The 144,179-nt window shown below is 43.7% G+C and overlaps 2 protein-coding genes across 8 annotated transcripts; one reads left to right on the top strand and one right to left on the bottom strand.

Moving 5' to 3' along the window:
• The first annotated feature begins 2,438 nt into the window (after positions 1-2,438).
• On the top strand, positions 2,439-75,261 carry SCML2 (Scm polycomb group protein like 2). Of its 6 annotated transcripts, none has more exons than XM_074605559.1 (15): positions 2,447-2,555; positions 15,907-16,014; positions 21,918-21,986; positions 28,520-28,590; positions 32,950-33,184; positions 37,326-37,414; positions 38,808-39,051; positions 51,242-51,492; positions 55,443-55,575; positions 58,165-58,368; positions 64,641-64,823; positions 65,921-66,034; positions 71,083-71,361; positions 72,078-72,241; positions 73,782-75,261. In XM_074605559.1, the coding sequence occupies exons 2-15, from the start codon at positions 15,993-15,995 to the stop codon at positions 73,905-73,907; spliced, it is 2,184 nt and encodes a 727-aa protein (XP_074461660.1). In that variant the 5' UTR covers positions 2,447-2,555; positions 15,907-15,992; the 3' UTR covers positions 73,908-75,261. The 6 variants fall into 6 exon arrangements, with proteins under 6 accessions (XP_074461670.1, XP_074461660.1, XP_074461638.1 ...); XM_074605537.1 differs by having other exon boundaries at positions 71,080-71,361; positions 73,782-75,254; XM_074605548.1 differs by lacking the exon at positions 2,447-2,555 and adding an exon at positions 2,979-3,137 and having other exon boundaries at positions 71,080-71,361; positions 73,782-75,254.
• Positions 75,262-89,560: 14,299 nt separating this feature from the next.
• On the bottom strand, positions 89,561-136,404 carry RAI2 (retinoic acid induced 2). 2 transcript variants are annotated; one of them, XM_074605601.1, is made up of 2 exons: positions 136,223-136,404; positions 89,561-92,317 (listed from the first exon to the last, which is right to left on the bottom strand). In XM_074605601.1, exon 2 carries the CDS (start codon positions 92,210-92,212, stop codon positions 90,542-90,544), a length of 1,671 nt encoding a protein of 556 aa, XP_074461702.1. In that variant the 5' UTR covers positions 92,213-92,317; positions 136,223-136,404; the 3' UTR covers positions 89,561-90,541. The 2 variants fall into 2 exon arrangements, with proteins under 2 accessions (XP_074461702.1, XP_074461712.1); XM_074605611.1 differs by lacking the exon at positions 136,223-136,404 and adding an exon at positions 134,480-135,637.
• Positions 136,405-144,179: the final 7,775 nt, after the last annotated feature.

The raw sequence follows: 144,179 nt of genomic DNA on the forward strand, positions 1-144,179 counted from the left end.
TGAGTTCATTGGAGTCTACCTCCATGAAACATCTTGTTTTTATTTTGATGTTGTTGCTTCTTTCTAAAATCTTGGAATCTCTCTGCAAAAAAACTGGGAAGCCATATATATGTATACACACATATATGCATACACGCATCTTTCTTTGTGAAGAACACTGAGAACTTAAAAATTGCCTGGCTTTTCTGACCCAAATAATTCAGTTTAGTGCCTATAAAAAGAAATGAAAGATGATGGGTGAGACACCAGAAAACAAGTTCATCAGTCTGCTGGAAAATGGAAACAGGCAGGACTCCTTATTCCTTTCCTCATAATCCTGTAAATTGTTTAAATCAGCTATAGCTTGTAGGTGAAGGGCACATGTGAAGGCATTGTGGACCCATTTGGCTCCTGGATTAGAAGAGTTAAAAGTTTTCTTCTGTTCTGCTCTTTTTACTGGTGATGTATCTGTGACCATGTAGACATTTATTCTTATGATGTCTGTTGTTTATTCTCAGTTTCACAACACCAGGGGTCTAAGAAGCTGGATTAATGCTGCCCAGGCTTCCCGATTTCAGTCTCCTGGGAAAATTACGAGCAGGTAGAGGACTGCACCAGTTCACAGTTGACAGGTTCTGCAACAACAGCTGTAGAAACAAATGGCATGGTGTCCCACTGGCTCGCGGGGAATGAAATCTTCAGATGTTCTATCTAGCACTAGCTTCGGTTTAAAGGATATCTTTAAAATACGTTTTCTTTTCCTCCATGTCTACCAAGCACTTATTCTATGACACTTGGTATATTTCTATATCCATTTCTATGATGCAAATGATCTCCCATTTTCCTGCAAAAGTTCAGTATGACAGAAAGGGGAAAATATTTCAAACGAAGCAGCATCAGCCTGCATTGGTTATGAGTATACCACACTTGGCTCTAAAGATTTTATGTAAGCATCTTTCAGTATTTCTTTGTCTTTCTCTTGTGTATTTGTAATCACTTGGATTAGCGTATTTTTACTCATTTCTCTCATGTTGTCTAAATATTAAAAGTTCATAATTTATGGCAAGGACTCATTTTCCTTGTTTCTGAAGAACCATTTACTGCTTACAAAAGCGCTTAAAATGTTAGTAGTAACTTGCAATACATGCAGGATACAAAAGTGGGCTGTACGAATTTCACTTTCATATAGAAGAGTTTGAGGGCTTTGGGGTATATATTTGGATTTCCTTTTTCTTTTTTTTTTTTTTTCCCCATGAAAAAAACCTCCTACAATTTCCCTCTCACGACCTTAGTTTAGTTTTGAATTTAAAACTGCATTTTACAGTCATGTTAAGTAGTGAAGATGAAACCTGGGCATGGAAAGCCCCGAGCGTCGGTGGTATTTTAAAGAGACAAGTTTCTTGCCAGGTTGATGTACTTATGCCTACATACTGCTTGGGCTGTGAAATAAAATACCCAGACCTTATGCAACGGGGACGCACCCTCTTAAAAAGTGCAGGAAGGACTTTTCAACTATTTGAAGTATTTATAAGTAAATATATATATATATTTATACATAATGTATACATTATGTATCTTTATATACTGCATATATTTACAAATATTGAGTATTTATAAGCGTGGATCTGTAAAAACCACAGAATCTCTCAGGCTTCCACCGATTACAATATGCGTTACACAGTCGTGATCGCTTGTGCGTGTATAATGTGGCGCATTATTTAAGGCAGCTAATTGGGTCCGCGTAGCTGCGCCTTTATCCCGACGGTGCGTCCAACACCCGGACGCCGCCGCCGGCGGTCCCAGGGGTGGCCGTGGGGCACCGCCACCCTTCGCCTCGCGTTTCCCAGCACGAATTCCTCGTGCGTTTTCCAGCCGTTGCCCGCTTACACACAGCATTCCCGCACGAACACCTGCCGTGGGGTAACCCCCCGCCCCTCACAAAGCTCCCAGGGCGCCGGATCCCCGACTCCTTCCCAGCCGCCGGCGCCCCGCCACTCTCTCCCTCCTTCCGCGCCGCGGCGAGGGGACGGGAAGGGAGCACAGACGGCGGCCGGTGCGCCGGCCCCTGCCGTTTCCACCGAAGCCCCTCCGGCCCCGGCCCCAGCCCGCCGCAAGATGGCTCCGGGCGAGCGGAGCGCCCCTCGCCCCCCCTCCCCGTCTCACCCGGCGAAGGGACGGCGCCAGGTTTGAACGCGGGAGGACGGCCGGTAGGCAGCGGAGGGGAACGGCCGGGGCGAGGCCGGACGGGCTGCGCTCGGCGCCGCCTCACGGGCCCCCCGCCTCCCCAGATGGGGCGGCTCAGCTCCTAACGGGGCCGCCCCCCGCAGATACAGACCAGGCGCAGGGGGGCCGCCCCCAGCGAGGGGCCCGGGACCTCGTACCGCGCCTCCGCCGCCGCTTCCCCCCGCGGCGGGCGGAAGGGGGGCGGGTGTGAGGCTCGCGCCCCCGGTGCCGCTGCCGGGCATGCGCGGTGCCCCCGGAACATGGCGGCGGCGTGAGGCGGGCGAGGGGCAGAAGCCGCTTGACAGGCGCGGCAGCCGGCGCGGGACGCTGGGGACTCGCTTTCCGTCCGCCCGGTGAGTGGCGGCGGTGGCGCTCTCTGCAGCGGCGGTCAGGGGAAGGGAGGAGCGGGGAAGGGGAGGCGAGGCGGGGGTCGCGCCCCCTCCCCGGGCTCCCACCGCGACCCCCGGGCGCCGCGGGGAAAGGAGAGTAGTGGCGGCCCCGTCCCCTTGTCCCCATCCCCTTGCTTTCCTTTCTAGCTGCCGCCCGCCCCACTCCTGCTAGCGCCGCCGCGCTGGAGGTGGCAGCGGGTCCGGCCAGAGCTGCCCCGGGCTCAGGCGCCGCGTCCTGGCCTTTGGGAACTGCCCGCTCCCCGGGACGGGCCCCGCTCCCTGCCGCCGACTCCGGCGGCGTTTGACAGGAGCGCGGGGAGGGAGGACACGCCTCCCCCGGCGAGGGCGGCCCCGTTGCCTCCCCCGGCTCCCCCGGCCGCCCGCCGCGCCCTCCCGGGGGCGTCCGCCCGGGCTGCGGCTGCCCGTGTCCCGCTCCTCGCTGCCGCCGCGCTGGGCGTCCGCCCCGGCCGGTGAGGTCCTGGGAAGCGGTTGTTCAGCGGGAAAAACGGAGGCGCGTTAAAAATTCCGTAATTCGGAGAGTGTTCGGTAAGGGGGGGGATGGGGCTGGCCGGCGGGCGGGGGGCGGGACGCGGGGGAACGACTTATCGTTCGGCTGCGGCTCCGGTCGCGTTTTCCTCACGGTTAAACTGCCGATTTAGAGGAGGTTTCGTCTTCTCCGCAGATGGGATCTGTGGTCCAAAGAAAGCAGTTAAGCGTGCTCTGAAAAGTTCTGGTCTTGCGAGCGGTGCTCGTCATCGCTGTCCTTAGCCGCTGGGACAAACGGCAGAGCACATTGCAATGCTGTAGTAATTAAATTAATATTCAAGTTGAATTTTATGCTCCGTTGGTCTTTAGCAATAGAAACTTTACGTGTCTATTGCAAGTGTGAAATTTTCTAAGTAGTTACTTAACTGCAATTTGAAGTTGATGCCTTTCCCTACAGTTATTTTCTGTTTCTCACTGGTTAATTAGGCTGTAGGAGATAGCCAGAAATCATCCTAAAGCCTAAAAAGTTTAATGAAGAGGTGAAATGCTAATATCTTAGTGAGTTATAATGATGTAAACTTCGCTTGTGACTCATGCACGTTCTAACTAATGTAGACTTGGTGGTTAAAACTTTTAAAAGCATAGACTTTGTAGATTTGCTGTCAGCTTTTCAGAGCGTCCCGTGTCTGACTTGGAAACAGCTCTTCAAGTTTGACTGGTTATAAATTTTTTATCGTTCAGAGTAGCAGTCTTAAACCTTTGGATTTTTCAAGCTTTCATGCTGCACCTTACTCTTTGGAAGCGGCAGAGAAAGGCAGTCGGTGAGGCAGTCACTCGGGGTCGGTAACACTCCAGGAAGGCGTTTGCTGCGTTACGATTACATTCGAAGCTCCCATATTAACATCAGGTAATAAGTAGGGGAGTGAAGGTGTTGTGGCTTACTGATTCTCCACGGGCCACCATTGAGTGCTGCTCAGACCGTGGCAACCCACAGCCCACGTGAGTGGCCTCATTGGTAGCATGTCTGGGGAAATTACTTGTACAACCAGGCTGGGTGCTTGGGGGCAGGGGGAGCTGGTTTTCTCCCTTAGGGTGTCATAAAACTTAAGTGCTGTTTAAGGATGCTATGACTTGAATCGATGTAAAGGGAAAGTACATTGAAGACGCTTCTATTTTATTTATGGAAGTTTCACAGTAATGCAAGCGGGAGGTTAACAGGAAGGAGTGCATGGTAAAACTGAAGTTGGGACCTGGAAGTACTTGCATGGCTTTTAACTTCAACATAGTCTGGTTTTGAATACAAAAGTAGTGTTTACTGATTTTGTTCGATTCTCAGCTGATGGAGTTGATGCTCTAGTTTTCTATTCGGTGTAAATATGTAGTAATATTTATGCAATAATAATATTTGTGTAATATCTTTCAGGTTGCTTGGTATTATGTATTTTCACAGTAGTGTTCAGATTTGGAAAAAACAAATACTAGCTTTTGATTACGTGTTATAGTTGCAAGTATAAACTAATTTAACATTAATTAGAAGCCGTGTAGATACACAAATGTGACTGTCTGTAATTTGGTTGTTCTTAAAATTTGGTCTTATGTTAAGCTGTGATTTTGATGTAGGCAGGTTCAGGGAAGAAACAATGACCATCCTCTAAAATACGTTTCCTCAGACTTTGTATATTCTTACTTTGAATGTACAGATGCCTTTTTTGTTGTTGTTGTTTTCTTCCTTGTTGTGTCTGTCCTTGCTGTGTCCAGCTCCTGTGCTCTTGTAAGGCAGCGGCATTGTTTTCTGGAATAGCTGCTTCAGTTCAAAAGAGGCGTTGAACAGTAGTGTTTTCTTGACAAAACCAAGCGTAATTTTGTTTTCACCAGAGTGAAATTTGTAGTACTGAGGAAGTATTAATTCCAATATCTGTCTAAACATTGCGTGTATAAACGACGACGCAACTTTACTTAAGAAGAGAGAACGTGAAAAAGCCTGAAGCGAATTTCGATAGCTCCTTCTGCCCTTTGTACATGGGTGTCTTTTTCTCATGATTTTGTCTCCTTGTTTTCTTACTGTTTGAGTTGGATTGTGAGCTGCAAGTGAGACGTGTTTTCTCCCTTTACTGTTGCAGTCGATCCGTAATGGAATGGATGTATAGAGAGAAATGAGGTCTGCAGTAATTATCCCTTGATATTAAATAGCATCACTAACAGGAAATGACATTTGTCATTAATTGTCCAGGACACTGCAGCTGGCTTTCTTGCTTGTCTGGATACACCTACCTCAAACAAGGATGGGTGAAATAAACAGTTATTCTTGTATGCTTTAAGATAAACTTTGAAAATACTATTTGACAGTCTACTGTAATATTTTCTAAGTGTAAAAATAGAACGAATTACAGGTAGAGACTGGGACACTGCTTCAAGGAGTCTACACAAGGGAGGTTGTTAACCGACTTCTTGACCTCTGGGCATTTAAAGTTCTGTTTATTCCCGTTTGAAAGAAATAGCCTTAGGCACCCAGCCTTAGTGTTGATTGCTTCTTCCAGAGATTAAAATCTTAAATGTAAAGGACTACGCCATTTGTGTTCTCTAAAGTGTAAGACATGCAAGGTAAGCGGCCCAGAACTCTGAGATTTTTCTAGCATGTGGGAAAGCCAGAAAATCCCATATAAAATTGATGAGTCTTAATAAAGCAGTTTGTAAATATGAAGCAATGGAAGCGTTAAATGGAAAAGTATTTGTGCTTGCATGTTACAGGTGTTTTCATGACATGTAGTAGTCCTGGTATTCTTGCAAATAATTCTGATTGCAGTTTGGCTCAATGTAATTGGAAGTCCCAGAATATTTATTGACATTCTGATATGATTTGGTGAACGATTCTTTTTTACTGTGATTTGTGTTTTGGTATATGAGAGGGTTTTTTATTAATCCAATTTGCACAGCTTCTTTGAAGACTTATTTTAAGGTCCAAGTGTTCTGTATTTTGGTTGTATCTTGATGTATTGGTAGGAAGCTTTAATATTAGTTAATATTAGTTGCATGCAGTTAAGTTTATTTTTGCACTGTAGTGATAACTGATAATGGTGAGGTACACGTAGTGTGTGTGAGCAGCTTTACTTATGATGTCTAAGTGGAGAGACGATTCATTTGCTTCATCTATCATTCATCATCTATCTATTCATCCATCTATTGTCTTCTGCGATGGGCAAGGGGGGCTTGTAGGAGTGGAGGAGCGGCTTCAGGTATCTGAGCCAACAGTGAGCAGGCTCCCCTTTTATCTGGAGCAGGTGTATAGATGAAGAGTAAGCGATGCATAAATGGTGATGATGACCCTCAGACGTACTCGTATCTCTTCCTTGTTAGTCTTTCTGCTTGGTCAGCAGGGACATAGATCTGGAAGAAAGTCAGGAACCGCATCACAGCCATTCAGAAAGCAGCAACTGTCTTTACAAGCTGCCTTATCTCTTTTATTTGGGCTTGCTCTGGTATTTTCTCTTGTGTACCGTGGACACTGGACACAGGTATATACAACTAGACTATTTGTAGTAGAGGGTATATACTGTCTCCTACCCTTAGCAAGTCTTCTCCCAAGATCCCTGTCACAAAAAGTAACAGCTTTAGTTTCTATGTCCTTGGAATAGGACCAAAAATCCAGTATTTTCTTATCTTGGATCTAAATGACTTGAAGTAGTATACACTTTTTCTTTGTGATGGTAAGTTACATGTCGCTCTTATTTCAGCAGTGTAGATTCAAGACGGATTCGTAGTTCTAGAGTTTGACATGCCTGCTTTATGGGTAGTGCTTGACGATTTTGAATCCAAATTGGTGCAATACTAAGTGTGTGCTTCTTGTGGTTCTTCTATGTGCTCTCTTCCTGTCTTTCTGAATTACTTGCAGAGCCTAATATCAAAGTATTACTGAAATACTAAAACCTTTAACGTAATTTTAGTGCTCTTCCATTTGTTTTAGCAGGTGGGCTAGGCTTTCTGCTCCACGGGGAAAATGCTGTATAGATATCTTATGTCCAAACTAATCCGAAAGTACTTTTTCTTTTTTTGGATTTGTTCGAATAAGCTGTATGCAGCTTAAGTATGAACAGCGTTTTGGACTGTTATTTTTTTACTCATAAATGATATATTCTCTGTGCAGCTCCCCATTTGTATGTTGTCATCTAAACCCAAGCAAGACATTGCATTAAAGGCAGATGTCCTGGTTAAATAATTTGACTCTAGGCCTTAAGCTTCACAAATCAGGTCAAATTCTATTTAAGATACCAAAGGAATTCAGTCTTTTCATGAAAAGGGCAAATTTCTTTGATGGAAATCTAAGTCTGTTGTCTTCTCAAGGTAACATGATATCCCTTTTAGCATTGGGGAAAGACAGGGTTGAGCCTTTCATCATCTCTAGAATACATTAGTTCAGGGAGCATCTGAAGTTTATAAAACGTACAAGAGGGTAGCACCATTTTAATGAGGTGCATACCTAAAATGAAGCATGTACCATTATTTATGTACTGCATGGAATCAATTCGAGATTAATGCAGGGAGGTTCAGTGGAAGGAGTGCAGTTCTCAGGGCACTTTTAAAAGCCCATTTAAAAAGCAGAGTTTGTAAATGTGAGTCTTGTACACGGAGGAATGTGGAAGGGTATCAAAGCTGCTAAATTTGGTGGAACTCCTTATTGTCACTATCGTCTGTCAGGGGCTCAGAGATTAAAAGGGCTGTAGCATGTTTGGTGGCACTTCTCATACCAGGGTATGTGTACCCTGCACTGGAATGCTATAAAGAGGCAGACAGTGGTTTTCTGGAAAGATCAGAAGATATATGTACTGGATTTAATAATGAAATAGACAGTGTTATTATTAGCTGGAAAACTTTGTATGTGGCATGTAATTTTTTTTTCAGCTTGTTGTAGGAAAATGCTACCTGGGTCCTTGTCTGAATACTCTCCAGTGCTCACTGGTGTAAGCACTGGGTGGAGGAGGGAGGGAGGATCGCCTTCAGAAAGGTGAGCTCCAGAAGCAGCAGAAAGGGAGATGCTCTGCCTCTGTCTTGGGCTGGAGCTGCACACAACCAGTGAGAGCTGTGCTGAGGAAGACGTGGAGGAGGTTGCCCCGTTACAGCCTGCTTCACCTGTGTTCTTTTATAATCGGAAAGTTGTCTGGGGAAGTGGGAGAGAGAGGTATGGATTTGCTGTGGATGTTCCTGATGCTTTGGGTCTTTCATCTTCTTCCATTTTTGAAAGGTGTGGCAAATACTTCTGCTGACTATTTGCAGCTGTCTAGTCCTTTGAGCACTTAGGAGTTGTCTTTTCTTTTCTGACCTGTCAGCACTAGGTAGCTGCAGAAATGTCTAGCAGCACTGAATGGTGCTTACGAATCTTTGTCCAAATAGATGGACAAATATTTTTGGCGGCATCTGCCTGGAGGATGAATTCCTTCCCTTGTGTAAGGGGATTAAAGAAGGATTTTCCTTTTTAGCTAGAGAAATAAGAAGTTGGGGAACCAGCACAGCCATCAGTACCAGCAGCACAGGTGAGCCCAGTGTGGGGATGCAGGTGTGCCTGGAGACTGCAAGCAGCTGCCTGGGGTTTTCTCCATTCAGAAGCATCCTCTGGAAGGGCAAGCCATCAGAAAATTGCTTAAGGGTTTATTTAGTTCTGGTTGGTTTGGTTTTGTACCCTGATTAGACACCGGTACGTGGGACAAATATAGTTGTCTCATTGCATAAGCCAGGGTACACCGAAGGGTGTCGCAGCAGCAGATAACACGTGGTGAGGCAAGTTCTGTCCTTGTTAATAGACAGTGGCAGGGAATTGTTTGGATTCTCAAGTGGGGAGAGAGAAACACATACTTTAAACACTGGAAGAAGATGGTAGCAGAAGTATATTGCTGCTGGCATTGAGTACAAGCAAGGGGAGGCAAGCGTGTTGCTCTGAAACAAGCAGACTCCACCTGGGGTGCTGGCAGCAGACTGATCCTATGCAGAAATGTCCCAAGACTGTTCTCCATGCCTTCAGTGAAAAAAAAAAAAAAACAAACCAATAAATTGTGCACTTTATTTGACTTGCGTAGATTTCTGCATCAGACTAAACGTTGTTTGTGTTTCTCCAGATACTCTGTTGGATGAACAAAAAGTCTGGACCACAGGGATGTACTTGCCGGCTATGAAATATGTGGCTAGAGCTCTGTTAGATCATATCTGAACCGAGCTCCCGCAGTACTTCTCAAGTTTGGAGGCAATGTAGGTGGGAGGAAGCCAAAGTTGCCTAAGAGGTTGTAAAATCCCCTTTCCACCATCCCTCCTCTGCTTGTCTTTCTCCCCCTTGTCCACTTATGTATACGTGCTCTCTGACTGCTGCTTTTAAAGCTGGTGGTATTGCTTGTTGTCTGCCAAAGACAAGCGCAGAAAAGCTCTATAGGGATCTCTAACATCTGGGCATCTCTTGCTATGTTTGCAACAGCAATTTCTTTTCTCCCTTACCTGCTGTATTTGCACTGTGCTAGAAGTATGCTCGGTGCCTCACAGAACAAATAGTTTGAGAGCTCTCTTCTGTGTCGTGGGAGGCTGAGCTGAAGGCAGAGGAGATGTATCTGTGCGTAGAGAAAATTTCATGCAGGTATGTAGCTCTTAGCCCATGCTAAGCGTACAAAATTGTTGGGGTTTTGGTTTTTTGGTGCCTAATTTAATTAGTTTGCTTTATGAAAGAAATTTAAGTTAGGCATTTGAACAAAGCCAGGTTGAATAATGATGATGAATGTTTTCAGGAAGAGTACTCCAGGCTTGAAGGGGGAAGTGGAAAACAGCACAGAGGTTCAGTGAGCTGAATTCACCGGAATGTTTAAACAATTTGTCGAATGCTTGTGCTACTGTAAATATGTACTAGTAAACTACTAAAACTGGCAGTTTTACTTAAGATACGTAATGTAAGCGCTGCAAGTTGTATTTTTGATTTATTTGAATATAACGTTAAAATATCCTTTTATGTGGGAAGACTGGCATTTTAAGAATATTTAAAGCTGTTAATGGCCAGTCAGCCGCTTTGCTGAACTGCTGACTTCACACATACCATTTCCTTTTTCAGGTTTTTACAACCCCACATCTTCTGACTTTTAAAGCAGGATGGGGAGGGAGGAAAAGAGGAGAAAAGCTATTTTTATTTTGCACCGGTAGCCGTGGAGCAGCTCTGAACTTTAATTTTTAAAATTAATCGCAAGTTAGTAAATGTTCAATCTACATAACATAAATTGTTTCTGTTGTGTGTTGATACAAGCTATGCTGTTTGATTCGGAGACCTTACTTTTCTGCTGTTCCCACTTATAAGTATTTATTTTTTGTTTCAGGAATTTTTGGGACGAATCTTTGGTCTAAAGCTTGTTAATGTTGCTTTTGAAAATACACAACGCCTTGCTCTGTACTGGATAATACACTTAGTACAGTTTGAGAGTTTAGAGAGATTTTTGTAGTCTTGAAATGTATGACTTACTGTAATTACCGTTGCTCATATTCTAAAGCAGATCGTAAACTTACCTGGAGAGAGGGCAGAACATTTACAGGCAGTATTTTACTGCTGACAGCTTAAAAGTTTGTTTATGCTAATCACTTCATAAATAGTGAGCAGTACACTGTTGGCGACTTTCTGAGGAATTTTGCAAGTGCAGAAAACTCCTTCTTGATGTTGAGGCAAATGACATTACAAAATAATATTTGTAAAGTACTAAGTACCCACTCTTCCTTTAAGAACTTAAGAAATATTCAAACTTCGTTTTTTAATAATACATATGGCTAGCTAATACTTGCTCTTTTGAAAGCCCGTAAATTTGACAAAAGCCTATCTCTCCTAGCTCTGTTTTTATCAACTGGAAGTGAGTGGAAGAGAAGGTATTCAGATATATCAGCTCATTAGAAGATCTGCTGTATGAAAACATGGAAGTTTAATTTCCTTTCCTTGAAAGAATCTCACTTTTTCTTTTTTTTTTTTTTTTTTTTTTTTTTGGCAAAGAATGTGGACTAAAAGGGATTCCAACTTGGATCAAATTTCTTGTCAGAACACTGGCTGATTACGTATTTGTGTGCATAAATGAAAAAAGACCTGATCTTTAAGTTTCATTTTGAAATCATGTATGAGTAATGTTAAATAATACTGATTTTATAACTACAAAGCTTTTGTTACATTTTATAAACTTCTGATGCATTTGTGTAATTATTTTTTTTCTCCTAGCCTTTGAGATCTTAACTTTTCTATAATGATGTCACAGTATGCTCTGAAAGGTATAAACTAATTACGTCTATTACAGAAATAAGAAAGTATATGCTCTTGTGTCTTGAAGTATACTAAATGAGTCTATGCACTGGGTAACTTGCCAGAAAGTAAATTTTCAAGTGCTGGAAATTTGGAAATATTGCATGTTATAGAAATACTCCTTTTAAGTCTTACTTTCTTTATTTGCCTCTTTTCATCCCCTTAAAGACTTTTGAAACTGGTATGAAATAGGGTTTTTCTGTAAGACATGACAGATGAATAGATGATTAGGTTTAAAAAAAGGTATTCCGGATTCATGAAGGATAACTTGGAAGGAATGCAGTTAAGTCACGCTCCTTGTGGAAGCGACTGGTACCTGTAAGTACATGTTACCCATGGGTGGAAGCTGGAGTGGGAACCGCGGCTGCCGGACTGTGTGTCGGTCCACGGAGGGGGCTGTGCAGGTCCTCTTCTTGAAGGGCTCTCTGCTGCGTTGGCTGTAACAAACAGCAAGAAGGAGGCGAGGAGCGGTAACAGTGATAGGAGCGTGGTGATACTCGCCAGCAATTGTAGCTGGTGTCTCTTATATTTCCAAAGCTAACAGCACATGAATGCCGGTGGTGAAAGCAAATGCAGGACTTGTACATATGAAAGAGTTGGGGGAGAATATTCCTTTTCTTACGTTGCGCCTATTCTCTGTCTATAACTGGTTTTGCTGTTCAAACTGTGCGTAATTCTTTTCCCCCCTTGCGTATGGAAATTTTATCTGGAAGCATTTGTAGAAGAAAAAGAATGAAGAAAGAGAGGGGCGAGTAGAACTCCTTGTTCAGATTGAGCCTAAAAAATGTCTGCCTGTATTTCAAGCTAAAATTAAGAAGAACTTAATGCTTCAAAGTGTGTATTTTGTTAGATTGCTCTTCTGTGCTGTGTATCTGTATATACACATATATCGCATACATATACATATATACGCTATATATCTGAATAGTTTCAGTCCTTATCCAGCAGAGATTGCCCATTGGTGACTGTCCCTTCCTCCCCTGAGGACAGCAGCGATGAGGTCTGAATTACTGCATTTATATGCTAGGGTCAAAAAGCTAACAAGCTCTGAGATTGGTATCACTGTCTTACCTCTGAGAATGAGATGCAGAGTCATTGACAGAAAAACCTTAATCTTTTTGGTGGGGACTAAACCCTCAATCAGCTGGTTGCTTAGGCTTATTTTAAATATTATATTTATCTCCGTAATTCTGTGCTGTGTATTTTTATGAGTGGGCATGCTGTCAAGATAAACTTGTGCTGGGAAGCCCTAAGTATGCATGACTTTTTTCCAGGACATTCGGCTTACTTGAGTGCCCGGTTTACAGTGAGAAGGATAACGGAGATTTGTAGCAGGCAAAACGGAGAATGATTTTGACGTTTTCTGTAGAATACTAGCTTCTTTGAAATGCAGTAATACATGTCCTTCGAGAAATTCTTTCAAAATGAGAAGAGCAAAGTTAGACAGGAAAAATGTTTTCCATCCTGGTTGCTGACACCTAGTATTATGTAGTAGCAGCGCAGAGAGGGTGAAGGCTTAGACTTGTCCACTAATATACTGCTTTCTGACAAAGGGCTCGCACAGTGGGAGGTGGCTAGTAGAAGTGATTTGGGGATTAACAATAAAAACTTCAGTAAGGAATTAAAGGCAGATGAATGCTTTCCATCTGATTTTTAAAACAGTAACTAATGTAAGGGACGCTAATCAGAGAAGGAATAAAACTCAGTTTATGGGTTGAATTGAGATGTAAATGATGCAAATAATACACTTCACGAGTGTGGAGATCCTCCACAGCTCTTTAAATTGAACATATTTTGATGGTGAATCCAGTGTTATCCTAGGCTCATGGATTTATATTTTTTAATTCGCTTTTTCAGTTTCCTTAATTTACAGGAAACAGTTTCTCACTGGTGTCTGATATGAATTCTGTACTGCCGTTCCCTAAATCAATGAGTTTTGGCCATTTTCTGACCATGACTGACAGTCACTATGCTTAGCTTAACTTTGGTTTTCATTCTGCTGCTTTGTGCACCCTAACGCCATTATGCTTCATCCTTGCCGTTGCGTTTCTTTGTTTGCTCGTATATTACTGATCTTGTTTTGTTTCATTTTTTCCCTTAATTTCTAGAAGCTGCTAGATTAATTTCTTAACCCCAGCTTTCTGTATCCCTCACTCGGCTCGCTTGCCAAGGTGTGCATACAAGAATGCCTTGAGCTCTGTCCTTCCTACGTAATTTTGCCAAAATGCTCGTGGAGGTTTCTCCCCTGTCTTTGCTGGCATTTTTCTTCTCTTCTGTGGTGGTTGAGCTGTGGGTTGAGCCAGGCTGGTGATGGTGAGTGCAACGTAAGAGGATTCTGTCTTGGTTAGCAGAGGATGTAACTGCCTTGCTTACGGTTTGCCGCGTAATGATGCGAGGCGATGGAAAGCTGTTCCTAGGTCTGCCCCCGCAAAAGAAGATGCGCTTTGTGTCAGACTGACCCCGCTTTTTTTTCAGAGGTAACTGGCTTTCATTTTGCTGTAATTCAGCAGCATGTAGCAGTTGTTAGACGGAGGCTCAGAAACACCGTTCTTGAATGTTTTCTGTGCCAAATAGCACTATCTACAAGCTAATTTAATAAGCGGCTCTAAATTGAATACTTAGGTGTAACTGAGTTTTAAGTAGCACCTTTTCAAAGCAGTAGTTTATGGTATTCCTGCAGTTGGGTTTGTCTCAATTCAAACAGCGCTTTCAGAGCTTTCGGTTGTCTTATATTTTTAACAGGCTGGTGGGCATGCTGTAAAATAGCCTATCTGGTACAACACAAGCTAATGAAAAGCTGGAATCCTTTTTATGTTCTGACAGACGCTCCGGTTGTGCTAAACTTGATGACTATCACTGTGGGGTTGGAATCTTTATTACTGCACCAAGTGCAATCTGGTACTTGGAACAAAAAGATAAAAACCATGCACTGTTTTAAAGTAATCTGTAAAAACAGTTACTTTGACTCCGCATCACCTTTCACGATTTATTACTTGGAGCGGAAAAGCTTTGAATTTTTGGGGGAGTCTACGAAAGTATCAAGTATTTCAAATTTATTTGATGGCTTAAAAGGATTTCTGTTCTTAATCCTGATGATCACTTATGCTATGAATGCTATTGTGTAGCAAAGCCTGCTTATTTTATGGTAGTATTCAGTTTTATTTATAACTGCTTTCAAGTCTCAATCTTGAGAGTTTTTGTAATAACTGTCCAGCATGTTCACACACGGCACACACACTAAATGAATTCTTCAGTCACTGGCATTTTCAAAACCATATTTAACTAGTTTTAGCCATGGGACTTGCACTGTCTAAAGTTTTCATCGTACAATCCATCACCATAGTGTGCAAGCTCCTTGAAGTTTCACTGAAATGTCACAGTTTCAGGAAAATACTGAGCTGTATGACACCTCTCTTGTTACGTGTGATGCATATGTGTAATTTTATATTTTTTTAGCATACGAGTATAAGATTCAAGAAATTCCAAGTAGATAACTTGCTTTTTAACTATTATTCCTTTTATGTAACACTGGAAAGGTGTAGCTTCTAAAAATTTTACTTTTGGCAAAATTAATCTTGGAAAAAGTATGCACTTTTTTACATTTAAAAAAAAAATCTCAAACTTTTCATGATATCAACTTTAATCTCATGGGAGTTCCTTGAAACAAAGTGAACAAAGAAGATAATTCAGAAATTTGAATGTATTTTTACCTATTATTACTTGAACAGTTAATGGAAAAGGGTAATAAAATTGCTGGCTTTGTTGCTTTGAGGCTAAAAAGCTTCAAATGAGTTTAACTTGAATTGAATGCAGTCAAAGTTCAAAAAACTAGATGCTGGAATAGAAAACCACAGTAACATACACACCAAAAAATAAAGTTTGGTTTTGCTGTTTTACAATAGTTTAACTGATTTGGCCCTTCTAGTTTTTAAACCCTAAAAGAATGTGGCTTGTTGCTTTTATCTGCAGTTAGCGTTTCCCTAACAGGTTCTCTGTGCTCTGTTACAAGTGGTGGTGGGCAGGGGTATCAGTGAGTACTTGGGCCTTTGTGTAGATTTCTTACATTGGTGTTTAGTTTCCCCCTTCCACTGTAGTTGTGCAAGTTAGTGTGTTTTACCCAAAGATGTTTAAATTGATGATTGTTTAACTTTCCTCAAGTGAGGCAGGATGACTGGGTTAGGTATAAAAGTCTTTCTTCCATTTTTCAGTAATGTGTGTTTGGGGAAAAGGGAATAAAACGTGTTTTATATCTTTCTTTGTATTAGAAATCCACAGAAAATGCAAATAATACAATGAACTGTCTAAAACAACGAAATAAAAGTTTGGGTTCTGTACCCTTGCTACTTTGATATATCTATTGTTTACACACTGTTCTTCTACACATAGTTTCTTAAATGCTTGCAACTTAAAATCAGGAAGATAATTCTACACCAATACAAAAAAAAAAAAAATCCTCCTTTCCAAAAAAAGAAAACCCAAACCCCACCAACAGCCCAACAGCCTCCCCCCTAACTTTGTTGTATTACTACTCCACAGGAAACTGTTGTGCTGAAAGGAAGAATTAACTGGTCTTTCAACTTCGGCCTTTTTATTGTGAGAGGGAAGATCACAGAAGTGTTACCATGGGGAGAACAGCAGCTAAAGGTAAGGCCTGGTAGCTTTTATCCAAGAGGAAAGAAAATAGGGAACCTGCTAAACTCTCTTTTTGAAGATGGTGGAATATTACTTGACAATTACTATGCTGTTAGATTAAAGAAGACAGTTTATATTTTATGCTGAATACAGGTAAGTTCAAACTTCACATTGTTTTAGAGTAAGTATGCTAAATTTGGCTTACCCTGGAGTTCTACAAGTTCAACCAAAGCAATTTTGTCCTGTGACAGCCTTGACGCCGTTACACTATTATAAAATTGAAGAATGTGTCTAGGTGTGATGTTAAATAAAATGTAGTGCTTTAATCTGTAAACTGCATATAATTTAGCAGGATGATAACTTAAGTAGTACAAGGAAGCAAATTTTATCACAATGGATGGCATTAACAGCTGCCTCTTGAAGATAAAATGAAAAGTTTTAAAGAAATTAATCCACAAATGCACAGTGTACTACAAAGGTGTGATTTTTGCAGTGTCATGTCTTCAGAAGTTAATTGTGAGTTGTGAGTTAAGTGCTAAAATAAAGAGTGAGACTTAAGAAGAAACACGGGCATTTGGGTTGGTGAAACAAACTGAATGTGAAGAGAGAGAAAGACCCGCTATCTGAAGCCAGGTTGCTGCTGCTTTTCAAAGCTTTCAGATGGGTAGTTTTCCCCCATAAAAGGCTGCTAACACTGTTGTACTTTTCTTGAGCTTTCCACCTTCAGCCCAAGCTGCTTTATGTGCTTGTGCACTCCCTTGGTAAATAATTGTCTTTTTCTAGAATAGATTTTCTGTAACGGTAGGAGTAATCCACTTAATTGTTGCAGCAAGAGTTTATGGAGGAGGCCTATCCCCTTCGCTTGTAGGTTTTCTGCATGGCTGTTCTTAAATATACTGAAAGAGACACCCTGTTCCAGTCAGATAAGAATCCCACTAGGGAAGCATAAAAAAAGGGAAAGGAGACATTTCATGCTCTTGTCTTGATATCCTCAACTGTGTACGCTGAGGCTTGGTGAAGGGTAGCTAAAAGGTGCTCATAACTCTGTGTGGTAGAGAGTGAAGAAAGTCCCTTCCTGAGCAATGGTAAGGCTTGGGCTTGTCTTGGTAAACTTCACCTGAAGGCGAGCAGCTGTGTGGCATGGGAAGAGCAAATACCCAGAGGTATTTTATGTTCGTCAGGAAGAGACAAGGGGTTTCTTCGAGAAAAGTGGTCTCCTGCAATGTTTTGAACACCCATCAGAGTTGAAGACTTTAAGGTGGCTAAGAAATAGCTGTAGAAATCTCAAAAGCATGACTGTGAACTGCTTCTTGCCCACGCTGCACAGCAAGCAAAAGCAAGTCTTAGAAGATAACATATATATGCCTCCTCATGTAGCACACCATTCTGTGGTAAAAACTAATGCTATCAAAAGATGTGATGCTTGTCAGCACGCAGACAAAGCAGTCATCTTGTTTATTGAAAGGTTAACTGTTCCCAGAAAGAAGTGTTGTGGATTTTTAAAGCATCTCAGACAAGAAGCTGGAGTTCAGCATGGGAGTTTGCAAGAGGAACTGTACACCAGGATTATCTTTACTAGACCTTATATTCCAAAGGTGCCTTTTCTGACTGATTGTTTTTTGGTTTGATTGGTTTTTTTTGGCATTCACGGATCAGTCAAGATAGCTTTGTCTTTTTTCTTCCTTGTCTCTAATTTCTTGCATGATAGATGTGGTTGCTCTTGCCTGTCTTCTGTTGAGTAATCTTATCAGCAGAAGAATTCTGTGGTTACAGATAGGGTGGGAGTAATGTAAACACATGGAGTTTTGAATCGGTAATCAGAAAGCACTATGTTAAATAAGCTTACTCTAATCTTGTCGTGTATCTACAGCTTTAGTTTATGAAGCGCACTGTAGAAAAACAGTTAATGAACAATAGAATATGCTGCTTTTGTAATTTTAGTATATTCTGTTTTATAATCATGCTACCTAGAAGAAAACAATCTTTCATGGGGTTTTGAAAATAGGTATTTAGCCTGTATGTATTATAGGCTACATGTATATATATTTACATAGCAAATGTATAAACTACATATGCTTATATGTATTACCATATTTTTAAAACTTTCTTGGAAAATGGTATCCCATTCTTTGTTCATTTGTTGTGTGTTTGGTTTTTTTTTCTTTTTTTACAGAGAACTGAGTAGCATGTGATAAAGTCCAAAGTAGCAGCATTTCATTTGTGTTTTGACAAAATGATCTAAAACATACTCTGTTTTACACTGGAAAGTAGACTGCAACTTTTCTCTTTAAAAATGGACTTTATGAATAGAAGAAGATAGATAAGGAATTGAACTGACCTACTTTTTTGTCGCCGTGATCTTCAAGACTCTAGAACAATAAATCTCTTCTCTCTCTAATGTATTAATAAAGTTCCCATTTTCAAGTCCACTTTTCAGGTTTCAGAGAATTAGTCATTCAGCGTAGCTAAGTGAATGAGATGAAAAGAAAATACTCTTTGTACCTGCAGAAGTATTTCCCTCTTTCATAACCCCATTTTTGAGGTTTGACCTCAAAGTTTGACCAAGCTGAGAGTCATATGCTAAGGGAGTCATCTTCTTCAGACCAGTAATTTGATATAATAGTCTTCCATGTCTTAATTTTGTTTTCTGTGATCTTTTGAAAATAAGTTTACTCGAATTTAGGATATCAAAATTTCAAATGTAGATTGGCATGCAATTAAAAAGAAGAAAAGAAAAAAAAAAGCATGTATTCCATGTTTATAAAGTTGGATTTTAATAAAATCTTATTTTCTTTAATGTTGCTTTTGAAAATAAACCATAAATTCTTAGCCACCCTAACTGAGGTGGTAGTAGATACAGGATATCTTATGTGAAAACAGGGTAGTAATTCTTGCTGCTAGTACCTCTACATCTGCTTAGACAAAACACTCCAGCTTTGTAATGGTCTAACCAACATTAAAGGTTAGAATGCGTAAAAGCAAGGGGAGCCTTTGAAAACAATCTTGGTTTTATTCAGACTTATTTTTGTATGCTTCTGCATGTGCTGGGTGAGCTTTACTTGAGTGTTTTAAAGAGTAAATTTCTCAGCATCAAAACCAAATGATAGTGGCGGTGGATGAAGATACTTCCACCTCAAATGAAATAGATGTTTATAATGCTATTGAGGAATCCATTTCTTTTCATTAATGTCATCATCTCTTCTTCTTCTTATGGTTTTCTAATGGCTGATGATAAGAAAAACATGTTGCTGAGTGTTCCATTTCAGCGTTTGTATTTGCTGTAATATTTGTGAGATAGGCGCTAACCTTAACTGGTACAGGAAATAAATAATTTGGGTGGTGATTGTCAGTGAGAACTCATCTGGTGTCCAGGCTGCGGTTTTTCACATTCTTTCACCTGCTCTTGATGTCTCTCATCATGAAAGACAATCATCTTGTTTGAAATCTGGCACTGTTGGGTAGATACTCTTTCATGACTCTGTCCTTTCAAGCTTTGGGTGTTCACAGGAAGCAGTTATTAGTTTTTGTCTTCAGTAAGTCTCTTATGTTGGACTCCATTGGATTTCCTCTTCGGAAATAAGTGGATTGGGAAGTTATCTGTTCTGTAAGCTGGTAGCCTGATGTCTGCAACAGTCTCGTGACTGTTTTGGGGAAAGCTTGACTAACTGAGCTTGTAGAACATGGCAAAATGCTCTGCTGGTGATTGCCACCACCCAGTACAAAACTAGCTGTATTCAGTTCTATCGCAAAGAGGCTGGATGGAAAATATTTTGATCTGTAGGAGGGAGAAGGTGAATGTTAGCTTTGTGTCTTGTCATTGTTACTGAACTAGTTTTAACGCTATCCCTTCTCAGATTCCCCCTGGTAGTTATAAGGACCCAGGGTGTCCACTTGTGTGGGCACCATCCGGAAGCATTTCATCAGGTCCATCTGAAAGTGACCTCCATAAGGATTGTTTCTTTGCGAACCTATCAAGTAGAAAATGTTTCAAAGCAAACTTTTTTCAAAAGAAGAAAGAGCATGTAAGTCAAGAAAGAAGACTAAGTCAAGGAGTAAACATAGCATTTGCTTTCCTTTTCAAAGGATCTGTGGTACTCCCCATGTATGCTTTACGAGAAACAGGTGATATTTTTGCAGCATGTTTTGATCAGGTATGTAACTGTAGGTATATTTTCTAGGACTATGGAGTCTCGGTTATTCTTGGAAGGTGTCGTGGCCCTGAGTACACTAATAGGCTTTAATGGCCCTGACCAACCTCACCTGGGGCCTCTCCTCACCTTGTGTAGGGCCCAAGACCCCATGTCACCCTCCTGGGACATCAGCCCCTGCCCCAGCGATGCCAGAACAGGGCCGGTCTCCAGCTCCACTCAGCCCAGCCATGGGCCCTGCCAAGCTGGGCCCACCCGTAGGCCCATGTCCTGTCCCATCATGTCCTTGACCTGTCCCCAGGGAGGCGTCCCCCAGTGCCTCCCCCTGGGGTAGCTCCTGTCTGGGGTGGTGGGGTGGCCCTGGCTGGTGAGGCCCTGCCTGGCCACGCCTGAGGGCCAAAGGAGCACCCCATCCTACCCAGCACAGAGCCAGGTGGATGGCTTGTCTTCACTGACGGATGGGGAGGATTTGCGTATTGATGACAGAAGATTGTCAGGATGCAGCTCTTCCTCAATAAATAATGAAAGAGGTGTGATGGAAGTGATGAACGTCGTATGTTGCTCATCAGTACTCTCTGTTTCAAGAAAAGCCTTACTTACAGAAAATGCAGAAGAGAAACACTATTAGGGCTTAATCTTTGCTGCAGAACAACTCATTGTACCTCAAGTGTTTTTGATCACCAGATGCTTCTTACTGTAGGTTAGGAGTGTTTTTATTTCAAGTGCGAGCCAATCAATAGCTAAAGACAAGTGCAAGAGAATACAGGAATCAGCTACCAACACAATCTTTTGGTACAAGTGAGCCATCCCTTCTCCTGTAACAGTCCAAGCTAACTAGGATGACCCAAGGTGTGAGCTGAGGCACGCGCCTTCCCAGAGGAGCAGCCCCATTTACGTTGCTCAGCAGGTTGCAAACAGAGAGAGTTATTCTGCCATGCAGAGCTTGATAACCTTTTTAAATCTGAAAATGTAGTTGCGTTTTGGTTGCTAACTCGGTTTCATATTTGAATTGCGCTTGAGTCCGTGAGTGTCAAAAGCAGGTCACCAAACCAACATATTTTAAAGAATAAAAGGAATGAGTGGAACTGGCTCCCTCAGTCTTCTGCATTCTAGCCTCCCAGTCCCAATGTGTGTCTCAAATCCTTAAATCCAGCAAAAATGAAATATGACCGACTGCTTTCTGTATGTGTGTAGAGATGAATGATAGAGAAGGCAGATTCTGCTGAATGATCTTTTTAAATAACTGACGTGTGCACTGAGATAGCTGCTTGCATTTGAGTATTCAAGAATTTAAATATAGAATGTAATCTTTAACTCAGAAATATGCTTTTAGGGTGGGTTTGGGTTTTTTTCTTGCTTCTCAGTTCATAGTGGTCTAGACATGATTTAAAAAGCTATTCAGTGATCTTGAGGATCTCGGATTGCATGTAGGTTGAGTAAAGCTGTTAAAAATTAGAACAGGGTTGCTCTTTGTGGAGCTAATATTACATTTTCTGCAACTAGATTTATTCTGATAATGTAATATAAAGTAGTAAAAAACTGTGCTTTTTCATGCTGTACTTCTCAATATACTTTGAAAGAAAAATAGTGCAGTACAAATACCTTACAATAGTACAAATACCTTTTTGATTATGCATGGAAATGAGTAAAAGAAAGTCAATATTTGGAACAAGACATTCTGTATTGTTTGGAAGCATTCTCTGTTATGCTGGACATCATTATGATGTGAATATTACATTTATTATGTAATGGAATCTTGTCTTTTAGATTCAAAGAATATTAAAAAAGAGAAAGATGGAAAGAATCAGCAGGCAAACAACCCGTCTTTAAAAAGTGGTAGGTATTGCAGCTGTCAGGTTTTTAGTTAAGGTACCCTAAAAGAAAAAGTGTGTATTTGGATTGTACTGTCTCCTGAGGCTTTGGTTTTGTTTTTGTTGGTTTTTTTTTGTTGTTTTTTTTTTTTTTCAATCTCTTTGGCTATTACTGATGGGTTGTTAAAAGTGTACCATTGCTTTTGTCTAACTCTGTTAGGAAAGTATGTTTTGGTGTAGAAAATGATGGTTGAAACTGCTTGATTTGAGCCTGATAGTTTTACTAGCCAAGACAAATACTCTTTGTATATGTAATCAAAGATGCTGTGTAAACGTTATTTTTTTTTTTTTAGATCATTACTCATTTGTCTGTTCTTCTCATCATGGATTTCCCAGTTTCATGCCTTGTCTGACGCAGTTATCTTCTCTTTCCTCAATGCATTTGCTAGTGCCAAAGAAAGGATTTTCAGTTTAATAGTCTGAGTTTTTAGGATTGCTAACTGGATTAAATTGCCTGGGATTCTAATTTTATTTTAAACAAATTCTGTTTTCAAATCAATTATGTTTTTATAATATAATGAGGGAACTACACACTTGCCAGAAATGATCCAGCTTCTTATCAAACTTACACAGCTTTTGCTCTCCTCAACAAGTGCCATAGGGCAGCATATACATGGGATTGCTGGCAGTTTAGCTTTTGTGGGCTGCAGTGAGAAGGCAACAGCATCCTTATATACCCTTCATATGTTTGTTTGTTGCTTGAATTTGGGGCAGTAAGAAATGTCATGAGTACTGTTGACTGAAGTAGAAAATCTCTTCAGTTGTTGTTAGTTAATTCTTGATAAAATGTCACTGGATCACATAAACTCTCCCTCTGGTTACATTTCTGTGCCCTCTGACTCCTAATAGATGGTCTGGTTCAGAGCTTTTCTTGGCTGTCAGTGATGGAGTTCCTTACAAGTAGTGGAGTCACTGAACAAACATGCTGAGATACTAATAGAGTAGCTGGGTAATTGAGGTAATGACTTTGCATAAAAGATACGATACCGTGTTACCACCGGCCACAGTACAGCTTTCTGCTGTTGTATTTGCCAGACTTAATTCTTCCATTTCTTGGGATCCTAGCAGTCATCTTTGTTATTCTTCCCTTCCTTTGAGACAAGAAAGGAAGTGTATCTGTGTCTTGTTTTCCCTCTTCAGTAGTGTAAGAGGAGCTCCAGTCAAACTGGACTAAGCTAGCAAGTTGGTGTTTTAAGATAATGGTGTCTGACATGACAGACAGAGCCCCGTAAGATGCCCCCCCACCAGCAAAGTGCTTTTCATATGTGGATAAGATAAACGTATTTAATGAGTCACTGGAAGACGTCCCTGCCTCCTTCTTCAGTAGAGAGCAAGGTGTTGAAAAAGCTTTGTGGAGAAGCAGTGCTAAGCAGGCAAGCCTTATTCTGTCATCTGTATTCTTCCGCTTAGGACTACGCTGTTAATCTAGTGTGAGAGCACTGAATTTACTCATTAAATCTAGAGTCAGCTCTGTCAGACACTTATAGAGGAGTGCCTTGCTCAAGATCACGCAAGATCTCTGATTTTTGTGTAGATGAGATGATAATTTATATCCTGTGTTGTTGCTTGTTGGTGGCAAGGAAGAAGGAGCCTCTTGATGCTGGATGAACCGGGGTGCCTTAAAATGCTTTGGGCTAGTGTCCAGGAAATCTCCAGAGTTTTCAGGGGGATGTGTGATAGCAAAAGCTGAAAAGGAGGGGACATATAGAGATGCGAGAAGAACAGGTGAAAAAATAGACTAAAGTAGGTAGAGAAAGACAGGAGGAGGAGAAAAATTCTAATTGAATGATCACAGCATATAGAAGGAGGTACAAGGTATAAAGCAGGGTATGAAATACCTTACACTTGTGCTACATTTGCAAGAGTATGTAAACCAAATTCAAAGGAAGCCTCATCTTTGACAAAGAGAGATTGTGGGATGAAGACTAGAAAAGATACATCTCTGTGTCAAAAGTCTCAGATGCGTGCCAAGGGAACCTAGGGATGAGATGAGAAGACACGAGGTGCTCCGTCTGCTTAAACAGTGTTTAGGCTATATTGATAAACCAACTTGAATAAACCAGGACTTTAAATTCTACCTATCTACACGTGACACTTATCTCATAGTTTTAATCTTCAATTTAAATTTTGTAAAACTTTGACTTAAACTAAACTGAAGCATTATGTACAGCAGAAGAAGACAGGGAGCGCTTCAGCAAACTGGGCATTGACATATTGACAGGAGCAGGTGGGTTGCCTCCAAGCGTGCTGAGGTAGTTGAGTGATGTCGCTGTGAGGCTTCTTTCTCATTTTGGAGAGGTCATAGTGATTGGAGAAGTTTCATGATGACTGGAAAAGGGCAAAAAGTATGCCCAGGGTCAAGAAGGACAAGAAGGGAGCACTGGGAAAATTACAGGCTGGCCTGCCTGACCTCAATCTTCAGGAAGACTATGGAGAAAATTCTCCTGGAAGCCATGTCCAAGCAAATAAAGGACAAAGACGCAGTTAGGAACAGCTGAGATGGATTGCAAAGCGTGAACCATGCGTGATTGATTGCCTTTTGTGATAACTGATTCTGTAAACAAGGGGAGAGCAGTGGATGTTGTTCATCTTGACTTTAGCAAGGCTTTCTGTACAGTTTCTGTAGTGTCCTTTCTGCCAAACTGGTGAGATGTGGTTTGGATTAGGCGGATGGAAGATTGAGTAGTGGCATTTCTCAGAGGTCAGTACTAGGGCTGATGCTATTTTGTGCCGTACTGACAGATGGGGACAACTGGACAGAATGCACTCTCAGCTAGTTTGTGGGCAGCTTCTAACTGGGAGAAGTAGCAGGTAGGCTGTAAGGCAGGGCTGCTCTTCAGATGGACCTCCCCATGCTAGAGGAACGGGCTGACAGGAACCCTGTGAGATTCCAAGGCAAATGGAGAATCCTGTGCCTGGGCAGAGTGGAGTCCTGCAGCAGCCTAGGCGGGAAGCTGGCTGCCTGGAAAGCAGTTTTGCAGGAAAGGCCCTGGAGTCCTGGCAGGCAGCACAAGCTGAGTGTGGGCCAGCAGTGTGCTCTTGTGGTGAAAGACATCAACTGCATACCGAGGCGTATCAGGAAAACTGTAGGCAGCAGGCCGAGAGAAGGGATTTGCTTCTTTTGGCTATTTGTGAGACTGTATCTGGAGTACTCTGTTCAGTTTTGAGCTCCCCAGTACAAGAAAAACAGTGCTATACTGGAGCAAGCCAGCCGGCAGTCCACCAAAAAAGTGAAGGAGCTGGAGTGTAAGACGTAAGCAGAAAACTGGTACTGAAACCAGAAAAAATGGTTTCTTCAGACGAAAGAAGACAGGTTATGGGAGATCGTCTTGCTGCCTTCAATAACCTGACAGGCAACGGTAGAAAGGGCAGAGCCAGGCTCCTCTGAGGTACAGTGGAAGGATGAGAAACAACAAATACTGGCTGGAACTTGAGAAATTTCTACTTGATGGAAGAAAAAAAATCTTCACATTGAGGATGATGGAACTCTGGAGGAGCAGGAGGCTGAACTAGAGACGACTTAGAGTCCTTTTCAGCTTGAATTACTTTGTGCTTGGCAGGTTTGAGATGAAGTGGTGGGGTATTGATACAGCATCGCAGAGAACATTAAGGGTCGCCAACCCATGTGTCATTGACAGTAATGCAGGCAGCTATGGCAGAAACTTATTTCCTTCATTTTTAAATTAGTCAGGCTGTTTGCCTGTCCTGATTGTCTTTGACTTTTTTAGAGTCTCACACCTGTGTTAGTTACAAACTGTTCAATTCTTTTACAAAAAGCCCTAGTTACCTTCTGGTGAGTTTTTTTTTTTCCTGTTTCCAGTATATGCCGGTTTGTTCTTCAGCGTAAAATTTCCTTTCTCTCTCTAGTTTTCACTTTGCTGGCGGGTTATCAAGTTGTGCTTGTTGCATAATGGGTTTTTCTTAAGCTGTTTAATTCAGCCTGCAGGTTTGAGTGGGAAGAGAAATGCATGTTAAAATCATTTAGTGCGAGCTAATTTTCTTTAGGATTTCTATTTCTCAGAAGTTGCATGTTTTCAGGGGCTTTAGAATTAGAAATATATATAAAACAACTGTTTCTTTACCTGTCCACACTGACAATACAGAGAAGCTTTTTGTATAGAGATTTTTTGCACTGTGATTATCTTCCTAGACGTGCATCTTACATGTTGCAAACATATATTCATCTCCTGCTTCTATGACTGCAGTAATTAAATGATAATTAGCACCATCTCTGAGAGCTTGCCTTTAATTTAATACAGTATATCTTTGTAAGTGGAGAGGTTCTAATTTAAACTTCAGGTCATTTCTGCCTGATGAGAGAGGATTTGATAGCCAGGATTTAAAGCAAAGAGCCAGGCAATGTTGTTTTCATCTTGGCTTTATTTGCAGCTGGCCTCTTCTGTTACTGTATGTGTGTTTCTAGTACATGCTCCCTGGAAAAAGCACAAAACTCTTTGTTTTCCTCTGTACTTTTGGGTCATCCCACAAAATTTGCAGTCCTGTTATAACAACTGAGATCACTTGGGAAATACTGGAATGTGGAGATAATTTTTTCGGAGGAGGTGAATGGGGATTTCTCCTGGTGAAAGGCGCTGTCTGTGAAGTATCTGCATTATACGGTCCTTAACACAGAGAGGCTCTGATTCACGATTACGACTTATACATCATGTTAGATCGGAGACAGCTGGGATGTAGCTAACATTTTCTTTTTGCTAGGTTTAATTTTATTGAATTGCATATTTTGAAGTTTACTAATGTAAGCTCTGATTAAAAAACAACATTTTTTTTTTAAGTCAGAAGTCAATCTGAAGCAGCAACTTTATTATTAGACTCAAAGAAGAATTTTTATAAGCCTCCTTGGCCTGTTAATGAAAAGAGCAATGGATCTGGATGCTGCTTTCTGGAGAAAGGTCTGAAGAGCCATTTCCTGACCATGCGTACATGGACCATGTACCTGAAGTACAAATATCTAACATATGCTTAAGTTAATGTACTCTGCCTTTTGTGAGTAATACAAAATCGATATAATTGTATAAATGTGTGAATAAAACTTTCATTCTGAAATAGGCGGACTTCCAAGGTATTGTATGGAAACGTCTTTGTTACCAGCCTACATGCAGTCCAGACCACCAAATTAACAGCTTCTGGGATTTTACTGACTTGTTACGTAGCTAACAACCACACACCTGCAGTGCCAAGGACAAATCACTCATACCCTTTCGAGTCTGTTATGCCAAAAAAAAAAAAAAAAGAGGGTCTCGGCAGGTCAGGGGGGCACTTCTCTTCTGCTTGAAGCACTGTGTATTTTCAACTAAATGCTGTGCTAACGCAGGGAGACTCTGGGTTCCAGCCACCATGCATCCTTCGGAGAAGCTGCATGTGAGTGGTGGAAAAGGCTGCCGTTTTCTGATTGTTGCTTTGCTTTTCTGCTCTCCTGAAAATTGCGAAGATAGTTTATCTGTGCCCAGTGGCGTTTTTGGAAGAATTACTGATAAACCCTATGTGGTCTCTCCATTATCACCAGGGGTTTTGCTATAGGCCTTGTGAAGGGCCGTTGCTGAGCCGCTGGGTGGCATCACTGCATCGTTTTGGGGCTCATGGGTGATTTACTCTTCAGAAACATTAGAATGATGCCAGCTGCCCAAGCAAGAAAAAGAAGCCAAAGAGCTCACTCTAGATAATTTAGGAACAAAAGCATTAGCTGTGCCATTGTAGTTTTTCTCTTGTGCTTTGTATTAATTTAAGTAATGCTTGCTTATATCTTTGATGTTAGTACTTTATACTGTTCCATTCATGCAAAACCGATAACACTTATCAAATCAAATGCAGAATACACTCACCCATGCACATAAACAATGCCAATGTTAACACTGGAAAAAATACTATGAATCTGCTGCTGAACACTGCTATAATATTTATCCTATAAAGAGAAACCTTTATCAGACTTCAGATGAAAAGAGACAAAGATGCAGTTGGAAGGCTGTGCTAATCCTTTTCCTTTCTAGTGGACTGGGGATAGTATTCTCAACATACATTTCAATAGAATCTACGTGTCCCATGTTTTTCAACATATATCATCTCAGTACTCCTATAAAGTTATCATATCAGTCCTGCTGTTAGGGGAATTAAGATACAGAAAGGCTAACGTGATTTATACAAGGATGCTTGGGAGGTCGTTCTGCAGAGAGTTGAGTCTAGATATCCTGATTTGTATCTTTGTATGTGGTCAACAAAACAAAAGAATTTGGGGTAGGTCTGTATTGGTTTTGCCTGTTGTGTGATTACCCCTATGAATTAATCGTACTCTGAAAGCTACCTCAGGGGTTGTATGTTTTTCAAAGGTGGAATTTCAATTTGAGAGTAATCCTGTTCTTGAAAAAAAACGTATTCTACAAGATAGTTGGGTTTTTCTGTCCCTGTCTTTCCCCAACCCCCCCTTTTATATACATTCCCTTTATAAACTGTTTGTATGGTCTTTTTTTATCTTATGTCTTCCAGAACAGTTTAATTGGGATGATTATCTGAAAGAGACTGAATCAGTAGCTGCCCCTCTACATTGTTTCAGACAGGTATGCCAGATGCTATTTTGCAAGCGCATGTGTATGTCTGCATGTTACAGGGTGATCCTAGAGCAACTTTTACGTTTAGACTGCTTGCAAACTTCCCATTTGACTACTTTTGATCTGTGGTTGTCAGTAGCTTGCAGTTTTGGCAGATGCTAGCTACTGAAGTTTTTCATTCTTGGTTTCTGCCTCAAACCAAACTTTGAGGGTTTCATTAAAATTGTAACTTTGGACTCTGTTTGCCTTTAAAAAATAGGCTAGTTAATGAAAACAGATAGTCTTATCAGAGTTCAAAAATGTTTTCTACTTTTTTCAGTAACCTTAGAGGTACCATGGTTTTTGTGAGAATTAAAATTTGGCTGATTGTCAGAGGACCCTTTCTCCTGCCCAATTGTTAAAAGAGTCTTCTCAATTCTGTCTAGCTACAAGATGTGTGTGTATATATATGTGTGTGTGTATAGTAGAGTTTATTCATGACTACTTCTTCTGGATCTCTCAAATATGTTGAATTCTGTCTCTTCCTGAGCAGGGTGATTTTTTTAAAAAAAAGCAAATAAAGGGGAATATATGGGAATACAAAAGAAATACAGGATTTATAGTGAAAGGTGTTTAATATACTATTTTATGTTTTACATTGTGCCCTACAAGTTTGATCCTTCCCCCCCCCCCCCCCCCCCCCCCCCGCGATGTTTTGGTATGTATTTGCAGATGCAGTTTAAATCTACTGTCTTATGTGAGCTAATGACCTCCAGTTATTCAGCCCTCTGGAGACTGAGTCGACCTCTGCAGGCATCTTTCTCTCTGCGGAGGGAGCTGGGGGCTGGTATTTTCCCAAGATGAGGAGTATCTTAGCTGCATAAAGTTACATAGGATGAGATTCGGTCTGTACACCTTCAGTGTGTTAGGAAGATAGATGCTGAAGAAATTGGATAGTTCAGGTTGATAGAACTGTAATAGATGTGACAAGCTGTGCATGTCTAGTTTAGTGGATTGGGCTTGTTCAGATATGTATCTTTTAGGGTTTGTTGGTAGTCTGATGGTACTGTAAAAGATACTGGCATCCAGTGGGGCCCAAACAGAAAGCAACATGAACCGGAACAGTCTGAGGGGGAGAGGAATCTGTGAATCTGAAGTAATGCACTCAATGAATCTGAAATAGTTGCAGGAATGGAGAATAGGGAGAGACAAATGCAGGTGGTAGCATTTCTTTGTTCTAGATCATGAATCTCATCTTGCTCTTCAGAGATGAGGATAAAGGACAAAGAGCCCCTCACATGCTGCTTTAATGAGATATGGCTAAGAATAGCAGTGTCCATATCTCTGTTTGGGTGGAGCTTCAGAAATTAATTCTACAGCATGTTTTTTTCATAGGGGATACCTGCTCAAGGAAGAGACCCCAAATTCTGCTTGGGTAGAGGCATAGGACAGTAGTGTATCCCGTGGTTGTTCTGAAAGTAATGCCATACTCATAGACCACCATGACCAGAGATCCCAAGAGATGTAGCTACTGCAGAAAGCTCCTCAGAAGCCTTTCCTTGTGCCTTTCTTGCATCTTCCTTTTCCCTCCTAATGCTCAAGAGGTCCAAACTGAACAACCATGCAATACCTTAAATAAAGACACTTAAGTGACATGCATTGACTGAGATAAGTAAATCCAAGCAACCTGGATTGCTTAAGGAGTGTGTGGGTTGGAAAGAAAAGCTTGAATTTCTGTGCATAGCAAATTTCAAAACAATTTACGTATGCAGACTTTCATTTTTTCTAAGAGTTGACCTTTAAGTAGAAAGTGATATGCAATGTTAATTAATGCAGATCTAGCTCCCTTCACTACATAATGTTTGCAGATTTTAGGAACTGAAATGCTTGAGCTTTGTGTTAGGACTAATTTGACTTTTATTGAGTTACACATGAATTATGCGTGTCATTATCACTCTGTGTAATGCAAAGAAATACACTGCTGTGGCCAGCCAGAAAACAAATAGCAGAGAGAAGCATAATTTGAAAATTATATCCCGAATTTGTGACCTGTGGGAATTCTGTGAAGTTTAAGTTTTGTAGTAATTAAAAATGACCTGGGGAGCAATAAATTAAAGCCTCTACTGTAAATTTAGATACAGACACAGACAGATAATGGAAATTGAAGTATTTATTTTAATTTAGAAGGTATTTTATCCGTTTCTCTGAATTGTTTTTCATTATGACTTAAAATTTCGCTGCATACCACGTCCCTTTCTTTCACCCTGAAACTTTTTTTCAAGCAGTTGAAAATTTTAAATAAAAAATGCTCAGTCCATTGTGGCTTGAACAGAGCTTAGAACAAGGCTGTTATTGAGTGGGTTTTGTTATTTTGCTGTAAGGATGGACTGGCATGGAGAAGTTACCTTTTCAGTAGAAAGCTCTGAGTTGTTGGTATTTAAACAAGCTCACCTTTTCTACAAACAAATAAGCAAACTCCCCAACTTCTTAATTTCAGTTGCCTTTCGTGGTTGGAGAAAATAACAGCTTGACAAGCCATATCTTGAAATTGAATTGCCCTTTAAATTTAATATGCTCAGGCTCCCCTTTAAGACAGCCTGCTGTCTAAATGCAGCATTGGCAGATGCTACACTCAGCGTTCAAAGAATATTGCTCGCTTCTTTGTTTTTTGGGCTTGGGCTCCTCCAGGGCTCCTGCAGTTGATCTAGGGCATGTTGCAAATAGTGCACCTGCACACCATAGCATGTAGAGCAAGAGGTATTTTTAAAAATTACATGTGATGGAGACAAAATATTGCTAGCACTTGTTGCAGTAGTGGATTTCATCAGCCTTTTCCTGTGTACCCAGACAGAGAAGTGCACCTTTGTCCGCTTACTACGGAATTCCCACCTGACCTGGTCAGGCAGGCAGGGAATAGGAATCTTGCAAGCGTGGATGCCTGTGGTTTTGGTTTTACTACCTGCCTCCTGTATTAGGATTCAGATTGTGCTAGTCTGTATGGGATAGCTACTGGGTTTAAATATCATGTGGAAGGCTGCCTACAGTTCTTGGCGTCTGTGTTCAAGAACGACTTGGTACTGGAAGAGTTGTAGAAAAGGGCTTTTGGGGTGATAAGAGAAGTCATCCTTTCCTAAGAGAATCTTCAGTGCTTGGCTTTTTCAACTTGTTGAAAGAGTACTGAGAAAGGGACGGGTAAATACACTGTGAATACAGTAAATACTCTGTAAATACACTGTAGATTTTGTTACTATTTGCAAAGGTACAAAAAGAAATTAAGTTAAATGATAGAGTTGGCAAAAATTTCCATTAATAAATTCAGGCTGGACATCAGGAGTCTTCTAAAGAGAATAGTGAGATTGTGGAATAATCTTTCTACGCGATTAGGTGAGGCATTCGGTCCCAGTTAGTGTCAATATGAAGTTTTGAACATCATTAGATGATGTTACTGCCTGCAGTACTACAGTAGGCAAGTAATCAGACTGCAGTCCGGTTGATCTCTGCCAGTAGTGTGTTGATAAGTGAGTAAAAAATATTCTCCTTCTCTCCTGTTCATCTTTGGCTTGTGACAAAAAGTTCTGCTCAAAGACCCAAGTTGCATTCATCATGTTGCTTTTCCCTGTGCCAGGTTTTTTTCAAAAGATCTCATGTCTGCTAATTAAATTGGCTGTTCATTGAATGGGTATGAATGTATTCAGTTCTCTATGAATGAGCACAGGCTGCAATTTTTTTCTTAACACAGAAGTTTTATGTGACTTCAGGACTGTCTGTTTTCTTTCTGTAAAACACAGTTAACGCTAACTCCTTTTTATCTCCTCTTTGTATTGTAAGCTTTTTTTTGATGCAGAATCTCTTTCTTGCCTTGAGCTTTTGTAGTGCCTCATGCAGTAGGGTCCAAATTTTGTTTAAATTTCCAAGGTACTACTATGAGAGTAACTATTTATTTTGAATTGAAAGCTAATAAATCTTGTGAGTGTTGGGTTTTGGTCTGTTTGGGGTTTTTGGGGGGTTGGTTTGGGGTTCTTTTGAGTTGAATGTCATGTTTCCCAATGTCATTGTTTTTCCTTCACTTCAAGTGTTAATCATTGCTCCCCCATCTTTATGTTCATATCTTTGTCAGGATTCCCTTGTTACACTTCTTAGTAGTGCTTATCTTTTTAGAAAGCAGTTGTATTTATGCAGTAGGAACATCAGGTATCTGAAATGGTAGCTGTTGGTAGGTTATCCAGCTGCCCTTTTTGACTTGCTGCTAAACACTCAAAAGTTCAAAGGCTTCTTTATATTTGCCATTTATATGATATGTTTGGATGAATGAAAGCTGTATGTTGAACTGGCTGTTAAGTTTAGCAATACTAACAACAATAAGAAAAAGTCTTTTACCTTTTATTGTAGTCTAGAATTCCACCTACGAACGATTTCAAAGTTGGTATGAAACTGGAAGCCCATGATCCTCGCAATGTTACCTCAGTTTGTATAGCTACAGTAATTGGAATTACTGGTGCCAGGCTAAGGTTGCGGCTGGATGGAAGCGACAACAAAAATGATTTTTGGAGGCTTGTGGATTCCTCGGACATACAGCCCATTGGGACCTGTGAAAAGAAAGGGGGCATGCTCCAGCCTCCGCTTGGTAAGAAACAAAGCTTCTGAACTAATGCGTGTGGAGTATTGCTTTCACGAAGTTGATTTTACCTTTTTGTCTTGGCAAATTCAATGGTACTAACGTTTCACCAAACCATTATTTAATTGAAAAAAGAGGTAAGCAAACTGATTCAGGGTAAGTGAATTGTGGCTTTTTCTTCCTTTTGGATTCTTTCGATGAAATAATGAGCAGAATAACTAATTTGACTTCCGTATTTTTTTTTTTTTATTAGTCCCTTTAGTATTAAATGGGAGTATCTGACAGCTTTCTTAACGTTGACATACACTGTCACGGGCCCATTCTAAAAATGTTCGCTGGTGCACGTCCTGCCTCATTGGCATGTATGGATGCAGCATCTTGCTTGATGCTGTGCGTGCTGCTTTTAGTAGACTTTTGTAAAAACTGGGGAAAGCCGGATTGCCTTTTTCCTGTTCAGTAAATCAGAGCAGTCCACTAGAAGGCGCTCGCTGTTAACCCATCTGTGCAGTGCTCAGCTGGGCTGCAGGAGGGGCGTCAGCTTAGGACAGGCTGAAGGTTTTCTCGGGCACTGGGCAAATTGGTCGTGGTCTGGGAAAGGCAGCATAAGGGGGGCTTAACGACGGTAATGCAGCATTCTCTCTGAGGTAGGAAAAATAGCACTCCAGAGCTTTAGCTAACTGCAAGCTTATATTGCACGATTCTCATCTCCTCAAATCGATACATGTTGGGGGACGTCTGATCAGTTTGTCATGACTAGTTTGTGAGCACGACGGATGCTTGTGAACAAGGTGTAGCTTTTCTATGCTCTAAGAAATAGTCTGCAGAATTTCTTTTTGCCTTCCATGGCAAAAAGATGGCATATGGATGACAACATTTTATGTTTCCCCAAACTGAGAAATAGTGCTTGGGCTTAGTCTTATTGAGGAAATGTATTAAATGGGGAACTGTACTAAGGAATGCCTTGCTATATGAGGAATAGTCAGAGGTAACTTTGGTGAACTACTAGAGTTAATAAAGTGTGATATTACCTTTCTTTGCTGTGATTAACCTGTATATTTAGATATGCATTCTTGTACCATATTTGTTATAGCTTAAACATCTAGGTGTGGAAATCTTCAAAGAAACACATTTTTCATATTGGTCTGAAAATCATTCTGTTTTTAAAAAGGAGGAAAAAATAATGACCAAAATTTATCTTAACATGCCCCCCAAGCCCCTCACAACAGCAACACCCCCTCCCCTGTTAACCTGTTATCTTCTGTAATTTTTAGAAGATGCAAGAAATAACATTCTTAATATATGAAATGAACTGTAAGCAGAAATTGATTACTGCTGGTTTTCCATCTTCTTATAAACCTACATCTGGTTTAGTGTCATCAGTAACTTTTACAGATTTCTCATCAGAGGTTGAGTGAAGATAGGTATGCTTTCTCTTAGTAGCCTCTCAAAAGACTTGTTGTCCCAACTTGTTAAAAACTTTTAGTTCTTCTGTTGAAAGATGAAGTGAAAAGTATCATTTCACTACAGTATGAACCTTGATTTGCTTATAGAGGGGCAAACGGACACAGGAGCAGTTGACATAACTGTTAAGACACTTCACATAGATTATCAGGGTATATTTTTGTGCTGCTGTGCTGCTTTAGAAAAACAGGAAAAGCAGTGCAACCAGGGTACCAGTCTACAACAATTTAATTTGGGATAGATAAATACAGTTTGAGCCCAAAAGGGCTTTTTTCCTTCTTTCCCGTGGATCTGTAGAGGTTTTGAATGAATGCACTGGAAGTTCTTGACACCTGGGAGAAAAGATTCAAAAATTTGTTTGTTTGTTTTTGTTTTTTTTGAGAAGTTATTCAGTTTAACTTCTTTCAAGTTCATGGTTCAACCTTGTAGAATGAATGCAGTGCTACCGTTATGAAAGAGGGTTGTAACAGAGAAGAGTATACCTATTCCTTCAGCTACACGTATGTACAGTGTTAAACACATGGCTTCAGTTCAGGAGCCATAGTGCTTTTTAAAATGTGTTTCTAAACCAGTCTGATGAATAAAACAACTCTGGTTATGTGTAATGGGGGCAGTCGATCTGTTAAGAGGAGAAAGTTTCCACTATCGTCAGTAGGAAGGTTGATGGCTTCTTCTCTTTGGATACTGTTTCTTACTCCTGTTCGGTCAGGCTGCTTATAGTGCAGCCCCTAACAAGCAGCTGTTTCCCAGCACCCAGGCATGTAAGTTTACCTGCCCTCGGAACAATTGCTGGTTATTCGGAAAAGAATGAGAGTGCCATTATTTTGTCCCTCCTGCCCTAGATTTTTCTAGAGATAGGCTAAATTCCAGCAACCAAACATTCTGGCGTACCTAGATAAATTTTTGAAAAAGCCTTTTTGGCAGTTTTACAGCATCCTGTTCCTGGGCAAAGCTGGGAGCTAATTGGGTGTATAATTACCTCCTGTTAGACATTTAAGCAACTGATTATATTTTTTTTTTTTCCTGAGTAGTGGGGGACCTTCTGGATACTAATGTTCTGCTTCTTTCATAATAACAAGCTGAAATAGTCCCTCCTACCTGATTTTTACATAGGTTTAATTATGTGTGTTACATAAGGGTTTTGAGAAAGTGATTAATTTAGCAAAGGGTTCCTGTTCCAGCCTCTGTTTTTCATAGGTGAGCTTTTTTGTTGTTGGGAGCTTAGTGTTCTCCACAAATCAGGTTGACAGTAACATTTTCTCTGGTTTTACCAGGACAACTTAAAGACCAAATGAAGTTAACTGAAACTGTTATTTAGTTGTCATTCCTCTGTCTCGCATAGGTGTCTTTTCTGGGCAAGCTGGTTAGGAATACCGTGTTTCAGTAACCACACGTGTTTAGATTGTGTGAAGACTCTGGTATCAAACCAGGACAGATGATCAGCTCAGCATTCCTCAAATTATGTCAGTGTTCTCAGATGTGAGCTTTGTTTTCGTATGGTTTTGCATAGGTAGTTCCAACTTGATAACTGTTTATTCAGCTGAAGGTAGCTTAAAACTACAAGTTGAAGAACCATTATACCATATTTTAGATAAGTTAATGATTTAACTGATTAAGAATTGCAAATGTGTTCCATCTTTCTAGTTACATTTTTTAAAAGAGAATCGTTGAGGCTCAATTTTGAGGGAATTCATGAGTTCCTGGCAGATTCTGGTACTATTTGCTTTGTGGAAAAACTTACAATTTCCTCTATTATGTCTCTTTTTCTGTAGAACTGTGCCAGACATGTAACTGCTAAAGATGCAGAAAAAATGTCGACTATGTCTGTTACCTTACTCATTACTTTGAAACATCCATTTGGAAAGCACAGAAAGCAAAAGGGATTTTTATTTTGTCTTGTTTTCAACTGGAAAGTAGTTGATTCTGAGGGAAGGTTTATCTGGAATGAGAATGTTTGCAGCCAAATCTTTGTTCCGCTTGAACGAAGGTAGTTCATCTAAACAAATTTGATTATTGTTTGTGCTTTTTATTCACTTGTTAACGAAGAATATTAAAGTAGAAACATCTTCCAGTTTATGTTTTCCAGTATGATACATGCCTTTATTAAAATAATTGCATTTTTGTTCTTCCTTGTTATGTATTCTTTGGTTTTTAAGGCTATTTGTTTGTTTGTTTATTTATTTTAATGGAGAGGGAGAAGAAACTGCTTGGGTTTTGGGTTTTTTTGGGGGTCTGTGGTCTAGTGAAAGAACTACAAGAGTCTTGAAAATAAAATCAGATAAATAAATGAGAGAAGCTGGAGCAGAGGATGTTGTTTTAGAAAAGAGCAAAAAGCAGCCCTGAAAAGTAAGCTAGGCGCTTGTGCTGGGGTAGTTCCGCTAGGCCAGGGACTACGTGGGACAACTGGACTATCTGTCCTAGAACGTCATTAAGTCCTCGACACTTATCTGTAAAATCACAAATGATGATGAGTAATTCTGCAGGCAAGTCACTCAGAATGGAAAGGCATTGCACAGCTTTCTGCACCACCAGTGACCCTGTCTCTTCCTTCTTGGCTACTTTCATTTTGTCCAAGTCCAAAATAGAGGGAATGAGGCATTAATAAAGCACTTTATATCCTTCTCCTCGTGTTTTATTTTATGACCTGAAAGTAGGGCTATTATATACAAATAAATTATTTGTTACTCAGGTTTCCAGATGAATGCATCTTCTTGGCCAATGTTTCTCTTAAGAACTCTCAATGGAGCTGAAATGGCACCTGCAGCATTCTTTAAGAAGGTAAGAAGAAACAGACGCTGGTCCCTGGTTACGTTTTTTTAATGAGGATGCCAAGATATTACCCTGTTTTCTGCAGCACAGGAAGGCAAGACTATTATTTAAAACGACTTTGAACTGGCAAACTACAAAGCTAGACAGGAAGCTCTGTGATTCTAGTCCATTGGACGGGCATCTCTTTTCCTGAGCTGAGACTTTAAAGTATGGTGTGTTATTTAGAAAACTTGTGCTACCTCATTTTTTTTGCATCTCATGGATTTAAGATATGATGCATCTCACATTTCTTAATAGCACCATATTCACATTTGCACAGGAGTAGAAAATTTTTAGTGGGAAATAAGAGCCATTGGAATATAGCAGTGCTTGGAAAGGTTTTGTTAAATGTATTCGTTGGGCACATACTCAAAATTTAAAAGGTAGTGAAAAAATAGTTTAAAAGAGCAGAAAAAAACATTCAGTTTTTTAAACATGACTCTTGAGCAAGTTACTGTGAAACATGAAAAATTATATAAAAACAACAGTAATATTAAAATGACTCGTTGGTTCAATTTTTTGTTGGGGTGGTAAAACCCAGTGGTCACAGTAAGTGACTTCATTTTTGAAACTGAGAGTGAGATTCATGTCAGCAAATCAAACAGTCAGGTTCAGACCTGCAGTCACATTGCTGGTATGTTAACTTTATATACGTTTTTCAGATAAAATTATATAAATTTTCTACGGCATCATAAGCCACGCTTCCCTGTGCGAGCCTACCAGCACATCTGAGATGGCTTTTGGATAACAAGGTTCCTGAAGCTGAGGTGGTAATTCAGGTTGCATCAGATCACGACTCCTGCTATAGGGGTCTACTTACACTGGTCACATTGACTTGATTTTTGTTTTTCGTTTGTCCACTTGGAATTGGATTAAGGCCAACTGAGTTAACAGAGGCCTATAAATAATGTCCAATGCTAATGAATTTTTCATGGATTAATTGAGAGGTGAAGCTTTTACTAGACAGTTATCAGTCCCCAGAAATATCCATTCCCTGCAAACCTCCTCTTCTTTATTAGCATGTAATAATTTCATTTTAGTGTCTTTGCTGTCTTCCTGCCCAGACATAATGTATTGGGTGCAACGTATTGCTTACATAAATACTTTTACTAGGGTCTTTCTGTCATAGAGAATTTTTCTAATTATCCCAGCTGTGTTTGTGGGAACAGAATCTAGATTTTTGTAATACAGAAGAGCAAAAGCAAATTTGGAATACCGGTAAGCTTCCTTGAATGTCTACTATAACTTTTTGAGAGTAGTGAGTATAAGAAGTAAGGATGTTGAAGAAAAATAGAGGGTTTTCTCTTTTTTATTTTTAAGAGGCCATAGAAATACAAATATTACACTGCTCTTACTTTTGTAGGAACCACCAAAACCTGTGCCAAACTGCTTTAAAGTTGGAATGAAGCTTGAAGCTATAGATAGAAAGAACCCATACTTGATTTGTCCAGCAACCATTGGGGATGTTAAAGGAGACGAAGTTTTTGTTACATTTGATGGCTGGAGAGGAGCATTTGACTATTGGTGCAGATGTGATTCTCGAGATATTTTCCCAGTTGGATGGTGTAGCTTGACAGGAGATGCATTACAACCACCAGGGAACAATGGTAAGATGACTAATAATATTGCTTAATTATTTTTCCCCTCAATTACAGCAGAATTTTAAAAACCAGCTGGCTGTATGCAGATAAGACTGAAGATTTGATTTGTGAGTAGCTGATGAGGATGAAATGTTGTTAAATTTTCTTTATGTAGTTTAAAGCTAATAGGATAGTTAGTGGGAAACAATTTTTGTCTGTTCGTAGTAACTCTGGGAACATGTTTTATTTAACACTGTTAGGAGGTCTTTTGATAATCTTTAAATTTTGTGTGCTTGTGAGGAATCTTGGACTTAAACTAGATTTGCAGTTTGTGTTATAGGTAGTTAAATGCTCGTGTTTAATGATACTAATTTATTTGCTGCAGCAGCACTTTATATTAAGCTAACTGCTAAGAAAGTAGTCTTTGCTTCTGTGGTGTTTGAAGGCTTAAACTATATATTTAGTGTTTCTTCCTTTGTACTCCCAAAATTCTGTCTTGAAACTGCCTATTCTAAGTGCTTTATTGTCCTCATACCTCTAAGGATGTTCGTATGTAGGGCTAACTAATAGGCACTGTGCTTTATAATGTACAGCTATCTATCACAGAGAGAAAGGAAATGGAATAAAGCGGGATATCCCTGAATGTAATTCCTCTGCTACTCTGGGGACCTCTTGTCATGTTTCTGTAGCGTAAGGCTTTTCTGTCAAACTGTTTGGGCTCTTCTATCCTCACTCTATTCAAATTTGACAGAAAGGCAAGTTTTTAAAGAGGGAAACCATATTTAAATTAATTACTTCAATATTGTTGACCAGAATAATTTGTGAGCGTTTTCACACCTGGTTTTAGGTGAGTAAGGAATGAGTAGACTGGTATCACAGAACTCTCATTGGAAGTACAAAGGAAAAGAAAGCAAGAAATGAATCATGTTTCCTGCCGTCTCCATCCCCATTGTTTTTCTCAGTCTTTTGCCAGCAGGTCAAGAACCGTAAGGAAAATCGAAGTGAAATTAGTTACGGGTACCTCTGCATCCTTGCCTGTAGCTACTGTCTGCAGTTACTGCCAACGGTGATAGTACCTTTAAGCTAGTTTAGTCTGTTTGGGCAGATTTTAGCAAGGGAACAACTATGTGTGTAGCTGTACTGGCAGATCCAGGATGATCTTCCAGTACAAATGTGCAGCGAGAAGGCAGGGGAAAGCCAGGTGAGGACAATCTGTATTCCATCAGCAGTCATTTAATAGGTACCAAGCTGACTGCAACCTTAACATTTCTGTGCTCCCAATCTGTAAAGTGTCTTTCTCAGCTTCTTCAGAGGGTTGACCTTGTTTTGACAAATCATGAATGAAATATGCTATTATGGTCAGTTAATTACATTGATTGTGGTGAAATAAAATGGCTTTATGCAAAAGGGGCTGTGTAAATAAGTGACATAAAATTTTTAGAAGATATTTTGTGACAGTTTAGATTGCTGAGCCCAATTGCATCTTCTGGAAAGAGGTATTATTAAATTGTTTAGTCTACTCCAGTATCAGTGCTGGAAAACCAGCAATATTTTGAGATAATATGTACAGAATTTTTCTTGCCTGATTAGTACTTCAGAGAGTTCAAAGAGTTGTTTAACAGTTAGTAAAGTTGATGACGTATTCCAGTTGTTCAGATAGTAAAACAAACAAAATTCTTGAGCATGTTCAAATTTGCTGAAAGCTTCAAATGCCTACCCAGGTATTTTTATGGATTCTATTGCTTTGTTATGAAAAACAATATCACTTTAGGCATTAATAAAACCTGAAGTAAGGTTCTGACAGACTTGTAGTCAAAACGGAGCATTTTGGACATGTGATAGAAGCTGGGGGCAGGGAGGTGCAGGCTGGGGATTTTGTTATTTTTTAATTCTAAAAGGGAGCCCAAAGTTAACTGCAGTTTCATTGAAATTGTGTGTGCTTCTTTTTTTCCCCATTCTGAGCATAAAGCGTTTGTTCTTTCAGTTTTGCTTCATGTGCTTATTTTTTATGTGCTGTTTGTCCATGTTATATGCACTTGTCAAATTTACATAGCTAGATGAAATATTTTGTGCTCTCAGGTTATGTTTTCAACTGTTATTTCATCGCTTTTGAGCCATTAAAGAACCGTAATGATAGTCCTTTATTAAGATGTAAATAATAGCTTCAAGGAGAGTATAATCAAGTCATTTCAATTCAGAAATATGATAATGTTGTCAGGATTCTTCATTAAGTCACATTAACATTGACTGCTCCTGTTAAGGAAGAAAGTGTGACAGACACTATATTCTAGGCATTCACTTGATATATTATAGTATTATTCTGGTCTGGACCTTTTTCCTGCAGGTTAGTTTAGTATTTCTGCCTTGAATTACCGCAATAGAAAGTGAAAATAATTGACTGGTGGTAGCTTAGATTTCAGAGTGAATATAATGTGAAGTATTCTTGATTTTTATAACTACTTTTTCTGAAAGCATTTAAATGTATTAAATCACTAGTTAAAGGACTGAACACCTGCCCCTTCCCCCCAGATTTTAGTGACCAAGCAAAACCAATATTCTGCAATCTAAGTATGAAAGCGGTAAAGGATGCTTTAAATTCATCCATACCTAGGACAACAGTTTCCTGCCATAAGACTTACATTTTAGGGTCTAATTTAGCCCTTTGAAAGAGATGAAATGCAGTAGGGGAGACAAAATGAAAATTAGGGAAGATTTTATTTTGACTGTTTGCTGTCTTAGCCATTTAGGATGCCCAGAGAGAATGTAGGAGCCCTGTTGTGGGAGCTTTTTAAGAACAGTTTAAACACAGGCTTCTTAGTATGGGTGAATTTATTCAGAACAGATTACGTGGTATGTTTAGTCTTTCTAGCTTTATCTTCTGAAACTCACATTGGTTTTAGAAAGATAAGCTTGGGAACTAAGATGCAATTAATAGAAGGTAAAATTGAGATGGTAGGTGAAAAGTTATTTTGGACCAACTGTTTTTAACATTCAGGCCTTAATCTTTGTGTTGATGTTTTGTCTTTTGTCCTTATCAGAAAATGTGACTTAAGTGGACCTGGCTGGGTGTCAGGGTGTGAGTACAGTGGTATGAAATGTAGTGTTCAATATTTATACTAGCAGAAGCTGTGCTTAGCTAATACTGTAGTTTCTTTCCTTAGAAATATCTCTGATGGTAGTAACTTATGTTGTGTATGGTTCGACAGCAGTGCTTGATGTTGGCTTGGCCTGCTGGCCCATGGTTAATATTTTAAGGGCACAGTAGGTTGTTTTCTCTGCGTCTCTTGGTCACTTGAATGGTTCTAGTCACTCAGGAACATTGGTTTGAACTGTATACCTGGTGAAAGAAGTTGGCATGATAGTATGTTTATGATAGATTGATCTGAAGGACCATCTACTCTAGCAGGCTTTCTCCAGCAGTGGCTGAAAGCAGATGTCTGATGAGAAGCATAAGCACCTGGGAGAGAGGTTGGTAGAAGTATTCCTAATATCTGGCTGTGTACAACCCAGCACCTTCCAAACCAAGAATAATGTTTTTATGCTGAGTACCTCCTGGAGGAGCTTGATCTATTTTGTTCAGTTATATTTTGATGCCATCCAAACTTTTAAGCTCCTACAACACCCTGTAGTAAGGAGTTCTGTATTTGAGTATACGTTCTGTGGAAAAGGAGGTATCTTTTTTCTTGCTGGTAGTTTCATTTGTTGCCTTCGTATTCTTGTACTGAAGTAGATTCTTGTACTTCCAGTACGTGTACAGGAAGAGACAGTAAATAGTTGTTCCCTAATTGCCTCCTTCGTATCCATCACAATTTTGTAGACCTATATTCTAGCTTCCCTCAGCTATCTGTATTCCAAACTTGTCAAATCCTGTTCTGTTTCATTTTTCCTCATTATGGGATCAGTTTAATTCCTCTGATCATCCTTGTTCTTCTGTACTGCTTCCAGTACTGCTTTCAGCTACGTTATTTTTGAGCCAATGGAACCAGAAGTGCACACGGTATTTAAGACTTGGTGGCAGTGTGGTGGTTTCTGGTTTGTTTGGTTGGGTTTTTTTCCTGTTCGTTTTATAGTTATTCATGAATTGGTATTTGGGATTTTTGGACTATTACTGAGCAATGAACTAATACTGTCATAGAAACATTTATTTTAATTCTGAGATGTCATTTTTGTATACTTTAGCTAATAGCCCATCATTGGTCACAGAAGCTGGATTATTTTGAATTCCTTGACATTGAATTTCATCTGTTACTTCTTCTGTTGAGCAACTGCTCGGCTTTACAAGATCTTTCTGTACATCTTTACTCACTCAAATAATTGTTCAGCGGTTGTTGCCATCTTATGCTTTAGTCTTGATCATACATGAATCAAATGGCACAGGCCCAAGGAGAGATCTCATCAGGATTTCTCTATAGTCCTCTCTCAGCTGTGGAAACATGTTTATTCCTGGCCACTGTTTGGTATTTTCCAAGAAATTCTTGAGAAGGATTACGAGGATATTCCCTCATATTCATTGCCAGCTACAGATTTTTTAAGACTGGTATGAGATCTTGTCAAGTGCAAATCCACAGGCTACATCAGTTGACTTTCCATTGTCTGCTTGCTTATTGACTCCTTAAAAAAAAAAAAATTAATAATAAATTTGTGAGGTATGACTTTTCTCTACAAAAGCTATGATTTGATTCTCCCCCAACACATCGTATTCATCTTTGGGTTTACTACCTCTGTTCTGTAGAAGAGTTTTTAGCAACTTAGCCAGTACAAACGTCAGGTCCCCTGTCCATACCTTGCTGTCTGGAGTGTTGGCATCGCATTAAACCCCTTTTGGCCTCTGAACTTGACGACAAACTTGCACAGCACTATCAGTAGGTTGGACATTTCATCTTTTCCTTTCCTTAAAACTCCGAAGTGCTGTGTGTCCTCCCAGCTTTCTACTGTTTGTTTTGTCTCTGTTTCCTGACCTCTGCTACTATTACTTCATGTCAGGGAACTTGTTTCAAATCCCTGCGAAAAGGGGTTCTGGTATGGGAACTGATGTGATGAGCTTCCTTGGGGTGAGTATGAATGCAAAAAAAACATTCGGTTTTGTTGCTTTATTACTATCTTCTGCATTTGGTCATTCTGAAATTTGATCATCTGTTGGGTCCATATCGCTTCTGCTTTTTGATATGCTTTAAAAAGACCTTTTAAGTTTGATACCTTTTGAATGTTTTTCTGTTAATTCTTTTTCTAGGCCAAACATATTATGCTTTTCTATTTAACCACCATAGATTGTAGCTTTTATTTTACTCAATTAGGTAATAGAAAGCTGTTACTATGCCTAAGAATATTCTTGTATTGCACTGTAGCTAGTTGTATCCGAGGGTTATGATTGAAGTGGCTGGCAGATGACTGGAGATTGTCAGAGCAGTGTTGGTTTGCTGTTTCTCTATAAATTAATTTTACTGTTTAGTCATTACATGTAAATGGCAGTTACTTAGGCAAGCCCCCTTTTTATTTATAATAGAAGTAAAACCTATTCCATAAAAGAGAAAAAACAAAAGAACAATTGGGGACAAGCCATGCGGGAAATGATAAGTAGTTTCACCTGCAAAGATTGATTTCAGCATAAAGTAGTATCTATCATTTAGATGTGAACAGCATCTGGAGAGGGATCAGTTTCTATGTATCGCCGATCCTCACAGTCTTATGAAGCTGGATCTTTGACGGATAAAGGGGATGCAAGAACTCACAAAGGAGGAACTGCTCTTTGTGCTCTACAGAATTTGGGTGACCAAAGGAAGGTGATGTAGTAGTCTAAATAAAAATAGTGATACACTCTAGCTTTTATCCTTAGTCCCCTTTCTTCCATCTGTTCGTCTCCCGCCTTCCACATCATGTGTCACCTCATTGCTCTTCTCCCACTTCCGTGCATTTATTGTCAGCGAGAGCAATCTTCTTTCATTACGCTAATCAGCCTGTGATGTTAAAGGTCTCCTTCAAAAGCTGTCTGCAGCAATAAGAGTAGTACAGGCTCAAGCAGAGATTAAAAAGTATCTTATTTGTCTGTTTTATGATTTCTTAGCTTAGTTGTTTAGTTCTATTTACTTTTCAGACGTGTTCTCATGCTTACTTTGAGCAGATTTTTCCAAGCTAGCTACTGGAGATGCACTTCTTTGTTATTGATAAAGAAATTTTGTCAACATATCTGTGCTGCATTTTCAGCTGAGTTGTCACAAATATGCCACATCAATATAAACTTAAGTACTAGCCTATAGCGTTTGCAGATGAAATGAAAGAAGCATTGAAACTTTTGACAGAGCTACAGTTAGATCTGTGAAAAGAGTTCGTGTTGTTTAAAGTAGCCAAAAAAATCAGATAAGCGTGGTAATTCTTAAGTTTCATTAAAGGAAGAAACAAATATTGAAATGGTACAATTTTGTACTACTGGAGGTTTCATTTTTCTCTCAGTGCAGTCAGCTTCTTTTCACAAGCAGGTCACACTAGTTAAATCAGGCACATACAGTAAGCAGATTTATGCTGTCTTCAGAATTGTACATGAAAAACTCAATGCTTCAGGCTAAAATCTGATTTGCCACATTCTCTCACATGTTAAGCTTTTTCTATATGGTATTAATGTTTCTTGGCATCTTGCAGCAATGCCTGGATGGTGCTGCTACAAGGCGGTAATCACTTAAGAAAAAATAAAGGTTTTGCCTTTCCCAAAGCTGTGACCTTACTGTAAGTCTGGTTTCCCCACAATCTCACCATGTTTATTTATAAGGTAATTGTAATTTTCTTTTAAGTTGGAAGTACTTCAACATGTGTATATTTGATTGTTACACAGAAAATATTCTTTTTTTATTTGCTCTTGTTCAGGTCTCGTGGTTACTAGTGTCCACAGTGATTGTGTTGCCCAACTAGTGGATGGGATTGAGTGGATTTTTTCCAAATCTGTGTTAGTACGTGTACGCTATGTTAATAATATCAGTGCCGTCATTCAGATATTTAGACAAAACAAATTGTGGCATTGCACTAACCACACTCTGCGTTTTTTGGGGGGGTTTTTGTTTGTTTGTTTGTTTGTTTCTTCCACTGAAGCTTGTTGCATTTTATTGTTTCATTTTGGGATGACCTTTCATCCTGATGACACTATTTGGGGAAAACTAATGGCAAAACCTGAGCAGAATCAGTAATGATAGGGTGAAGAATCAGGATGTTAAAACTCTTATCTGTTGTGTAGAGGTAGGCTTTGCCAAGCTTATTGACAGATTCATCATCAGCACACCTAAATTGTCTTCAGGTAATTCAAGGTTGTGCTGCTTTGATAGCTTATCGGGTACTTACTTGCTCTCTTCCTTCTCAGTTTATCAACAAAATTCTTTCTTTTTTCCTTTTGTTGTAGCAGAAACTAAAACCTAGAAAGAAGAAAACTGCATGATGTCCCTGTCTTGCCAAGGTGGATGTGAAAGTTTCCAAGTGCAGTGTTGCTTTTTAGACAGCAAAATGCTGACTTGTAACTGATTTTGTATCGTAGCAACGTATCAATTAGTATTTTGCAGCTACCTCTTAACCAGAAGTAATCCAAACATAGATAGAAAGAGGTGGCATGCGTTACAGATACTTATGCTTTTGTATGGTGCTCTTGTTCAATTGAGACATAAGGACATAAATTTTTATAATCCTTGGCAGTAAGCTGTTTTGAAAAATTGCTAATCTTTTCCACCTCCTTTCCCAGTTGTCAAAACCATCATGATAATAACCTACTGTATTAAGGAAGGTTAATTTTATAGTTAAAATCCTGGGCTAGAACTCAGGACGTATGTTTCCATTACTTCCGCTGTGGAATGTTCACGTGGGTTTAGGGTAAGTTGCTAAATCTCTTCGCCTTATTTTTTTTTTTAATCCATAGATGAGAGAAGGGTCAGGATTTTGTATTCTCAGAAGAGCATTTGGCGTGCGTTTCAGGGGGGACGTAGGAACAGTACTGCAGTACAAATAAAATCATTTCTCTCTTGAAATAAATGCTGGTTTAAACACTGAATTACTGTTTTTACTGTCCTAATTGGCACCTTCATCTAAGGTAGCAATGCTCTGTTCACAGAATGTATGGCAAAATGGGCCCATACCTTGCTTCGTGTAATTTTACTTCAGCTTTTTAAAGTCTTGTCTTGTAATTGCTGCTCTGTGACACTAACTGAATGGCAGATTTCTTGTGTTTAAATATTACAAATCTGAGCCTATTTTCCCCTCAGTTTCCATAAAAACATAGAGTGAAACCATCACTGTGGATTATCTGAAGGAATTTTACTAATTAGAATTGCATGAGAATTCAGGCTGAGCTGTCATCTGTCCCATCCCCTTCCCAAACGCTGGAGGTTTCAAGTAGCTTCGGATTTCACTGTTGTCTTAAATATCTGACTTATTCTGGCAAGAGATCTTGTGGATAACGTTATGGGGTCAAATTTTGCAGTCCTGCATGTGCCTGGGAAGTTTTTCTGCTTCTACAAGCAGAACTTGGCCCCCATCTAAAGTCTAATCTTTCATGTCCTTCTCATGTAAATGAGCTCAGTTCACTCCGGTGGATCCGCTTGTGTGAATGAGGGCTGAGATGTGGCAATGCATCTTTAGCCTGTGACTTCCAAGATCCTGGATTTGGCATTTCTCTTATGTACGTTGTATACAAAGTGTGTCGGTGTTGGATTCTCACAGAATGTTTTTGTGTGAAAAATGAGAATATTTTGAATGAGCAGTAATTAAAAGTATGAAAGCTGTTTGTGTGTTGCGTGGAGGTGGTCACCTCACTAACAGGACAGTATAAGTAGAGCTTTGTGAACTTTGAAAACACCATTTAGTTGCCAACGTTATGATGGTAAAGTGTGTTTGTGTAGCATTTTCTCTGCTCTTCAGTTATTGAGGATGCCGGTACAGTTTTTGGGTCTAAATAAGAGACTTGGGAAAGAATGCCATGCAATGCATCCCACTCCTGAAACTGGAGCAGCGGATATTTGTGTAGAAGAGCAACAAGACACAAATGCTTGATTTTGTTTGTGCAAATGAGAAGGCCTTTGTGATGCAAAGCAGCATCCTGAAAAGGGAAATGTGCTTTTTTGGTTGTAAATATCCCAGCTAAATACTGCAGTAATTGCAAGCAGAGCTTGGCATTTTTCCTCTCTATTCTCTTCAACGTTATATTTTAACAAGTTCTCGTGAGACTATTAAACCGTCTTAGTTTTTGGAACATGTGGCCTAGTGGGGATAACTCTGTCTACAGATGCAGTGGGTTGGCAGCTCGGTTTTGCATGTCTTTTCATTTCCCTCCAGATCCTGTGACCCAGCGTAACCTTTGGTCTCCCTCCGAAGGCCGGGGTGAAGGAAGTATGAGCAGGTGACTGATGATCACTGTCAATACAGCCTGCGGACAATATGGGAATTACTTTAGCAGTCTCCCACTCCCTTGCGCTCCCCCCCCGCCCCCAAGTCTTGTCCTCTCTTAAATCAACAAATGCAAATAGCAGCCTCCTCATTTGCTGCTATCTCCGGGAGGCTGCCCAGGCAGCATGGGCTTTGTTGCAGTCCTGCCTATTGGAAAAAAAAAAAAAAGCGGCTTCAGCCCTAGGCAGAAGGAAAAATACCAAATGGGACCTGACCCCCCCTCCCTTAATGGTTAATGCTGCTAATATTCGGTCCTCTGGCGCGTACAGGTAGGAAGATGCTGAGTAAGGGTACGTGGTGCTTGTGTTTCAAGAGGGCAGCCTGAAGTGGTTGCAGCTGTTTGCGTTGTTACTCTTTGTCCGGTAAATGGCCTTCTGGAAGGGAGCAGGGATTGCCCAGTGTCCCGAAAGTCATACCTGTGCTCCTGGAACCTGTTGACGTTGCAAGTAGCTGTGTATTTAACCGTAGCTGTGTCGTTACTGTGCGAGAACAGAAATGCATTTGATAAATTTCAGCGTAGGCAGAGGCACAAAGAATTTGTGGACAAACATTTCTTTACAAGTTCATGATTGTTTTGTTGAATGTGTAGCTTTGTGGCACAAATAAATAAAAATAGCTGCATTTTACATTGGTGTAAGCATAATACAAGATGCGATATTTAGTACTGTATTGTACGGCATACAGTTGATATTGTTCTGCTTTCCAGACGTACAGCTTAATGCGAGTTGTCGTTCAGCAATTTGGACACATCAGAGTAATGCTATGCCAGCATTTGGTTAAAATTCTATTTATCTTACTTTAAGCTGTCATTGCATATGAAAATAAGTTTGGCATACATAAATAAAAGGAAGGTGATCACTTTGCACATCCAGAAGGTGGTCCTTCTCAGATACTTAGGGATATCATGTTTGTATTTGATGTATTGGGATTGCAGCCAGCCATAATGAAGAGATTTCTTCTGAACTGCCATTTAGGAATATTAGATTAGTAACCGAATCAGACAAATAGCAATGTATGTAAATGCTCCTACAGCTTTAAAAATGTGTGTCAGTAATACTTATATTTTATAGGAAGTCTGTTTGCAGCGTGTATTTCATCTTACGGTGGCATTTTCTATTGCAAATACTTTTTAACAGTTAAGTCCTGAATAAAAATTCAGACTTAAGTAGCAGTTATAAAGCTAGGTGCTGGACTGTTAAGGTGAATATTACTCATAGAGCTAGCCATTTAAACCGTTACTCAGTCTTTAAATATGTTCTTTTCTCAAGATCTCTTTTCAAATATATCTTTTAATTTATTTTGTGTTTTATTTGCCCACCAGAAAGGCTCAACATACTAATATTTCAGGAGGAGAATTATCCCAAATTCACAAAAATCCAGGTAGCTAACTATTTAGCAGCACCCCATGCTCCACTTTCAGTCTGCAGTAGCGCATTGGATCAGGCACTGGTGACTGACACAGTCAAAGCCTGCTGGAATCCTAACTTGCAATACTTCTGAGTCATATCACATTAAGTTTATAGTATTTAAGGTTAGGGAGAATCACAAAGTTTCATCATCAGCGAGATGCAAAAGGCTGTGGTAGAGGCAGTGTGATAAAAGAAAGCCATCTAATTTCAGCGTAAAGCCTTCAAATGATTTCAAATGTGTTGTGTGTTCCTTTCCCACACCTCTTGCATCAAGGGTGGTTTGATGTCACAAAAATTTCCCATTTTCATCTTCTACTTACCTCTTTCACAGCTTCTGCATCTCTCTCTGTCAGCAGTCAGGCCAATGAAATAGAATATTTCTTGGTCTTTTGGACTTAGCAGTTGCTTTTGTTGGCCACAGGTACTGCTCTAGCATGGTGTGGTGCATCTTTTCAGTGAGACTATGCCCTTATCCGTAGGTTCTGTTTGACATCCTTCTGGTGTTTAAATCAGTCCATTGTGGAGGGAATTGTTAAAATAAAATCATCATTATTACTTCAGAGGAGAGTGAGTTGGGTGGAAAAGGTTGCTAACTAGGAAGTTCAATGAAATCTGATTACATCTTGCAGCTCACACCAGATTATAATATAGTCACTTCATACACATATTGGGTCAGTTTTGTATTGGGTTGGGAGATTCAACGGAGAACGAGTTTAGTGTTAAGAATGAATAAAAGTGATACTTCGATTATTGGAAGTCCTTCTTCCAAATAAAATTTGAAGTCTGGGTGGCTCCAGGTAGAAAAATCCAGGTATAGTTACATGAACTTAACTTTCTAAGTGGCATCTCAGACAAATGCTCATTAATGATACTTTGCCTGTCATCAGTTTCTCTTCTTCAGTGGGATGATTTTCTTCACTGCTCAAAAGGTTTGTAGCTTCCTAGAAGTAGTTGGCATGTCTTGTAATCGTGGAAATTGCCCTTAGAGGAGAACGGATGTTTTTATGGGCTGTATAATTTGTGAAGTATTTTGAAGGCCTTCTTGATGAATGGCACTTTACAAATATCTTACAGTAAAGAAAATTATGGGAAGCATTTATAAGGTGAGTGGATTTTTTTTTTTTTTTTTTTTTTTTTTATTTTTACTTGAATGTCTTTCTCTTAGAAAAGTCCCTCTAAAATAGTGGGTATAGAGAGTTCTCTCTTGGTCTTTAATGAGGTTATATAGTTTCATGCCAACCACTTAAGCTCAAAATATCCAAGTATATTTATTTTACAATATAACTTGTGCACTACACTTTTATTTTTTTTTTTTTAAGCCTTTGTTAGAAAAGTTGCTTTCCATCGTTCATTTTGAGGTTTTCCTCCCCTCCCCTTTTGTTTTTGTTTTTCCTCAGTTTCCATTACAAAGAGCAGTGCAAAAATCCAATCTTCCCCTTCCAAAGTGACCCGGCGTTCAATGCAGTCTCCACAGAAATCTGCTCCAGTACCAGCGCAACGGGGCAGGAAACCAGGTCGGGGCAAACCCCCTGGACAGTCTGCAGTTCCCAAGAAGGGCAGGTCTCCTAAAAATATTCCCTTGACAAAAAGCACCTCTCATACTGAAAATCTTAAAACAAGGAAAAAAAGTTTAAAACCTGGAAAAAAGGTTAGTCCTTATCTACTACTTTACTCTATATTGCAAAATTTTGTAGTGAGATTTTTTAATTATTATTATTGAATTTTCTGTTTTCAGCCTTCAGGGCTTTAGTGTTTTCAGCAATTGATTACAAGTAAAAGTCTAGAATACCTATTCTGGAATATTTCACTATAAACTTCTATGGATTATTTAATCCAGAACAAGATAACAAATTTCCTGATGGGCGAGCTGTTGGTGTTGAAAAATACTAGTCTGGAATAGCTATTTCCAGTAAAATTCCAAGAGCTAGGGAGACCTTTTGGGTTTTTAGTCCTGGTTATTTTGCTACTGTACTGAACCATATACGTAGTTTTTTTTCCACCCCTCCCCTGCCCCCAAGTTTCGGAAAGTTGAAGTTTTGTGTTTTTTCTCCTCTACTCTGGATCACTGTGGGCTATGGGATCTATTACTAGTGATGTGTGGGAAAGGGTGGAGTAATGGCACATCTCCATGGGAGATGTGGGTGCGACATCTCCCTTCAGTGATACTGATGATCAGTGTAAAGTGCTAGTGAAGTAACATTATTAGAGCATACCTAGAAGGCTCTAGCACAAAACTGGAAGCAGGCACTTTGTTAAAATGATGACCACAAGGTAAAGCATTCTTCTGGGGACTGGAAATTGAAAGCCAAGCGCTGTCTCTTCTGCTGCCTGCCCCTTCCAGTTGGGCATCCAAACTGGTAGGCTATTGATGCAAGTGGTCTCCAGCTTTATCTCTAGCTTGGTGTATAAAAGTGCACAGATACACAGATTAAAGAGTAGAAAGGTGCTCCCACCCAGACTCAGCTGGTGGATGGGGTGTTCTCCATAAGTCTGGGGGGCTTTAAAGGAGAGCATTGAACACAGGACTTTCATATCTTAAGGATATGACAGGATGCGCGCTTCCATGTAAGAGTTTTGTCCTCTGTGCCTCGTGAAAAAGAAATTGAGAAGCTCTGTATGCTTTGAGGAATAGTTGGAGGCATCTCACCCATAGAGGAGACTTCTGGGGTCTAAACACTGGGTGTCTGAAAGTGTCTGTTCAGAGCACTGTGTTTTGCACCTGGTCTGTGAGAGGTACTTGGGGGGATTTGTTTGGGGAATGAGCGTTACTGCTGACGCTCCCTGTCTTGAAGCAGTGAATCTGAGGTACCTCTACACACCCCTGATTTCCTCTGTGGGACTAGGCAACTAAAAGTTAGGTTTTGCAGAATCTAAGTTTGATATCTGTCTTGGGAGTTTTACTACATGAACTTTTGCATTAAAAAACTTTAAACGTTATCTCCTTTTGAGAATCCGTGGAAGGTTCTTATTGCTTCGGTACATGGTTAAATTGCCAAGACGTTATACATATGTGCAAGCTCTTCTTTGGACTGCACAGATAGGGTGTATCCAACATGCAGTGCCATACAGCCTCTATACATTTGAAAATGCCTTTTTTTTTTTTTTTTTTTTTTTTTTTACGATTGATCCAAAAAAATCCCTTCAGCTTTTGAGGCTAAGTAATTGTGCTTCAGGCGTGAGCTGGCTATGTGGTAGTTCAAAACCTGTGTATTTGGGGAGATTGGTCTATGCCTGATACACTGTAGAGTTGTTTGACTTTCTTTGCCCTTTTACATCTGTTATGCTGGAATGTTTATCATTGTGCAGGTATTAACTTTTATTATACAGCTAGGAATGTTGAGCTGTTGTGTCATGCACGAGATGCATGCTGTGTTTTGTTTTTGGTTTGTCTCCCTTGGTTTGCACTGTATGGTTTTACTCTGTCATAGTGAAGAAGAAATATCTTTAAATCTCTTACATCTCTCTCATTATTTTTAAAAGTACACTTTGCGTAACAATGCAAAGAATTCCTTCCAGAATTTCTTGAGGGAGGCCTGAGTGTGGATCACACATTTGACCCCACAAGAAGAGAGTTTTTAAGTGTCAGGGTAAAGCTTGTGAAGTTGGCCATGTGGTGCCAGACTGCGAGCAGATTTCTCGGCAGGCAAACGGAGCTGGCATGCCCTCACAGCTGGCAGGGGCCAGCCGGTGGCAACCTGACCAACCAAATGTGCTGAGCCCTGCTGGGAACGTGGCCCGCCTCGTGAAACAACATGGCTTTGGAATCGCAGTTTGCTGCTCATTAGTTTGGGGTTGCAAAATGAGAACCTCAGCTGAGCAAGCATAATGTGCTGTGTTTCCAAAACGCATGCTCTTTCCTCCTCCTGAAGGAGAAGATAGGAAATGGCCACTAGCCTCGCCATGCTTATGTGTTAGTACGGAAGGAGGATAGTTCCTGTGTGTTACAGTTTAGCATTTGCATTCTGTTTCCATGCATACATTTCTCCCATTTCCTCCTCTTTACCCTGAACTTGACCACCCGTATTTTGCAGTGTGGTGACAGACAACTGGGCACCCAAAGAGTCCCTGCTCCAGAGGAGCCCTCAGGAACGTCAGACTTCAGATCAAAAGCTCAAACTTCCCAAGTACATTTTTCTTCTCTGTATTAAGGATGGAGCGAGACCCGTCTGTCACCCACTGTTGAGATATGTAGGCAATTCCTGACAAGTAATACATCAGTGCTTGGCTCAGTGTCTGACCTGAGACACCTTGTCTCATTCACAGTGCAATGCCAAGCCTTGGCAATCTGTTCCTTATGTTTGTGGCCATTCCATCCAGTGCCATATTGTCGAGTAGTTTCTCCAGCCAAACCGATCTTCTCTGAACTGTAAGGGGCACAGAAATATTCTTTAATGTGCCCTGGATTTCAGAAGAAAGTGAATTTATTCTTTATAGGTGTTGTGAAGAAGTTAAGCGCTGCTTCTCTTAGGAAGGTGTATATTTTGATTGCTTTCTACATTATTTTTAATATATTATTTGGAAAATGTGCTGCTTCTAAAAGTGTAAAGGATGAGTACTGCTAAATGTAAGAGGGCTTACCTCCCTTAGCACCTTGACTGAATTTTCAGTTCACTATAGATCAATTTTAGCAGTAAATCCTTACCATGTGAGTAGCGAGGTCTCTGCTGCCTTCAGCAGTGTCAAGACCTTGGGTAATCTCTTGTATTCCTAACTTTTTGGTAGGTTAGAGAATGAGAACATAATCTGTTCTCAGGTGGTGAAGGGAGAGGTGATGAACTTTTCTACAATTCATTTTTTTTTTTTTTATTTCCATGTATTTTCACAACATGTCAAAGCACATTAGAAATGCCGTCCTTGTGCACGTCTTTTTCTAAACTCCAAACCAAATTACAACAAAATCCTCCTTTCCTTAGGTGGAAGGTAATATGCGCTGGCTAATTTCTAAATCTTTGTGCTTCAAACTCTGGTGGTCTGTCATATGATAACCTGCAAATAAGTTTGGTGTGGGAAAGGAAAAGGTTTTGGCAACCTACGTTGACTGTATTGTAACTACTGGTTTATTTGATAGCTTCCACAAAGCACTAGTTCCTGAAAGTGATTAATTGGGAATTTCAATCCCTTTGAAACAAGCTGAGGAAAAATCTAGGTGCACTGTAAAGTTGACACCTAAGTATGCCTCAAGTTTTATATGGGTATATATACACAGCCCAACTGACTGGTTTGAGTTGTGATAAACCCAGACGATTGGAAAGATTTGGACAGGAAAATAATCCAAAGCACCACTTCTGTGCTTCCTAAGATTTAGAAGGGCCATGAATTAGAAAGCTCATTCTGTTCCCGCTTTTCAGATAGAGGTGGGTTCCTTCTTAAGTCGTTCGTCTTCCACTGCCTTACTTAAGTAGCTGTAAATGCAAACTGACAGTTTCTGGTTTTCCTTTCCTGGGCTTTACCTTCTCTGCTCTGTGTAGTACTTTTGTAGTAAGGAACCACACACATTTGGTAAGATAGTAACTGATAGCAGAAAGATTTTGCATAGTCATTAAAAAACATTAAATATTTTGACTTTGTTGTTTGTTTGTTTTTTTTTTCTCTAAACAGAAAAAAAGCTCGCTGGACCAACTGACTCCTGCATCACCTTCTCATTCTTCTCCTGAGGGGGACAGTGGCACTACACAGATACTTAAAGATGGAATTAGTTTGTCTGGTGCAACTGCAGCAGTTATATCCACAGGTAAAAGACAAAGAAAAAAAAATAATGACATTTTTAGTGTGAATTGGCTTCCATTTCTAGCAAAGTACTAGTGTCATTTTACGGCAAATGTGCTGCAAACTTATTACTGTAAATCATTATCCAGCTGCCTTATTTTTTAAAGATATTTGTAAGTGGCAGTGTTACTTTGCAGAACTAGTATTTTGATGCCTGCATTATAGCAAGAAGTGCTGGTGCGCAGGGACTTGTGATAGATTTGCTAGACCTGGCAGTTTGTTCCTGTTTGAGGAAGGAAACTGTACAGTTCTTTCATGTCTGTCCCACTCCTTAATGTATGAGATGGGAACAGACGTAGCTGAAAACCCATATGATGTTCTGATATCATGCAGGCTGTACTGTAATACAGCAAAATGGAGATTTTTATCTCTGTGTAGCCTTACATTAAAAGAAACAACTCGGACTGTTTAAACCATGCAAAGGCAATCAGAGGAAATACATTCCTCCAATGTTTACTTGTTTTTGAAATATGATGAAATATATCTTGAAAAGGGTTGGCAAAAGAGAAATAAGCTAGTCAATGAACTAACTCATTGAGGAATTTGTAACCCTGTAGTGAAACGATTTGTATGTTGTCAACTGAAATCTCAAAACTTTCTAAAAACTCCACAAATAGTGATAATTTTGTTTGGGGTGCTTTTTGTACATTTAAAAAACCTGATTTTACACTACAAATTATCAGGCTCTTCTCACTCCCAACTTCAGTGATGGATGAGGGGAAAATATGTATGTGTTTCCTAGGAAAATAAACCTTTCAGGAGGCAGTTGTTGTTGAGCCCAGACAGAAGATGCCATGAAAACTATTTTTGCTGACTTGTATCTTTGGTTATTTGTACAAATAAGTTTCCTCCAACTTGCAGACATCGGAGAGTGAGCAGATATGCATGAAGACACAAGATCACTAAAACACTTCTAGAAATATTTCATTTTTAAAACCCCAAGTTTTTAACTAAGCCCAAATAATAATACAGTTCAGAAAATATGGCAGTCTCTGTATAACAGAATGCTTAGATTGTCTGCTGGATCACCACAGAGGCATGTTTTTTGATTAAGCTGTAATAATATCTTGGGTGCGTTCCTGGTCATGTGATATCCGAGGCTGAAAAGAAAAGAATTCTTCAGTTACGGCTTTTTCCCGTTTTTCTGCCTTGCTGTTCCTTTTGAAAGACAGTTTTGCATAGTGTCTATGAAAAGTAATTTCAGAAGTCCTATTTGATTGTTTTGTGCTAAGCTTTAAACCACCTTACAGTGTTTCTAGAGAAGTAAGTTTATTTTATTTAGCAGAGAAGGCCAAGTTGCTGTGTGGAAATCCTACATGAGTGGTTGTACCTCTTGTCCCCTACAGGACAAGGGGTAACGGGCACAAACTTGAGCATAGGAAGTTCCACCTAAACATGAGGAGGAACTTCTTTACTTTGAGGGTGGCAGAGCACTGGCACAGGCTGCCCAGAGAGGTGGTGGAGTCTCCGTCTCTGGAGACATTCAAAACCCACCTGGACGCATTCCTGTGCAACCTGCTGTAGGTGACCCTGCTCTGGCAGGGGGGTTGGACTAGATGATCTCCAGAGGTCCCTTCCAACCCCTGTCATTCTGTGATTACGTGGTTTGGGGCTTCCGACATCCTTCAGTACAGACATCCTTCAGTAGCAGTTATAGATGTAGACATGACTGTTATACATGCACGTGTTAATGCTATATGGGTGCTTCAGAATGGTAGGTATATACTATGGGGTTGTCTTTGTTGCAGCTTCTCAAAGAGGAGAAAAATTAGCGCAGTAACTTGGTCAGGCCAGGTTTTTAGAATCACCTCTTGGTGTACCTGCCAGTAATTCTTACTTTATTGGAACTAGTGTATGAACAGAGATTAGTCAAAATGACAGGCTGAGAGAGCTCGGGTTGTTCAGCCTGGAGAAGAGAAGGCTCCAGGGAGACCTTATAGCAGCCCTCCAGTACCTGAAGGGGGCCTACAAGAAAGCTGTGGAGGGGCTGTTTGCAAGGGCATGTAGCGATAGGATGAGGGTCAATGGTTTTAAACTAGAGCAGGGTAGGTTTAGATTAGACATTAGGAAGAAGTTCTTTACAATGAGGGTGGTGAGACACTGGCACAAGTTGCCCAGAGAGGTGGTGGAGGCCCCGTCCCTGGAGACATTCAAGGCCAGGCTGGATGAGGCTCTGAGCAGCCTGATCTAGTTGAAGATGTCCCTGCTTACTGCAGGGGGGTTGGACTAGCTGACCTTTTAAAGGTCCCTTCCTTCCGACCCAACACATTCTATGAAAATAAAAGATAAGCACAGATTGTGACAGCTTTATTATATTAGCAAGGTAGAGAAGGGCTTTAGAGACCAGAAAGAAGTGCATGTAGGACTCAGGCAGGAGAACCTTGACAGAGGACAGAGAGAGCACTTTTTGTGTGCTCGGAAAGTATGCCTGCATGTTCAGCTTCTTGACCAGTATATGTTTTCCTCAGGATTAAAACTAAAAAGATGGTTTACAGTTCTAACTTGGGAACATGTCTTAGTTCCTCGTCAGTAAATATGGCTTGTTGTTTTTCAGTGTGTGTTTATGTCAACAAGCATGGAAATTCTGGGCCTCACCTGGACAAGAAGAAGGTTCAGCAGCTTCCAGATCACTTTGGACCAGGTCCTGTCAATGTGGTGCTTCAGCAGGCCGTACAGGCTTGCGTGGATTGTGCCTATCAATCCAAAACAGTCTTTGGATTTCTGAAATCTGGCCATCATGGAGGGGAAATGATAACTGGTATGTGAAGATGCTTCGTTTCTTCCTTGTCTTCCCTTGCTTGCAAACTTGAGGTAGGGCAGAAGAACTGAAGTAGCTGCAATGAGTTTATATTGCTTTTGTAACTATTTAAGCACAGTCAAGCACATATACTTGTGAACTCCTTTACTAAGAGAGTATTGGTGGTGTGGGTTTTATCTCACTTTGGGTCCAGGATGATCTGAACAATTCTTTAAATTAGAATTTAGTAATAGCAGCGTTAAATTACATATACACAGTACAGTTAGATTTCTGTACTAAGTTGAGCTCTTGCACCTCATTTAGCAGCTGTAGCCAAACATTCGTGAAGTAAACTCAGTACAAGTGAAATATCAGCTTTATTAATTCAAGTCATTCACATAATCTTATCCATACGTAGTGTTTGTGTTCTTAACCAAGTCGGTGAAAAGCTTCAAACTAATCTGTTTAGCTTCCAGGCAAGTGATTCCACGTGTTAAAGTGCTGCTTCTTCCCTTCCTCCATTCCCCAGAATTGTAGCAGTACCTTAGGTCAGTGTTCATCCACCTATGTCCCCTATTATGGAATAGGTTTATTTCTGCTACATATTAATGGCAGGTCTACAGATAAATTATCTCAATATCTCAAATGGAATAGCTGCTGCTTGACGTTTTTTTTCCTTCTAGGCTAGGAAATATTCTATATAGCAGTTAGCACATCAATTCATAATTCCATTACTGGCAATAAAAAGACTTTGTGCTATTTTAATCTCCTTACATTAACACACGATGTGAAAGATGGTTAGTGGAATACAGGTTCAATTAAATCCTCATAAAGATGTTGCAGTCTAAAAATATTTAAAAAGCAGCATCCTGACCTGTTTATAGCAGAACTTCAGTAAGCCTTGCTTATGCATCCCCATGAACTTGTTCACAAAATGGATGCTGCTTCTCTGCTGTGTAGTAAAGGTTTAATGGCATTGTATGTGTGTGGTTTTGAAACCCGTATTGCTTTATTTTTGCAAGATAAATGAAAGTTTATTACATTACTAATACCTTGCTGTACCTAAGTCAGACAAGTCAATTTTGCTTGAAGAAAATGCTTTGAGATGGGCATTGCCAGTATTCTGTTTGTGATTGTTTATCACGAAGGACTAAATCGTAGGCCAGTGGCATATCTGAGCTGTGACTGAGAGGTTGAAAATAATTATTTCACAGAGGAGAGAGAAACTTCAAAATCTCTATGTAGTTTTGGTTTGTTTACATTCAAAAATTCTGTATGAAAAGGGACTACTGTTCTGCACCTTGCTTCACCCTAAGGCCTTGATTCAGAGGAGCCAGCTCTGTAGCCCTGGATTTGAGGAACCTGGCGATGTGGGCTGCTCCTGGAGCTGAGTCCTGGTCCAGGTGATAGCGAGCCACAAGAGCTCCAGTGGGTTCCTCATGTTCTTGAGCTCTTGCCTTCTCATTGACTTGTCAAACAAGTTGCTGAGAAGCGGGTGAGCAAATACTCCCTGTCATTTTATCAAAAATTTGTGTGATGTATTTTGAGAAGCACAAAATGTGACTTAAGTTAATGTAGCACATTACAACCAGCTGTGCATGTGAACAGTAAGGAAGAAGGGGAAAGCCACAGTGGAACAAAATGAGGAATTACAGAATGAAAGCGTGAGGGTGTTTTCTTGTGGAGTCTTTGAAAGTGGTTTTGGAGTGTGGTTTGTTGTTTGGGTTTTTTGTTGGGTTGGGTTTTTTTTAAGACTGGCAAGAAAAAAGAAAAAGTTGCAGCAGAGAATAAGCAAAGAAATCTAAATCTTTTGTGGACTAACAAACTTTCATGATGAGTATTATACCTGCCATAGGAGAATAGTGTATGCTGTTGAGGATGTGGATAAAATAATCTTGCTAGAATACATGTGAATAATTAGTGGGTTCTTTTGGTTCAGCTGCCAAAGAAAATAATTGTTTTGAATGGAATTGAATTTAGGATTTTTCCATCTTTTCTTACTCAAACAAAAGCACAAACCATTTTATTTTTGCTTGATGCATAAGGTTTCAATTCAAGCAAATGTAACTGAAAGGAAATTAAAGGCTTGATTAGCAAGCCTGCTAATGATGGTGGTGTGTCAGCCCCGTTTTTTCTCCTTGTAGCACAGAGACTATGGCGTTTGGTGGGATGAAATAGTCTGAGGCTCAGATGATAAATCTTACCAAGCAGAGAATTAAAATAAGACTTTTGGGTAGTTTCTTCACTATCAGACAAAACACATTTCTCTGATAGTTTAGTGCTCAGCCTTTCTCCTGGCTTGAATTGGTATTTAAAACGTACTTATACAATGAAAGGGGAAGAAATGAGAATGACTCTTTGGCCTGAGACTGCACACGCAAGCTCCGGTCCCTGTTTGTCATTAGAGGTTGAGGTTATTGCACCCCAGAAGGACTTGTTTATTTTTTCACCTAGCACTTACATGGGAAGTAAGAGGCTTATGTTGTCCCAAAACAGAGCAGACAATTGATCTGGATCCCACGCCCTTGGTTGGAGTTCTTATGGTTGCCCTCAGGTGTTCAGAGTACAAGGGAGCTGTGTTTGCACTGAGTCTTTATTTGTGGGTTTTTTCCATGGTATGTCTTGCTGGGGCAGTCACACTGCCTCAGCTGTTTATTGCTTTACCCTCCTGACAACTCTAAGATAATATTGTTCTTTTCAGCGCTTCTCTTCAAAATGAGAAATTAAGGCATGGAGAATAAGTGATTTCCCCAATGTCATATAAGACGACCCGTAAGGCTATTATAAAGCATTTTAAATTTTTGCTGTAGCTGACTACTACCTTGCAGTAAATTTGTCAGGAGATCAGGCTGTGCTAGGTCGCACAGCCCATTTGCTCTCCAGAACTGGTTGAGTTCCAAGCAAAACTTTGCCTTCAGAGACCCCTTCCCCAAATAGGAGGTACAGGAGCTTGTGTCAGAGCCACATGTAGGACTGTGAATCATTAGCATTTCATTTGAACGTTGGAGCCTGGAAAAAAATGAATGGGCCATGGAAACACGTGGGTCTGGGATTTGTCCCTGTAGAATTGACTCTTAAACTTTAAGTACTTGCATTGGGTCAGTCTGTCATGAAAGCAGATGAGAGAGGTAGCACAATCATAGAATCATAGGGTTAGAAGGGACGTCTGGAGATCATCTAGTCCAAGCCCCCTGCCAGAGCAGGGTCATCTTAGACCAGGTGGCACAGGAACGTGTCCAAGCGGGTTTTGAATGTCTCCAGAGACGGAGACTCCACCACCTCTCTGGGCAGCCTGTGCCAGGGCTCTGCCACCCTCAAAGTAAAGAAGTCCTCCTCATGTTTAGGTGGAACTTCCTATGCTCAAGTTTGTGCCCATTACCTTTTTTCCTGTCGCTGGGCACCACTGAAAAGAGCCTGGCCCCATCCTCCTGACACCCACCCTTTAACTCTTTATAAGTGTTGATAAGATCCCCCCTCAGCCGTCTTTTTTCCAGACTGGAGAGACCCAAATCCCTCAGCCTTTCTTCATAAGAGAAGTGTTCCAGTCCCCTAATCATCTGTGTAGCCCTTTGCTGCACCCTCTCCTGCACTTCCCTGTCCCTCTTGAACCAGGGAGCCCAGAACTGGACACAGTGCTCCAGATGCAGCCTCACCAAGGCAGAGTAGAGGGGGAGGATGACCTCCCTTGACCTGCTGGCCACACTCTTCTTGATGCACCCCAGGATGCCATTGGCCTTCTTGGCCACGAGGGCACATTGGTGGCTCATGGTCATCCTGTTGTCCACCAGGACTCCCAGGTCTCTTTCCACCGAGCTGCTCTCCAGCAGGTCAGCCCCCAACCTGTACTGGTGCATGGGGTTATTCCTCCCCAGGTGCAGCACCCTACACTTGCCCTTGTTGAATTTCATAAGGTTCCTCTCTGCCCAACTCTCTAGCCTGTCCAGGTCTCTCTGTATGGCGGCACAGCCTTCTGGTGTGTCAGCCACCCCCCCAGCTTTGTGTCATCAGCAAACTTGCTGAGGGTGCACTCTATCCCCTCACCCAGGTCACTGATGAATATATTGAAGAGGACTGGACCCAGTACTGACCCCTGGGGAACACCACTTGTCACTGACCTCCAACTAGACTCTGTGCCCCTAACCGCGACCCTCTGAGCTCTGTCTTTCAACCAGTTATTTATCCACCCCACTGTCCATTCATCTAACCCACTCTTCCTAAGCTTCCCTATGAGGATGCTGTGGGAGACGATGTCAAACGCCTTGCTCAAGTCAAGGTCGACCACATCCACCGCCCTCCCCTCATCTATCCATCCAGTCATGCCGTCATAGAAGGCTATCAGATTAGTCAGACATGATTTCCCCTTGGTGAATCCATGTTGAGTACTTCTGATAGCTTTCTTTTCCTCCACATGCCTTGAGATGATGCCCAGAACAAGCTGTTCCATCATCTTTCCAGGGAGGGAGGTGAGGCTGACCGGCCTGTAGTTCCCCGGCTCCTCCTTCTTGCCCTTTTTGAAGACTGGAGTGACATTGGCTTTCCTCCAGTCCTCAGCACCTCGCCTGTTCTCCAGGACCTTTCAAAGATGATGGAGAGTGGCCCAGCAATGAGTTCTGCCAGCTCCCTCAGCACTCTTGAGTACATCCCATTGGGGCCCATGGACTTGTGAATATCTAATTGATCCCTCATTCAATCCTCCTCAACCCAGGGGAAGTCGTCTTTCCCCGTTACTTCCCCCAATGCCTGGGACTCGTGAGGGCTGGGCCGAGCAGTAAAGACCGAAGCAAAGAAGGCATTTAGTAACTCCACCTTTTCTGCATCCTCTGTCACCATGGCTCCTGTCTCATTCAGCGGTGGGCCCACAACTTCCTTTTGTTTCCAGTATACTTGAGGAAGCCCTTGCTGTTGAGCTTGACATCCCTAGCCAGGTTTAATTCCAAGGCGGCCTTGGCTTTCCTTGTTTCATCCCTGCTTGATGCTAGCTGGGTAACTTCAATTAACTCTAATCAGAAGCTTCCTTACATCTACAGTGGAAGTAATTGACACTTCTGATTTCCTAAGGAAGCCTAAAATATGCTAAACTTGGGCGTTTTCTTTGGTTTTGTATGTGTTATCTGTCTCTTCTGTAACACAATATGGAAATGTTCGTTAATTCAAATCTGTGAATAAAGGCTTTCTTAACATTTCTGTTTTGTTTTTTTTTTTTTTTTAATGCATCTGCTACCAACAAAATGTGATCCTTTAAAGCTCTACTTCTCATTTGGAAGCTTATGTTAACAACAGAAAGCTGCATGACAGGCTGAAAACCAAGAAGACAAATTGATGCATAAACTTGGTGTTTTGTGCCTCTTCTTTCTAGCCCTAAGTTTAAGTTACAAGTTTGTTCATGCTTTGTTGTAATGTCTTTCTAGTCAGAAGTAACTAAAAGTTTCAGCTAATGCAATGGTAATTATTTATCAGTATATTGGTACTATTGAGCCTCTTCAAAATCTCACTAATTTTCACAAAAAAGGAAAGTACCATCAGCTGCAACACTCTGGGGGGAAAGGACGAAGGTCAACAAGTAAAAGACATAGACACATGTCCAGGCTCTTTGTAATCACTCAGTTTAAAAGACACCAGATCAATTTGTGGCTGTTGTGGTATCTCTGCCACCTAACTCCTGTTGAAATAAATGGGAGCTTGACCACTGTAGTGTTGACAGCGGAACAGATTTCTCTAGTGGTAAAATAGCAAATGGCAAAACAGTTTCTGGAATCAGAATTTCAATGGTAATGGATGCCAGCATGCTACCACAAGTATGCTCAGTTCAGTTAGAAACTGAGGAAAAAAAAAAAAAAAAAAACAAACCTGAACTCGTTTGCTTCCTTTCTTTCTTTTTTTTTTTTTAATGTTTAAAATTTTTTAGCAATTACTGTTAGGTTCTTTTCTGTGTTATCTTCTGTAAATAGGTGGTAGAGAGGTTGCTGTTTTATAAGCAAACAACAGAAATTACACATAAGGTTCTGGTGATGAAAGAATAGTTGCAAGTGGGTTTTTTTATGCTGGTGTGAATCCAAAATTATTTTGCTAAACTAAGTTCCCACAGAGCAAATTTAAACTGGCATGGATCTGACAGAAGGTAAAATCGGACTTTTGGATGTAAATTTGTTAACCTATCAGCGTGATTGTTTACTCCTCTTATTTCTTGTGCGGTTTAAATCAAATTGGATGTCTTCTCCTTTAAGTAAACAATGATGTTTTACTATAATTCACAATGCTCGGGGGGATGTTTGACATCATCTTCTTATTCACAGCTTCCTTTGATGGGGAGAAGCACGCCATCAATCTTCCTTCTGTAAACAGCGCATCGTTTGTCCTACGCTTCTTGGAGAAACTCTGCCACAGCCTGCAGTGTGATAATCTCTTCAGTAGCCAGCCTTTCAGCCCTTACATGGGATGTGCACATAGTCCTACGGAGTATGATAGGAACAAACCAGGTACTGTTAGACAACTGTTATTTTCAAGTGCTGATATTTTTGAGAAGCATGGTGACTTTATGAAACGCAACTTTTTAATCTGTCTTTCTGAGACGTGAATTGATTGAAATGAATACGCTTCAGTTCTTAGTGAATTGGTTCCAGTGCAGTAGTGCCTTGACAGAATGGGAAAGCTCATACCACATGTGCAGAAATCATTTTGTTCAGCAAACTCCTCCTTGTAGCCAAGCCAGGAAACACATGTATCGTACCACTGTGATACTTCTAAAGGACGAGCTCAAAACTTCACATTTCATTTGTTAAATTTATGTTCAGATCATAAAATAAACTTTCAAAAAGATACTTACTCTGCCTCATGAGAAGGGACTTGCCCTGAAAGGGAATTCAGTCTAGCCCTTCCCACACCAGTAAAAGGTCCTTTCTTCCCTCTTCATTCACCTTACTCAGTGGTGGCTCCAAAAATTTTGCGTTCTACTATGTACAGTCCAGTCTTCTAGTAGAAGAGGTGGGTTTTGCTGGTGACTGCTTATGATACTTCGTATGAGGCCAATATCTTTATCTGCCGCACTGGGAGCATGGAGTGAGGGGGAAATGAAATGTGTGCAAGATCTCCCATCAGGTTTTTTGCAGGGCCTGGTCCCAGGCCAAGGGTTACCAGGAGCCATCGTTGAGAAAACCTTGACATCAGGGCAATTTCCCAAGATTCATATTGGGTTGTGAAGCTTTCTCACAGCTGTCTAATAGCTGAGTCTGTCTTCCAAATGCTGCTTCAGAAAATAAAATATTCTTTTTTTCTTTTTTTTTTTTCCCTTTCCAATGGAGAAATTATGTTTGTAGTTCTGTCTGTCATATGAAAGTCATTAGTTTTAACTCTTTTCAGAGAGGTAGCCAGGGTCAAGGTAATTTGAGTGATGACAGTATAAACTAAGCTGTGCTTCAGCTTGGAAAGCTTGTATCAAAATGACCGAGTCTGTGTGACGTAAGAAACTGAACTGTAACCTGGTGAATGGCTGATGTATGTCTTTGCTTTTGTCCCTGGACTTTCCCCATGAGCAGCTTTATGCTAGAATAATAGGTGGTGACTTTCCTCTTCACAGCAAAAGAAGAAATACCTGAAAACAGGAGCACTAAACGATACTCTCAGGACTCTCCACCATATACCGCTCCTCTTTCCCCTAAGCTTCCCAGAAATGATGCTCATCCATCTGAAGGTAATTACATTATGTCAGGATTATATATGAGGATTATTTATGGTTTCAGTATTTCCAGTCAAAAAGGATCGAGTTCAGCGTATGTGTCTGGTTTGTCTCTAGCCTTTGACAGGTCAGGGTGAAAGTATGTTAATTATTGATCACTGGCACAGATTTTGCACTTAGGGAAGATCTACTGCAAGTTCCAGCAGTCCTTCTCCGAAACCTGCTAGCCTTTTTTGTGAAGGGGCGCAGGCAAATAGGTGACAGATGAAGCTTCCTGCTCCATATATGGCTATTTATCAGAAATCCAATTGCCTCGAAATGGATTAGGAGATAAATTGGAAGCAACTCTAGGCTGGGGCCATTAAGTGTGTAAGGGCGTAGCTTGATGACACAATTCAGCTGAGTTTATGGCTAGCTGCCCGTGAAAGTTGTGCTGCTCCTGCTTTCCTTGCCTCCTTGCAGTGGGATCCAGGCCCCCCCAGCTGGGTGGTGAGCTGAACCAGCGAGGAAAAGCACAGAAAACATTTTGGTGAAGCGAAGAGTCATTTGCGGTTTACTTCTCAGGACTGACTCAGCGTGGGCTCGGATGAGCCCAGGGAAGGGTTGAATGAAATGCAGCCATGGCCAGGGGAGCAGCGAAGCCTCCCCGTGGCAACGGGCTGTTAGATTGATTTAGCTCACTGATGAATAGCACCTTTTCCTGCACTGCAGCTCAGCTGCAATAACTGAACACATGTCTAGTCTTAGTCTGCCTCTGATGTAAAGTAAAGCATCTAGGTTTAAACCTCGGTGAAAGAGACTTATGAAAATGTGGGCTTTTTTACTCTGCATTTGCCACTAGACTGATTAAGCCGTGTTAGCTTGTTGATGTTGACTCGTCCCATCTGATACGTACTTGCTCTTGCTGCAAGGTATTTACACAGCGTTTCCAAAGGGTTTTTTGAAATATGATGGGGTTTAGTTATTTCTTCCTTCATATTACTTTTTTTCTTCTTTTTGGAGATCCCGGGGTCATTTTGTGTCTATTAGTATCAGTGGAGCAGAACGATCTCTTTTTCTGTGCAAGTTAAAAAGTCATAGGACTACAGCTAAAGCAGAAAAGGATATAAAATTAAAATGTTCAAAACGATAGCTTATTTTAAATGGTACACGTTATTTTTTATATATGTAGCATATTAACTTCTTTGTATATAGTAACAGCAGCAGGAAACACCGTTCTGCATCGATTATTGATTTTTGTGTCTTTCCAAAAGAAGTACTTGCTTAATTCCACAGATATATTGTACACCTAAGTCAGATGTTTCTGGTAGCCAACTTAGTAAGTGTAGAGCACTTAATTATACTCAAATTAAGTTGTTTCAGTTGGAGCAAAACAAATGTTTGAGCAGATCTGCATTATCTTGTAAGAAATCTTCCTCAAAGTAAATGTGCATGCACATACTGCTTTTTAATCCTTGTTTACTAATGGATCCCTTTTACAGATGAAGTCAGTGTACTCCTTAAAACACATTTTAAGATCAATAGTTCATTATAAAGTGCAGTTACTTGGATAAAAAATAATTAAAAATAAGTGTTTTGCCATGGTTTCAGGGGTTTGAATTTGTGCTCTGTGCATTTCAAGAGGCAAAGTGTTCTCAAGTGTTGTGTGTTTCCCATTAGGGCAATGTCCTCTGCTGAAAATCTGGAGGTAATTTTATAGTGGTCAGTCATGGGTTGGTTAGCAAGAAAGATCCTGCCCCAAAAAAGTTCTGGTTCCATTGAGACATAGTTGTCTTGAAATAGTTGTTTTGAAATATCATTTGAAGGCAAAGTGGAATAATTGTGGGAAAGGGTCTTTCAAACAGCTCATTTTCCTTCTGATCTGCTTAGGGATATGTTTTGCAGATTTTGCTCTCTTTCCTACTCACTAAAAGTTTCTTCTTAAAGTTATGAGAGATAAGGGTGGGGGGGGGGAACACAACAGGAATTAACTCAGTCTCCCTCCCCCTGAAAACAGTGTTCTTACTACTGCAGATGATTACATCATTCCCGTTATGTATGAGGCAGAACAACTGGCTTCTAATTCCCAGAGGAGCTTCAAGAAAACAAAACGTTTGATTCCTGCTAAGGCCTTCAGTGTTTAAACAGTCTGTCATCCTTACATTTGAAACATAAGGCCTTTTATTGGCCTTTTATTAATCTACCCAGAGATCAGGCATTCTGCAGTGGAACCTCCCGTCTCTTTCCATACTACCATTCACAACTGCTCAAAAAGTTGAGGTGGAAGCGTGTCATTCGTTGCTCCATGGATTGCAAAGCTCCATTTGCTAGATGCTGATTTTGAATCAGCTGTCATGCCAGTTGACCACTTTTTCGACAAGATTGCAGCTGTATTTTGTTTGTAGAGAAGCTAGATGGAATGGAAAGGGAAGTGGACTGGAAACTATAGGTGCTGAACAGAAACACTTTCTCTAAAAGATGATGGTCCTGGGAAGTATGCCAGCTTTTCCACCTTGTGTATGTGAATTGAGAATTTATTGTAAGATAAATTCAAATGCTGGTATCTTGGGAAAAAAAGCAGAGTTGATCTTTCCCAGGCCTATTTACTATTGTTTACTTTAGGATATATAACATCAGAGAGAAATGTGGGATGTAATTGGAATAAATACAATTAAAATCTTTTGTAATACGGTCAATTTTAAAAATCTTTGTGTCTTCAGGAATCTTGATGAGGATTATGCAAACCAGTTATTTTTTAAAAGTCCTATATTTGGGACCTCTGCTTGTTTACTGTAACTACAAAAAGTTTTTTTCCTAAGATGTTACATGGAATTGGCTGATACATGCTTAATACTCTAGTTCAAGCTTTCTGCTAGGGAGTACTGTCTCCATTGTTTCATCCTACCTTTCAAGACTTCTGAAATCTGAATCTACAGGTTCAGTCAGTTAAACCTGAGGCTCCTTCGTGTAGCTTTGCTGTAACTGTAAAGTATCCCCTCTGCCTTTTGGTCTTGGACTGAAATTTCTGTTAGTGGCTTCATTCTCTACAGTTCTAATTTTCCCCTGGTCGGCTACCCTTTAATTTTATAGTGCGTATCATTGACTACATCTCTTAAAGTCTTTCTGAAATTCTAATAGAATGATGGCTTTTGTTTTTCATTTTGGTAGGTTGCTGCAGCTACTTCAAGCTGACAAGTGTAAAGAAGTTAATTTTCTTGTGTGTTTGTTTTCCTTGCAAACCTCAGTGGCTGCTTCTTTGCTTTTGTGATTCAAATCTAACAAACTCGAAAGTTTTGCAGTGGTTGCTTTGAAGGTTGTGTATGTGAAAGAGAAGGGCTCCTGTCCATAAAAGCTGCTTTATTCCATGACTATCAAGTTTAGTAAAAGAAGTTACATCGCCTTGCAGATCCTGCCTTACGGAATTCACTAAGTAGGGAGCTGGCTCTCTGAGTGCCTTTGTTCCCTTTCAGGATTATGCTATCTGAAGACCAAAATCCACTTAACAGTTCTTCACTGCACTCCACTTCTAAACAGGTTTCAGCAGAGAACCGAAGACTTTGTGAAGCAAGTTGAAAACATGCTCGAGAAGCTCACTGGGTTGTTTTAGGAAAATACTCTTGCTTTAGTTTTAATTGGGTAGTTGCCCAATAAATTCTTGAAAGTTGTCATATAAGAAGGGTAGTAAAAACTTTATTTCAGGAACTTGTTTCACAGAACATATCAATTCTTATCCCAAAGAATATGCCGCTTCACTAACATGTGTTTTGTAACTTCACTAGAGTCATTTTCAAGATGGTAGTGTGGGGTTTACACTTCTGTGAACCTGTTAGCTATATTTTCCAGCTCTTAACTCTCCTGCCAAGGCAGCATTTGTTTCATACAGATTTGCACATCGTGCTTCCAACTTCTTTCTCAGGCTAGATATTGGCCTGATGCAAACAGAGCAATACATACGATTGCTAGAAAATGAAGTGGGATTCTCATTATGTGTTGTTTTTTTTTCCCTCATATAGCATATTTCTCACAATCAGGCCTGCATTAGGTTGACCCAGAGTGGAACTTTCAGTAATTATGCAAGCCTGGCTCCTGTCTCATGGTTCAGGGAAATGGACCTGCTGAGCTCTGCTCATCTGGCTTAGAAATAACATTGACAGGCTCTAAAAATTCACAAGTCTTCTAAGCAGGCGTTGTTTGTGTCCTGCAGAGTAGAAATTAGCTGAGAAGTGATAAGAACTAAAAAGAGGAATGTTGTTACAATCCCTTCCTGAGGCCTGATTTTGGTTTTGTTTTGATTTGGTTTTTTTACTTTCTCAGTAGGTTCAGTAATTTACATGTATCTTTAACTTTCCAGAGTCTGTGCTCATAGACCCTGCCCTGTGCGAAGAACTAAGTGCATGTAGATACAGCGTTGTGGTCAAAACATGTTACATTATGTGTGCCATACCTGGCACTCGCAGCCTTCTGTGGCTTTGCCTGCAACCTATTCAGTTCTTAATGACAAACCTCTATGTTTGAACGTATTTGGATCTATAGATTAAAATTGTCCACTTGTTTTGTATATGAAGTTAGTGACTCCCTCTGCTGTTTAGAACAAATTAAACAGTTGCTAGTTAACATGAGAGTTTTTATTTATATTAAAAATTTCATGCAAGATAAACATAACGAACTCTTAATGATTGGCTTTTTGAGAGTATGTTTAAAATAAGGTAATGAAAATGCTTGACTAAGATTGTTTGATGTATAAATATTAATGTTAGGCAATTTTACCCCCCCCCAAATTTCCTCTGTTACTTCCCTGTTCATAGTATTTAACAAAATACAACTGAAATGATTTTTGGAAGACTCTTTCAAACTTGACATGTTAAATCTTTTGCTGCAAAAAGAAGTTCTAAAAATACCGTAAGAGCCCAATGATTACTTGAGGAAAAGGGGCAAACATTCAGCAGCAGTGAATGCCTCACAGGAGCTTTGTTAGCAGGCTTACAATCTGTCAGTATCTTCAGGAGAACTTAGCAAGGAGTTAAATAACAAAGGTATAATGTCCATCACTTTGAACATACTGATACTTGCTTTTTGTGTAGCAGAAACATTACCTATAGAGGAAAACAGCACTTCCAAAGAACACCGATTTTCTGAGGACTCTATGGATTCTGCACTTAATTCTGTAAATCCTTCAAGCCCGACCCGTCGAAATTCCACAGAATATCGTACTTCTGGGAGTGCAGCATATTACAGGAATTCCCTTCAGCCAGTGACTGCTACCTCAAATTCAGCCCCAATCCTGCGCAGGCTGTCCTTGAGCTCTGCTGGGAGCAGTGGTTACTATGAAGTTAGTAGGAATCGAATACAGAGGCGGATTGAAGGTACGCTATATAACTAAACTTTCCAAAGTATATAACTGCTTTTATTAACGTACAAAGTCTGAGAGTTATGAATAAAGACCTTCTTTGCTATAGAAAAGCTTGCGTGTGGGGTGAGATGTTGTGCTGTTGCCAAGCATGTCAGGCTTGCTAACGTAACTGCAAATGCAGAACTGAAGCCTGTTAAAACTAATAGTGTGGTGCAAGCCAGGGGGGAAGGAGGCCTTGCCTGCTGTGCCTTCCTCTCGTTGCTGTTATGGACGCTGCGGCAGGCCAGGCTGAGGAGGGCTAATTATATGCAGCTCACTTCCCGAGCATCTTATCAACTATTAATTACTGTGTTGCTGAAATACGGGGATAGGGTTTCCTCCTGTCCCTCCCTCTGTCTGCCCAGCTTCGTTTGCCTTTGCCACATTCCCAATTAATGGCATCTTATTACTCAGGAGCCAGGTACAAGTTGAACTAATCCCTCTAGGTATGCCATAGTGCTAATGCTACTGTAAATATTTGCAGTTACGTAAGGTGTTTAAAGACAAATGGAACAGTTCGGTATTATTTGGAAGAAAATAAAACATCTTCCATTTAATATATTGCAAAGAATGCGTAATAAAAGCTGCACATTAATATTAAGAATGTCTTAACGTAAAACGAAATGTGTTATCCCTGTATAATACGGACTAGTGATATTTCTTCCTTTCACAATATTTTTATGCTAAAAGCTGCAAGTTCCACAACTGGACCGGATCTGAATTCACTAAAAAGGGAACCTTCAAGAATATTGAATAAGGATCCTTCTGCCTGGTCAATAGAGGAAGTAATGCGTTTTGTGAAAGAAGCTGATCCACAGGCACTAGCTCCACATGCAGAGCTCTTTAGGAGACATGTATGATGCATATCCATTCTGTTCTACTAGATTGTGTGTCGCATTAATCTCTTAAAATACAGCTTACATGTCAATCACTGTTTGCAATTGAAGGTAGAATAAACTCTACTCATATATTAGAGGGAGGATGAAAATTATTTTTCCACCTGAAACTCCTCCTGCAGTATATTTTCTCTATGTTCCAGTCTTGTTAGGCTAAAGTAAATACCCACTGCTTTCCAGTTTATACGGTATAACACCAATCCTGGAAGTATCCAAGTTCTAATGGCCAACATCCATAGTACCCCTGTCATCCCTGGTACCTCCAGAGAAGATGGCATTCTTGTGTACTTTACCCCTGGCCTACGTAGGCAGCACCTCTCTTAAGAGAGTCTGTTTTGGACGCTGATTATACCCTAGAGGAGATGCCATTATGCCTCATTAGATTTACACTTGGTCTACTAAAATTTTTAATTTTTTAATACTAAAATTCAGAGAATCAATTTAAATGTTGAATTAATCTGTTCTGAAAAACAATGTGTAGGGTTTTGTAAGATCTAACTGGATATTGTATTTAGAGAGAGAAACTGTGTCAGTTTCCCTGGTTTTGGTCTCCCCTCTTCTTCTCACTGTACTTTTCTATGGCATGTTGCTCAGCAAAGAGCTGCTTTCTTATTTCATTGTTTAGATGGCCCCCCAAAAAGAAGTTGGCTTTCTCTTGAGTAGTATTTCACCCTTGTTCTGCACCAGCTCCTACTAACAGTTAAATCTCAGTAAGCTGGATTGGAAAGAAAACTCAAAATAACTTTTAACAGAGCTTCCTGTGTTATGTTTTATTCTTAGTTGTATAACAAGACTAAATGTCACTTATTTTGTCAGGTTTATGTTTAAAAAAAATATGACAGAGTGGTTTTCTTTATGGTGTTTTAAGGAACTAATTGCCTGTCTACAGTATCTAATGCTACTAAGAGCTTAGGACTGTCACATTTCAGCAGCTTCTCAACCAGGCAGTTGAAATCTGACTAAGTTGTCCTTGGTCTTGATCCTAACAGTCTGTCCGGTTTAACCAGGACATAGATCTGTCTTATTTCACAGATTTAGATGGTCTGTAACCCCTTCCTCCACGTGACTGTTTGCATGCGCATGCCAAAATCCTCCCACAGCTGTGTTCAAGGTTCAGTGCAAGGCCTCAGTGCTTGGATCATTTAATCGCTAACTGCACAGACCTTCCTTTGCAGCTTCCTTTTTTTTTTTCTTTTTTTTTCCCCTTGACCTATTCACTCTTTTTCCTGGCTGGTACCTAATTTTGAGGGCTGCTTGGTCAGTTTCTTTTACTTACTATAATTTTCTTTAGCATCTTAAATACTTTGACGACACATTAAAAAAACTAAAATAAATTCGATTTCAGAGGCCATCTGTAAATATCAAATTATACTAAGTTACTGTTCTATATATAGTAGATAAATTTTTACTGCAGTATAAACAAGTATACTTTCCAGTTTTACCATGCAGCTTGTTAACATAGTTGTGTGTTGTTGTGTTTATTCTCTTCCTTCTGCAGGAAATCGATGGGAAGGCACTACTCTTACTGAGGAGTGATATGATAATGAAATATATGGGACTGAAGCTGGGGCCTGCCCTAAAGTTGTGCTACCACATTGAAAGACTTAAACAAGGAAAGTATTAGCCGGTGGGAATACCACAAGTATGTGTGTTCGTATCACACTAAGCTCTCAGGTTCACAGCCATTGCCTTTATTTGAAACTATTTTGCTGATATAAATCATCTGTATTTTTTGAAAGTGCTCTCAAAATGTATAAAAGACATTCAGGATAAAAAGGGAGGAAAAAAAAATATCTGTATTACATTCTAGTATTTTGTGAACTGTTTCAGAAAGTTTGCAGGGAAGGACAGTTGATCATAGTGAGGGTGAGCAGGTCGGGTAACAATGATCTCTGAATCCTGAAAAGTGCGTTCTCTGTTACGGACTTCAGCCAGCGTGTTCATATTCACAGAATCACAGAATGGTTTGGGTTGGAAGGGACCTTAAAGATCACCTAGCTCCAACCCCCCTGCCACGGGCAGGGACACCTCCCACTAGACCAGGCTGCTCAAAGCCCCATCCAGCCTGGCCTTGAACACTTCCAGGGATGGGGCATCCACAGCTTCCCTGGGCAACCTGTTCCAGTGCCTCACCACCCTCACAGGAAAGAATTTCTTTCTAATATCTAATCAAAATCTCCCCTCTTTCAGTTTAAAACCGTTACCCCTCGTCCTATCGCTCTACTCCCTGATAAAGAGTCCCTCCCCATCTTTCCTGTAGGCCCCGGAAGGCTGCTATAAGGTATTCTGCTATTAAGAACCAAAACAGCTGAATCCCAAAGGAAAATAATAAACCAGCATCAGGTGTTAATAATTTTTACAGGGGTGGCTGTAAACTTTTATATTGCAAGAAAAATCTAAAATAGAGGATCTCATCTCTGTAGTGAATACTGTGTCTGATCCTCCAGCACAGTAATACACTAGTATATTATTCTAGATTATTCCTCCTAGATTTCCATAAAGGGAATAGCCATATGAATTGATCATGGGGGATGGAGGTGCAGGGAAGGAAGGGTTATGGAGGGGGAGGGCTTAATATAAGCTTTTATAAAGTGTGATTATCAGTCCTTTGGTAAGTTATGAGGACAAATGTACCATATATTGTCAATTTATGCAGGCAGTAAATATTTCTGTTTCATGGAAGGACGTATTGGCTGTATAAACAGCCATTTCTGGGACAGACTGATTTAACTGGAGCAATGCATCCACATTTTAAACATTCCGTCTTTTTGCTAAGTTTGGCATGGATGTGTGTGTTTATGCTTTTTATATACACGCGTATGTGTTGGGGAAATACATACTATATATATAAAAATATACATACACACTGTACATATGTATTCAGTTTTTTAATGTGTACTTTGCACTGTGACAGAGAGAACTGTACAATTTCTTGTTGTGTTTTTTACCAGTAAATTTACTTGTGTACTACTTCTCGTATTCATTAGCACCTGTTTCATTTGTTGTCCATTCTTGGAGTCAGAAGGTGACAAACAATCAAAAGGTGGCTTTATTCATACAGGCGAGATCCCTGTACTATGCAATACCCTTGGTTATTCATCCCGTAACTCTGAACCATGTATTCTGGTGTATTTCTGGAAAGACACATTTGGTTCCGATGTTTTGGGCTTATATTTCCTATAAGGAAGTGCTACTATGTAACCGATAAGCCTTTTGGGGGTAAAATTGGTGCTGTTTGTATAAGCTGCAAGAATGAGTGGTGATAATAAAGCAGTTTATTGTCACTGCCAATTGTAGTATACGTCAGGGACAAGAAAATATACTTTGTGTGTAGGAAACTGAATGTACTGTATGTAATAGTGCAAGTGATAAAAGCTATTTGCTAGGGAAGGTGTAGTCCTAAAATGGTAGGGTTTATTATATTTCTTACTGCCTTTTTATATGAAAGCATATAGTGTAAATGTATTTTTTACAAATTCCTTTTCTGAAAATGCTTTGCTTTGCCAATAGTCTGATGCTCCTCAGGTTTCAGCAGAGCTACTGCTGCAAAGTAATAAATTTAGTGGCTCACAAGTGTCCAAGTACTTTGTTAGTTTAAGTGACTGCAACGCAATTTTAATTTAGCAAGTCATTTGAGCTTTGAGAATTGTTTTTATTATTACATCATTAGACATTTGACACTAAAGGTTATCTATATTGATTTGTTTTGCATATCTTTTGTGGTGCATGTATGCTTAGATGAATAATACAAGCATGCTTTCTATAGTAAGGAAAGGTCAGAGCATTCATTGGAGAAACAGAATATTTTCTCTTTGTGTTAGGAAAATCCTGACTTGATTGTTGGTGTAACTGTATGAAAGTTAGTTATATATTGAGGAAAACATCATGCTCCACATGTTCACTGTATTGTTTGTGTCTTACTTGTTCCATGCTTTATTATGCTGAATTTCAGAGTTCTTTAGTGTAAAAAGATGTCATATGATTTAAGCATAAGTAATTGACTGAAAACAGTTTTCATTTTTTACAAAGCCATTGGCATGAGAAAAACAAGGGTGTTTGAATTTTCTGTTTGGCCTTTATGGAGTGACATTTTTGTACATGGCACTATAATGGGTATAAATATTTGTTCAAGGCTTCTGTGCACCTGTGTGCACAGGGATTACCGTGATGTTGCAGTAGCAGAATTTCACCGTGTGCTATAGCGTGAGATTCAAGCGGTCCAAGTGTTGTAGCAGAACATATTTTTTACTCGTTATTTTCAATGGGATGTTCTTATCTATCAACAGAAATAAAATAGCTTGTTCATTGTTGTAACTGTCCGTTTTGTTTGACGTTGTGTACGTGTGTGAGCACTGTTTGCGTAGGCAAGGGTAGCTATCTTATCTGGCATTTGGCACTTCATGACAGTTCATGTAAACATCTGATGTAAGGAAGTTTTAATCGAAAGGGTAAAATCATTCCAACATTGTTTATCTGAAGCAATTAATGTTTGAACTTGGCTTGTTCTGTGCTTTCAAAATAACAATTTAGGAATATATTCAACTATTTGATTTTGCTTATAGCATTTTGCCACTTACAGCTTAAAGAATTCTCGTATAACCACTGAGGGGAAGAGACTGCTATAAACTGTCCTGCGTTCAGGTGAAGACCTGAAAGATTTTAAATCAAAGCAGTTGATGGCAATAGGTTTGAACTTCATATAGTAAATCCTTTCGTATTTCTGTGATACAAAAATCTGTTGTTCTGGTGGCAGTTCGCAGTGATCAGCCTGTGCTTGAGAAGTAACTTAAGTTGGGTTAATGATAACCTCAAATCCTTCCCAGGCTAATTATGAAACTTGGAAGTTGGTAGTAACAACAGTCTAGAGGCATTTTGCATCTGATCTCTCTCAAAAGATACTGAATATTATTTTTTGTTGCATATCTGATATAGAAGACAGCATGATTTATTCCCTCTGTTTCTCTGAGTTGCTTTTCTATCAGCCAGGATTCATCTGCTTATCTGGTTCTGTATCTTTCAGTCATCTTGCAAGACAGTGCCATCACTCCTCAGTACATCTTAAGATCTCTTCTATTTGAAATTAAAATGCTACTGCCTGGAAGGACTAGCAGCTCTCAGAGTTGTTGTCGCAGAAGACCTGTGCAGCATTGAAATTGGAGCGTGGTGTATGTCAGGGTGATGGCACGTTGTGTTTGACATGACTGCACTTCTAACAAGTTTGTTGTGGGTGTATAGATATTGAAGGAGTCTTTCAGGAATGACAGTGAAAGACAGCAACATCGTGTTATCAATGATGGCTCAAAGGATGGAGCATCTTCCCCTTTTTTGTTACTTTTAATAAAGGCACACCATTTTTTACTTCAGGTGGTAAACACAGGGGCAAAGATGTTCACCCGAATACTCATGGTATTTGTAGAAACTCTTCTTCCTTTACAGTCACTTGGGGATATAATTTGCGCAAAAGCAATGTTAACCTTCTCTGTAACTCTGACAGATTTATGCAAGTCTGTGGACGTGATTGCGTATGCCCTGAATGTGATACAAAAATTCTATGTTTAAGTATCTCAAATATTTCTGCAGAGGAAAAATGAAGCCCCAAGTAAGGATGACTAAAATTTGAACCTGCTCAGATGAAACACCATGGTTCTTTGTACTTGTTTTACCTTTAATTGGAGGTGAAATTCAGAGAATTGAAACATGGGGACACTGATGAATTAATAGTTTATCTTCCTACTTAACTCAGAGGGCTTCAGTCACCTTTTCTTATTAATGTGTTATTCCTGTGGGCCAACTTAGGATCTTATTTTTATTTAAATATGAATAACTAATGAGAGTCTATTTATATATATGTAGATGGGAATCTATGATGTAAATAATTTTTAATTTAAATGGCCTGACATCCAGGACCGAGGAGTTAGAGCAGCCTGTGTCCAGCTAACTTGAAGCAGAGGCTGGTAGTCACAGTTTTAACCTAATTTGTGTTATACTATTTATCTGTTCTGTTTCCAGTTTGAGCTGACTGTTTTTTTTTCTGTTCTGCATTATCAAAGATTATCTTAAGTCTGCTTGGTGTTTTTGTCTAGACCACTTAGGAAGCTTTTACGCATGATTCTCTATACCAGTTAACTCTGACCCTATATAATTTTTTAAAGCTTTTTCTAGAATAGACTTAAAATAGTAACTGGAAGTAATGAGTGTATAGAAAGCTGTATAGAAAGCAATGCTACAGAGACAACCAAAAATACTGCTCAGCATTGACCTGAGGGTTTTCAAATTAAATGTAGCAGGTCTTGCATGTATGGCTGTTTGTGTTTCTAGGTTTGTCTTGTATCTGCCCCGTTCCTAAGTAAGAGTTGAGTGTATCACAGAATCGAGGACTAGTTGAGGATAAAAGGAACCTCTGGAGGTCATCTGGTCCACCCCCCCTGCTCAAACAGGGCCACCTACAGCCAGTTGCCCAGGACCATGGCCAGATGGCTTTTGAATACCTCCAAGGATGGAGACTCCACAATCTCCCTGGACAGCCTGTGCCTGGGCTTGGTCACCCTCCCAGTGAAAAACTGTTTCCTGATGTTCAGAGGGAACCTCCTGTGTTTCAGTTTGTGCCCGCTGCCTCTGGTCCTGTCACTGTGCACCTCTAAAAAGAGCCGGACTCCATGTTCTTTGCACCATCCCTTCAGATATTACTGTAGATTGATGAGATCCCCTTTGAGCCTTTTCTTCTCTGCGCTGAACAGTCCCAGCTCTCTCAGCCTTTCCTCAGAGGAGAGATGCTCCTGTCACTTCATCATTTTTGTTCATTGGATTCTCTCCAGTTATGTCTGTGCCTCTGTTCTGGGGGAACCCAGAGCTGGCTCTAGGTGTCGCCACACCAGTGCTGGGGAGAGGAGAAGGATCACCTCCCTTGACCTGCTGGCAGCACTCCCACTCATGCAACCCGGGGTACCATTAGCCTTCTTTGTGGCAAGCATGTTGCTGGCTCATGGTCAACTTGTTTTCCACCAGGACAACCTGTCTCCTTTTCTGCCAAGCTGCTTTTCAGCTGGGTGGCCCCCGGCACGTACTGGTGACTGGAGTTGTCCCCAGTTGAACTTCATGAGGTTCCTGTCTGCCTATTTCTCCCACCTGTCGCGGTCGCTCTGGACGGCAGCATGACCATCTGGTGTATCAGCTACTCCTGCCAGACTGGTGTCATAAGCAAAGTTAATGAGGGTACACCCTGCCCAATCATCTAGATCATTAATGAAGATGTTAAACAGGATCGGACCCAGTATTGACCCATAAGGTACACTACTAGTCACTGGCCTCCAACTAGACTTTGTGCTACTGATCATTGTCCTCTGGGCCCAGACATTCAGCCAGTTTTCAGTCCCATCTCACTGTCTGCTCATCCAGCCTGTACATCAGCAGCTTGTCGGTGAGGATCTTTTGAAGACAGTGTTAAAGGCTTTCCTGAAGTCCAGGTAGACGATATCCACTCTTCTCCCCTCTACCAAGCCAGTCATAGAATAATAGAATCATTTAGGTTGGAAAAGACCCTTCGGATCATTGAGTCCAACCATCAACTCCACTCTACAAAGTTCTCCCTTACACCATATTCCTTAACACCACATCTAAACAAGTCTTAAACACATTCAGGGATGGTGACTCCACCACCTCCCTGGGCAGCCTATTCCAGTGTCTAACCACTCTTTCTATGAAGAATTTTTTCCTAATGTCCAGCCTAAACCTGCCCTGCTGCAGCTTGAACCCATTCCCTCTTGTTCTATCGCTAATTACCTGTGAGAAGAGACCAGCACCAACCTCTCTACAGTGTCCTTTCAAGTAGTTGTAGAGAGTGATGAGGTCTCCCCTCAGCCTCCTCTTCCTCAAACTAAACAGTCCCAGCTCCTTCAATCGCTCCTCATAAGATTTATTCTCCAGGCCCTTCACCAGCTTCGTTGCCCTCCTCTGCACTCGCTCCAGCACCTCGATATCTCTCTCGTATTGAGGTGCCCAGAACTGGACACAATACTCAAGTTGTGGCCTCACCAGTGCTGAGTACAGAGGGACAATCACCTCCCTCCTTCTGCTGGTCACACTATTTCTAATACAAGCCAGGATGCCATTGGCTTTCTTGGCCACCTGGGCACACTGCTGGCTCATGTTCAGCCGCTTGTCAGTTAGAACCCCCAGGTCCTTTTCTGCCAGGCAGCTCTCCAGCCACAGTCATTTCATCATGGAAACTTACCAAGTTGTTGAAGCATGACTTCCTCTTGGTGAAGCCATGCTGACTACTCCTGATGATGATCATGTTCATGTGCCTGGAAATGGTTTCCATCATTAGGTGTTCCTTGACCTTCCCAGGGACTGAGGTGTGGATGAGTGGCCTGTAGTTCCCTGGGTGGTCCTCCTTGCCCTTCTTCAAGATAGGAGTAACATCTACTTTCCTCCGGTCTTCAGGCACTTCTCCCATTCACCGTGATTGATCAAAAATTATGGAGAGCGGCCTTGTAATGTCATCTGCCAGCTCCGTCAGCACTCATGGGTGCATCCCATCGGGCCCCTTACATTTGCTTAAGTATTCCCTGACCTGATCCTTTTCCACCATGAGTCCATTGTTCTTGCTCCAGCCTTTCCACTGGTCTCTGGGAGCTGGTATTCCTGAAGGCTGGTCTTGCTAGTAAAGCCTGAGGCAAAGCAGACATTCAGTAGTTCAGCCTTTTCCACGTCCTATGTAATGAGGTCCCTCATCTCATTCAGCAGTGGGCCCACATTTTCGCCAGTCTTCCTTTTGCACTTACAGCGTGTAGCCTATTTTAATGCAGTGTCATGTGAAAAAACATTTTAAAAATTGATAGCAGTATTTTTTTCTTTGATTGGTTAGCTAGTTGTATAATAGAGTAAAATAAGCATTTAATTCCAACATTAGATGTGTGAAACTGTTCTAAAAGTTATGGGCATCTTCATCTTTCTGCTCTTTCTGATGAGTTGAAGCTATGTAGAGTTAGGCTGGCTTGGTTTAATGAGAGGGAAAAAAAAAAGGAAAAAAAAGACCCTCTCGAGATCAATTTTAAAGGTCATATATTCCTCCTCTCTTTTTTTATTACATGTAAAACTATTGGAGTGAGTAAAAAGTGCTCGTTTGGAACTGCCTAAGAGTGATGCAGGGAGGCAGAAGCTGATTTCACATCCATTTCTGTGGTGAAACGGCCGCTGCTTTTTTTTGCTCCAGCCTTGATTATAATCTTTCGCTCTGTAAAGCTTACTAACTAGCCCATAATCCTGGGATCCTGTTCTCCAACTGTCAATGCTCCCGTTGGTTCAAAGGTCACATTAGAGCCATTTTGAGACTTTTATCTTCTTAAAATCTGAACGATCTGTTGTAAACTCCCTGTGTTTTGAGTTGGCAACTATGAGACATTTTATATCTTTTTTTTTTTTACTTATTTTTGTACAGTCAGAACCTCAGAGAATGTTGGTTTTGTTTTTGTTTTTTTTTTTTTAAATAGAAAGATATATCTATTTTAAAACTTCGTCCTCTGACAGTTTGTCCTAAATAAATTTTCAGTACTGTGGCTGCGTAGATGATGGGAGTCCTATATGTACTTAAAATATGCCATTACAGTGGTCCAATAAGCTTTTAAATCCCTCACTTACATGAATCATCCATCCCTGTCCTAGCAGATCATTTTGATTAGCTGTAATTTGTCTCATTTGAATCTGAATTGGCTTCCATCAGCTCCAGAGCCTCCCGGTCCTGCTGTCCAAGCTGAGTCATCCTGCATCAGCTGCTTCTCCTCATAGCTTTATGGACCACTGCTAGTTTTATTTCAGCTTTCATTATCTGCAGGGTAACTGTTTAGCGCTGATAGCGAAGGCTTGCACCCCTCGACTTCTTTTCTTTTTAAAAGACGTGAAGACGTTTTCATCCACCGAGATTCACTTCTCAGCCTCTGAAATCAAAGCCCTTCCAGGGCAAACAGTGCGAGCAAACAGATGCCGGCGTTAAGAGGAAAGGGGGATCGCATCCCGTGTTGTGTGAACAGACAAACGCGAACAGATGTACAGCTCGAAGCTGGCAGAAACCCTCTCTGCCAATGGTTCCTTTCTAGTTATGACAGCTGGAAGGAAATGAATACACCACAAAACCACCATGATAATTGCCATTACCCTGCCTTGGCAGTCTCAGCACTGAGGTCAGGAACTGGAAAGGCAAAGACTCATCTACCCTCCCAGGTGGAGGCAGAGGCAGATTGGCAAGGCACTGGGAAAAATCTTAATGAATGGTGGCACACCTTAGAAAGTCTGGTTTCAAATGTAAAAGGCTGTAATTTTACTAGATTTCTCCCTTTCTCATACTGAGGTTTTTTCAGTAGTTACAGAGGCACTCTGTTCCCCCAAGAAATTGTGCTAACGCTTTCCCAGATCCCTAAGAGTGGGGGTTTCAAACAGCTCTGAACTCTCTTCCCCCCCCCCCAACTTCCATCTCTCTAACAAACAGGTCTTCCTCCTATTGGAGAGCCTTTCAAGGGAAGGATCTTTCCATGTGCTGCTTACTCCTGTGTGTTTTGAAAAATAAGAAAAGGACTCTGCAGCTTGCTTGCTTTATCTCTGATGTATGTACCAACTATTGCTACCGATTTCAGTCCTTGTCTGGGAATGTTGGTGGCACTCTGTTACGAAGAGATGCCTCTCACCTGGGTGGTGTTCCTCAAGGTGTGGTCTACAAAGTGCTTTTTTGTCTGTCTGTGTGTCTCTCTTTTTTTGTTTTTTTTTTTTTAAGTCCCTATGCTTGCATGAACAAAATAGTGGGGAAGGAGAAATTAATAAATAAATGCTCAGTTTTAGTCTACCTTTGGTTTATGCCTGTGCTTTAGGGGTGAGGTACTAGATAGGTCATTGTAATGTACTTGGGACGTACTGCTTATTAGGCTTAATGGGCAATGATGGGGGGGTTGGGGTTTTTTTGGTTGGTTGGTTTTAGTTTTGGAGGGTTTTGTTGGTTTGTTGTGTGTTTTGTTGTTTTGTTTTTTCTTTTTTTTACTGATTTCTGTCAGCTGTTTGTTTATTTTCAAGGGACCAGCTCAGCCAAAGGGAGCATATTACTTTCATCCATCTTTGCGTTCACCATAATGTATTAATTGTAAACTGTCTTTGCCTGGGTGGTGTTTGGCTACAGGAAATGAACAGGTTGGGGAAAGTTTAAATGTTTTGAAAGAAAACAGAAATGGAAGCCTGGGATGAGTGATAGAGTTTGCGTGCCGTAAACATGGGAAGGAAAATATATGAAGAGTGAAGTAATGGAAAATCGGAAAGGAGAAAACCAGGTGGATATACTAACTTAAACTGTTTCAGATTTGGGTGCACTGACTGTTGAATCATGACTACTGTCTGTGACTGTTTGTGTTGAGCTGGGATTTTAGAGAAGAAAATTAGAAACTAACATTTTGAACCACGCCAGGGGTGTGAAGTATTTTATCTTGACATGGTTTCATCTGAAAACACGGGCTGGATCCTTGTAATTCCCTACCCAGTTCTTGGGGCATCCTCTCTCTGTCCTTAAATTGTTTCTTCCTAATTGAATGACCTGCTGCTATCAATTCCCTCTTGATGTGATTTCTTTTAAAGGCAGACCAGTTGAGGAGCCAAAGCCAAGGAATACAGGATTGGGTTTAATTTCCTGTAACTTCATGTCTTTATATCATAGTTTTGACTCCCTTTCATTGTAGTCTAGCTGACCGAGTTGAGGGTATGAGTGATCTGACCAGACACCAACATCTGCTTTACAAAGAGATGAATGGCTCTCTTGACGCTATTGGTTTTATTGACTCGATTTCCAGTATCTGTCATGGGAGCCCCGATACCCATCTCACTGAACTTCAGCATCTGAGCCAATTCCCCACCTAAAGTGCTGTTTGCTGCAAGTAAGATGGAGCAATCCCCATAATTGAGTCCTTCACCGAAAGACCTAGTTGGTGTTCAGAAGGAAGTGTTCAGGTGCCCATGGTACTAACCAATAAATCCTGCCTGGATCCCATGGTCTACCACACAAGGGATCTTGCTCAAAAGTCCAGGTATCCAGAATATCTAGCCCAAAAAGTCTATCCATAGGGAATGTTTCTGCTCTCTTAGATCTCTGTTGCTGCACAGTTAGAGCTCTGTTGCACATCTCTTGTTTAAAGTGGCAAAAGGCGGACAACAAGCATTTAAATATTCTGTTGTCTTTTTTAACCCCACTCTGACCCCCCTGTACATGAATATGGATGGTGGTAGGTGAGTGTAGCACATACATCATGAGGCTTTAAGATCAAATGTGGCAGCTTTGTGCCATCACGGTTGAGCTGTGGAGGGTCTCTGAAGGGCAGGCACATGCTCTCTTACGCTGGATCATCCTCTGTGGACCAAGTTTTCCAGGTACTTAATTTGAAACATTTGTTTAAAGAATGAAAAATCCACCTGATACCTTTATAACTGTGCACGCAGGTAGGGTGGTGGGTTCTTTTCTCAACAAACAAGAAATGACTGGTGTATCAAAAGCCTCAAAAATTAATAGCTTTCCCATGCTCACTGATGGGACTTTTAGGGGTTTCCTTGCAGTACGTAAGCTCCAGAAAGAAGGACCTCCTTGTTCTGTGTCACCCTGGGTCTGCGAGATGCCAGACTAGGACAAAAGTTTGCCTTATCTTCGGTTCTTCTTATGCAAAGAAAGGATGGGAACTCCTGTCGACGAGGATGTGGTGGGAAGGATGATATTGAAACAATGCAGAAAATGTGACCGTTTTGAGACAGCTGTGGGCTAAGGAACATTAGTAATCCCAGGAGCAAGGGGGGGCCGGGCACAAGCTGATGTGGGGGTGCGATGTGTTACCAGCATCTCACTGGAAACGTGCACTTCTTAACAGTGAAAACCAATGTTTTATGTGGAAAATAGTGCTTCCTTCCAGATATTTGCTTAGATTGTACCCTGCTGTTTCCTCTTTTAATTTTCCCCTTAATTTGCATGTATCCTAATAATTTCAGTACCAGGATATTACGCTATCATTCGAGGAGAGCTTGGGGTATATGGGCACAAAGCAGCGCTAAATATTTTAGCGATTAGTAATTTTTCTCCCCAAACATGAAGAAATGTTTCAGATGGTTCAACAACAGAATGGATTTTCCTAGCAGGGCTGCGATACCAGGATTTTAACGACTATGGAAAATACGTTTTCCGCACTAAAATTGGGGGATTTGCTTGTGTGTGTAGGTCTGCCCCGGAGTACTCTGAATTGCAAACTTCAGCATTAAGAGTATGTGGTATAGTCTAAGAGAAATGCAACTTTAAGTAAGAGGAGGGGGAAGCATTGGGGAAAAATGTGAAAGGTGAGTGAAAGAAGCAAATTGCACAAACTAACATCCTTAATGTCGCGGTGGCAGGCTGGCTGCGTTCGGGAAGGCAGGAACCGATCCCAGCCAGAGGAAAACAAGGTCTTTGACTGAGCCCTTTGGCATGTTTTTATAAACTTGAGCACAAAAAGAAACTAAAACATCTGGCACCAGGATATTATGCAATGTTGTTTTATGCTATTTTCATTGTCTAAGATTCTTCATGAGGACTGCTAACGAGTCGCTTATTGTTGTCGGATCGCTGTCCTGAGGTGCCTCTGTGCCAGCGAAGGGGCACAGGCTTCTCTGAATCGCTGCTTTCGGCGCTCAGTGCCCGCTTCCGTGCCAGCCACTTTCCCCTGAAGGCTTTTGTGTGTGAGAAGTGCGTGAAGCTGCTCCTCCAGCCCCCAGTGGGTCAAACCTCTGCAGGGATGTGCAAGGCGGCGCGATGTGTCTCAGTGCTCTGGTGGGGGGGGGGGCGGGCGGGGGGTGGATGCTGAGCAAAAAATGGGTAGAAGTGGTTAAAAAAGAAAAGTTGGCACTGACCGGGAGACATAGTGGCATATTGGCAGAACCATATCACAGCCTTTGCTGTTCTCCTTCCCCTCCCCTCCCCTTCCCGACAGGCTGGCATTGCTGCTGCTCTTCCCCGTCACCCTGCGAGAGCAGGAAGGTCACGCTGCCCGGTGTGCTCTGCATGAGGGTGACTTGGTGTATGGTCTCCCCCCAGCCCTCGCTTCTCGGCTGCCTTCAGCCCAGGAAAGAGTTAGCGCTCGCCTTTCTTCCTGCTCTCCCTAAGCCCAGTGGCCCTGGAGCCTTGTCTTTGAAGCTGACGCCTTCCTTTTCTCTGTCATCTGCTCGTGGCCAAGGGCTGCAGCTTTGCTTCTCCCTCTCGTTCTCTGGCTGGCTGCTTGCTAACGTCAATAAAGGTGTGACGGTCGCAGGCCTGGAGGTGGCTCTTATCTCCGCTTCTGCTGCCTGCTTTCATCTCCCCGTTCTCCACCTTTTCCTTGCGCTTGTAATTGCCTGCTTCTTACCTGACTCCTTCTCTGTTCTCTCGGCCTAAAAACCACCTGGTCCAGCCAAGTTCTCTGTCTGAGAAGCTTCTTGTTCTTCTTTTGTATTCCCTTCTGTTGCTAACAGCCAACTCCCTGTGCCGCAGCCTTAGCCGTGCACCCCTGGTCCTGGGGCTGTGCCTTGGGTGGCGCAGGGGAAGGGGACCGACTGCTCCAGGGAAGAAAAGCTCCAGGCTGGTGCATCTGAGCTCTCCCACCCTTGAGGCTGCCATGTCCCGTGGCCTTCATCAATGCTCCCCTCCTCGTGTTCGGTGTCTGCCTGACGGGGGGAAGAGAGCAGTAACCCCCATAACCCTCTCCCCTCTCACCCAGCCCCTAATAAAAGCCCACCCCCAAAGTCCAAGTCAAAGGAAGCTTGGAACCAACAAGAGGTGCCCTTGAGGGTCTGCCCTGCTCTTCTCTCTCTCTCTCTCTCTCTCTCTACCCTGCATATACCCATCATTGTAAAACATCTTCCTCCTACCATTACGGCTTAATGACTTTTCCTTCAACTTCGCAAGAGGTATTAATGTCTCCATTAACAGCCACCAGAAATGGAAGCTCCATATATCACGAGTGCAGCTCCCCGTCCTTCTCCTCGTACAGAAGTTTCAGAAGCAGTTAAAATGTAGCCCTGTAGAAAATTAATGGCCCAATATACAAAATCTGTAATTGCTGCTAGAGGCGAGGAGGAGGAAGAGGTGGAAGTGCTCAATCTTGGTGTAATTAAGTACCTTGTTCTGTGGCTGCTTCTCCCCCGTGCTGACGGGATGTAGGACTCGTGCTTCACACACGAGGCATGGTGGGAGGCAAATGGTCCCTACTTAGTGTCGTTTGCCCAACAGAGTGTAACGTCAGGAGAGGTGCCGGTGTGTGGCTTCTCTTCCCGTGGCACAGCCCTGAAGGCTGAGGTTGCATGAAAGGGTAGCAGGGGAGGGAGCGGGAGCTGACTGAGCCTTCCCGGAAAGATGCTGTCCAGAATATCCCCCCTGCCGTCGTGGTTTAAGGAATGGAAAAGGCAGGCGGTGGGGCGGGTGAGCCCATTCTGCTCTGCCCATCCGTTTCTCGTGGGGTGGCTGCAGCCCGTGTCGCCTTGTGGCAACGGGGATGTTGGTGGTGACCAGCAGAGGCAGGGAGCTTGGCCCTTCTGGAGACAGCCCTGTAAAGCCGGCGGCGGGGGAGGCTAGTCCTGGCGGGGCAGAGGGGGATGCTAGGGCAGTTGGAGCCTGCTCTGGTTTTCCTCAGCCCTGTTTGACAGAGGGGAGGTTGCAGTGACTCTTTGTGATGGTCTGGGGGACGATGCAGCCGCGTGGCTGCTGGTCTGCTCTGCCTTCGCAACCGCTACCAGTTGCCTTTAAACTGAATTAGTTGCCCGTAGGCGTCGGGTGTTTTGACAGTGCTCGTATGGGTTTATAATGGCCATAAAGCTGATTTAGCCTAATTTGTTGTCAGGGTTTTCTGGGGCTTGTGGTCTAAATTCAGCTAAACCAGAGCGCTGTGTGCAGAGCAGGCCGGCAGGTAGCCTGAAGTTAACCTGGCAGCACTCGCAGCTCCCAGTAAAGGGCTGCAAAGGAGGAAAAACTCAGCACCGGCAGCCAGTGTCACCTGTTACAGGTGCCCCATGGCCGCCAGGAGGGGTGGCATCGGCTGGACGCTCTCCTTCCACGTGCTGAGGATGCTGCGGGGGATGAGGCTCACACAAGGATGGCGGGGATCGGGGCGGTCAGTGGAGCTGATGTAACCACCAGTGTGAAACGCACATATGTTTCTTTAAAAAAAATAATAATAATTAAAAAAAAATCCCAGAAACTTCTTTTGAATTTGCTTCTGTCAACTGTGAAATAAAAATAACAGCAGCTAATGCTGTGACCTCCTTCTTTTAAAATAATCTGGTGTGGCCCTGGGGAAAAACTAAATTTTCAGAAGGTTTTTGACACTCTGGAGACGGGCCCGCTCTGGGGCAGTGACAACTGGGGCGGCCGTCCCAAGGGATGGCAAAATCCTGAGCTTCTGCACTGCAATAACCAGAATATGACACATTTCATCAGCGCAGTTTCTTGGAAGGAGCAAAACAAAGTAGCAGAGTATTTTCAATGAAGAAAACAAAATATTAAAAAAAAAAAATACAGTCAGATGACTAAACGTTAATGAAACCATCAACACTTTACGCTCTTCTGAACGTTGTCAGTTTTGCCAGCTTTGGGGAAAAGAAAAGGCTTTAAAAATACTTAAAAAGTGAGAGTTTGACAGAATTTGATGCTACGCTTATGTGAAAGTCCTCCATTTTCATATTCGGCAAGAGGGCAGCCATCGTTCAGCCCAGGAAGAGAGAAACAGCCTTTCCTAACCTCTTAATGAGGTGCATTTTCTGAATAGTGAATTGTTATTTGCTGGCATCAAAATTTTCAGTAGATTTTTGGCATGACACCGGTGCCTAAGGGTGGGATTAGACTTCTAACCCAGAAGCCGCTTCTTTGGGCGATTCCTCATTGCATGAACAACTGCAACAACCTTCCCAAAACTGTCCAAGAGGAGTCTTGGAAGTAGATTGGCTGCAGGCAGATGAACGAAGGCATAGTTTGTGTGCGATGGCATCCAGCTGGTGGGTTTACAATGGATTTTTTTTTTTTTTTTTTTTTTATTTAGACAGTACTGGTGCAGCGCTGGGAACACGGCATTTGAAATAATAACAAAAAAGAGATTTTCTGCGTAACAGGTATAGCCACCAAAAAGGCAGCGCCCACCGAAAATTGTTCTCCTGCCCTCGCATTTGTCCTTCTGTGGGGATGGGTTTTTACAAACGAGCCGTGTGAACTTAAAAGCTGACATAGAACAATGCATCTCCAGCCCATTTCCATACACAAGTGCAAAACCGTAACCTACCAGAACTTTTATTTTAATTGTACATTCACATTTCTCCATTGACGTGGGCGGCTCGTACACTGCCGAGTGATAAAGTTACACAGGTCTGCTCTTTCACGTGCATTGATTTCAGCCATCAAAGAAACTTAGAAAACTAACAATAAACAACTTTTCCATATATCTGTAACCAGGCTGGGAAAAATTATGCTACTCTTCCTTCCCCTCCCACCCTTCGGCCACCGAATTCCCCTGACTTTTAGGCTTTTCTCTTTTGAATGACCGCTAATATTGCTTAATATTTTAAGATGGTTTCCTGTGGGTCTCTCGCAATGAAGCTGGTGTTAGGTGCACTGTACCGCTTGCTCACTCGCGCTCCTCCAGAAGCTCGTTTGGGCACATCGTTAGCGGCTGTTGCGATGTGCTCGGGACAGTATAATTTTTCTTAGCCTGTTATTTTTTTTTCTTAACATTTTAGGCTCGTCACAAGTCAGCTGCGGCGCTTTACAGTTTACAGACTTTTTGCCAAACCTTGTCCGTACACTGAAAGCAACTCAGAAATGACAAAAAAAATGCCGCAACCAATTAGCACGTACAAACATTTATTTTGAAATGTCCATTCCGACCATTATGAAGAATTACATCATCAAAGCACTTTATGGCAGTGAAAATAGCTCTTACCCCTCTGACTCATCCCTTACTCCATTAAAGCTGCAAAATGTGCAATCTGCTTGAAAAATAGGTTGCTTTTTATTCAGTTTCCCATGAAAAGTCAAAATTCGATAACAAAAAAAAAAAACCCAAAAGAAAAAAAAAACCAACCAACCCAGCTTATAGGGACTCTACATCCGATCCTCTCCCCCTTCCCCCAAAAATAACTTACAAAGATAGTTTAAAGTTTTAAATGAGTTTAAAACCAAGTGCATCTTTTTTATTATTTTTTTCTTCTTCTTCTTCTTCTTCTCATAATAATCTTAAAATTCTAAAAACCCATAATTTACTTTCTTGGAAAAAAGGCAGCGAGCCGTTGCTTCTTGATTGGAAGAATATGTATCTCCGGCGAGTTCATTTTCTTTAGCTTTACGCTCCTGTTTTTGACGGGTTTCCTGAGGGCCTCGGCAGCATCCCGGGGCTCGGGCGGGCTCTTCACGTCGTAGCACTGCAGCACCGAGTCCTGGGGCAGGTCCCTTTTGAAGGAAAAGTTTTTGGTGGAGACCCCCGACAGGCCCTTGATCTTGCCGCAGAAGATGGTGGGCACGGCGTCCTTGACCGAGACGATGACTTTGGCTGTCTGTGAGGTGCTGACGATCTCGATGTTGTTGCCGGCCTTGGGCTCGCAGCCCGCCCTGCCCGCCTGCTCCACCAGCCACTTCTGCGGTTGCCGCAGCAGCTCGGACGATCCCCCGCCCGTCCCCTTGCCAGACGCCTCCTGGGGCTTGCAGGGAACGAAGGGGGCGGCCGGGCCGGGGAGCTTGTCCGGCACGGGGTGAACGCCAGCCTCGGCGGTGGCGGTGGGGACAGCGGTGGCCGCCTCCCCGTGGGACCCCCCTGGCTTGCGGCAGGAGGCGAGGGACAGGTCCAGGGCCCCGTCCTCAGGGGGCGGTGGTGGCGGCGGTGGCGGCAGGGCGGCCTCGCCGGCCCGGGGTGCTGGTGGCCCTTTCATGGAGAGGTCCAGCGCCTCGTTCTCGCCGCCCATCTTGATGACGGTGTGGCGGCTCAGCTGGGGAAACTCCCGCGGGTGGAGGAGGTCGAAGGGCTTCGTCTCCTCCTTCTCCAGGGGGGTCTGGGTGCCCTTGCAGGAGTGGGGGGTGAAGAGCGGCGGCTTGGGCAGGTCGGGGGCCGCCTTGGCCTCGGCGCCATGGGGCACGGGGATGGGGACGGGGATGGGGATGGGGACAGGGACAGGCAGGGGCACGATGACAGGGTAGGGCACCAGCAGCGTGGCGGGGGGGACCAGCGGGGAGAGGGGCGAGCTGAAGGCCTGGGGCGGGAGGGCAGCGTAGTCGGGGGGAGGCTGGCAGGGGGCAGAGCCCAGGGCGCCCTGCGAGGGAAACAGGTCCTGAAGGACGGCGGCGAATCCCGGCGTCTGAAAGACGGGGGGCAGGACGGGCTCCTGGGCTTGGCTGGAGGGTTTGGGGTCCAAGAGCTGGGGCTGCCCAACGGGGGCAGTGGCGGTGGGGGGGAAGAGGCCGGCGTGCAGGGGGCTGGCGGGGCAGGTGGCCCCCGGGGGCAGCACCAGGGGCGAGTTCAGGTGCTGGAAGACGTGCTGCTCCAGGAGGACAGGCAGTGGGACGGGGCCCTGGGTGGTCATGACGTAGGGGGTGGCGGCATTGGTGGCCGGCATCTGTGGGGCGGCGCTGCCGGCCACCTGCAGGTGGATGGGCAGGACGACAGGGCTGTCCCCCAGGCAGATGGGCTGCAGCACGGTGGCTGCCACCTTCAGGGCCACCCCGCTCTGTGACTCGGCCGGTGGCGTCAGGATGGAGGGCGCGGGGACGGTCACCAGAGGGGACAAGGCCTTCTTCATCAAGTCGGCGGAGTTGATGTTCCAGGCCTCCGCCGTGATCAGCTGGGCCACCCCGTTCTCCAGCTTGTTGTTGGCCATGGCCGAGGGCGAGCTGGTGACGTCCATGGGCAGGTTCGGGGCGTCCTTGTACAGCTCCTCCATGTCGCGGGGCTTCTCGGGCTCTGCCAGCGCCGCCTCTACATCGCTGTCAGCGGGACCCGTGGCGGCTCCGGGCTGCCAGGAGCATCGGCACCGACATAATTTGGCCTGCAAGCCAGAAACATATTTTAGGCACCGCATAAATCTCCCCCTTAAAATAATATTTGCAATTGCCTTTAAAGACTCCATCGCCGAAGAAAAGCCGTTAAACGTTTCCACGCTTCAGGCTAACGGCTCCATAACACCGTGTAGTGTATATACAGAGATGCTGGATATACATACATCCGTGAGTGTTGTACGAAGAGTTTTGAGGAACTTATATTTAGCCGTAAACACAGATAATTTAAAAGGGCTCGGGGGCTGCCTGCAGCCAAACTCCCCCCCTGCCCCAGCAGGCAGCCTGAAACAAGGACGGGGGCCGTCCGCTTCACGTTTTTAAACAAAGCTTCACGTAATGACAGTGCACGGCAGAGCCAAGCGACAGCGCGCTGTTCTAACTCAACAAAAGCCCCCAAAACAAACATTTCTAAAAATACCACGGCTCAGAAATGTTCCGCTCTGGGTGAAGGGCCCTCGCTCCCCCTAAAATACTCATCTTTTTTCATCCCATTGGGATTTACTACAAGTGAGCAGGCGACCACCGCATGCTGCCTACAGCGCCTCCGAAACTGCCGTGTGCGGGGTGAGAAAGGAGCAAACCCAAACCAAACCCCGACGTCTGCCCTGCCACAGAGCTGGATGGACACAGTAAAGTGAACCAGGCACCTGAGTCATAAAAGACACAAAGAATAAAAAAAAAAATAATAAAAAAATAAATCAAAGCAACTTCAAATTAATTTTGATGGACCAACTCTTTATATTAACCAAGCAAACGTCAATTAAAAAATAAAAAAAGGGCAGAGAGGTTTCCATTCGTGATTGCAGTGAAATTTGTAGCCTGTTTCCTAAGGAGATTAACACCCCTTTCCCCCTGAAAAAAAAAAACTACCCAGCAAATTAACACCACTGTGCATCCATTTATTTAGACGGATAAATAATTTCTGCCCCGCAAGCTGCCGCCGGCAGACTTTGGCTGGGGGCTGGCCGCTCTGCCTGACACTGCCCGTGCCTCTCCCGAAGTGCGCGGTGCATCCTGCCGTAGTAATAATCACCATGGAAACTTGTCCAGTTTCAACTCCGTTACCATGGGAAAGCACCGGCGCACCCCAAATTTACATTTTTCACCTGCACGCGGCCAAATCCTGCTCCCTACAAACGAAACACGTGCCATCGCCGCTGACCGGGCTGCTGGATGCGAGCTGCTTCCCTGCATCCCCCAGGCACGCTGGTGTTGGGATGACAGGGAGGGCAGCGCCACTCCGAAATTGGATGGGTGAGGAATCCCAGCCTGGGGATGCGTCTGCATCCGAGAGCATGCGAAAAGCTGCACCAGTTCTGCCGCCACGTACAGAAATTATTTGCTCACATAGATGTTTGTAGGGCCGACAAACCTGCAAACTAAGAGGGAAAAGGGGGGGGGGAGCAAACCCCACAAACAAAGGCTAAAAATTGTCCAAGGCAGGGAAGCGGGAAATCTCCCAAGTCTCTCCTGAGACCTGTAAATCCTTGGATTTGGCAGTGAGATGCCACGGCGAGCGCAAGACTACTGAAATGTCGGGAGTTAATAGTGGAGGCTGGTTGGGTAAAATGCCGATAATTTATCAGGCGCGTTTGAGTTCTTAAAAAGGATTTTTAAAAGTAAACAGATGAGTCATTTCTTTTCCTCTCCTGCTGCTGGCTTAAGGAGAATAATTCCGGATTTTTCTCATCTCATGAAACGTTCTGCAGAAAACATTCACGACTATGGGGTTGAGATTTTTTTTGTTTGTTTCCTTTTCCAGCCTCAGCTGAGACAGATTACGGGCAGACAGAGGTGCCCAAATACCAAAAAACAGGAGCAAAAATCAAATCCCTTATTCAGAAAGTGACAACTATTGGTACCAAAACAATCGGGCCAGTCTTGTTTTGGAACAAAAAAACAACGACCAACCAACCAACCAGAAGAGCAATCGTTTCTAAAAATAAAGACAATGAGGAAGACCGCTCAGCAGATTCAAGCTGGAAAAAAACCAGACGTTATTGTTTCTGTTAAGGAATTAAAAAGCCATTTTCTACTGCTCTTATATAATCTCTCCCTCCCTCTATTTCAAATGACCGTTTTGAAGCGCTGTGGTCTCTGCAGCGCACACCAGCATCTCTGCTCCTCCAGCTGCTGCAGCACAGCCCAGTATGTTGCACATGACACCGGCTCTTTCCAACGTTTCTGTTTGCTCGAGAAGCGGCAGAGCGCAGTGTTTTCACCGGGAATTAATGATCTGGCGGGGACAGGAAATGACCCCCTGTTCCCCTGGCAAACCCATTTAACGTTGAGAAATAAGAAAAATTAAGATGAAAATTATGCTGCGTAAGAGACTTGAGGGATTAGCGCGCTGGTTGGACCCACGGAGAGAGAGACAGATCACTGCCGAAGATGAAAGTATAAAACACAATAAAATCCCCCCATTGCCGCTTTAAAAGGCAGCAGGGCTGGAGGCAGAGGAAATACCTAGATGAGGGGAAGAAGAGCTCATCTATCACCATCAAACACCTTGAAGAAACGCCTGTGGGATTGGCTGGGGTTTTTTTAAGGCATAGTCAAATACTGTTTTCCATGCTGAATCCTATACATTTCTGGGATCTATAAATATATATTGTTGAGCTCGTGGCCCTACACTGTCCCCGGGAGGGCTCTACCATGCAAGGGGAAGGAGAAGGAGAGAAAGGTGAGGTGCAGCCCTCGACCCAGGTCTATGAGCTTGGGGTGAGGTTTTTCCCCCCTCACCGTTCCTGTGCGGAAGCATACCTTTCTGTACTTCCAGCACACCTGCTTCTTGAGCATGGGATCGCTACAGAGAAGAAGAAAAATACATATATGCACTTAAAAATATTTCACGATCCTGCCCGCAGCTTGGCAGTAGCTGACTGCCAGGCACAGCGGAGTCCCAGTGCAACCGCTCACTGCACCCTGTAAAGCAATTTTCGGTTTCACCCAGGGAGGCAATCCCAGGGCAGCTAAACATGTATTATTACACTAAACACCTATTATCAGGTCAGTAAGCAGACGGCGTGAAAAGGATCCGAGTCCCTAAGCCTCAAAAGGGGAAACGTTTGAAGATCTGGGATCAAGAGGCGGTTTGAAGTTGTCCAAAGAGCTGGTTTGTAGTTCCCGGACTCCTTTTTTTACACTACGTACACTGATTACATGGTACAAAACTGTAAGTCAACATGGACATGACTTACAGTAAAATTTTTGATGTTGATATCAATGGTGATAGCTGTACTATATTTCTCCTTTAATAAAAATCAACCTGAAGTATGTGCCGGGTTTGGGGTTTTTTCAGATAAAGTATTCAGAGTTACCCCGTTTTTAAAACAAGTTTCATGTAGTTAGCATACACAAACAAAGGTAATATAATTCAGTGAAACTGCCTTAAGTTTCCTCTGTCTACCAACACCTCAGTGCTGGAAAAATCAATTAATTTCACTTCCCTACTTATCTATTTAATATTTAATTTGCTGTTTGTTTTAATTGAAAAGAAGCTTGCAAGGCTGAAAAGAGCCCTATTGTAAATAACCCGGGCTTTCCCACCAGGGCGCTGATAAGAGTTAAGTTCGTGGCACTATGCAATGGTGTGTGTAACTGCACAGGAAATGGTGTGTTAGCTGTACCGAAATGCCATGAAAGGGGTGGTGATAAAAAAAAAAATAACCTACAGAGTCATCTCCTGCTGATGGCCGCGCCACAGACTTTTCTCAGGGCTGTTGCGCGCCTTCCTGTGGGATCTCAAGACTGCGCCATATGCAGCTATCCCCCTGCTTCGCTTGCTTGCCCGTACTGCGGCTTGTACCTTGCTATCGACACAGAATTCAAATTATACCGTGCACCCTGTGGAATGGGTGCTCACTTTGTGGGATGCCCTGCTCAGTATCTCCTGGAAAAACTGGGTTTCCTTTCATTATAAACACAGTATCCAAACCAAAACATAATCAGAAATCTTGGCTTAATGGAACAGCTTGGGGACAAAGTTATGGATGGATTTGGACTTCGGTGTTCTGCCAAAACTTGCTGCTTGCTGTCAACTGACCCTCCTGCCAGAAGCAACATGTTTGATTTTTGCTCGGTGAAAGTCCATTACAAGGGCTGTGGTGAGAGCACCCCTGATGGGGACGCCCCATCACCCTTCGGGAGGACGATGGCAGACCTGCCAAGCACCCCCGGTGGCACGCACCTGACCAGAGCACCATGCCAGGTCCTGCACGCCCCGGTCCCCGTCAGGCTCATCCTGCCACCCCATGGCAGCACTCCTCATCGCCAAGGAACCTGGCACCCAACCTGTGCCCTACTGAGATGTGGGTTTCTGAAGGAGCTCAGGGTTGCGCCTGCTTGTCCTCGGCTGTCTCAGCGGCCAAAGCCTGACCCATCTTTCTGCATCCTTCTGCAGTAAATATGCGAATGGTCAAGGAGGACACATATTGACATAGCCAACGAACAATAAATCGTCTTCCATCCTGCAGTTTTTGCTTTGTGTAGTTCAAGCCATACACAGATAAAGGCTTTACCATATTGTTATTGGGGCCTTGTTGCTAGAATAGAAAACATGTATTTGAATAAAGTGAGCTTTCATATACCAAATATATGGAGGTATTAACACACAAATAGCATCCAGGTTGTCTCTCCCATACACGCAAACCACAGATGATTTCAGCAGTGTTTGTCTCTCACATTTCTCGCGGATTCACCTATTCAGGCACCTGGGACCGACACTCTTGGCCATCCCTTCTAGTAGTGTAATCCCCGAGCACCACAGGGCAGAGGATTAACCAACTCACAGCTAACGGCGAACTAACCTTTTCCCCCGTGTTTCACCATTCGTGGTGCTGTGTTTGATATCCCCACGCACCTCGGCCGGGTGCAGAGTCACCAGGAGGGATGGTGGGACCTGTCCCCTCTCTGCTCACAGGAGGGCTGATGGTGACCCCTCTGAGATTTGGCCAGGCGGAGTGGAGGACAGGTTTCAGGAGATATCAGACAACTTCAGAAGAGGCTGGAGGAATAACAAGGCTCTGACTCAGCTCATGCAACAGGTACTCTTTTATTTTCCACTGCTGCATTATGGATCCTTCCGGGAGGCAAACCTATTTGTGTCAAGGCTCCCGTCCAGGCTGTTAAGCCCTGGGGGAACGAGAGGGAAAGGAAATCATTACAGCAGCGCAAAATGGCATGTTATAGATGGGACATTGACAATATGTATACACTGCTTCAGCACAAAGCACAATCGTTCTCAAATGCAGCGGCTTGACTGGCTGATCCTACTTGGGTCTTTTAAATAGTTCAGCTGAGAAATACCATGGTGGTCTGCCTATTGCACAGGCTGATCGCCTGCAAAGAGCCGCGTTACAGTCATATATTTGCTAACTATATTGCTGTTGTCAACAGCCTGTAGTTAGCAATCCATTCTGGGAAGGAGAGAACTCACTTCCTTCTCATTTAAAAACAAATCAGACCAATTGAAAAAAAAATCCTGTCACGGGCCTGAAACCAGTGTCTTTACTCCCAAGGGCAATATATACAAGACAGACGATAAATGCCGTGGAAGGAATAGAGCATTTGGCTGACAAATTTCAACCTGTAGTGAATTTTTATACTCAATTTGAAAGCCTCGCAAACCCCCCTGACACTTGCAGCGGAAATTGTGACATACCCCTAGTGTAAAGGAGCCAGCACAGGCCGCCACATTGCCAGACGCCTCTTCCTCTGCTCCATTCACAAACCATTCTGATTACTAGATATGACACTTAACTGAAGGGCTCCTACTTTGAAAAGGACCACTGCTCGTGCAGTATATAGTATTACATATAAGCAGGCACTATAAAAACAGGGCTACTTTGAAATTATTTGAGATTGATATTGCTGTTCCCAAATGCTCACGTTTCTCATATCCACAGCACACCCCAGTTCCCGGGGTCTCTACACTGTCACGCTTGGAAGAACCTTGCAGCAAGTTTCCAAATATAAAACCTTTCAAACGGTGGTTTATTTTTTTCCCTTAGCATAATACAGAAATGCCTAAACAGCGGCAGCTGGCTTAGCCTGCAGTAAACTGAACACACACTCCGAGGCAGAGCCAGTGCACAGAAGTCAGATGTATTAAACCTGACATGTGAAGGACAAATATAAATTTGCCAGCCATAATTACTGCTGAGTCACATGCCGCCCAGTTCGGTGACTGGGCTCCAGTCACTGGGCGGTGACTTTGACCCAGCCAGCTCTTTTGACCCAGTGCAGCTTTTGTGCTCCAAATTTCTGGAAGATGAGTTACCGCTTTTGCGACTGCAGAAGCATCTATTTAAATCAGCTTTCCCTCGCTGCTGCTGGCAGCGTGCAGGTGTCTCCCCCCAAAGCATGACGTAGTCCCTTAGGATGGGGACGTCGGTGGCTGCAGCAGTGTGGTGGAACGGGTGCATCCATGACACAGCGAATCACAGCCCTGCCCTGAGCGCCTGCGGTGGGGAGGTGCCGCTTATGTGGCCCTGGGGAAGCATCTTTTCACCAGCAGCTTCCCAAAAGCCAAACTGTAGGTCTGCTTGCTCCTGGGAAAGTCCTGCCGCACTCCCCTCCCCGCCTCTCAGCCCCATCGTGCACCACGGCTTGCTCAGAACCAATGAATCACAGACAGGTTGAGGTTGGAAGGGACCTCTGGAGGTCATCTGGTCCAACCTCACTGCTCAGGCAGGGCCACCTACAGCTAGCTGCCCAGGACCATGTCCAGGCAGTTTCCGAATGTCTCCAAGGATGGCGACTCCACAAGTTCCCTGGGCAACCTGTGCCAGTGCCCAGTCACAATCACAGTGAAAAAGTGTTTCCTGATGTTCAGAGGAAACCTCCTGTGCTTCAATTTGTGCCCATTGACTCTGGCCCTGTCACTGGGCACTGCTGAGAAAAGCCTGGCTCCATCCTCTTTGCACCCTCCTTTTGGGTATTTGTATACATTGTTGAGATCCCCCCGAGCCTTCTCTTCTCCACACTGAACAGTCCCAGCTCTCTCAGCCTTTCCTCATAGGAGAGGATGTTCCAGTCTCTTCATCACCTTCATGGTCTTTTGCTGGACCCTCTCCAGTATGTCCATGTCTCTGCTGTACTGGGGAGCCCACAGCTGGACACAGCACTCCAGGTGTGGCCCCACTAGTGCTGTGGGGAGAGGAAGGATCACCTCCCTCAATCTGCTGGCCACACTCTTCCTAATGCAGGCCAGGGCACCATTAGCCTTCTTTGCAGCAAGGGTGCATCACTGGCTCATGTTCACCAGGACTCCCAGGTCCTTTTCTACGAAGCTGCTTTCCAGCTGGGCGGCCCCCCAGCACATACTAGTCCCTGGCATTGTTCATCCCCAGGTGCAGGGTATTGCACTTCTTGTTGAGCTTCATGAGTTCCCTGTCCACCCATTTCTCCCACCTGTTGATGTCCCTCTGGGTGGCAGCATGACCCTCTGGTGCATCAGCAGCTCCTGCCAGTTTTGTGTCATAAGCAAATTTGCTAAGGGTATGCTTTGCTCTCATCCAGATCATTACTGAAGATGCTGAACAGGGCTGGACCCAGTATTAACCTCTGGGGTACACCACCAGTCACTGGCCTTCAACTGGACTTTGTGCCACTGATCACCACCTTCTGGGCCCAGCCATTCAGCCAGTTTCCAATCCACCTCACTGTCTGCTCATCCAGCCATTACATCAACAGGTTCCCAACGAGGATCTTTCGGGAGACAGTGCTAAAGGCCTTCCTGAAGCCCAGGTAGACAATATTCACTGCTCTCCTCTCATCTGCCAGGCTTGCTTCTCATACAGTAGGTCACCTTCCCATGGGGAAGGCAAACCAGCAGCAGCTGAGTGTCTAAGAAAGTCTACATTAAAATGATTATCAGGGAAAAAATGGACTTACTCTAGGGATATCTCTTGCATCCGAGCTCCTGAGATTTACTATACCGTGACCTTCATTGTTTTCACACACGCAGTGCACCCACGTGTTTACTTTTGGGGTGAGATCGTAGGAAGAATGCAGACTCAACCTAGCATTAAAAGACTTCTTAGGCTCAAAAAGTAAAGTGCATGATTTTCCTATGGGAAAAAATATTTTAAACAATTTTTCCTGTCATTAAATATCCCACTTAACTGATTATTTAGTATCATTTTCAATCAAAACATTATATTCGCCAGCAAAGCAAAGAAAAATGAGCTGTTTTGAGAACACCGAGCTAAACAAAACAAACGAGAGAGCTGTAACTTTACAGTAAATTTTAAAAACCATGCATTTGTTTTCCCAGCAACTGATACACCAATGATAACAAGAGGAAAAGGATACCAATTAAATGTAATTGCCAGCCCCGCTTCCCCCAAAACCCGAAACAAAAGGCACTCAGTGTCAGCCTGATAAAATATTTGCTCCTTTCCCAGTCAAGTGCTTTATTAAACAGTCCTTAAAGCATCTCAGTTCTTACAAAGGACTTCCAAGTTTGATGTCAGCGAAACAACTTCAAAGCCTCATTAGTTCCCCGGTGGAGGTTTGTTCTCTGCTCAGAGACACTTGGCTCGCTATTTTGTCCTGACCCTCTCCACTGATCGCAGGCTCAGATATTTTTACTACATTCATTTGATCTTTTCCAATATCCAGATGAGAACTCGTATCAGTGTGGCAAAGGCCGCCGTCCGTTGCCCATCTCTGCTTGCTTACGTGAATCTGTCTTGCTCCTGCCTTCGAAGGATGGGGTCCCCTCATGGACCAGTTACCAAGTCTCAGCCCACAGGTTAGTGAGGTAAAGTTAAAATCAGTTTTTAAACTGCTATAGCACTTTTACAGGTGAAACATCTGACTTTGCCCCATTACACCAGGATGGTTTTGACCACTTGACACACACAGAATCACGCACAGAATCTTCAGAGTTGGAAGGGACCTCTACAATCACCTAGTCCAACTCCCCTGCTGAAGCAGGACTGCCTAGAGCACATCACTCAGGACTGCATCCAGGTGGGTCTTGAAAGTCTCCAGAGAAGGGGACCCCACAACCTCCCTGGGCAGCCTGTTCCAGTGCTCTGTCACCCTCACCGTAAAGTTTTTTCTCATATTTGATTCGAACTTCCTATGTTCCAACTTGTGCCCATTGTCCCTCGTCCTGTCACTGGAAACCATTGAAAAGAGTCTGGCACCATCCTCCTTCAACCCACCCTTTAGATACTTGTAAACATTAATAAGGTCTCCCCTCAGCCTTCTCTTCTCCAGGCTAAAGAGTCCCAGCTCTCTCAGCCTTTCCTCAGAAGGGAGATGCTCCAATCCCTCAATCATCTTAGTTGCCCTTCACTGGACTCTCTCCAGTAGTTCCCTGTCCCTCTTGAACTGGGGAGCCCAAAACACAGTATTCCAGTTGTGGCCTCACCAGTGCAGAGTAGAGGGGGAGAATGACCTCCTTCGATAGCTTCGGCTGTCTCCCGACTACCCACACAAGCGAAGCACACTAGAGTTCCCCTCGAAGGGTAAACCAGCTTCACCAGCTCAAAACCCATCAACGAAGTGAGGTGCCTCCACCACTACATGCACCGCGAGAGCCCCAACCCTTCAGACGTGCTGCAAACCCTTTCCCATCCCCTCCTTACAGCACGCCAGCTCCAGTTAAAAACATCTTTTTCTTGGTGCAGACAAGGCCAGAATAGGGCTAACCTCAGCACCGTTGAGGGGACTGCCCTTAAACTTGTCGTGCTTCTAGACCTTCCCCAGACAGAGAGGAAGAAGCAGCATAAACCAGGCTGAAAGTCTTTTAAAGCCATGGGGGTTAGAATAGCAAATCGCGATGGTAACCCACCTTCAATCAACTGAACGACAAATTTTCACATAACCTCTCCTTGTCCTAATATACTTTGGCTTAAATAAATAAATAACAAGTAGAAAAGCAAAACCAAGTAAAACACTGAACGTTCCAGCTCCAAATCCTTTTTGGTGAGGTACGAATGCTCCTATCTAAGACCACACGTAAGGACATGGAGTTGATTAACCACACGCATATGAGCCACCCAGTTTGCCACGGTGGGCCAAAAGGGCAAACCCCTTCTCCCGCCTGCAGCTCTGATGGTTCTCAGTGGCGCAGATATTGTCCCAAATGACAAGATGCAGGGATGGGACAAACAGCTGGGGACCAAAAACTGACTCATCAGCTTCTCTTCTCTCGTGGGACAGGGTTTCGCTTGGGAGCATGGACAGATACAAAGGTGCAGGAGTATCAGGGTGCTTATTGGGGAGCAAAAGGGTAGCGGAGTCTTCCCTCCCCTGGTGCTAAACGCAGTTATTTAATACTTCATCCTTCCCCACTGGCATGAGTAACCAAATGCTCCTTCAGCTTGCCCCTTCAAGATCAAGTTTTATGTTCATAGCTTCAGATTTATTAGATTGACTCTCCTTTTCTTCCACCCCATCACTTTGATAAACCAAGCCCAACGTTTCATCAGCTACATGATGGTACTAATCCTCAGCAGAAAGTACACCCATGTCAGATTTCAAGCTTGCCCTGCTCTTGAAACACCCCTATCTAAAAATGTGTGGATGGAAAAAACTTTCAAGCAAAAATAGCCCCTTATTTTCATCCCTGCAAAATTTGTAAGCAGCTGCAGGGATTTTGTTTAAAAGAGACAGAAAAATGTATGACTCCTGTAATGTGCGGAAAAATGCAGCATTTTTTCTTTGAATTTCACATACTTTTACACACTCACTTTCATCACAGTGTCTGTACCAAGTGTTTCCTGGTCTGACTTTGAGGGGCAGAGAAATGACCTCTTCCCTCCGTCATGCCGTGATGCACGAGATGTCAGCCTTCTGATCGAATTCAAGGTAACACCAGCGTGAGATGCAGCACAAGGGTGCTGATGAATGTAACAAGACCTCACAACTTTTCAATATGTTTTCACCCACAAAGGCCAATTTTTCCCTCCTAGAAGCGCCTACGCTGGACTGTGAAACAGAGATGCCTCTGACCACAAATGATATGTAAATAACAGAAAATACTGAAAATCTGTCTTGTTGCATCCCAGTGCAACTGAGGTTACTGCTGTTCAGGTAAGAGGTCCAGGTTACCTCTAACACCTACAAACGCCCCACGTGCAATGCATACATGCAGCAACTTCTTGTCTAGCGCCTTTTGCCTCATCCATTTGACCGTGAGGTCCTCTGGGCAGCGATTGTTTTGGCACACGATTAGCACAACACGCAGACCTCATCTTGGGTTCCAGTTACTGCTGCAATCCAGATCATCCATCACTCACGAGGACGCGTGGGCAAACACACACCGGCACACTCACCGAGGTGGCACGGGGCCGCCTTCCCTCGCAGTCTAGTGGCTGGCCACTACTTGCCGTGGCCTTCCTCCAGTGTGCCTTCTCCTCCCTCTTCATCATGTTTCTCTGCTGCTGGAACACTTATAGTCTGCCTAAGTATGAATGTTAATGTCCGAATTTTACTAATTTGATGCTAAATGAACAGAGACCTTCCAGCCAGTTCAAAGGAGTCTTCTCCAGCCAGGTAACCTGGCTCCAACCGACACACTGCTCACACCGCACGGAGGCGAGACTATGCCAAACTGTGCCCAGGCTACACAAAAAAGTAATAATGCTCTTTGTCATCAGGGATCCAGACTCCGACCACTCAGGAAAAAAGGGCTATATTTCAGGAAATGCAGGCAGGGCAACCAGGGCTGTAAAAATAGCACTGCTATTGCAGGTAACTGTAAATATTATTTTCCTGATACTATCAACCAGTCAACGTGAACACATTTCGCAGATGCGTATTGCAAGAGGAAACAAGGTCGGTCCTGCCCATACTTTTCCATCAAACCTTTGGAGAGCACATACATCGTGATGAACGCAGTATACCAAATTTTGTTATTATCACCTCCCCTACCTTAATGATGGCTGCATGGTTCCAGTAGAGGAGCGCACAGCCGTAGGATATAGAGCCCCTGACATATTTACTGCAGCATTTTTCACCAGCAATTTCCGCTGCGATGTGTGCTCTTACGTGTTCAGAAAAACTTAGGGAAACTGCAGGATGCAGAACGACAATTACATCTTTCCCAGATGAGACTACTACGTTAATGGATCGGCGCCATCCATCACCATAGATTGTAAGTCCTCTGGGGAACGTCACCAGGCCACTCCAATAAATCTGCCCAGGAGATTTTGTATTTGGCTGTTCAGCTCAGCCTTAGGAAGCAGTTTAGCAACACGCTCCGCAGCATGACTACGGCCGAGCTCTCCCGCTGAGGTGACGTTGCTCTACAGCCATGAAGCTCTGGGTGCAGGATTTCCTGCACACCAGCATGGCAAGGCACGCAGGGCTGCAGCCTGGCGTTAATTCCTCATGCGGTCGGTTCTTCAAAGAACCGAATTTTGGTATGCAGATCATAGACCGCGAAGGAAGAAAGCTGACTGCGCAGCTTTATTCCTTTACCAACAACAACAAAGAAAAGGAAATAAAAAATAAAGAAGAACAAAACTAACAGACAAAAAAAAAATACCTGCCAGCAGACCGGTGCAGCTCAGAAGTAAATATTTTTGCTGTCAATCTTCTTGATTCTTCAAGCCACCTCAGTCTGCAGGCAGAGCAGACTGTCTGCCGTGAAAATGTAAGGTGATGCTCTATTAGGGAAGAACATACTTCTCACAGGCTCTTCCCTCGGGAAAGCCAAACAAATAACCCACAAATAAAAACCTCCATGGCTGTACCTTGTCCTAGCTTATCCTTGTAATAACAGGAGAACCAGACCTGAAGCTGTCTCCCATCATCTCCCGTGCTAATGCAAATACAGGAGCAGTGTAAGCGCAGGCTGAGGGGAAGGTCAGCCCCATCGATCCCCTTTTGGGAGGCAGCTCCAAGTGAGGGGGTCCGAGGGCACTTTTGTCTCTCCCACTTTGTGTATATTCCGTTTCAGGCGACGATATATTTTCCTGACACGCCATTCATGTAGCTAAGCATTTCCTCGTACAGTACTGGGGGTGGGGATCTGCCACAGCATTGCTGCTCCCAGGCTTAACCGTTTCGAGCCCTCTCTTCCCTTAGGCACCCACCCCACCCCACGCCTGCCCCAACGCCACGGGCAATGCACATGGTCCTTCTCCCTCACCCCTGGGTCCCCAACATGAGGGCATCAACATCAATGCCTGTTCCCACCAGGATGGAGCCACCGCCAGACATGCCACCTGAAATGGGGACAGCCTTGGGGTGCCACCCGTGCCTGTCCAACCCTCCCCATCCCCACGCCCCAGCCCTTAAGCTCTGCATCCCCAGGGTGGGAAATCCCCTCCTGCTGTCTCAGTATGGTTACACCGAGTTTGGCCGGAGGAGCAGGGATGGAGACCAATGGCTTGAACTACTGCAGCTCCTGTGGCAGCGAGTACCTGATGGTAACCAGAAGGGAGCACGACAGAGCTTGGGAGATTAGTAAAACAAGGAGGAAGTAGTTTTAACTACAAAATAATTTCAGGGAGTAAAAACTGCCTATAGCCTGCATAAGTCATGAGAAACGGCACACGCTCATCTTGCCTCAGGCAAATCCATATGTTGATAGACAAGCTCAGCTACAAAAATGATATCCTTTCTTGCAGACAGAAACAGCAAGAGCACCCAAGAAGTACAAAATATTCAGTATTTTCTTGGCGGGGTGTTAGAGAAAACAACAGTGCTCATTTAAGAGCTTGCTGTTGGCAAAAAGGGAGGGCGGATGTCTCCATCCCTTCCCTCCTGCAGAAGCTCTCCACCACCCCTCCGGCGGGGCAGTCAGCATCAGGTCTCCATGTCTGCCCCCTGCTCAGGGGGCTAAGCCACTGCTGGACGGAGGGGCTGTGGTCCCTTTTGGCTTCTCCTGTGTGCAAATTGTGTGTCTGCTCCACGCCACCCCGAAAAACCCCATGGCGCCAGCTGGGCATCCTGGCCAGGCAACCCACGTCCAGGGACGGGCACACTGCGAGATGTCAGAGCAGTGTGTGCCAGGCCACTGGGCTCCTGGGGGGCCACTGCTGGCCAGTCTTTGCCTGGGATGGCAGCTGAGGGAAATCAGAGGAGTCTGCAATAGGAGAGGCACAGCAGGAACAAGCCACACGGCAACAGAGATTGCAAAAGAAGCCCAGAGAGCTAAGCTGGCAACCAAGAAAACCTCTGGTTTTACCGCACGTTGGTGGATGCGCTCATGTGCCAAACTGTTGGCCAAGCTGGGTATAAACATCTGAACAGCACAAACCAAACCAGAGGAGACAGCTGTCCCCCATCTCCCTTTGTGACCCCAACCGAATATTCCCCCAAAAGGTGTCATGACCCATAGTTTGCGAAACTGAGCAGACAGCTGCTGGCCACAGTTGGACCAGGAAGGGTGGCCACCAGGTCAGGCGTGAGTGACCACAAACCAGTAGCCAAGCTCTCTGCCAAGATGTGTTCCACGCCAAGAGGGTGCTGGAGCCACCCAAAACTCAGCATCCCCAATTTCTGCAATGGGAATCATAGAATCATCTAAGTTGGAAGGGACCTTTAAGATCATCGAGTCCAACCATCAACAGAATACTGCCAAAACCACCACCAAACCATGTCCCTAAGCACCATGTCTACCCATCTTTTAAATATCTCCAGGGATGGTGATTCCACCACTTCTCTGGGCAGCCTCTTCCAATGTTCAGTAACCCTTCCGGTGAAGAAATGTTTCCTAATAAGGAAGGACAGGCTGCAACGACCAACCTGCATTTCCTTGGCTGCCTCCTGCAACTAATAGGGCTATCTCCACAAGGTGCATTTCCCAGAAGTCACTTCATGCAGGGTAACTCCATTAATGTCAAGGGATGGCTGCCAGCTGCTGGCTGCTGGGTGCAGCGCTTGCCTCTGTTTGGGCAAGGGCCCTTGGACCCTGCTGGCAAAGTCAGTGCTGGCCCCCAGAGCCAGGGCTTCATGGAGTATGTGGCCATGGGGTGCAGGCCCTTGGCGCGCATCCATCTTCCCACCCCCAGGTGTCCTCCATGTCCAGTGGAAAGGCTCCCTCTGCAAAAAGCATGAAAAATCAATAGACGCCATTGACTTTTTTTCTGACGTGAGCAATTTTATAGCTTAATGCTAACCAGAGTAAGTAGGAGAGCACGCTGCTACCAAAAATTAATTAAAGGCAGGGGGGAGGTGGATCTCCAAAGATCCCAAAGTCACCCACTACGATGAACGCCTGGTAAACCCTGCCCTGTCCTTACAGTGATTAAGGATGATTCAGTCCCTGCTCTGGGATGAAGCTTTCACCAGGACCCAGCTGCCAGTGCAGGGGCTGGAAGAGGAGAATGGGGCACTGGAGGCCGGCTGTTTGGGTTTAGCTGTCCAAACAGGCACTGAGGGATTAGGTCCCTTTGCGTGTGCGGTGCTAATTAAAGGTTGTTTATTATCCGATTGTTCCCGATAGTGTATATTTCTTCTTTGTGTAAACACAGCCGACGTCTGAAAAAAAAAACCAAAAAAAAAAACCAACCCACAAACCCAAAAGGAGTGGAAAGGCCCCCATTGGAGCGAGTGATGGGGTGTGATGGACGCCCCGCAGCCCGCCCCACCAGTGCCTGGCTCTCCCCAGCTGGCAGGCACAGGCCACTCGATGCCGGACCGAATGCTGACGCGGACTATTTCTTCCATGCTGGTCGTGACTTGGGTAATAGTTACCAGGAAGAGAAGTTTTGGCCAAAGCATTCGTTCTTGGAGCAGCAGCAGCTATGTGTAATCAGAGCTTAACAAGGTAGCTGGAGAAAGCGAGCTCCGACGGCAGAGTAGACTCATTAACGGAGCATCCTGGGCATTGCTTGTACATACAAAATGTGCATCGGGAACAACAGGCAGCATCCCCTTAACCACAATTTTTGGGGCTCTGGAACGGGTTTACATAAATACAGTTAAACAAAGCCCTTTAGCAACATCTACGTCCTTCATGCAATTGGTGGAGAAGGATGGGTGTCTTCTCCAGGCCTCGGCTTTAGCTGGGCCACGGGCACCAAGAGTGTTTGTCCGGGTCTAGAGGCCAGTCTTCACATTAAAAAGCCACTGAAGCCACAAACTCAGGCACCGAAGGGAACAGAAATGCAACCTTCTGGATGCCTGTATGCTCCTGACTCTGCGTGGCTGCATCACGATGCATTCTTAAATACACAGTTATCCCCTCTTTTTCAAAAGGCCTTGTTATGCTGCAGAAGGACAGACACAAAAGGAAAAAGTATTTTTTTTATAGGCCTCTGTAACTTCCAAGCATCTGACTCCGAACTAAGCAACACTAATTTCACGCAGATTTGTACGTGGTATCTAAAAAAGTTAAATTTACCAATGAATCTGCTTTTAATGATGCGATGCTATGTGCTACCCTTCTAAATCTATAGAATTATTTGAGTTTTTCTCTTGCTGCTTCTTACAAAGGCAACACACTGGAGTTTCAGTTGTTGCATTTTTAAACGTGTTTATCTGGGTCACTGCTACTTACAGCATAAGAAGATTTAGTGAAGCCAGTTTACATCAGTTTAGTGTAAAGGAAAAAATTCTTTAATTAAAACCAAAAGAATGATATTGTTTGGTGGGTAAAAATCTCAACATTACCAAATTAAAGTCTTTGGGCTGATTCAAGAAGAAACTAGACTTCTGGGCAATTTCATTCAAAAGGCACTTGGGGTTTTGGGGTGGTTTTTATGCTTATCACAAATTATTTCATGTAATTGGCAATTTCAGGTACAGAAAAGAGAACCGAGCATTACAACATCAAGATGACATTTTCTTAAATGGTATGATGCAAAATCATGAACAACAGAAGACTGTGATACCTGATGATGGTGGTCCATCTGATGCACATGGAGCAGTGCCGGTGTGCATGCCAGTTTGCCCAGAGAGGCTGTACTCCGTTGCTTTGTAGTGGCCATCACAGAAAATGGGGGAGAAAGCAACCTGTTTTGATGGCACTGCTCCCAGATCCTTCCACTAAGATACAAATAATCTGCAGACAGAAGAAAGCAGGGTCGACATTCAGAAGCCAAGAGAGGCACCTAACATACTCTTTATGCCTTTCCAATGGTCCTAGCTTGGCCTTGGAAAATGCCAGAAGAAAGGAAGATGATGTTCAGGAAAGGTGAAGCTGCGACTCAAGTGGGAAATGGTGTGGGAGGCTGAAAGGACACCGTGAGATGAAAGTCTGAGTGCGCCCATGTGACGTGAGAACGACATCCTCGGCATCACGCTGCCCGTCGGGTGACAGGGAAATGACTTAGAAGATGAGCGCACTCCAAAGGTTTGTGAAATACTGGTTTATTTTAGCTGAAGCCCATCTGTGGTGGAGCAGGGAGGACCACAAGCAGAAAGCATCCGCTCTGTATCCTGTGTCCGCTGCCGGAGTGGTTCATCCCCCAGGAACAAAAGCCTTCCTCCTCTTTGTCCTTTCTTCTGGTCAACAACGGAGAAGAACAGGCAGGGAAATAGCTGTCATTGCCGCTGCTGAACTGCAGCCAAGCCAGTGGAGGCCTGACGCCGCAAAAGAGCAGGATGAGATGCTTGGCACCCACCCCAACGTGCCCCATGATCCCTACGACAGAAAGCTCAACAATTGTCTGTCCATCAGTAGGGTATCGGTGTGACAGAAACATCAGGTTACAGACACCGTGGTCCGCAGTTAATTATTCCCCAGATCCAAACAGCAGCAACATGGGGAGGAAAAGGACAAGCGTGTAGTCAGTAGTTTGATCCTGTTATTGATTGGATGCTAACAGAGGGAAATAACTAACTATAAAATATTTCCTGTGTCAGAAACAGGGAGGAAGGATGATGGATTTTCTTCAGATGATCGGGGGCAAGAAAAGGAAAGTCATAAATTCTCAAAGCCCCGAAGTTTTTACTTACTTTTTCCAAACATGGCAGATTTTTTCCATGTTTTGTGGGGATTCTTTTTGGGTGTTTTTCTTCAGTTCCCTCAACCTATTCCTTGCTGACAGACAGCACAACAGCGTGTCACTGGATACGGTGATCTACAGCTTCAGTCCTTGGGGTTCCCATTTGATTGCAAGAGGGCAGCTTCTGGCACTCCCAGCCCTGCTGCAGCAGAAGTCGTCTCGCAGACAGCAGGGCCAGCTACAGATCAAGACCCCAAAGGAGTAAAAGGCTCAGTATCTGGCCCCTTAGTTAGAGACGACTTATTTTATCACACGGTTTTCAGCGATTTATCACTTCCTTTACCTTCCTCCATCCGCACAGTGAAGAAAATCTGTTTTAAACGTGTGACAGGCACGACTTCCATCAGCAAGTAAATTTTGGGGATAAATAAAGAAAAAAGGAGCTATTTTTAAGCCAGAGATGATCACCATGCTGATGAGTGAGCACAAGCGTCTGAACGCAAGTGTTGTTCAGCATATTTACATGATCAGGTTGCCACGTCATTTTTCAGATGATCTGAGATCACTGAAACTCCTTGCCTTAAAAATATGGCTCTAAGAAGTAATTAAATGTGAGCTTGGGGTTTGTGCGCATAGGCATGACCGCTTTCTCCTCAAGCGCCTTTGAAGTTTGCCACTGGTCCTTACAGAGAAATACATTTAGTCCTTCTATTAGGTCCCGCAGGTTGTGAAGGCCTACATTCAACTTGGTGCAATTTTGGTGCAACAGCTCCAGAGAGCTGTATTGGATCAACACCAGTAATGCAGATAGATACCTTTGCAAGCAGCTTGGACACCAGTCCTGCAGAGACCACGAGCATGCCCCTGAAAAATGAAGCAAGGGGCAAAACGAGAGGCGAGCAGGGTAGGATGCAGAGCTCCTGACATCTGTATTGCAGAACTGCAAGGACCTCTGGGTTGTCTCCAGATCAAAGGACCACTTGATAGCAGTCACCAAACGCCTTCTAGCAGAACACCACCATTCATCTCATCCTTCGCACATCCTCCCGAGAGAGGCCACTACGTTGACATGCTTCATGATTTATTCTCAGGAGAAGCTGCAATGGAAGGAAGTGGTAGCACATGGAGACCTGGCACCAGCAGAGAGACTGGGGGATCCACTTCTGGGGACACACATGGTGCTGCTGCAAAAAGTGGAGATGGTGCACGGTACAAGACACAGAGCTTTGGGCATTAAAAAAAAAAAAAAAAAGAAAAGCACAACTGCTGGAGGGAAGATGAATAGGGGAATGAAGGAGAAAAACCTAGAGCTGCTGACACAAGGGATAACATCAACAAAGTTGGAGAGAACGCCTGAAGTTGAGGGGGTAGAAAACTGAGTTTGTTAGGGGAGATGCAGAAAACAGTGACAATGAAGACCTGCTGTGCAGTGCCCTTAGCTTGCAAAAATAAGACTCATTGAGGGATGTCTACTGTCTTTCGAAATTAGTTGCCAAAGATGGATGAAAAATTCCTCTGACGGCAACTGAGGAAGTGATCTATTTCCGTAACTTTGAAAGCTGGAGAAGAATTGGGGTGTCTTGATCATCTCCCAGAAAGTCAGGTCATGCAAACAGGTTTCCTTGGGCAAACCCGTGCTCTCTTTTGCTGACCTCCACGGGCTCCCCACTGTCTGAGTGAAAAGGTCTGATCTGCATTGAAGGCCCAAAGGAAGTGACCGCCCAGCTCCGAGTGGAGTCCCAGGACACCTCCACGGTACGATCTGCAAAACTGTTGTCAGCTAAAATTGCAGGAGCTGAGTTTGTGTTGAGTGAAAATGTATAGAGGATGTTTAAGACTTTTGAAGAAAAATATTCTACTTTCCGTCTGCAGTCATTCCCACATACAAATCCCCTCACACTTTGTCTTCTAGAAGGAAAGAATATTACACTGAAGCCATTCTTAAGCAATAACATATCTTGAGATGACTGAAAACCAACTTTAAATGCATGTTGCCATTTACTAAGCCATCAAGAAATTTCTTATCATTGCCTTGAAGCCACAAATTCACGCGGCCTCCTTAGACCCACTTTGCACTTCCAGTTCTCAGATCGGCACAACCGCAAAAATTATTAGAAAATGTGTGTTACACCGCGGCCAGTAAAAACTAAGGAGAATGTCCCAAGCTTTACAACAAAAGGTTACCGACATCCCAAGCTTTACAACAAAAGGTTACTGACAGACTCCAATCTGAGAAATAAAATAACTAAAGTAAATAAAATGGAGTCTGAAGAACAAACAAAATATATTCTCAGGCCAAAATGTAAAAGAACCTGAAAGAGCCAAAGAAGAGTCAATACAGATTTTCAATTTTATTAGTTTGATTTAATAAAATTCTTTGGATAGTGTTGCTTGCTCAGTACGACCACAGAAATTGGAATGGCAAATACTGTACTATGATTTATGGATTGAAAGGTTGTCTGATTTCATTACGCTGGTAAATATAACAGTGCAGACACCTTCTCTTGGAAAGCTATTTCTAAACTGCGACATCAATATTCAGATAATCAAAACTGATATTTACCTTCTACAGGAACAGCATGTGGGTGTATGTCCACGTGGGCACACACACACACTTACATTCTTAATATTCCTGCACCTTTCAGATCACATGAATACATGCTACAGGAACTGCTGCTTTATCCCAAAGCAAGACCAAGGCAGTTGCAAGGTGCCTAGCCCTTCACATAGGACATTTCTGCTAACTGTATCCTCCTCCCTCACTAAAATAAATTCAAGCAGAAGTACCAACAGAGGCTCAGTTCAACCATTTGTTATTCCAGATCTACGAAGGCATAACTTCACCTTCAGTTTACAATGACATAATTGATGGATAAATCACTGAAGCCCTAAAACATGCAGTCCAACACTTATGTTAACTCTATTTATATTTTTCATCGGACTAGAGCACGGTAAATCATTTCTTAACTAAACATCGCTTTTCACTCACAGTTTTGCAACAGAAGTACGAAGCAGCATGTTAAGGCAGAGCTCAGGAACCAGAGTTCACATGCCACCACCTACATCACCCATGGGGCAGGAGGCCAACAGAGAAGCGAAGGATGTGAGGCAGCACCAGCGAAGGAGAGAGAGGCAGAAGTGAGGAGAGAGGGACAAGGATGTCCTTCTGCAAGGTGGAGCCTGGCGTCCCTGCCAATTTCGCTTGCACACCTTGTGCCATGCATCCCTCCTGGCCATCCCCAAAAGCCCTGCCCTGGTCATTCTTCCCTTCTTCCCCATAGAACAGAATCATAGAATAGTTAGGGTTGGAAGGGACCTTTGAAGGCCATCTAGTCCAACCCCCCTGCAATGAGCAGGGACATCTTCAACTTGATCAGGCTGCTCAGAGCCCCGTCCACCCTGACCTCGAATGTTTCCAGGGATGGCGCATCTCACACCTCTCTGGGCAACCTGTGCCAGTGTTTCACCACCCCCAGCATAAAAAATTTCATCCTTCTGTCTAGTTTAAATCTTTCCTCTTTTAGTTTAAAAACATCATCCCTTGTCCTATCGCAACAGGCCTTGCTAAAAAAGTTTGCCCCCATCTTTCCTTTAGGCCCACTTTAAGTACCGGAAGGCCGCTATAAGGTCTCCCTGGAGCCTTCTCTTCTCCAGGCTGAACAACCCCAACTCTCTCAGCCTGTCCTCATAGCAGAAGTGCTCCAGCCCCCTGGTCATTTTTGCAGCCCTCCTCTGGACCTGCTCCAACAGGTCCATGTCTTTCCCATGCTGAGGACTCCAGAGATGGAGGCAGTACTCCGGGTGGGGTCTCACCAGAGCGGAGTAGAGGGGCAGAATCATGTCCTTCAATCTGCTGGCCACACTTCTTTTGGCACTGAGGTTAGACTTCAGGATGGCCACCTTAAGGAGCCAAGAGAGCCAAGGTCCCACACCAGGCGTTCACACTCTGCAGTGCTGGGGGAGCTGAGAGCAATGAGGACAGCCCTCCAGCATGCAGATCCACAAAGCTGGCGGGCACGGCAGTCTGCGCAGCCAACAGAGGACTCCTCCACGGCACAGACTCGGCCTTGGGCTGGCCTGCGAGCCATACCTCTGCATGTCCTCCACAGCTGGCTTGCACAATCTGTGTCCCCCAGCCCTTGCGGCAGCAAGCCTCAAGGGGGGCGCCTGAAAAGGGTTGGGAGAGGATTATGGAGACGGCAACAGAAGCTCCAAGGACACGCACTCATCCTCTGCGGCAGGCAGAAGAATGAGGGCATGTCTAGCCATGATAAATAAACCAGGCCACATCCCCATTTCTGCACAACGCCGCAGGAGCCCAGAGGGTGATGCTTTGCCTTGTCCCCCTCGATCATTGTCACCAGGAACAACAACCGGCTCTTATCAGCAGAGACATTTCTGGGAAGGAGTGACTTCAGGACACAGTGTCCTTCCCCGGTCCCTTGAACCCCCAAGACAATTTACAACGCTGTCACTCGTACATACTCCCTCCTCATCTGCACAGTTCTTGCCTCTAAACTTAGCATTTTGATTTCTAAATAAATGTCCTTTAGAGCTCTTCGGAGACCTTGATGATAAGCCCTTTTATTGATATTCCAGTTCACTTTTTCAAAATATTTGCAGATTATAGGATAAATAGTGTTTGCTTTTATCCCTTCTTCGGGAGATAACAGTTCCGTAACTTACGTTACCCAGATGAAAATTTATTGGTTAGCATTGGGGAAAGCAGATCTTTTCCAAAATTAGCCTTTGACCCAGTTAGTCTTCCGTAAACGAGCAATGATTTAAAAAATCCTCAGCGGATAAGAGATGTCTGCAGTCCCAGCATCAACTTGCACTGATGTTAAAAGGTGTAAGGATAACAAAGCAACATCACCCATATTTTACAGCATAAAGACCAGGGATGAAAAACTACGGAAAGCTTCCCTAATGAAATGTCAAAGCCAACTAGCTTCACTACAGCTAATCCGCAAATCTTGATGACAGTGCAGATTACCCATCCTGCTAAACTGGCAAGCGCCCAAGGAAGCTCATCTCCCAGGGATTACACCCCATTTAGGTTTGCCTGCCTCTGAATTATCTGGAAGAACCCCGGAGGGAACAAGTTTCAGCTCATCTATTTCCTTCTCAGGGCTTTCGGTACACTACCCGGTCTTAAAGCATCAAGCAACAACCGCACGTGTACACACACAGAGAGACACAGAGCCCCAGATATTGACTTTACTGTGCAATAGGCCAGTCACCCGCAGATACCAGGCAGAAAGCTGCTGACAGATGCTGCAATATAAACCTCCTAAGACCCTTCAGGTTTGGCGAAGAAATCCTCTGTTCTCCGTCTACACTGCCCTGACGCTTGGATCTGAAACACGCCCGAAATGAGAGATTATTTTTTTCTCACACTGGTTATCTATAGAAGATCCTTTTTATAAGTCTCTGTTGTGCAGCTCCTGAATGTCAGGCCCGGCAAATCAAAACATTTTATTGTAATTTCATATTGTTTACTTTTGCGAGGCAGGATCTTGGCAGAGATGAGCATTTCCTCCAGGGACGAGGAGGATGGGGATGGGAGGGGGGGAAGGACAGAGGGATGGAAGGAAGCATTTTAATGCAGACTTCCTTATTGTCTGCTTTAATAGGGACCCTGGCTGAAATACAAAGGAAGAGGTAGCTAGAAAGACCTTTGGCTACAAATTCAGAGACACCGGAGAATGGGTGGGTGCAGACCAGAAGGCCGTGGCTGAGGAGGCGCAGGGAAGGACAGCCTCCTCCCTTCTGTTCCCACCATGCTCCCACGCACCTCTGCAGAGCCAGCATGTGTCCCCTGATGTGGGGATGCTGCTGGTTCCTTGCCCAGACCCTCCTCTTCCCTCCCCAGTCCCAAACCACAGGCAGGTTGCCCTCTGAGGAAGATGGCACTGCCAGAGCACTTCTTTCCCCATAAGGACCCTCTCGCTTTTCTGGGAAGGAGAAGGGGAGGCTCCTCGCACCCCGCCAGCCGGGGACACCAGAAGGCACCAGTGATCCCACCACAGGCGTCTATTTTTAACTGCACGTTTCCAGGCAGATGTAACTCCCAACGTTCAAATGTTTGGGTGAGCAATATTTAAGCTGATGAGAGCACTTAAGAGCTCTAGGTAGGGGAACAAGGTATTTGTACCTGTAACACGTCACATTCACGTCCCTCTCAAGTCCCTGCTTTCACTTTGCACCAGAGGCCCCTTCCCTGCCTGCTGCTGCAGCCATGGCCCCTCAAGGAGCCTGCAGGAGCCGGACGATGTCAGGACAGCAGTATGGCTGAAAGGGATTTTATTGACTTAGTTTTGTCCCCAACCATCTATACCAAGGGCTCAGACCTTCTCGCTATCTTTAAACCCAGCTTTTTTGGGCTGCTTTGCACGAGACAAAGACCCGGGACCAGACACGTGGAAGGGGCACGATGCCTTGAAGCCACGACTTGCCATGTCTCCAGGATGGCCGGCGGTCGCAGGCAGACGGGCAGGGGCAGGCGACAGCCCCCAGCTCCTGTGCTGCCGGGCAAACCTTGGCACAGCACAGCTGCTGGCTCTCCGCCGGCCATAACAAATCTCCCTGTGCTTCGGCATCCTCTCTCTCTCTCTCCTTCTCAAGCTTTGTTTGGGTAGAGAAAGTGGTTCACAGAGACCTTTGCACAAACTCACCCCAACAGCAACTGCCTTACTACGTAAAATGATTCACTGGTGTTTAAAAATCCCACAAACAGGAGCCCTCGCCGACTTTATGACCGACTTCCCACGAAGGCACTGAGGCCGGCAATCGCTAATGCTCCGTCTGGCATCGACTCCCCACGAGTATCTCTCAGCAATAACAACTGATAGCAGAGCTCGGAGCCTACACATCATCCCCCTGTTTGTACATAAATTCCCTTTAAAAGGATTCCGGCATCCTCACGCTGCTTCTTCCCAAGCATTCAGGCTCTTAAAGCCAAGTCAGCCAGACAGAATGGTGCCACGCAACTACAAACAACACGGGACAATTTTTTATTACAATACACGGCACTATTATTTCTAAAAGCACTGACAGTAATATGCAGCATGTAAAAATACACATTCATCAGAAAGAGGTTAGATACTAATTCCTGCAGCTTAATTTTTTCTTAAGGGCACCAGCCCATTTTTCAATTACGGCAGGATAATATTATTAATCATAAAAAATTGCTGATGTGTAAAATTGTTTCCTTTCTAGCTAGTATTGGCGAAGAAATGTCAGACACGCTGCCTCTGAATTAGTCTAACTTCGTGGCAGTACGGAAGCTGTTTCATCCTTTTAGGCAAGGATTCACGCCGCTCCCAGCCTCGGCCATGGGGAAAGGTGCAGCTCCCTGGGGAGCACATGGAGGCAGACGCGGCTCCTCCAGGAGCAGCAGGTCCTTCAGCAAGGCAGCTCGCCCCACGTCTCCCTTGCCCTGGGTGCAGGCTGGCAGCAAGGAGCCTATGGATATAAATTCCCACGGAAGAGCCAGCACCGTCCACCGTGGGGCAAACCGGCCAGCATCACAGGGCAGCCCCATCCCAGGAATGTGTTTTAATGGTCTCTGTTGCCCGAGTATTTCCAGGGCACCGTGTTTCAGCACCCCCCGAAGAGAGAGATGGGGTTTCTGTCCCCTCCCTCAATTTTAGTGCTAAATTTGGCACTATGGGACTCTCTGATGAGAAGGTCAGTGCTTTCTCTTTAAGGTTTTTCCACCCTTCCCCTGCTGCTGAATGGGTTTGCCTGATTCCTTCCAAAATAAGTGGGCACCCTGCCTTCAGACTGGGCCGCCAAAAGCAGTATGAAGGAAAGAGAAGAATTTAAAAAATAAGCCAAAGCCTATGAAATAGTAAATTAGGAATAACAAAACCTCTCCTTGCCCTATAGCAAGCAAGGGAGACACCTGGACTCTGGCTCAGCAGGCCCTGAGAAGATGCTCCAGAAGGAGGATGGCTCCCTGCCACAGTACTCCCTGGTACCCGGCTCCTCATCCTGGGAACCTGTTGGATCACTCCTGGCGCAAGTGCCCAGTTCTGCCCCAGGCTAGATGCATGCATGCTTTGGGCAGACCCTGGTCTTACTCCGGTAGGCAGCCAGCCCTGCCCTCCAGGAGCCCTCCACGGAACACAGGCAGAAGCATCCCAAGCGAGGAGCAGGGCTGCCCCAAGCCCCTCTGCAATGGGGCCGGGAGACAACCCTCCGGCAGGTTTGCTGGGGATGACGGAGCTGGAGGGAGGCAGCCTGGCTCCTGGCTCCGCAAGTGCCTGACGCGTACTTCAGTGGCACGGATCCAGACAAAACGCCTTGTCTCCAGCCATGTGTCCAACCCTCTTCCCTTCTATGGGCACGTTCCCTCCCACACATCACTAAGTCATATATCCCCTGACTTCTGTTGAGATTTCGCTCTCCCCCGCTTACAGGACCTCCCACGAGCAGCTCATGGCAGTTATCTCCTTTGCAGCTCAACCTTTGCCCATCGCCTGGAAAACTTTCAGCATCACTCCCAACCTGCGTGCCCCCACCATTCATCTCCTCCCTCCCTGGTCTTATTTCTCCCCTGTTCTGGAAACCGCATCCTCCCTATTTTTTTCCCGTAGTGACCAGTCTCCTCCCAGCTGCAGGATCCTCCTGTTTTTCCACAACCAACTCCTTAACACTATTCCCAGCTATCTGTAGCCTTGTGCCATTAGTTTTCTGACATCACTGAATACTTTCTTATCTGAAGCTGCTTTTATTTATATATACACATATATATAAAAGGCCATCTTCCACCACCATCTTAACTGCTGAACAAAAGTAAGCCATGTAAGGAGAAAAGGCCAAACACTGGGACCACCTTGGGGGATGCCCCACCCCATGGTTGCTGCCTCCTGGCAAATACTACCAAGAGGAGCACTTCACTCTGAAGTCTGCAGAGGCAAATCAAATAAATAGAAATTACGACTTTCAGCCAAAAAAATCCTTTCTGACAAGAGTTGCTCCTATTCATATGACTCATCTCATTAAGATCAGCGAGAACTGGAAAAAGCCGCAGGACGGAGTTTGCGTGTGTCTCCTGGCTGAGATGTTCAGCTGTATTTTTCCTCGTGAAAAGGAAAACGCGCCCTGTGCCACCAAAGCAATAAATGTAGTGGGATTACTGGTCAGCACCACGCCAGATACCACTTCCAGCTGTGCTATAGTTAGTAACTACTCATTGGCCGTAATCGTTACAAACAACTGCATTACCAGAGAGAGATTTTCATATTATGTATACGCACATGTATGTATATAAAAATACCACTTTGTACAAATCCAAAGTATGTGAGGTTAAAGCTAATGGGCTAGCTTTGTCGAGCATCTCAAAAATCAAATTAACTGCAATCAAATTCACGGCACAACTCAGGGCTCATTTCATTACTATCAGAAAATTCAATCTCTGAAATCTTACAATATTAAGCTAAAGCAATGATCTTTCTGTTAAAGTTCTTTCTTTTTTCATTTTAAGGTGAGAAAAAGCTGGCGGGCCCGGGGAAGGTGGGGGTGGGGATTCCCGATGGATACCACTGAAAGCTTGGCAAACATTCAATCAATTACTCTTATATAAGGGAAAGAAAAAAAAAAAAGGCGTCCTTTCAAACACATTCTAAAATGCATTTTGCAGTATAAATTCTACCTCTTGCATCTATTGCTACGTCATGCCTTTTCTTGCAAAGATTAACTGTATACAGACATGCACGTATATACACACATTTAAATTCAAAATACAAATCCATTAGGGAGCTACTTAAATCTGCTCATTGCTGCAATAACTAATCATCTCATCTCCGTGCCGTACTGTACGTGGGAGAGTCAGAAGTTCATCGCGTTAAATGCAGGCATTTTCCCCCTTCTTTAATGAAGCTGCCTGTTTGGTTTATTCTACAATAGGCGCTCTTTAACCTTACTGCAAAACCTAGATGTAGAATACTCACTGCAATTTCAGCCTCCTTTTCTAACCCTCCTCTCCAAGGTTCCCAGCCAGGTTTCTCTGCGGGAGTCAAGTGTGGTTTTAATAAGGCAGACGAGGCAGGGCTTCTCCACTGCTTTTGATAGAGGTGAGGTGGTCAGCTCTTTATTGACTTTCTGCAGCGCCGCAGCTACGGACCGTACAGACAATCTTGCTTTATGAGCATGCACCAGGCAGGAAATGGGCCTGGAAATTTCCAGCCGGCGGTGTTTGATGCACCGTTTGAAAAGCGGCACGATGTGCATATAAAGGAAATGAAGGAGAGCCTTTTGTTGTTGTTGTTGTTGTTGTTGTTGTTGTTGCTAACCCACGAGGCTGCAGTGGCTACACGTACCTAGGAATGCCTGCTCAGGAGCCATTTTAAGAATTAACATGTCTCAGCAAAAGGAAGAAAAACAACATTTGTGCATGTGAGGGAGCGCGCCGCGTATCAAAGATCCTTTTATAAACGCTCGGGAAAAATTCACATGGGAGGTAACTAGCCGCTAAACGATTTTACTGTCCCTTTCTTATGTAAGCAGCCACAGCACATATACACTGTATACAGTGCACAGCTGCACTGATATACACACGTCCTCACAAGGGGATGTGGAAAAAAGGAAGCAATCACAGCCTGGCATCATGTACTATTAAGGTTTTATTGATACCAGCACGGAACAACTGCATCACTAATTAATGGATGCTCACAAGCTACACACATCCTTCCAATCAAGCGGCAATAAAACCAGGTAGCCTTCTTTGCCCTCACACATATATTACTTCAGCTATTTACCCTCATCCCATTTTTTTTTTTTTTGGTCTTCTGCACACACTCCCCTCCCCTCGCTGCCCCACACCTACACCAGCAAGATATATTCGAGCTTTGCCGTAAGGCGCAGCAAGCCACTCCAGGCCAGGTTTGTAACAGCACACAGGGTCCAAACTACCAGACGGGAGGTTTTGAACGCCCCCCTCCTCCCCGAGATGTCTCTAAATATGAAGACATGAAAAAAACTTTGCAAATCGGGCTCGGCATCTCTCACTGCCTCTTCTTACTCCCTGCCCAAGGGGGATAATACCCTCCCGCCCCAGGGAGCGCAGTGACGGTGAGCGGATCAAAGACAGTAGGAAGGTTCAGACACCTGGGTGACGGCAGCCCTACGAAAGCTAGAACAGACTTTTAGCTACTAGGAAAAAAAAGCCACACTGGCCTACCCATGCCGGGGGGGTTGCTGACTGCACTGTGGATGCGAACTCCGGCTCTCCCCCAGCTGCAGCAGCGTCAGCTGCAGAACTGCTCTGGCCAAGGGACCGGCTGAGGAAGCCAGGTCCCACCTCCTCCTGAAGCACCACACCTGAGCATCCAGAGCTGCACGGTGTTTATCACGATTTCACGTCCTTCTGCTAATTGCAAAGCTCTTGGGGACTCTGAAAATGAAGCTATACACACACACACACACACACACACAGGGGTTCAAAAATCTTACAGCTGTAGTGTTAGGATCAGAGCATATGCCCTTATGGTATGTAAGATTTAACTATACGCTTAAATTCTGATGATTTCAGTGGGACATAAGGATTTGCTTAACTTTCATTATGTGCTTAAGTGTCTTTTCTCAACAGATAGGCTTTCGTGCACAAGAACTCTAACGTATACTAGCCGTTTGTTTTCTAGTTACCTGGATAATAGATCTTGCCTTCCCAAGTACAGCACTGGGCTACTTCCACTGCAGGGTGTTATTTGTTACACATAAAAGGAAGTGTAGGTAGAAATTGGGGCTGGATTTTTAGCTAGCCACCTGAAAAACATGGAGAATGATGGGCAGATGATGCTGCTGCACACTGCGATGTTATCTGAGTGCTCCCAAATTTTTTGCCCGCTAGAGAAGCGTCAGTGGACAGCTGTAACACAGTCCTTACAGGAAGGTGAGGAAAGGACAATAACCCATAGCACAGAACCTTTTCATACTGTGTTCTGCATTTTATATTGAAAATGCAGCTACAGGGAACAGGCATCCTGTGAAATAACAGATGTTAGACTCTCACCGCACATGCACTGCTTTAATTCAGATGACCTTGCTGAATTAGGAAGCTAAATAGAAGACAAATGTCCACCTTCTCTCCTGAATGCCTGTCTTGAGCAGAACTGGTTTTGCTGGTGTTTGGCTGATCCGCGTGTCCTCCCACTTCCCCAGAACATGTTCTTACAGCAGTTTGGCTTGTTTTTCCAAATCAGATGCTGCTTACTTCATGAATATCATGAATTTCCTTCGCTGATAGGAATTAGCAACTGCTTCACTTTAACCCTCTGACTTGGCAGAAGCTGGAGACCGGCCTGGACCTGCTGCCAGTTTGCTCTCTGGGTCTGCTCCCAGTAGGCAATAGATGCTCAGGGCTTCTGGAGAGTCATATGCCATACATCGATTTCATCACAATTATACGCAAGTTTCACTGCTTAAAGCACAACTTAAACAGTCAAACGACTAATGGTTTCTTTAATTCTTTGGGTCTTTTTTCCGCACGTGTTTAAAACACTCTAGGAGAAGAAACAGACTGGCATTGTCTTTCGGTCTTCTGCTGGTGGCAAAGCAGATTATTCCTATCATGTTCTGCAAGGGTGCTGTCAAATGCTGTTCCAGGCTATGGGCCAAAACCTACCCCCAGTCCATGTGCTCAGTTCCCACTGGCATCAATGATATCTCCACCACGGACTGACAGTAGTAAATGGGCAGAGATGTGCTGGCTGCTCAAATAGCACGATCTATGTGCTGAATAATTCATTTTAAACTGTTGCACAGATGTCAAAATGTTATTGCTGATTTCTAGCCAGCAGAACGGGCGCTTCTTCTCCCGATACGAGTGTGTCACTGCCTGTAACGCCAGAGAAGATCAGGGGGATGTCTCAGCAAGACAGCAAAGCCCATACATGGCATGCCTGCGAACGTACAATTAAGATGCTCGTTACAGGTCACCTTTCACTCTCCGTATTAGGATTCTGCTGTGGACGCACTCACCCACTGCCTCCAAAAAACTTCATAAAAGCAGGTTAAAACATGCCGCAGCTACATAGGCTTGAGCGTGTGGTCTCCAACAATCACTTCAGCCCTTTGGATTTTCTGTAAAGTCCCACAGAAAACCTCTAAGTACAAACAACTTAAGAGTCACAGCCACGTTTGGATAACAAAATAAAACCCAACAAACAAAAAAATGAGAATTCTCTGTAAATGAGAGTAAGTAGATCTGTTCTACTGAGATTGTCAGCCTGGCCATGGCAAGAGCCCTACGGCAGACATCAAAGATCTCCCTCCCCTCCAAAAGAAAGGAAGAGAAAAGGAGTTTTCCTGTGTTTGCCATTTCACTAAACCTGGAGCAGCCAATCTTTTCACCTGGGCTTAGCACCGAGGTCACCCAGGAGCTGGGCTACGCAGCCAGCCAGCCAGGTGGACCCCAGCTGCTGATGGCCAGCAGCCACCTCCAGGAGCGAGGTGGGACTCCCACCTGCACAAGGGCTTGGGTGGTGGCATCACCGGGGGTGGCCGAGCGTGACAGGAGAGACGGGAGAAAAATGGGAAAGACGCAAGAAAGCCAGAGGTTTTGAGTTGAGATCAGAGCCTGGGGATCTCCAATACAAACCAAACGAGCGGATGCAGCCCTGTGACAGCCCGGGCACATCTCCGCTAGGGATGTGTCAGCTAAAAAGTGAGATTTTCCCTAATCGTAGATGGGCTTTTTCATGTCAGCTGGTCTGTGTGGAAGCAGACCTAGGCTTAATGAGGTCTAATTTGTTTTAAATCCATAGGTTTCTTTTTAATAATTAACAGTCCCCATCGCTCAACAAACCCATTCCTTACCCCTGACTACTTGCTATTAGGAATGAATTTACTGTGAAATACTGCTAAAAGGTGGAAAGCAAGTGACATAATTCAAGTTTTAATTAAAATATATATATATCACACAAGCAAGAGCTGTAGGAGGAATCATAACCGAATAAGCAAAAAAACCCACCCCACTCCAACCCAATTCCTGCTCTCCCCAATTACCCACTTTATTCTTTTTATGCTATTTGAATTCTTGTAATTGGTTTCTCTTACTGGATGCCCTGTGCCCAGATCGCATGTAAGGTTCTCTGCGATTCCAGGAACCAGAGAACGTGTCGGCATCATTACCGTGAACATTACACACGCTCACACGCGAGGGTCCAGGAACTACAATTAACACATTAAGAAATAATAACTGCCAAGGGAGCAACGAAAGATAAACAGCATGGAGCTGATGTAGTAAGAATTCTGCTTGGAAAAGGGGCTGTCTCTTGAGTAACGGGTAAGGGAGAGAAATCGAAGCGCCGTGCAACGCTGCCCATTTAGCGGAGCAATCCCCAAAACCGGTTGAACAACTGTTTATACATTAATTTCTTGAAATTTAATTTCACTAAAAGTATTGCTGGCTTTAAACTGGATTTCAAAGGAATCTGAAGGCTTGTATTTACAGAGAAATAATACTCGTGTCCTGTTTGAAAGTTTAAACTTGATATGGTTTTTGCTATTTGAGAAATTACCTTCAAGTGCTGTGGGTTTGTTGTTTTCTTGTTCTTTTTTTTTTTTTTAAGAGAAGCCAGAAATATTTATTTATTTTTTATATATATATATATTGTATATAAAAAAAATTTAAAAAACTAAAAAAAAAAAAATTATTCCTGCTTGTTGTTAACCATGTTGATGATTGCCTTTTTTTGTTTTCCTTTTTTTTCTTTAAATGAAGTTGAAAGAAGTAAATGATTTTCAAAATTTTTCCATGAATTTTTAATGAAAAAAATTGTTTAGATTACAGAGCCTTTTATTAAAGCTTCCAGTCTGAAAATATTTTGTGTGAATAGTCCTGCAGAAGCTGCCTAACAAAAGCCTGCAAGAGCATGCTCGCCCTTTGGATATATATTTTCACCACTGTAACGATCAGAAATGACGGACCACGCTGGTCCTTTTGGACACCAGTCTTGATTTTTGCTACTGCTTTCAGCTGGACCAGCCCAAGGCCTTAATACTTTATTTTTCACTGAGATTAGAAGCCGAAGGAACACTGATGGCACAGGCGATGCTTATGAAACGCATCTCTCCCACCTTGGGGCTGCTCAGCCACAGAAAAGCCAACAAAAATATTGCCATTATAACCTATTTCTGACATCCACTCATTTCCCAGTGGGGGAAAGAGGAGGCAGAAGAGGCGCAGACAGGAGGGTAGGATGAGGAGCCCTGCTCAGACCCACCTCTTGGGGAGGGAAGGGCCAGCCCCTCTCAAGCCGGGGCGATGCCTGTCACCCATGTGGGGACTTGGGCGCAGGGTTTCTGTCATCCCCCACGCTGCCCCCACGCATCGCTCATCAGTCAGCTCAGACATTTCGGCAAATCACACAGCACCCTGTAAAAACATAATTGTTTTTATTTTCCAATTTTCCATGTTTTGTGTAGAGTGCTGCTGTGTTCAAGCGAAGTGAATAAAAGCATAAACAGTAAGCACCATCTGGAGAACATTCTTCCAGCACGCTGAGAAATAGCAGCCGCCTGTGCGCTACCTGCTATAAATAAATGTCATTAAAAAATGTCCAAAAAAATTGTTTGCTCCTATTCGATGGAACTGCAGCCAGACAGAATTTTCCTTAACCCTGTCTTTGGGTACCTGCCATCTTCACAACAGAAAAATAAAGACGTGGATGTTTGTTTCTCATTCCTGTAGGTTAATATGGGTATCACTAACAGAGTATCAACCCTACATGTTATTCTAATAACAGCAACAGAGGTTGCAACTTAAGAGTAACACATGAACAAGACATTCAAAATCCAAATGCTTTTTAAACTGTATCAGGTTCACAATATGGTGCTATCCCTCAGCCTGCTAGCAAGCGAAAGGGTAAAATTATTCTTGCTTTAAACTGACAGTGTATCAGTTTGGAAGGGAGAAAAAAAGAAAAGGTCGATAATTTCTTTTCAGTCTAGCACAAAGCCGCTCCGATCTCCCCCTCCGCTGACAAAATACAGACCAAGTTGGCTGTGGGGTTGGGAGGAGGCTCTGTGAAGGGTCGGCGTTTGCTGTGTTTGTTTAATCACTGCAATTAGAGCTATGCAAATAATGGAATTGTTTGCTATGGTGGCCAGGCTGGGGAAAAAAAAAAATAAAAAGAAGAAAAAAAAGAAATGTTTGGGTTGAGCAATTTAAGAACTATTTTTTTTTATTATTATTTGGTACTACAGAAAAAAAAATAAAACTGTTTGTTCCACTTAGAGAGCAGCAAAGCCTTGAACGAATCCATTCAGTTTGAAATGAAAAATACATTTTCACATTGGAACAAAGCGTTTGAGCATTTGACATTTTTCCCTTCTCTTTTTGTCAGACAAGCATGTTCAGCGCCCAGAAAGGGATGTTTCGGAGACCTTACTGCTTGTTGGGGAAGGAGGAAAGGATTTGACCATCCCTTGCCCTAAACTCAGGCACATCTCGGGTCTTCAGGCAGGGGCACCGCAGCTTTCTCCCCCACTAGCCCTCGGCTTCCCCACCATGGTGCTCCGCTCCAGGCACCCCCAGCTTGGGCAACCCAAGAGGGATTTTTTTCATAGACTCAATCATAGAATGGTTCGGGTTGGAAGGAACCTTGAAGACCACCCAGTTCCAACCCCCCTGCCATGGGCAGGGACACCTCCCACTAGACCAGGCTGCTCAAAGCCCCATCCACTTCCAGGGATGGGGCATCCACAACCTCCCTGGGCAACCTGTTCCAGTGTCTCATTCACCACCTTCCCGCTCTCCCCTGGGGCGCAGGGCTGCCACGCTGCCTGCCAAAACGTGTCGGGTAGGCACGGCTACGGCAACATCTAAGTAACCTCACTGATACCGGGCCGAAGCTGCGCCCCCCTCACACCCACACCACTTTGAACCGGCAGCGAATGAGGTTGGTATCTGGCCCCTGGTTTGGGGAAGAGGCAGTTCTGATCTCAGGGAAGTCAGTGAAAAAAGTTAAAAAGCCACCAAGAACAAAAGGACTAAATCTACAGCACTTAGGCTGCAGAAGAAAAGGGCTGGGGAAGCCTCAGGGGAAATGTGACCCCGGTACCCCGGGCACCACAAGATGCACGTTCCTCAAGAGAGAGGGTTCAGTGCTTCAGGGAACACTTTATCCAGATTTCAGGTGGGAAGGAGGTGCACCCAACCCTCAAGGAGGAGGCTGAAACTGCCCACGGACCTGGGAAACTGGGTACCCCCACCCCGAGCACCCAGGACTGGATGAAGCGACCGCCTTGACTCTTCCACAACCATAACAATTTACAATTGTCTATTAAAAAAACAAACACATAAAGCCAGAACGGTCCCTGGCATGGTGTGGCTCTTCCCAGGTCCTCATGAGGTCAGGATGTGCTTCATGGTACAGCAGGGGCCAAGGTAGCCCGAGGCTGATGCAGGAGACAACCCAAATCCTCACTGATGGACCACAGCTACCAGCAGGAAGGATTTGAAGAAATTTCGGAGGGTTTTCCTTTTCTTTTTTTTTCTAAAAAAAACCCCCAACTTTGGATTATTAACCGTCATGAGGCAACAGGAGCAAATCTGTTTTGTGAAACAGCATCCCCAAAACAGGCTCTGGGTCCTTTGAAGGAGAGAGCAGCGGCATGGGGCGCATTGCCAGCCTAGCCCCTCATCACCATTTCAGGGTAAGAGTGGAAATGATGGACATGAATCAGACTCGGTCCTTCCCTCGAGCTATACTGCTTTCTCCAAAGCCCAAAGTTGTTGTGTACTAAATGGTTCCTCTAAAGCCTTGCTTTCAGCTGGGACTGGCCACCGCTCCCACTGGAAGCAAAGGCATCATTCCCACTGTATTTTATTTTGTGTTCTCAGAAGGACTCGGTGTGCCAGGAACCATATGAATAGGGATGAGGGCACACTCCATTCCCTGATGAAATCATCATCTCAAACCCAGCAAGGGCAGGAAATGATAACGTGGTTATGGTTCCCATTAGCCGTATTTTCCTAATATAAATATTTTAGCTACTTTTATTTATGGAGTCCACTCACTCTAGTTAAATGAGAAACTTTGCAAAGGGATACTTAAGCTGTCTGGAAATTAAGACATTGGACTACTGATTTTGTTAGGATGATGATTTGCCTAGATGAATAAGGTTTTCCCGGACCAGGTATACAGGGAAGGCAGGTGGTGGAAACGTGTCTGTCTGTCTCTCTAGGCGCGCGTGTGTGTGTGTGTGTGTATGGGGGAGGAGGGTTGTTCTTTGTTTTGTTTTTGCCTTTGGTCGAATTCAAACAATGTGCAGTAACAAGAAGTAAATGTCATTTTCCTCCCATCCATCTTAATTTGGCATCCATTTTAAAGCTTACCTTTGACCTTTTAAAATGTTAATACACTTAAGCAGATATAAAAAACACAAAGCTCCTGGAAAAATTAATCACAGCCATATCACGATGCTAGTCTAAAAATGTAGCATCAGTTGTTTTCCTCTTTCATTTTAAGAAACGTTTGTCCAATGCAGCAGCAGTAACTATGCTACAATTAGCTATTATTTCCTTTTCAAACAAATATCCACGTTAAATGCTATAGCAAATCCCTATGAGCATTAGCAGCACAACCTACTATGATTTTTTTTTGTTGGGTACCTGCCCAGAACCACAGAAAAGGTCCCGAAATAGACCTTGAGAAGTCTCCTAACCCATCCCTCTGCCCCAGGCAGGGCCAACTGTATCTAAACCATTCCTGACAGGAAACCTTTTTTAGTCTTCCTTAAAGTAGCAGACTTAAATAAAACGGGAAAAAATTGCGCTAATCAAAATACACAATACAAATATGAAAATAATTCATATATACGTGCGCTATGTATGCAAATATGAAAATACAAAGAGACAACGCTGACGTAAATGATAACTCTCCCACCTCTGACCACTTCATACCCTTTAACCAAAGGGTTCAAAACAGGAAACTCTTAATAAAAACACCTCCTTCCTTTTTAAAAATAAAAGGCTGCTAGCTTGAGAGCCTCAGCTCCTTGGAAATGCAGTGGCACCTTTTCTCTAGAAAAGTGATTTCCAAAGCACCAGGTCCCAAAATATTTGTGCCTTTACACTTCAAAGCAAAGAGCTTTTCGATTCCACTAGAAAGTAAGTAAGAAGTGAGAGTGTTGACCAGCCTCTCCAGTAACCAAAGCAAACCTAAGATGTCTGGAGCCTGTTCGTGATCAACAGCATCCATCTCTTCTTTTGACTTAACCGTTTCAGGTGGGAGGCTGGACTAGGTCCCTCCGGGACCGTCATTGCACGGCTCTATGCTTACACCCTGTGAACATGGGGATCCACGTTCTCTCTGCTGCTTTCAGCTTCTTCTCTGTAGCATCTGATGGCATCCAGAGCTAGCCCCATCAATTTAATAACCCCCTTTAGAAAACAGAAAGCTATGGTGACAGCCAGAATGTATCCTAAAAGACAAGTGAGGGTTTCATGGCTAAACATGTATGGGGAGGACCTATGGCTGCTACCTGAGCATCCAAACAAAAGAAGCAAACAAACACAATCACCCAAGAACCTAAAAAAGGACCCAAAGCAAAGGCAGACACATTCCTTCAGTGAGTCAGGAAATACGCAACTGCTTTCTTCCACGTACCAGCATTACTTTGCTTCTAGCACAACTGGAGCATGGCTGAGCAGTCTTCCGCAAACTGAACACCTGCTTAGATACAACGGTGGGGGATGATGCGAGATACCGAGCCTGGCACCACCAGCCCCACGAGAGAACACCACTCTTGCACGTACCCTGCATGCACAACACAGAAGAGCCGTAATGCAGAGCCCAGTTTCTTTCATCACGGAAGCCTTGTGAATCCACCCTAACCACACACAGGTCCTCCTGTGGTGGAACGGCGAGAAGTTACTCCATCTACGCCCTAGAGACCAGAGATGAATTAACAGCATGCCATGGCTACAACAGCAAGGCTCTTCTGTGCGTTCCTTCTTCTAGGATACGCTTGTGTGCATCTGCCTATGTGTATATTTATTTATATCTACACACTACATGCTCTCTCCAGTAGAGAGTACACTGTTCCAAAGGGACTCTTTGCTGTCACATCAGGAGACATCCAGGGCTGCAGCCCCGTGCTTCCATTGATCTTCTGGGTGGAGCCCCCTGATCCAACTGCTTTGCCGTGGGGCTTGGGGAAAACTCTCCCCCAGGGCCAGGCATCCCACAGCCTGGAGAGCAAGGCTCAGCCAGGCGAGGCCGGACTCGGCACAGGGCAGCAGTCCTCTCCCCCCACTTTTCTGTGGGGCAGAGAGGCCTCTGGCTGAGAGCTGCCTCCTGATCCCCAGCCCCGTCACCAAGGCCGGAGACGAGGGCGGCTATTATTCTGAGGGTGATGCCTGACTGCTCGGTTAGGAAAATCCTGATTAAAAACCAAAGCACTGCCCTTCCTGTTTGCTTTGCAGTGGCCTTGTGTGCATCCAGCTCTACGGCAAGCGATCCATCACCAACAACCAGAAAGATGCATATCATACACACACAAAAATAATTCACATTTCACTTCGTTTTCCACATCTTCCATTCTCAGTGCCCTTCTGCATCATCTACTTCAATGCTCTTCAACATCTTTTCTTTAACCAAAGGACCACCCAATTCTTTTTTTAAGCCAAGGACCATTTTGTGCAGTACTGTCACTTAAACTTCCAAAGACGACCACATTTTTGAAAAAATAAACAAAATGAATCCGTTTCGCTTTGCCATTCCTGACCCTGTATTTGCACGCAACAGAACCCACATGTGCCACTGTCATACTGCTTGTGACTGTGTTACTCACCATCTTCCGATATTCATGGACTATTAGTTAAATAACACTCCTCTAGCTAATTAGTTGATTCACTGAGCACAGATGAATAACGGATGAGCTACAAAAAGTTGCTATTGTCTGAGTCAGTCACCCAGTAACTAACTTGGCCCTTCAACCAGGGAGAAGTTTTCTTGTCTGAAAGGTGACAAGTAGCTCTGTAATGACTTCTATTATTTTCTCAATAAACCCAGAGAAAATAGGACATCGCAGCTAGAAAAACACAGAAAGAGAAATTAGCTGCTACTGTCATTAAGGATTCAGAGGCTGAAAAAGAACAGTTGGTGCAATGCAGCTGGAGAGGCTTTTTGGACTAAAGTGATTATTCTCTGGCCATTAACGAATTATTTTTTGCTGGAATGCAAGACCTGCACTCCTCCAAATAACCTGGCTTTGCCACAAGGAGCATGCTGTTGACAAAGCTGTTGTCCTCTTGGTCCTCCTGATGGCCACCGCACTTCTCCCACCTCTTTGTTGCCATGCCACAACAGAAGCAGAGAAATAATTAAAAGGCTGAAGCACATCTAGATGCTGGAGGAGAGATTGCTTTTCTAAACTAGCCTGACCAACTCAATTTGGAGCTAGAGGCTAGGATGCTCACAGGGGCATTTGCCCTCTGCATCCCCACTGAAGCTCAGCGAGGTGTCACAGTGAACTCCCTTTGCCTCTCTTGCCCACCAGAGCTCACACCCAATCACTGGCTCAACATTAAGAAGATAATAAGACATTTATGGACGTGGTCAGTCCTGGGGCTTGTTCTGAGATCTTTGTGCCTGTCACGGGGGAGACAGACGGGAAACCCAAACCCAAGCCCAGCTTGCTCTTCAAGGATTCATCATCAGTTACCTCCCTTCTGCTATAGTGGCTGCTCTCGAGCCACTTTAATGGTAGTACAAGCTGAAGAACACTTTTTTTCTGAGGGGGTGAAAAGGACAGGAGACCTGTCCCAGGCTCTTTGATTAATTCTTGAGAACATTTAGCCCCACATCTGATGCCGTGAAGAAGCATTCCCAAACAACTACATACCCTATTAACTTGCAAAAATAAAAGGGTACTGGAAACGTGTCCAGCTCAGAGGGGTCCAGTCACTCGTACCCAAAGCCAGCGCTTGAATATGGAGGGGCAGCTGCCACAGGGGTCCCCCAGGACCCACAGCCACCCACGGGACTGGCAAAATCACACAGGCGCCACCCTGTAAACTCACCCCCCCCACGTTACAGCGCTGCGCTGCATGTTAAAAAATAGCGTGGATAGACCTGTTTGGGGGCGGGAAAAAAAAAAGGAAAGCCAGAACTAACAAGCAACATTAAATCACCCGGCAGAGCAGCTCCTCCACAGAGTGGCTTATTTACGGAGCTGCTCGGTGCCCTGGGAAGGATAGGCAAGATTGTAAAGCCAGGACTGGAAATTCCCGAGGAGGACTGAGACAGGTTAATAATGATCCGCCACAGCCTAGGACCTCCCCTACAGCCACTGCCTTGTTGAAATCTAGAGTCTGCTGGGAGAATTCAGGCCTAGGGCTTTGAACAAAAAATAAGGAAAACTTTTTCTTCCTGAAGACGGTCCATGAAACCCAAGCGATGCTGAGAAGTGTTTTACTGCATTGCTACTCCGTAGATGCCGATTCTGGAGGCGTGACCCAGTGCAGCCTGATCTCAAAACAAAGCCATTCGTGGCTATAGCACCACAGATTGCCAACTGACTCCTTCCGCTCAAAATAAAATAATAATAATAAAAAAAAGCGAGTACCCCCATAAATCATTCATCCGTCCCAGTTTCACAACGAGAATATTTGTCAGCTCCCATTTTGCTTCCCTTTCTCCGGCTGCCTGTTCCACAAAGCCACCATTTCAGCTGCCTGTGCATACAGACCGGCGGGCACGCTGTGCCGCAACAGCTCCTGTATCCCTATCCTCGTGCCTGCGGAGAGGATGGACTCCGCTCTCCCACAAACCCTCGACTGCACTGCCAAAGACTTTTCAGGGGATTTTTTTTTTTTTTATATATATATATATATTTATCAGTAGCTCTGGGGCACCCATCAGATGTACTCAGCTCCCGTAACAATCACATGATTTATGTAGAAGTAATTGGGGTTAAACTATCTGCCACATCAAACTCTTCACATTTGGCCCCATCTCTAGGACCTAGAAACATCTGAAATAAATAAAGCCATGTGTCATTTAACAGGGTCTGGGCTTAATTAGGATCATTCTGGATTTTATGGGAGAAATCTTGTACTGCCAGCTTTATGTGGCTAGTCCATCACTTGCAAGGTTATCTGCTTTTTTTTTTCCTCTTTAGTACCTACATCAAAATATTTCTATTTCCACACAGCTTTTCTTTTTTTTTTTTTTTTTTTTAATCCTCCAACCAGCCGGATGACAACCACTCCTTATCTTTGGCTGTCTTCCATGCTAAAATAAGAAAGCTGTTGTTAACGCCGAGGGAGCTGCACCCTTCCACCTCCGTTCCCTCCCGACGTGCACACAGCTGGCTGCGCAGGAACGCCCGAGGTGCCATTTTCTGGCCATTTTTCTGTGATGGTGTTGCAATTTACCCTCTGGCTACGATTTGTATTTCTAAATCACAGCGGGCCTCTCTCTCTCTCTCGTGCCAGGGATTTTTACAAACCTCAAGTGACAGACGGTCTCTGTCCTGAAGAGCTGGTGACACTCAGCCCATCTTCGCTGCCACCGCTTCCCTGCCTTGACGTGGGCTGGCCGACACGAGGGCCGCCACGCAGCCAAGCACCGCTCGGGCGATGCCGGGCGATTTGATGAGCAGCGGAGAACGACTGGATTAGAAGAGGGATAAGGATTAGAGATGGATGAATCGTCGCGAGGCTGCTACGTCTGTATTACTGGCTCCAGCAAGCAGCGTTTGAATGTCCGACCGTATCCCCCTCGGAGCATCGAGGCACCACCTAGCGCGGGGTTCAGAGCGCTGTGCGCAGGGCGGTTGGGGAAGGCGAAGGGTCTGCACCAACAGCTCGGCACAGGCAAGCCCTCACTGGGTCACGGGCAAAGAAGAGGAGGAGAACAGAGGCAGGGAAACGATTTGCCCAAAGCTACACTGGCAATTTGCGGCAGAGGCCGAAACGGCAGCCAGATTTTCTAAAAAAAATTAAATAAATAAATAAATAAAAAAATAAAAAAAATAAAAATGAGTTCCTCACGCAGAGAGATGAGCCAGCCGCCTTTGTTACATGCAAAGGCATTTTTCCCTGTAATTCGCACCGCTGCAGGCGGCGTGCAGCCAACGCCAGCTTCCCGAAGTTGTGGCGTGTTCGGGGCGACCTGCTCACGGCACGCGTCACGACTGGCCCCGTCCTCCAGCCCGCGCTTGCAACCCAGCCCACGCGCCTTGCAAAACCTTATCACTTGATTATTTTTTTTCGCTAGGAAGCGATCAAGACCCTGCAAAACCCATCAGGGGGGTGATTCCCGGTCTGACCTGGATAGCTCTGGCTGCTGGAGCGCCTCCAGAATTTAATGTATACTCGGAAACTCGGCATCACTCTCCGGTTAATTCGAGCAGTCGTCCCCTCTTCAAATTTGGCTTCAATCATCTCTCAAGGTGAAAGGGATTTCAACGTCTCCGTGAGGGTCCCACTGGAGCTTCTCACAGAAATGGTCCGAAATTCATCAGGGACACCAAGGACAAAATAGTGAGGGTGCATTAATTGAACAGGCTGCTCCAGCAAAGCTGCGCAGGAAAACGCGCAGGCTACCAGCAGCCTCCTGGGCTAGTTACTGTAGTTACATCTGATTAACCAGGGCCACTCACAGAGTCACCAGAAGGAAGGAAAGGCTTTTCCAAATTTACATATTAAAAAAAAAAAAAAAGGAAGCGTGCTGATTTTCTGCCCTATATGAGCCTTATACCTGAAACACCCCAATCAGTAGCATATTTGTGAGGAAATCTTTACTTTAAACGCTAAGCCAATTTGCTTAGTGATAAAAGACATGAAAGGTTACTTGGAAAAAATGAGAATATTTCCTCATCGAGTTCAAACACAAAATACCTGAAGAATTCACGGGCGACCAGATACTCTTTCCTCTTTAACAACACATCCCCGTTAGAAAATATACATATTTTGGATTCTGCATTTTAAGCGCTATTCTGAGGGAGAACGGCAGGCGAGAAAACTAACATCAACAGCGGCGACTAAACCAAAGCCGAATCCATTCTTAAAAAAAAAAAAAAAAAAAAAGAAAAAGGGAAAAAAAAACCCCAAACCCTGAGACAAGGCGAACGAGTGCCCCGCAACTCCGGCAGCGGGTTCCGGCGCATCCCCCCGCCGCATCCCCCTCCCCCGAGGGATGCAGAACTTCTGGAGCCCGACACTTCGCCCGGGCGCCCACCGCCACCGGCGACCGGGGCGCAGCCGGGGCCCCGTGCCCCGCCACAGCCCCAGCCAGAAAAAGCCACGGAGGGCTGGTGGGGGTGGAGCGGGATGGGGGGTGGCAGGTGACAGCAGGTGACAGCTCACCCCTCCTGGCAGCCCCGGCCGAGGGAGGAATTTCTGCCCCAACTCGGGAAGGGTAAATTCCCCTCGCTACGAGAGGGACCCCCAAATCCTCCCATTAACCGCCCATCTTGAAACCCACCCGACGTTTTCAACCTCCTTGTTCCACAGCCGCGCACCCGGGGGTCGTGACCCGGCCGTGTTTTGTTTTTCCCGTGGGGCAGCACCCACGACGCGGGGTGGAGGCGGGGGGTGAAAGGGGAGGGGGGCGGGGGGGGGGGGGGGGGCAGGCGATGCCTCGCCGCGGCACGCACCCACGGGCGTGATTTTGGAGAAGTTGCGCAGGCAGGAGGAGGAAGAGGAGGAGGAGGAGGAGGAAAGGGAGAAGGGGTGTGTGTGTGTGTGTGCGCGCGTCTCTCCCCGCCTCGGTCCTCCGCCGCCGCAGCCCCACCGCCGGGACAACCCCGCACAAAAGCCGCCGCCGCCGCCGGGGTCTCGCTGCGCCCGCTCGGCGCCACCAGAAACAATAGTCACGGGCCCAAGCGGGGACGGCGGAACCGCCGCCGCCCTCCCCACGCTACGGCAGAGCCCGGTCGCGGGTGGGAAGGCGAGCGGCGGGGAAAGAGGAGGAAGGAGGTGGCGGTGGTGGGGGGTGGTGGTGGCGGAGAAGAAATCCCGCAAAACGCCACCGCCCCGGCCAACCTGTCACCGCCCGGCGCGGCACCTACCTCCGCCGGAGGGTGCGGCGGCCCCTAGCCGGGCTCCATGGAGAAGACGGGAGGGGGATAACGGAGCGGGGGAGGGCGGGCCGCAGTCAGCCGCCGCCACCGCCTGCCTCTGTCAACCCCGGCCGCCGCCGGGGACGCGCCGCCCTGCCCGGTACCGCGTCCCGCTCCCTCCCCGCGCCGGGCGGGGCGGTGGGCGGGGCTTAGCATCAATAAGCCCACGCCCACCGCGTGGTGGCTCCGCCCCCTCGCCGGCGCGTCCTCCCTCCTCCCCCCCCCCCCCCCGCGCCCCACGGGGCGCGGGGGGGGGGGGGAGGAGGGAGGACGCGCCGGCGAGGGATGCGTGGGGTCGGACCCACGGAGGGTCCCAGGTAGCCGCCCACAGCCCGGGAGGATGCTGCAGCATCTCCCTCCCTCCTTGCTCTGGAAGTTTTGACCTCGTCCCCCCCTCCTTTCAAATCGAAAAATTCCGATTTCCCATTATTTTTTCTTATCCCCCCCGCCCTCTTTCCCCTCTTTTTTTTTTTTTTGATTTTCATTATTTTTTTTATTTTTTCCCCTCTCTCTCTTTTCCACCCTTAATCTCCCTTGCTCCCCTTTATTTTTTTTTTTTCCCCCCCCCCTTTTTTCACCTTGACCGCAGGCTCCTCTGGGGGCTTTTAAAAGAGTTTTGCCGGGGGGGGGGGGGGGGTGGCCGGGGGGGGTGTTTCAAATCAGTGCCGCCAGCAGCTTAATTGGAAGGTGCGGTGCGTGAAAACTAAATCCGTGGCTGGTATTACATAATGTGCCCTCGAACGTACAGAGGGGATGATTGTAATTCCATCTGGATTTCTGTTGATATTAGCAAACCGCTCGAGATTTCCTCTTGCGGTTTAATGGGCGTTTCGAAACCTTTGACTGGGGCTGGATCAAACAGATTATGATTTAAGAAAGGGTAAGGCACGCACACTCATGACATCGTAGGAATTAGTGAAATAAAAAAAAAAAAATACTTAGTAGGTCATCTGCCTAATCCATCTTCCGAAAGAGAGTAGGAATGTCCCCCATAGGATAATTTATGGGCATTTGTCTACTTTTCTTTCAAACGCTCCAAATATGTGGCTTCCTCATTGCCCATAGGAATTTAGGTCAAGCTGCCTGAGAGCGAATTTTGTAGCATCTCGGGATTTAACATCCACTACTGTTATTCCAAGGGTTTTTTTCCCAAACTGTGCAGTTGCAGTTGGCCATTTCTTTCTTGCTCATCAGGATGGAAAGATTTCGGCCATCATTTTCCCCAAGTCGAGAGCCCAAGGAAATGTCAGCTCCGTGCTGAGTGTGGCCAAAAGAGTGAGTCAAATGTCAGGACTTGTTAGGAGAGCGATGGAGAAGAAAATAGATTTTACACCCATCTGTAAATCCGCGGTGCACCTGCATCCCGATTGCTGCTGTACCTCTGGTCTCACCATCTCAAAAAGGGCATGGTAGAGCTGGAAAATGTTCGGAGGAGGCTGGCAGTGATGATCCATGGTTTGAAATGGCTTCCCAGTTAGGTACATGCAGCCTGGCCAGAGGCACCTGAGGGGAGATGTGACAGAGGTTCCTCAACTCACGAGCAGCATGGATAGAGTGAGGAGGGACTGCTGGCCATGACTTCCAGCACAAGAAGCGGAGGCCATTAAATGAAAGTAGCAGGCGGGGGCTTCGCCTGGCTGCACAGAGGTGATTCTTCATGCAAACACAATCGCAGAGCCCCTTCCCATTTGAGTAACTGACAGCGGGCAGTGGATATCATTCTGAGGGGAGAATGGATGGATTTACAGAAGAAAAATCCACGGAGGGCGGCCAAATCACAGCTGGTGCAGAAAGGTCCCTCCACCACAAATGGTTCATGGCTGGGCTTGCTCTGTGCTGACACTCTCCCCTGGGTGTCCGTTGATAGCCACCATTTACCTGCCAGCAAGGAATACACCTCTCAGATTTAATGTTATATCTGGGTTAATTCTGTGCTGCCCACAGCTTTCCTAATGCCTGTATGGTGTAGAATTCGGTGCTAAAAGGGATGAGTGTCTTTCTGGAAGGTGTCAGGACAGTAAGGCGGAGGCGTCTTGTAAGCAAGCAGAGAGGCAGCTGGGAACGCTGGCAACCAAGTGGGGAGCTGGGGCCAGTGGTTGGGAGTGTGAGGAGGAGGTGGTGACTTAATGTGACTGTCTTTGAACAGTTTTATTTAAGAGTGGAAAAAGGTTCTAGTTTGGAAGAACGGAGCGGCTAGTGTTTCAGGACTGTCAGCTGTCACACGAGTGCTTGGATTACGTTACCACCTTTCCGTCGAGAACTGGAAAAAATGTTGTCAGACGTATTCATTAAGGCATGTGTGGACCGTCTGACATTGCGCGCGGAATGGAATATGCACAGGTATGAAGCCATGAGCCTGTCATTTTATGCTCTCGGGAAGGAGTGGTGAAGACGATGTTGGTGCTGATGTCATAAGCTCATAAGGGTCTAAACCTGTTACTCAAAATTCAGCTCTTGAAGAAGATGTCTGTTCGTTTTGGTGGGAGAGTGACAATGCTGTACCAACGCACGGCACATTCGTGGAAGCTGGAAGCATCAAAGCCCACTGGAAAAACCATCATTATGCATTGAGTCACTGAAGAGAGAGAGTCTCTGGTTGCAAACAAGTTTCTGTCATCCTTCTAAAACGTGACAGAAATAATCAAATCTAGCTGTGGCCTGGGGAGAGTGACCTTAATTTAAAATCAATCACAAATCCCTCTGTCAATGGCAGCTGATTGCCCCATTCACATCCCAGACTGATGCTCTCCCAGGCCATCGTTGGTGATGTTACACAAGTGGGCAAGCATTATGTTGTCTTCTTGTCTCCTCCTCTTCCTCCATGCCTTTGAAGCTGAGAAAGCACGGCCTCAAACCCTTCTCTGTGTTTCTGACAGAGGAACTGTTTCTATGCATTAGTTTATAAAGCTGTACAGTTGTGCCTCAGCACGGCCGCTTCATCCATGCAGTTTCTCCTGAATTTGCCTGTTCAATAATTTTTATCTTGATACAATGCCGGGAGAAGAGCTTGCTCTGGTCAGGTGGGCTGACAGGCAGGAGGCAAACGAAGGAGCCCAAGCTATGTACATGAGTGACCTTAGTGACTTGTGGGTAGAATTCTTTATGGGACTGATCCCATTTACGGTTTAAACAGTATTCAGGAAAACATCTTCAGGTAGATCAGGATAGTTGCCATTTGCCTGTCAGGTTCCTCCACCTCCACCTGGATCTCAACACAAATTCAGACATGTGGCACCTCTGAACTCTTTGTTCTAAAGTCGGGTGGCCCAGGTAACTATATAGAGAGGATTTGCATGAATTTTATTTATTGCATATGCAGGTAAAGATACCAACGGTCTGTTACTCTTTCGTTTTGCGAAGCAGGTAAACCAGCGGGCAGTGTCGTTCATCTCACCCGATTACTTGGTATCGTAGAAACACTTTGATCCCATGACAACACTATGCAGTAGCAAAATTAATGCTGCCAGGTGTGATTATTAGCATAACAATCCAGGATGCATTGCAAGCTTTAAACCAGAACTGCAAATTCAATATATGGGAGACCTTCTTGCTCTCCACAACTACCTGACAGGAGGTTGTAGCAAGTTGGGGGTCGGTCTCTTCTCCCAAGTAACAGGCGATAGGACAAGAGGAAACAGCCTCAAGTTGCGCCAGGGGAGGTTTAGACTGGGTATTAGGAAAAATTTTTACACTGAAAAGGTTATTAAGCATTGGAGCAGGCTGCCCAGGGAAGTGGTTGAGACACCATCCCTGGAGATATTTAAAAGACGGGTAGACACAGTGCTTAGGGATAGGGCTTAGTGATGGTTTTTGTCAGATTTGGGTTGACGGTTGGACTAGGTGATCTGAAAGGTCCCTTCCACACTGAGCGATTCTATGATTCCATAAGCACCCACACTACAAATGCTGGGTGGGGAGAACTGACAGGCAGGTGTACACACACTCTCTGTTGCGAACTTTCGGAGCATGGCAAGAGTGTGCTCGTCACACCCATAATGGGGATTCTGAGCAGATGCAAGATTCGTAGTGACAGAATTCATTTTCAGTTTTTCCTCTAATAGTATATAGGCAGTAGGAAGCCCGTGGCAAGTCTGAACTGAGTACTACGCAGCTTTAAAATTGTTTAAGGCATTATCTATTATAAGGAAGTTTATAAAGCTCCATCTCCATTATTCGAGTTTTCACGAGGTCATAATCCACTTGGCCCTCGTGGTTTATTTCATCACTATTGTCCCTCAAAGGAATTATAACCTTTACCATCACCACTTGCTAAATATATCAAGAGGTTTTAGTGACATTATCATAAATCACTAGCTCAGCTTTGCTGCCTGTAATGTGACCATAGTACCTACTGATTTTTGATGCAGTGATTGTCAGCCTGATCTAGTATTTTTTGAATTACTTTATAATAAGAGCACGTGCTAATGGATATGAACATATTTTGGCTTTTCTTTTACACTTAAAAATTGCCTTTTTCTGAGGGCATCTGAGTACTGGCTTTTTAGGCAATGTTTCTGGAATCAAACATGAAAAATACAAACTCAAGGATATTGAAATCGAGCACAGTGGTTTCAGGTAATGCCATTCTCACAATTGTTTCTCTTTTCAATTAAATGTGTGAGCATTCATTAAAAGTCACATCGTAATTTGATTATCGTGAAAGCAGTTATTGAGAAGAGCAAAGGTATTACAGGTATGCCAGGTACGTTACTATGTGGGGTTTTAAAAGGATAAGCCACAGGGAAGCTAACGACAAGTGAGAATTTTGGATAAAAGGGGTATGTATAACTGTTGCTTTTTATATTTCAATCTGTTTTCCAGCAGGGAAAAGTGGGTCCCATGTCAGTCCCCCAAGGAATCTTAAAGAGAATTTGCCGCATAAAAGATGTGCTACTGAAGCCAATTTGCAGCCGCACTTAAAGACCAGCTAGGATCAGAAGTTGGCATCAAAACCATTTTGACAAGACATACCTTGTAAAACAGTAACTGGGATCCAGTCAAGCTGCTTCTAGCTCCAAGAAGGCTTCACCAGTGCCGTAAATCAGGCTTGCTTGCTGGAATTGCTGGGATCCAAAACTGCATGAGATTCTTCTTTGTAGCATATCTAACATGATATTGTGGGGCAGGTCTGGGCATACGATACCAGCTGATGTAAGGCAAAACACCTTGAACCAAAAATATCTCATCTGATGAAAACCTGGAAATCCATCTTTGGTGAAGAGGAGGAGGAGTTATCTGTCTTTATTCTACAGAGCTTTATACTGTGGCAGATGGGGCTATAGGGGTGCACTTTAGCATCCTCCACCTCCCCACCAACCCACAGGCTTGTGTGTCTACGGTGTATTAATTTACATCTCAATTAGTCACTCTTCAACCTTTATGGTCAGGGGAGAGAAATAGGCACTTTTAGGATGCAATTCATTTGACCTTTATGAGACATCTACTTTAGGAAGACATAAATCTCTCCCCCAAGCATCTACGTTTATCCGTTGATCACAAAAGGACCAGAGGGTGATCAGTTCAGAGGCAGGTATCTATATTGCAGGCTGTCTACATGCAATTAGGTGAATCCCAACCCGGTTCTCTACAATGCTGCTCTCATAATGGCTGTTGAAGTGCATTACAAAGATTTTATATATATATATATATATATATATAGTGAGTGTATAAAATAACATATTTTTGTCCTTCTTTAACAGTCTCTATTTTTGGGAAATATTAAGTTACCAAGGCCTGCATGTTGTGCTGGAGTTGATCATGTTGGTCCTCTGTTCAGAATTGTTTTCAGCTACCTAGTGATAAATTGTCAATTTCTGCACTTTTGCACCCTGTGACTTTCACCAAATACTTGTCTGATTTAATTTAAAGGTGAAGGAAGGGCATATTTTACACCAAGAAAATGAATACAGTGTTAGAAACATCCCTTGTCACTGTATATGACTAGAAAGCAAAGTTGAATACACATACGTTTTTGTTTTTATTTGATCACAGGGCAAGATTTTAAAAACTATTAGTAATAAAAAAAAATCTATGGCAGTGAGAGTCACTGTACTGCCATAAGCCCACTGAGCCCGTGTACAGTACATCTCAGAAAAGGCCCAAGGCTCAGATGTCTATCTCGATGTTCTTGTATTCCCAACAAGCAGTGAATAATGCATTAGTTTTGCTTCAAGCATCCTATTTTGAATATGCTTTAGCCAGAATTATTAGCTTTCGTGTAGTGTATATTGTTAACGGAGGTCATGCTCTGTGCCCATCTAGTGCTGTCTCCAGAAGTGCCCTGGTGCAGCACACGGAAAAGTTTCACTAGAAATTCTCCTTGTTGGTTGTGACCCATGATTTCCATATTACAGGTCCAGGTCCAGCTGGAGTCGGTGGAAATGTCCCTGTGAATGCCACGGGTCTTTGGCTCAGGCCCAAAATATTTAACAAAGCAGGAGAATGGAACCTTTTATATTACACTGACCTGGAAGGACTCCTACTTTCTGTCCTCCTACTGCTCTGTGGAGACCAGCCCTGAGACCATCCATCCCTTTGTGCAGGCACCCCAACGTGCGTGTGTTGAGCTGCGTTGAGAACATCTGAAGCCGTGTAGTAAGGAGTAACCACCTGGAGCTGTCCTGCAGTTGGCCACGGTGAGGACAGCCTGAAGAGAGCCTTTCTTAAACCCTTAGGTCTTGACGAAGGCCACCAGTGCCCCAGTACTGATGATGGCCCTAGTCATCTGCCGAGTGGGAACTTGTTGGGGAAAGGAGTTGCGCAGCTGGGTTGTGGGGTGAGACCACGCTCTTGGCTGCTGTACAGCTGCACCGCTCTCTCCTTCGGCAGCCGTGGTGGGCTAAAAAAGAGAATTAGCTTGCGAGGAGTTATTAAGAGAGCATTATTTAAGATAAAGGGTATCATTTGCAAAAGAGTGGGCGTTTACACGCACACATGTACACACACACGCGCGCGCACATCCCTTATTTAAGTTTCCACAGCTACCCTTGGTGCAACGCAGCCAGCTGTTAAATCCGAAATAGCAATGAGTGCACATCATACGCCCTCTGTATTACCATTTGAAAGGGACAGTTCCTTGGGAGGATGGGAATTTGACAGGATATGAATATGTCTGAGACTCTATTAGGCACTAATTCAGCGGGACTGGCTGAATGAGATGAAGAAGCAATGAGGAGGAGAGAATCTCTTCAAATTTGAGCTGATTGGTAATTTTGATGAAAGCCCTTTAGTCTCATTCAGTGACTGTTAATTACCTCTGGAAATTAACATTTATTTTTCTCTTCAGGAAATGTTGTTCGCCTGCCAATACGGAAAGATTAATTAAATTCTTCCTTGGATGAAGGTGAAAGTAGGGTCCTTGTGGTCAGTGCACGTTTTGGCTGTGGCGGCAGGGATATCCTGACAAATCCCCCTTTGAAAAGAGCAGCCTGGCTCTTTCCTCCTGTGTTTTCAAATGATAAGTGTGTCCTTGTCCTTCTGGGGTGAGGTTGGCCCCTCAGGTGCTTTCAGCGGGGAAGTCTGGGTGGGGGAGAGCTGTGAAAGAGGGAAGGGAAAGGACAGTTAAACAGCTTGGAAGTAAATTAGGGCAAGCCTCTTGCTCCACCCAAGGAGAAATAATTAACAGTTCGGGACAAAGGTATCTCTGCTTAAACCAAAGGGAAACACTCATCTTAGACACATCTATAGAGAGTATCACAAAAGTTAATTGATTCCAAAAAAGTGATAACTTGAACCTCGCATTCATAAGCTGTTCATAAACACGACAGCTTCTCCTACCAGTTCTCATTTATTTGATCTTGGCTCAGCCTCAAAAGCTGCTTTTGTCAGCACTAATGATGGCCCTTCCACTGCTCAAGAGTTTATTTCCAATATCCACTATTATGCCGTTCACTCCTGCTGTGCAGAA

The sequence above is a fragment of the Larus michahellis genome, chromosome 1 (assembly GCF_964199755.1).
Source record: "Larus michahellis chromosome 1, bLarMic1.1, whole genome shotgun sequence".
In the NCBI taxonomy this organism is placed as follows: Eukaryota; Metazoa; Chordata; class Aves; order Charadriiformes; family Laridae; genus Larus; species Larus michahellis.

Excerpts from the sequence above, each read along its gene's own strand:
- RAI2 (XM_074605601.1), bottom strand. The coding sequence starts at position 92,212 with ATGGAGGAGCTGTACAAGGACGCCCCGAACCTGCCCATGGACGTCACC.
- SCML2 (XM_074605537.1), top strand. The coding sequence starts at position 15,993 with ATGGGGAGAACAGCAGCTAAAG. Across the intron at positions 28,591-32,949 it reads CTCTACATTGTTTCAGACAG|TCTAGAATTCCACCTACGAA; the intron begins GTATGCCAGATG and ends CTTTTATTGTAG. Across the intron at positions 58,369-64,640 it reads TGGAGGGGAAATGATAACTG|CTTCCTTTGATGGGGAGAAG; the intron begins GTATGTGAAGAT and ends TCTTATTCACAG.